General features: G+C 36.6%; 2 protein-coding genes across 7 annotated transcripts; one reads left to right on the top strand and one right to left on the bottom strand.

Moving 5' to 3' along the window:
• Nucleotides 1-2,551: 2,551 nt before the first annotated feature.
• SHOC1 (shortage in chiasmata 1) lies at nt 2,552-89,637 on the top strand. 6 transcript variants are annotated; one of them, XM_047831387.1, is made up of 30 exons: nt 2,552-2,599; nt 3,258-3,304; nt 3,613-3,693; nt 6,201-6,281; nt 10,041-10,164; nt 14,513-14,600; nt 21,363-21,547; nt 31,197-31,359; nt 34,806-34,902; nt 36,728-36,878; nt 37,821-37,922; nt 39,235-39,340; nt 44,045-44,130; nt 44,865-45,107; nt 49,191-49,607; nt 51,301-51,429; nt 54,252-54,428; nt 57,394-57,498; nt 60,864-61,042; nt 62,483-62,555; nt 68,340-68,406; nt 69,633-69,811; nt 71,335-71,452; nt 72,770-72,881; nt 74,153-74,274; nt 78,386-78,479; nt 81,566-81,697; nt 83,918-84,067; nt 84,938-85,898; nt 89,433-89,637. In XM_047831387.1, exons 4-30 carry the CDS (start codon nt 6,237-6,239, stop codon nt 89,531-89,533), a joined length of 4,506 nt encoding a protein of 1,501 aa, XP_047687343.1. In that variant the 5' UTR covers nt 2,552-2,599; nt 3,258-3,304; nt 3,613-3,693; nt 6,201-6,236; the 3' UTR covers nt 89,534-89,637. The 6 variants fall into 6 exon arrangements, with proteins under 6 accessions (XP_047687343.1, XP_047687345.1, XP_047687346.1 ...); XM_047831389.1 differs by having other exon boundaries at nt 44,048-44,130; XM_047831390.1 differs by having other exon boundaries at nt 39,304-39,340.
• A 7,705-nt stretch (nt 89,638-97,342) lies between these two features.
• Nucleotides 97,343-103,845, bottom strand: GNG10 (G protein subunit gamma 10). Its single transcript, XM_047831532.1, has 3 exons — nt 103,690-103,845; nt 99,326-99,457; nt 97,343-98,293 (listed from the first exon to the last, which is right to left on the bottom strand). Exons 1-2 carry the CDS (start codon nt 103,768-103,770, stop codon nt 99,332-99,334), a joined length of 207 nt encoding a protein of 68 aa, XP_047687488.1. The 5' UTR covers nt 103,771-103,845; the 3' UTR covers nt 97,343-98,293; nt 99,326-99,331.
• Between the last annotated feature and the right edge of the window lie 8,109 nt (nt 103,846-111,954).

Here is a 111,954-nt window from a genome sequence, read left to right on the forward strand (position 1 = left end):
CTGCTTAAGATTCTTTCTCTCTCTCCATCTGCCCCCTCCCCCACTCCTGTGCTCTCTCTAAAATTAAAAAAAAAAGAGTTAAAAAAAGCAGAATGAATAAAATGAGGTATGTTTATACAACGTATTCAGCAATGAAATTGAATTAACATATATACTTATCAAAGCATCCACTGAATAGAAGCAAAACCAAACTAACACATACAGCAATATTTAAAAATAAGGAAAACTATATCATTTAGAAATATATACTTGGGTGAAACTAAAGAAAAGAAAAGCAATGATTACCATAAAGTCAGGATTATAGTAATCTCTAGGTCTAGGGGAGACTTCCTCAAGGGAGAGCTGTGATTAGAAAAGGAAACACAGCTTCTGAAATTCTTGCAATACTCTTGTTTCTTTACTTGACTGGAGGTTGCATGGATGTTTTAAACTACAGATTGTCTTACGCACTTTCCGTTATGAACATTATATTTCACAATTTTAATTACAGATATATAAAGAAACATTGCACCCTGGGCCTCTCCTCTTTTTCATTCCTTCTTCCATCTTGCTGACTGAACCATAAGTACTGCCACCTGAGACCATGAAAACAAGGACCACAACACAGGAATATCAGAGTAATAAACTGGATGATTAAGTCCCTGAGGACCTTGTGGGGCACAGCTGTCATATCAGACATGAACCTTTTACTTCTGTACCTCATTTACATGACAGAGAAATACATTTCATATTGCTTGGAAATTTTCTGTTATTTATATAGTCAAATGTGATACTAACTAATGTACCTATATACAAGATCTTCAAAAGACAACCTACTGAATAGAAAAATTGCCTGATCTTGTACACACACACACACACAATTAGGCAATTAATGGAATTCATGGAAGAAGACATCCAAAGGGCCCATAAACATCTAAAAAGTGTTTAAACTCAGCAGTAATCAGAAAAGTGAAAAAACAATAATGAGATAGTATTTTTCATGTGTCAGACCAGCAAACATTTTTAAAGAGCAAAATGTTCATTTCTGTCGAGTATTCAGGAAAATGATCCCTCTCAGGCACTGTTAACATAAATTGCTATACATTTTTGGAAGGTAAATTGGCAATATCTATTAAATTGGCAATGTTCTTACCATTTGAGCCAGTAAAGCAACACAAATCTATACCACAGGAATAAGAGCAATAATATTCAAAACCGTATGTCTAAGAATTCTTATTGCAGCAATATTTTCAAGGTAAAAAAAAAAAAACTAAAAACAATCTGTTAAATCCTTCAGTAGTAGAATGAATAAATTATGGCGTATCTTTACTCTGAAATATTATGCAGCTGTTAAAAATGAGTTAAATATATATATCTATATATATCTATATATCTTGATCTGGAAGTTTCTTCAAGATGTATTGCTTAGTATGGAAAATAAGTCACCCATTTTTATATAATTGGCTAGACTATTTTGTGTGTGCATGCCCATATAAATTTGTATGAACATGCAAGAAGGTATAAAAAGATATACTCCAGATTGTTAACATTGGTTACCTAAGAATAGGGTTAGTAATAGAGATTACTTTTTCTGTATTCACCTTTGGATGGTTTTACCGGTTACAATGAGTATAATTATGTGTTACTTTTGTAATTTTTACAAAATTATTTAATTCAAAATTAGTTTTAATAAAAGGTATACATCCAGGAATGCATAGTAATATACCCCAATGCCAAATGAACATCTTTATATTGATTATTGCTAAACATGAAATCCCTATCAGTGAAGCAAACCACACCAACCTGTGCAAAATAGAATGAAGTCTGTAACTTGAGAGAATAAGATGGCTCATCCACTGATGTTTCATGATTAGTACTTTGCTAACAATGAACTGGAAAGACACCCGTGTGTTAGTGAAATAAATAAATACATGCTGCCTCCTGCAATATTCTGGGAAGAAATTTAATGCCAAGCTATGTCACAGAAAGGAAGAAGGAGTTAAGAAATACAAAGAAAGAAACAATTCTTCCTTATCAGGTGGGTCTAGTGATTCCTAAGTGAGCGTGCTTGTGAAGGGGTGGCTATCAATCAAAGTGTACAATCTGCGTGTCCCAATTCTAGCTATGCTCCTGCTCCTCCTCAAATGCTCTTCTGCCGTCAAGGCATGGCCAACACCTAGCCAGACACCTGAGTCACGTTTGCCCCCTCCCTTTTCCTTTCCTCTCTCCCTGATTCTGGTGGCTAAATCTTCTCTGTTTTACTTCTGCTATGCTTCTGCCCTTGCTCTTCTTCTGGCCCTGTCCTGTTTGTCCAGGATTAGCTAGTAACATCGGAGCTGCTACTACTAATGAAGTCCAGACTCCTTTGCCTGGTCTTCCCTACCTTTCATACCAGCTCCTTCTAGCTTCCCGCCCTTCTCCACGGCCACCCTCCGCTTGGTGCCGCAAAGGTTTCTCTCGCCGGGGCGCCCGGGGCGGAAGTGCCTGAAACCGGAGGGGCGGGGTGGGGGCGGGGGCGGATGCGGGGGGCGGGACCTGGCCTGGCTGGCCAATGCCAGTGCTGAGCCCAGGGCCAGAGGTCACATGTTCAGTAGGCCGGAATTTTCTCCGGCGAGGGCAGGTACGTGGCGATTTTAGCTGAGGTAGAATCCCTGAGAGGCTTAGGAGACAAGGGAGGGAAGGTGTTCTTGAGCTGAGGGGAAGAAAAGCGCAGGATGGGGCTAAAGTATGGCAGCTCCAAAATTTCTGGAAAACCTATTTTTGAGGTCCAGTTAATATGGCTCTGTGGAGACAAGACTCCAGAACCAGGGTCCACGTAACCTAATTAGGCGAGAATAGAGTGTGCGAAGGGCACAGAAAGGCCAGTGGGATTTCAACCCACTAATGAGAAGTTGTATAGGTGATATAGTATGAGAAACTACGTGAACCTCGCCTGCTCTGGGATTTTACGTGGTTAAAGTGTGGTTTTAGGCAATGGATTGAGGAAGGGGAGATGGTTTTAGGCAATGGATTGAGGAAGGGGAGAAATCTCCGTATGTCTTGGGCTGGTGGGAGGAGATTGGATGCCAGCCCTAAAATTCACATTCACTTGTCTGTGGTCTTAAATAATTTTGGGAATAATATTCTATTATACATATGTACACTTTAACTATATACAATTTTTATTTCTCAATTACACTTCAGTAAAGCTGGGTGGAAAAAAGTTTGTGCCTTACTTCTCTGGCCTTGTGCATAAAAGCCTGACCTAATTATTTATATGCATTTCTATTTTGGCCCAGATACCTGTCAGGAGGTAGCACAAGAGACAAAAAGTTTTCATAAACAGGTAAGGAAAAATATTTCAGGAATTGCTGCAATTCAAAAGTTGATTTTTTTAAATGTTTATTTATTTTTGAGATGGAGACAGAGCGTGAGCGGAGGAAGGTAGAGAGAGAGAGGGAGACACAGAATCCGAAGCAGGCTCCAGGCTCTGAGCTGTCAGCACAGAACCTGACGCGGGGCTTGAACTCACCAACTGTGAGATCATGACCTGAGCTGAAGTCGGACACCCAACCGACTGAGCCACCCAGGTGCCCCAAAAGTTGGTTATTTTAAAAATACCTTCTCTTTAACCATGATTTTGCTTGTTTTCAGGCCAATTTATCTCTCTTCCTATTTTTCCACTATTATAAGATGGGTTCAAATACCTGTAATGCAATGAAATAAAGTTGACAGGTGAAAGAAATTTTATGAATATATATGGTGTAGAGTATCTTATTTAAGTTCTGTATGTTCAGCATGAATTTAAACGATTAACTTCAATACAACAGTAATTATTATTTAAGGTAGCTGTTGAGAATGATGAATCTGAAGCTGATAGAGGTACTAGGCTTCACAAGAAAGGAAATTTTAAGATAAAAGCTGACAATAACTGAATGGATAAACTAAGTAGAGTTGGTTGTTTTACTTAAAAAAAATTTTTTTTTAATGTTTATTTATTTTGAGACAGAGAGAGACAGAGCATGAACGGGGGAGGGTTGGAGAGAGGGAGACACAGAACCTGAAGCAGCTTCAGGCTCCGAGCTGTCAGCACAGAGCCTGATACGGAGCTCCAACTCACGGACTGTGAGATCATGACCTGAGCTGAAGTTGGATGCTTAACCAACTGAGCCACCCAGGCGCCCTTGTTTTAAACTTTTTGAAGTGACTTCTAGAATGAGGCACAGGGGCGCCTGTGCCCCTCTCTCTGTCTCTCAAAAATAAATAAACATTTAAAAAAATTTAGAATGAGGCACAATCAGATAATGTTTTATGAAAGCACAATATCAAGAAGCGGAAATTCTAAATTAATATTTGCCTCAAAGATCAAGGACAGACTGTGTGGGAAAGGTATGGAAGTACAGTGACTGGAAATATTTCCAGAGAAGTAATCACCAGTAAAAAAAAAAAAAAAAAAAAAAAAAAAAATGCTATGTTGGCATTATTTAATTAAGAGTGAAAGAGGACTCCAACACTATTCCCTACGTTTGTTGATACCACAGAATCAAACAATATTAGAAATAACCCAAATAACTTACTGGGTTTGTTTTCATTGGAAAGCTTATTGTAATATACAAAATGGCTTCTGATTCATTAATCAAATAAAGTAATTGTATTCACTAACAAGTTTGCTCTTAGTTTTTATAGTACAGTAGTTGAGTAGTTAAGAATGTTCACTTGATGATGATTGAAAATAATAGATTCATAGTCAATTAATGTAGATGTACTCTTAAGGTCTTCTGGTGCAGTACTTTCAGTATAGATAAGGAAACAGGTAAACCTTAAACAAATTTAAAATAATAATGAAACTAAGGCAAAACCATTTGGATGAAAATGTTTATTTTACTCACTAAAAACTTACAAACAACCATATGAAGACTTCCTAGCTTACACCTGAATTCCCCAAAATATTTTAAGTGACTAATTAAAAGGCTGAAAACTATCTGATAAACTAGACTCTGTCCTAGAGTGACCCTTCCAGCCTATAACTGCTGTAGTTCACACATAAATGAGAATCATCTTGGACTCTTTCAGCATTCCAAATTTTACTTACTGTTTCATTAGATGAATTTGTTTATTTATCAATAATGACACATTGACCTAGGAATAATATGTCATAGTGGCTTTATTCCAAATGAGCTATTAGGAAATTCTAACTTCAGCCTTTTTTTAAATTTTTTTTTAAGTTTTTATTTTATTTTTTTAGTAATCTCTGTTTCCAGCATGGGGCTTGAACTCATGACCCCAAGATCAAGAGTTGAATACTCTTCTGACTGAGCCAGCCAGGTGCCCCTGGGCTTCTTATTTTTTACTTTTATTTTTTTTTAAGTTTATTTATTTTGAGACAGAGAGAGAGAGAGAGAGAGGGAAAACGCACATGTGAGCAGGGGAGGGGCAAAGAGAGAGAGAGGGAGAGAGAAAATCCCAAGCAGGCTCTGTGCTGTGAGCGCAGTTGTCGATCTCATGAACTGTGAGATCATGACCTGATCTGAAATCAGTAGTTGGACACTTAAAGCCATCCAGGTGCCCCATGGGCTTTTTATTTTTTAAGTAAGAGCAGAATTTCCCAAATTCTATTCCTCCACTTCAGCAAAGTTTTGCCTGTGGTTATGCTATTTCAGCACCACTTAAGAAATATGATTCTCTTGAGAAAACAACTGTACCAGTCTTGCGAATTCCTGCCTCTTTTGCAACAAAATGATCACAGTATATATTTCAATCTACCAACCAGAAGTTGTGTGGATTAAACAATATATGAACATATATGAAAAATATATGAACAATTTTATATCAACATGTTATTTTCATATTAGATTTAGATCATAGTAATAAATGTTATTTTTAGAGTTAACTTTTTTTTTTAATATAATTCAGCATCTTTTTAAAAATGAATGAACCAGGGGCACCTGGGTGGTTCAGTAGTTAAGCATTCAACTTTGGCTCAGGTCATGATTTCACGGTTTATGGGTTCGAGCCCTGCATCAGGTTCTGTGCTGACAGCTCAGAGCCTGGAGCCTGCTTTGGATTCTGTGTCTCCCTCTCTCTCTCTGTCCCTCCCTTGCTTGTGCTCTCTCTCTCTCAAAAATAAATAAACATTAAAAATAAAATAAAATGAATGAACCACAGTTTTGTGATTAAGAATGGTTTTCTACTCCTTGCTTTGCTATTTTACCAACATTTAATATTAATTTTTTTATTTCCAGATACTGAAATTTGTATGACTTTCAGAGAAAGAAGATATGTTTTCAACATTCAAATATTGTGCAATAGACTATTTATATGAGGTAGAGTGTTACTGGATCACTGACTACTAAGAATTATGATATAAAAAGTGCATTTATTACATGATTATGATAATTTTATAGTAGTCCTTAGATTAATCCTTATTCTAATTACTTTGAGATTTAAAATTTCTTCCCACTTTTTAAAAAAAAATTTTTTTTAATGTTTATTTATTTTTGAGAGAGACAGAGACAGAATGCGAGTGGGTTAGGGGCAAAGAGAGAGGGAGACACAGAAGCAGAAGCAGGCTCCAGGCTCTGAGCTGTCAGCACAGAGCCTGATGCGGGGCTTGAACTCACAAACCGTGAGATCATGACCTGAGCCGAAGTCGGACGCTCAACCAACTGAGCCACCCAGGTGCCCCGCTTCCCACTTTTAATATACCTTTAAAATACCACCTTTGGAAAGAAATTATTGACAATGTAACTGAATTTGAAGCTGTCAGCAGAAGAAAATAGAAACTCTTGGCAAATTTGGTTTCCTTTTATGAACGTTCTTGAGTGATCTTTCTTGAAAAGAATGGAGGGAAAGCAGCCCTAGTTATCTTTATGAGAAAATAACAGTAACAGCGTGTATTGACCACTTAACTGTGGGACAGATACTTTGCTCTTTTCTTGGATTATGTCATTTGACCATCTAACTAGTCAAAGAGCTAGATGCCAGGATTACATAGGTTTTAGAATTTTACAGGTTAAGAAATTGATGCCTAGAGAACTTAAATAGCTTATACAAAGCTGAGATTTAAGTCCAGCGCATTGTTAAGAAACTAAATGGAATAGTCATCATACAACAATTCATTGTTCTTATGATCTTAATTGACTAGCGATATTTTGATTTTCTTTATAATCTTGACCTCATTACCAGGAAAAGAAATTACTCCAATGTAATTAAAACTGTTAACGTTTTATAGGAAAAAAGAGATATTTGGACATTTTCAAGTTTTATTTTTTTGATAACTGAGGGAGGTAAATGTGTTGTTATAACATATACATGGTAGGGAATCAGAAGTCATTGTTAAACAAATATATTTATAAATATATTGGCCACTTCAAAATTAGTCTGTATTCAAACATCCTCAGAATTTATCCTTGTTTATGGTATCTTAGTTTCTTCCTGGTGGATCGCACTCCATGGTATAGTACAAATATGATACTAATCAATGGCAAATCTTGAAAAAGTTGTAGGATTTTGTAAAGTTCATGAAAACAGTGTTGAGGCACCACTTAAATAACAGGTAAAGCTATTGTCAAATGAAGATCTTGCAATATTAGATTAGTTACAGATAAGAGGAAGACAATCGTTTGAATATTAAAGGAGTCAGAGATGCCTTGGGAATATTTTGCTTAAATATTTTTAAAAAATATCTTCTTTATGATCAAAGGTAAAGTAATGACTAATATCATGCATGTCATATAATATAGCTTATGGGAAAATTCTGACAAAAAAGCAATTACGATTATAAGCTAATTATAAACAACATTTTGTTTAGATATAAAATTTAATTTTTATAACTTTATTTCATTTTTTTTGGACAAAGTATAAATCAAGCTTTTTGGTTTTTTTACAATGCATCTTTGGTCTGCATTTTATTTATTTATTTATTTATTTATTTATTTATATATATATTTTTTTATGAAATTTATTGACAAATTGGTTTCCATACAACACCCAGTGCTCATCCCAAAAGGTGCCCTCCTCAATACCCATCACCCACCCTCTCCTCCCTCCCACCCCCCATCAACCCTCAGTTTGTTCTCAGTTTTTAACAGTCTCTTATGCTTTGGCTCTCTCCCATTCTAACCTCTTTTTTTTTTTCCTTCCCCTCCCCCATGGGTTCCTGTTAAGTTTCTCAGGATCCACATAAGAGTGAAACCATATGGTATCTGTCTTTCTCTGTATGGCTTATTTCACTTAGCATCACACTCTCCAGTTCCATCCACGTTGCTACAAAAGGCCATATTTCATTTTTTCTCATTGCCACGTAATATTCCATTGTGTATATAAACCACAATTTCTTTATCCATTCATCAGTTGATGGACATTTAGGCTCTTTCCATAATTTGGCTATTGTTGAGAGTGCTGCTATGAACATTGGGGTACAAGTGGCCCTATGCATCAGTACTCCTGTATCCCTTGGATAAATTCCTAGCAGTGCTATTGCTGGGTCATAGGGTAGGTCTATTTTTAATTTTCTGAGGAACCTCCACACTGCTTTCCAGAGCGGCTGCACCAATTTGCATTCCCACCAACAGTGCAAGAGGGTTCCCGTTTCTCCACATCCTCTCCAGCATCTATAGTCTCCTGATTTGTTCATTTTGGCCACTCTGACTGGCGTGAAGTGATACCTGAGTGTGGTTTTGATTTGTATTTCCCTGATAAGGAGCGACGCTGAACATCTTTTCATGTGCCTGTTGGCCATCCGGATGTCTTCTTTAGAGAAGTGTCTATTCATGTTTTCTGCCCATTTCTTCACTGGGTTATTTGTTTTTCGGGTGTGGAGTTTGGTGAGCTCTTTATAGATTTTGGATACTAGCCCTTTGTCCGATATGTCATTTGCGAATATCTTTTCCCATTCCGTTGGTTGCCTTTTAGTTTTGTTGGCTGTTTCCTTTGCTGTGCAGAAGCTTTTTATCTTCATAAGGTCCCAGTAATTCACTTTTGCTTTTAATTCCCTTGCCTTTGGGGATGTGTCGAGTAAGAGATTGCTACGGCTGAGGTCAGAGAGGTCTTTTCCTGCTTTCTCCTCTAAGGTTTTGATGGTTTCCTGTCTCACATTTAGGTCCTTTATCCATTTTGAGTTTATTTTTGTGAATGGTGTGAGAAAGTGGTCTAGTTTCAACCTTCTGCATGTTGCTGTCCAGTTCTCCCAGCACCATTTGTTAAAGAGGCTGTCTTTTTTCCATTGGATGTTCTTTCCTGCTTTGTCAAAGATGAGTTGGCCATACGTTTGTGGGTCTAGTTCTGGGGTTTCTATTCTATTCCATTGGTCTATGTGTCTGTTTTTGTGCCATGGTCTGCATTTTATTTAAATTACTTTAACTCATCTTTCCATTTAGTTTTGGGTGATCAAGGCCTCTTATTTAATATGTATAACACCTTCAGCAAACTCTTGGGAAGTGATGCAAAAAACTATCATTTGTCCTAATTAAAAGAATAATGAATTCTGTGGGAGGTTGAGAGTCACTGAGGAAAAGCTTCATAGAGGAGATATTGCTTTAGATGGGCCTTGAAAGATAAATAGAATTTTGATAACCTGAGAATAGCAGGGCATTTTTCCAAGGCACACTGTAGACCACAGGGTTGAAGAAATACTTTTTGTTTATTGATATTTTTTTAAAGATAGAGACATATTTGCTGGTTGTCACAAGTTTAATAATTTGTAGACATAGAAAATCAAATGAAGACAGCTATATTGTACTGCTAAGTGGCATACTGTATAAATGATGTGGTCTCATTTTTGTCCAACATACACACACACACACACACACACACACACACACACACACACACTCACACACAAATTTTAGCCTAACCTACTAAGAGAATTTTGTGGAAAATATGCCAAAGTATAACTGATATTGCTAGGGACCTTGACTGTCTCAGTTATGTGTTTCTGTGTTATTTGATATTTTATAATGAGCAGGTATTGCTTTTAAATAAAAATAATATAAATTGAAAAGAATAGAGAATTTTAATATTCTGAACACTGATAGTTAAATCTGATAAACATATTAAAAGATTTTATAATCTTTCTTACATAGAATATAGTTAGAAAGAAGTTTTGCAGAGATGCTTTGTTGCTTCGAGTCCCTTCATGTTTATGTCAAGATGGAAATTATTATGCAGGAGTTATTGATAATAAGTATAGGAGGCCATGGATGAGAGGTATGTTTTATTTTTATTTCTCAAAAATCTATTTTAAAAATGATTTTAGAGTTTAGCACAGTAAATTATTAAGAAAATACAGTGCTTTCCTTATAAAATAAAAATGCATTGCATTTATTCATATCAGAATTCCAAGAAGGTTACAAATTAACATTTTTATGACAATTTAGGTGACAAAGTAGGGAATTGGGAAGCTTATACTAGATATGAATAGAACAAATAAAAAATATGTAGGTGATGAAATCTTAAAATATTCTAGCCTTATAAACACTTATTGTATTATATAATAAGGTCTTGCTTAACTGTAGGAGGGCTACTTTAAAATGTAATGATACATTGAATATAAAACTATTTTTTTCTATTTTTTTTAATTTAATTTACATTCAAGTTAGTTAGCTTATAGTGCAACAGTGATTTTAAGGATAGATTCCTTAATGCCCCTTACCCATTTAGCCCAGAACCCCTCCCAGAACCCCTCCAGTAACCCTCTGTTTGTTCTCCATATATAAGAGTCTCTTATGTATAAACCTACTTTTAAATGTTTATGTACAAAATGTTATTTTTTGCTCTTATCATGTCATGGATTTAAGAAAGAGGAAGCCTTCCATAGAGGAGTCAAGTCAGTTAACAACATTTATTCAGCATGTATTATGGACCAGGCACTGTTTTTTGGGTGCTAAGGACAGTGGCTAATAAGACAAAAATAATTCCTTCCTTTCGTGGGTTTTCAGACTGGTAAGAAGGATGCAGCAATAAAACAATTAAATATATACACTAATGTCTGGTATTAATAAATGTGTAGAGAAGACACAATAGTGTAATGTGATACGAAATTTGGTAGGGAGCACTATTTCCTAGGATAGTTAGGGAAGGGGGCAAACAGTTGAGTGGAGTTCTGAATGATGAGAGGGCAACAACCATAAAAAGATATGGGAGAGAAGGCTTTCAAGCAAATGCAAAGTTCCTGACTCAGGAATAAACTTGATGTGTGTAATAACCAGAAAATTAGGCCATTGTGACAAGTTAATTAAAAGGGATATCTGAGAGGTAGGCAGCTTTTGAAAGATGTAAGATGTTGTAGGCTATAATATGGAGTTTATTTGTTTATATTATGGCTAATGTGGTAAATCATTTCCAGTTTTTAAAAAGGGAGTGACATAACCTGATTTATGCTTTAGAAAGATCATTCTGGTTGTTTGGAGTATGGAAAGGCAAGAATAGGGATGGTAGAATCAATCAGAAAGCTGTCATATTGGTTCAGAATCTAGACTGCTTAGTAAATCTACCCTCTATGTAAAAGATGATAGTGTCTTGAACTAGGCTTATAGTAATGGAGGTGCGAGAAGTGTTTGAATTGAGACTATTTTAGAGGTCTAACCAACAGTGAGAGGATTAAAGAAAAAAATAGAACAATAAAGAGTTTCCTCTAGGTTTTTGACCTGAGCAAGTGGGTGGATGGTAGTACTGTTTCCTAAGATAAGGAAAGGCTCATGGGGAAGCCAAAATGTGGCTGGAGTTAATAGCTCTGCTTTGGCTGGGTCAAAATGCCTATTTAGGCATCTCAGTGAAGGCATCAAGAAGGCAATTGGTTATATTAATCTTGAGCACAGCTAGAGTTTCAGGTTGGAGTAATCATAAATCATATATAGATTATACATAAATTTATGGAACTGGATGAAGTCACTGAAAGCATGAGTATATATAGCGCAGAGAGCCTAGGACAGAGCCTCAGAACATTCCAACAGTTAAAAGGCAAAACTAGATTAGATGACAAGTGAGATAGAAAAGCCAGCTATTGTGGAATTCTAAAAAAAAAAAAAAAAAAAAAAGTTTCAAGCAAAATTAAGTGGTCAAAAGTACTGGTTCCTGTTAAAGTATCAAGTAAGATGAAGATAGTGACCATTAGTTTGACTAAATGTAGGTCATCAATGACCTTGGTAAGAGTAGTTTAACTGGAATATTGGTATGGAGGCCTGATTGGAATATGCTGAGCAAGAATGAGAAGTGGGATGTGAGGTGGTAAATATAGGCAAATCTTTTGAAGAATTTTGCTATGAAGTAAAATAGAAAACTGAGGCACTAGCTGAAGGAGAAGTGCAATAAAAAGAGGGTTTTTTTCTTCTCTTTTTTTTTTTAGATGTGTGATTAAAGAAAATATGTGTCATAAGGAAAGAGACGATAAAATGTTTGTTTGCCAGTGGAAATGATCTTGGTAAAAAGAGAGAAACTAATGATGTAGGAAAGAAAAAGGGTAGCTTAGTAAAGGGGGATAGTATCAAGAGCACAGTTGGAGGAGTTGGTATTATACAGAAGCCAGAATATTTCTTCCATTATGATAGATAGGAAGGCAGGGTTTGTAGGTACTTAGTCCAATGAGATGGTAGAATTGGTGGTAGAAGATGAGGTAGTTCTTCTCTGTATCAGTTTTCTATGTGAAGTCATGGCCATAGACTGAGACTAAGTAGGGGATGAGTATCAAAATTTTGAGAAATGAAAGTGTTACATAATTGTCTTAAAGAATGAGAAAGCCAGTTTGATTAGGAAGGCATACTTTTATCATCTGTTAATGATGGATGCCTATTTGAAATTTATGGTCGTGGGTGGCACAGTCAGTTAAGCCTCTGACTCTTGATCTCAGCTCAGGTCATGATCTCACATTTTGTGGGTTTGAGCCCCACATCAGGATCTGTGCTGATGGCTGGGAGCCTGCTTGGGATTTTGTCTATCCTTCTCTCTGCCCCTCCCTTGCTTGTGCATGCTCTCAATCTCTCTCTCCCTCAAAATAAATAAATGAAAACTTTAAAAACTTAAAAAAAAAGAAATTTTGGTCATAATCTGAAATGAGTTCATTCAGCATGACTGGATGACTTTTTTTCCAATGATTTTTAGCTTTCCTAGTGTGTGTACACAAGGTGGAGAGTGGGGGTTTTCCTGAGTGAATACAAGGGAAAAAGAGGCAAGGGAATCAAGAGTCTTTTAAAGGGAGTAGTTATGGGACTGGCTATGGAGACTAAAGTGTGTAAGAAAGGAAGTGAGGACATGAGGGAGGATGAATATTATAAAAATGGAATGAATCTCAATCAGACTGGAAATAAGAAGAAAAACAGTTTTCATGAAACTGCTTCTCTAAAAGTACAAAAGGAAAAAATTAGTTTATCATTTATTCCTATTTCTTTTCCTCTTTTTAAAAATATCAATAACATTAACAGCCAAAATTTAATGGATATTATTTATTGGATATTATTATTTATTTATTCGATATTATTGGTATGTCAGGAATTGTTCTGATACGTTTATATGTTTCATCCCATTTAATCAACAACACAATGAAAAGGCAATTATTATTATTTCTAATTTGTAGATAAGGACACTAAGATACAAAGCAGTTAAGAGATTTACCCAAGATCATACAGTTAATAAGTAGCAATACATGTATTGAAATCTAGGCAGGATAATTCCAGAATCTGTACTCTATTTTTTTTCTTTTTAAGTTTATTTTTATTTATTTTGAGAGAGAGAGAGCTGGGCAGAGGCAGAGAGAGAGAGGGAGAGAGAGAATCCCAAGCAGGCTGTGCACTGTCAGCACAGAGCCCAGTGGCGGGGCTTGATCCCACAAACTTTGAGATCATGACCTGAACTGAAATCAAGAGTCAGATGCTTAACCAACTGAACCACTCAGGTGCCTCCAGAACCTATACTCTTGACCACTACACTTTCATATATTTTTTTTAATGACATGCAAACTCAGACATTAAGTAATTTGTCTAAAATAATAACTAGTAAGAAGTAACATTGGTGGTAGAATGCAGCTCCTTTGACTCTTAACTTCACTCAGTCACTTCCTCTGACATTAGTATATGACATGATCCTTTTAGGAAACCAAGGGTCGAATTTGAGAGACAAGCTATAGACACCTAAAATTTTAAAATATGGCTGTTGTGATTATGTACCAGAGTGAGTGCTACTGACAATATTATGGCCCTTCGAGGGGAATATATCAGAGTGAGCTGAAATGGTTAATAATAAAAGCTTTATGAGGAATAATACAAGTTGTTGAACAGGAATATCTAGGATGGTAAGGCTGTATGAGCAAAAGAGAGATTGTAAAGATGAGGATGGTATATGCAGGTGGTATTGTTCTGACTATAGTTGAGGGATTTTTTTGGGGGGTGAGTTGTAATAATGAGAATGATTATTTAAATATCTGGAATCTGGTATAATTTTGGGAAAAATTACATTTGTGAACAAAGAAAGATAACACCATGATATAAAAGATTCATATTTAGCTTCCTTGTATTAAGTGTAAAAGAAAATTCTAGAAGCTAATATTTACCATTCTGCTTTCTAGCTTCAGCTGTTTCAGTGCCGGGAGTGACAGATCTCTCAGTCTTGGATCAATGGAAAGCAAGTCTCTTTGTGGAGGATTTTCTTGAGAAGTATGTGTCCTTAACCTCAATCTCCCTTTACATCTAGGAGATAAACATTAAGTTCTCCAGACACCTGAAGAGAGAAGATCCTTTCCTTTGTACCCTAACAGATTTTATTCTTTTATCTGAAGAAAAAGCCCTAATATGAACCACAAAGGGGGATTTATACCCTCTTTGAAAAATTTTTTTTTGTTTATTTATTTTGAGAGGGAGAGAGAGAGAGAAAGAGGGATCCCAAGCAGGCTCCTCACTGTGACAGCACAGAGCCCAATATGGGGCTTGAACTCACGAACCATGAGATCATGACTTGAGCCAAAATCAAGAGTCAGTTTCTTAACTGACTGAGCCACCCCTCCACCCTGACTTATACCTTCTTTTTATCTTCTCATTTCACATATTAACTGTTCTCTATGCATTTGTGTTACAAAAGACATGAAAATAAATATGTTATTATGCTTTTAATTAGTAAGGAAACTTCTTATAGAAAATGTCTATAGAACACCTTATATTAAAACCAGTTTTTGGGGGGCACCTGGGTGGCTTAGTTGGTTAAGTGACTGACTCTTGATTTTGGCTCAGGTCATGATCTCACAGTTCATGAGATTTAGCCCTGTGTTGGGCTCTGTGCTGACAGCATGGAGCCTGCTTGGGATTCTCTCTCTCCCTTTCTCTCTGCCCCAACCCTACTCATCCTCTCTCTCTCTCTCTCTTTCTCAAAAAAATAAATAAACTTTAAAAAATAATAAAATAAAGTAAGTCTTTTATCCTATAGTATAATGCAGATTTAAGGCTATTTTCTAACATACTTTGTCAAAACATTACTTAGTTCAGTCGTCAAATATTTATTATATATCATCCTATGTGATGCAAGTCTCTGCTCTCAAAGAACACAAGAAACTAGGGAGTAGAGATTTATAAACTAATTACAATACAATATGGGAAGTATAATGACAGAGGTAGGAACACAGAACATAATATACGGAAGAACATCTAACCCAGTCTACATTATTAATATAGACATAAATTAGAGATTCCAGTGCAAAGGTAAAGAGTTTGTTGCTTTACTTTGTACAAAGAGTGCTGATCAGGGGCACCTGGGTGGCTCAGTTGGTTAAACATTTTTGTTGTTGTTGTTAAGTTAACAAATATACAGTGTAGTCTTAGCTTCAGGAGCAGATTCCTGTGATTCATCACTTACGTACAACACCCAGTGCTCATCCCAGCATCTGACTCTTGACTTTGGCTCAGGTCACGATCTAATGATTCATGAAATGGAACTCCACATCAGGCTTATTGCTGACAGCGCAAAGCCTGTCTGGGATTCTCTTCCTCTGTCTCTGTCCCTCCCCTGCTCATGTACGTGCATGCATGTGTTTTCTCTCTCTCTCTTTCTCAAAATAAACAAATAAACTTAAAAAAAAAAGAGTGCTGACCTAGGAAGGATATAGTTATTATTCATGTTTTCAGGTTTTTAATAATTTAAGTTGTCCTTAGTTGTGCTGGAAAGAAACAAATTACCTGTTTAAATGTGTCCAGACTCAAAATCCTGAGAAGCCCATTTTTTTTTTTGAGAGAGAGAGAGAAAGAGTGTGTGAGCTGGGGAAAGGGGCAGAGAGAGAGACAGAGAGAATCCCAAGCAAGCTCCATGCCTAGCATAGAGCCAGACATGGGGTTTGATCCCACAACTCTGGAATCATGACCTGAGCTGAAATCAAGAGTTGGATGTTCAACTGACAGAGCCACCAGGTGCCCCCCAAATACCATTTCTATCATCTAGGAATTTAAAAGTCAGATTAGGAAGATAATATATAAACATTATTTATAATTAAAAATTACAAATTAATTATAACAAAAATTAACCTTGTAAGGATTAAATGATAATATGACTATCATATAGTCTATCACAAGGCCTAAGGCCAACACAAGGTATGTATTGCATGACTAAACTGAGCTGTGAGGAAGCAGGAAGATGTAGTTAAAAGAGCTCTGCTCCATGAAATCCAAAAGATGTGGATTTCAAGTCTTGATTTGAAACGTCAAAGTCAAGTACTACTTACTTTGACAAGTTCTTGTCTCTCTGTGACCCTCATTCTCTTTGTCATTATAATGATGCTGGAGCAGTGCTTCCAAACTTTAATGTGCATATGAATCACCTGAGGATCTTATTAAAAATGGAGATCCTGATTCAATTGGTCTGTGTTGGGGCCTGAGATTCTGCACTTCTAATGTGCTCCTAGGTGTGCTAATGCTGCTGGCCCAAGAACCTACTTTAAGTAACAAGAAACAAGATGATCTCTAAGATCTCTTCACCCTATGAGTTAGATTGGTAGGGCTGTGCATTTATAAGCAGGAGAGATCAGCTTCACAAAGAAGTAGGAACTGGGCTTGAGCTGGACATTGAAGGAGAAAATAACTAGAGAGAAAGTATTTCAACCAAAGGAAACAGCATATTTGAAAGCATATCAAGAATATACAGTAAGTTCCAATAAAGGCAGTGATCTGGCTACTTTGATTCAAACAAGATTCATGTATGAGAGAAATGGGAGGCCCTGAAAGAATGGACACCTCACCATACCTGACCTTACATTCATTTTGCAGCACCAAGATAGAGTCCATGACAAAGAAGGTGGACCTGTGGCACCACCTAGAATCACATTTACATTTCTTGGCTTCTCTGTAGCTAAACATAGCCATGTGACTAAGTTCTTCCCAATGGAATATTAAGCAAAAGAGGCTTATTCAAGCTCTGGGGAATGTCCTTGAAAGGAAGCAGCCATGTTTTTCTCCTTCACTTTTCTCCTTCCTAATGCTGGAATAGAGATGTAATGACTGCCTACAGCAACCAGCTTGGATTATACTGACAAGAACTAAACGTAGGAGTCAATGAGTGGAACAAAAGGATACTGCATCCCCTCTACCACCACACCACTCTCCCAGCATTTCCATGTGGTCGCTAATCCAGAAGCTCTTTGAACCCCATCTTTTTGGTTTCCTATGAAGGCTTCATTACACACACGTTTGATTAAATTGTAGATCATTGGCGATTGATTCAACCTCCAACCCTTGTCTCCTCCCTGGAGAGCAGAGGGATGGGTCTGAAATTCTAGCCCTCTGATCACATGATTGGTTCTCTGGGCAACAGGCAGTTTTCCAAAAGTCACCTCATCAACATAACCAAATATACCTTTATCACTTTCAATACTTAGGAAATTCCAAAGGCCTTAGGAGTTCCTTGCCACAAATAGAGATGAAGACAAAATACACATTTCTTATTATAAAACACAATATGGGGCACCTGGATGGCTCAGTCGGTTAGGCATCTGACTTCGGCTCAGGTCATGATCTCATGGCTTGTGGGTTCGAACCCCACATCAGGCTCTGTGCTGACAGCTCAGAGCCTGGAGCCTGCTTTGGATTCTGTGTCTCCCTCTCTCTCTGCCCCTCCTCCACTTGTGCTCTGTCTCTCTCTGTCTCTCAAAAATGAATAAATGTAAAAAAAATTTTTTTTAAATAAAACACAATATGACACATACAATATGGGATCTTTTGTGCTGGCTTCTTTCACATAGCAAAATGTTTTCAAGGTTCATCTGTGTGGTAGCATGTATTGACACTTCATTTTTTGGGGGGCCAAATAATATTCCATTGTGTGGACATAGCACATTTTATGTATCCATTTTTAGTTGATAGACATTTAGGTTGTTTTCAGTTTTGGGCAAGTATGAGTAATGCTGCTATCAAGATCTGTGGATGAGTTTTTGTGCATACATATCATTTAATTTCTCTAATAGTGGAATTGCTAGATCACATGGTAACTCAGTGTTTAACTGTTTGAAGAATTGCCAAATTTTTCAAGCAACTGTACCATTTTGCATGTCTACCCACAGTGTATAAAGGTCACAATTTGTTTACATCCTTGCCAACACTTATTGTTTGCTGTCTTTCTGATTATAGCCATCCTAATGGGTGGCTCATTGTATGTCATTGTACTTTGATTTGCATTTCCCTCATGGCTAATGATGTTTAGCATCTTTTTATGTAATTATTGGCCTTTATCTTCTTTGAGAAAATGTTTATTCAAGTTCTTTGCACATTTTTTAGTCGGTTTATATGTCTTTTTATAATTGAATTTTAAGGGTTTGTTATATATTCTAGATACAAGTCTCTTATCAGATACATGATTTATAAATATTTTCTTCTGTGGATTGTCTTTTTGCTTTCTTGATGGTATCCTTTGGAGCGCATTTTTTTTTTATTTTGATGAAGTCCAATCTATCCATTTTTTCTTTTGTCACTTGGGCTTTTGGCATCATATCTGAGAAGGCTTTGCTTAATCCAAATCATGAGGATTTACTCCTCTTTTCTTCTAGGACTTTGCCTGGAATTTTTTTTTTTAAGACACAAATCAGATCATGTTATAACTTACTGACCATATGCCATTGCATGTAGAGTAAAATCCAAAGTTCTTGCCAGATGTTATAATGTCCAACATGATCTTGTCCCTGCCTATGTATCTAACCTTATTCTGTTCCAGTCACCCTGTTCTTTCTGCTTTTCTTAGAATATGCCAACCTTGTTCCCCAGAGTACCCTACGATTATCCAGGTAGCTGTGGAATTATCAGCTCCTCAGCTGGCTGTTCACTAACTACCCTCTCTAAAATATACCTCTTACCAACCCTCTGGCTGTTACTTGAAGTCCTAATATTTTATTCATAACAGTTTTCCCCCACCTGACATTATGTTATTTGTTTGTTTGTTTATCATCCTACTAATAGGTAAACTTCATGAGGGTAAGAACACTGTTTTGTTTTACCACTCCATTCTCAGTGCCTAAAATGGTGTTAGCACATTATAGACACTCAGTAAATATTTCTTTTAGATTAAGGAATTAGTGAATTGGAGTGGATGAATTTACCCAAGTACCATGATATGGAAAGACAGCAAACACCATCTAGATTGGAAGCCTGGGAAATACCAGTATCTACAGGTTAGGCAGAGGAGGAGACACCAGTGAGCAAAGAATAGATAATATTGGACAAGGAGGTAGGAGGAGATCCAGGAAATACTTTTCTTCATAGAACATTTATATCTAGGGAAAGAGATTTCTCTGGGTTTTCTCAAAACGGTACTACCAAGGATTATTACAAAGTGCTCACCCTACCAGTAATATTTAAAACCAAAAGGATAACTGTGATATAAGTGCTAAACTTAAGTGTATAAAGATTCACATAGGAATCAATGGTCTTATGAGTAATATGGACCTGGGTGAGTTGAAAATTTTTTTCTTGTACCTTGCATTATCTTAAAGAGTAAAGGAGAAACTTTAGAGAATTTTCTATATGTGATTTGAAGATATGGCATATTCATTTTTCTCCAGTTACATTGGGGAGTTATATTGATTTTGGTTCTCTCAGTCTGTGTAGGGAATCAGTGAGACTAAAATAGTTTAGGATATCAGGGAGAAAAAGGTATATTAGAATATATAGCTAAAAGGTGTATTAGACTGTGTAGCCAATAATATATTTATTTGTTAGAAAATTCATTAAAAAGACCTCTTATAAGGGGGCACCTGGGTGGCTCAGTTGGTTAAGTGTCCAGCTTCAGCTCAGGTCATGATCTCACAGCTTGTGAGTTCAAGCCCTGCATCAGGCTTGCTGCTGTCAGTGCAGATCCTGCTTTGGATCCTCTGTCTGCCCCCCCTCCTTCCTCCCCCAATCATGCTTTCTCTCTCTCTCTTTCTTTCTCTCTCTCTCAAAACTAAATAAACATTATTTTAAAAATCTCTCATAAGTCCAAATATCCCAATGTTACAGACAGTGACAGATATACCTGGATGAATCAGCAAACAGGCAAAGTATGGGCAAAGTCAAGGGAGACAAAAAATGTGCCCAGATTAAGCAACTGCAGGAAGTTGTTAACACTCTAAGCTTGAAGCAGCAAAAGGACTGAGCAGTAATCAACCCAGTAAGAACTGCAGCTAGTTATAGGAGAGGGGCTGTCTGACAAGAGATGTAACCATTGGTAGAAGAATGCAGCCACTTTGAAACTGGCCCAGAAGAGAAGGATTTGGGAAGAATAATATCCAGACCTCTCTTCCCACCTTTGATCTCCTGCCAATGCTTCCTATTGGCTTCCTATTGGCTGAACCCAACCAGAAGCCAGAGGGCAAGAGAGTTTAGTTTGGTCATGGAGATCAGCTTCCTAGTTTGAAGAACAGAATATAAAATGTTGGATAGTGATATGGAAAAGCAGACATTGAATACCCAACACTATGGCAATTTGGCAATGCATGGCAAATCTGCATACCTTTAACCTCATCATTTCTGTTTTTAGGAAACATTTTGAGAAAACAATTAGGCAAGTGCATAAAGATATTCCTTGCATTATAATAGCAAATGATTACAACAAATTTAAATTGCCAATAATAGGGAACTGTTTGAGTCAATTATGGTTTACCAATACAATAGGATCCTGTTCATGTGTTCAAAAATAAAGTGAGTGTACATTGATTGATATGTAAATGTACTCATATTTTATTGTTTACCAGAAAAGGCAGGTTTCATATGTGCATGAATCCACTTTTGTGTAAAAATATTCAAAAGTAATTTAAAAAGTACACAATTTTTTAAATCTCTTGAGTATTGGGGCTATGGGTAATTTTTCTCTGTGTCTGTTGGAATTTTGTAATTTTACAATGAACATATACTATTTGTTAAATAAAGATGCTTTAAAATGACATACATAAAATCAGTAATTTTATACTGTCATAGAAAAACAATCACAGGAATGGTGACCCAGATTAACTGTGAATTTGAGGAAGTTGTTCCAAGTTCAAACCCAAACTCCCAAAGTGAAGTAGAGGAAACCAGTTTATACACCCATGAGGACTACACTGAAGTCTTTACACTTGTCAGCGGTTTAGAAAAATATCCAGCACTTCAAGCACAGAATGAAGGTAAAACATTTGTTATTTCTATCATTATAAAACATATCTTAGTAACATACAGTTGTTCATTTTGGTGAATTTTTTAATTGGATTTTTAATTTTTCTATTTTATTAAAGGTATCCACCTGCAAAATTATAATTCCAAGCTTTGCCACATTATGGAAATACTTGTCTTTCATCTTCATCCCCTTTTTGTGAATTTGGTTGTTTTTGGAGTTTATGTGTGCTGGGCCTCAAAATAGCATCAGGGACTTGATCATAGTGTGTTCACATCATATTACTACAATGATATTAGCATCTGTGCAAGGATCTGATGACACAGCAACCTGGTATAACTTTAAAGTAGTAGATTATTAAATGATGGCTGTATTTTATTTTCCAAAATATACTAAAGATTTTCTGTCTCATCTAATTTATGTGAAACTATAATTCAAAGTAGAGATGGAATAGTTGCAGTATTAGATCAGGAAATTCACCTAGTTTTTACAAACTTACCATAAATAATAATTAAAGTACATTTTATCCAAATTATATTTCAAATTTTCATCTTCCTAAAAGGTGTTGAATTCTTCCAACTTGCTGAGAACTACTTTTCTTGTATGTGGAACAGCCTATTCCCTTTTAAAATAAAAAGACTTAAAGTTTAAGGTATGCTATAGCTTGAGCTACAATAACCTAACAGATAAATAATATATAATAATTTGGTCCTTTTACTACTGTTTTTATGCAAATACATAAATTGTGTATAAGATTTTTAATGTTGGCAAACAGGTGTGTGATGATATAGAGTTAAATCCCTCTTATAGTTTGAGATGAAAGAGAGTAAGAAATTTCATTAAAGACTAAACTTGAGAGAATGATGTATTAGGAATAATCTGAATTTGGAGTCAGAGGATTTGATCATAGTCTGAATCTACTCTTAAAAAGTGGTGCAATTTGGGGACGGTTATTAAAAATTATGGTTTTCAATTTTCTTCTATAATTTCTTTTAATTCTTCTAATTTTCTTATAAAAATGTGGGGATTCAGGGGTACCTGGGTGGCTCAGTCGACTGAACACCTTACTCTTGATTTCAGCTCAGGTCATGATTTCAGGGTTGTGAGATAGAGCTGTGTATTTGGCTTCACGCTGAGTGTGGATCCTGCATAAGATTCTCTCTCTCCCTCTTCCCCTCCTTACTGCTTGTGCACTCTCTGTCTCTAAAAATAAAAAAATAAAATTAAAAAAAAAAATAGAAATATAGGGATCAACTAATATATATGTACATGTAAAGAGATGGTGTATAAAAATAACAGATACACAAACATAGCTATTATTATTAATGTGGAAAACCAGAAGCTGTTATTGGCAAACTTCATAATATCTACCATCAACTAGAGTCAGAAGCTTCTTTAACTACTATTCACTGAATGAAAATATGCTTGGGTCGGGTGCCTGAGTGCCTCGGTTAAGTGTCCGACTTTGGCTCAGGTCATGCTCTCATGGTTCATGGGTTTGAGCCCAGTGTTGGGCTCTATGCCAGCTCAGAGTCTGGAGCTGGCTTCAGATTCTGTATCTCCCTCTCTGTCTCTGCCCCTCCCCTGTTTGGGCTGTCTCTCTCTCTCTCTCAAAAATAAGTAAACATTAAAAAAATTTTAAGAAATATGCTTGGGTTTCCTAAATATATATCCTATATTGCCTTTGGGGTCTTATGTCATTAGACATCATTTTATAAATTTACATTTGCAATTTTATTTATTTTCTTTGCAGCTATATTGATTGCTGCCAGATTTATAGATACTTTGGTCTCAATGTTTAAATCAAAAGGAATGCATTATGCTTTGAAATTCAGTTGCTACTGTAAATTCTCTGTCTTAAAAGAATGTCATTAATTACTAAATTATAAGTTGATTTCAAAACATATATTTCTTTAAGACAAAAACAGTGGGTAATTTTCTTTTATTGTTTGTTGGTTTGTTGATATGTAGTAATTTTGCTACAACATTCACATGTTATTTGTCAGTAAATGTAATAATTTTATGCATATCCTTTTAGACATCCCAGTAATATATAATCAAATGTAAATGTAGCTTTATTTTTAATTTAATGTAATATAATTTAATTTAAAAATTTCTACGTTTTTATTTAAATTCTAGTTTAATATTGGTTTCAGGAGTAGAATTTGGTGATTCATCATAACAAGTGTCCTCTTTAATACCCATCACCCATTTATCTCATCCCCCATCCACCTCCCTCCATCAACCTTCAGTTTGTTCTCTATTGTTAAGAGTCTCTTATGGTTTGCTTCCCTCTCTCTCTCTTTTCTTTTTCCCTACCCATATGTTCAGCAATTTTGTTTCCTAAATTCCACATGTGAGTGAAATCATATGGTAGCTTTCTCTCTCTGACTTATTTCGCTTAACATAATATCCTCTAGCACCATCCACATCATTGCAAATGGTGAAATTTCATTCTTTTTGATGGCTGAATGATATTCCACTGTATATATAAACCACATCTTCTTTGTCCATTCATCAGTTGATGGACATTTGGGCTCTTTCCATAATTTGTTTTTGATAATGCTGCTATAAACATCAGGGTGTGTGTACCCCTTTCAATCTGTATTTTTGTATCCTTTAGGTAAATACCTAGTACTGCAATTGCTGAATTATAAGGTAGTTCTATTTTTAACTTTTTGAGGAACCTCCATACTGTTCTCCAGAGTGGCTGCACCCGTTTGCATTCCCACCAACAGTGTAAAAGGGTTCTCCTTTCTCTGCATCCTTGCCAGTATCTGTTGTTTTCTGTATTGTTAATTTTAACCATTTTGATAGGGTGTAAGGTGATATCTCATTGTGGTTTTGATTTGTATTTCCCTGATGATAAGTGATATTGAGCATCTTTTCATGTGTCTGTTAGCCATCTGGATGTCTTCTTTGGAAAAATGTCTATTCATGTCTTCTGCCCATTTCTTAATTGGATTATTTGTTTTTCAGGTGTTGAGTTTGATAAGTTCTCTATAGATTTTGGAGACTCATCCTTTATCAGATATGTCATTTGAAAATATGTTCTCCCATTCTGTAGGCTGGCTTTTAGTTTTGTTGTTTCCTTTGCTGTGCAGAAGATTTTTATCTTGATGAAGTCCCAATAGTTCATTCTTGCTTTTGTTTCCTTTGCCTCTGGTGGCATGTCTAAGAAGAAGTTGCTCCAACCGAGGTCAAAGAGGTTGTTGCCTGTGTTCTCCTCTAGGATTTTGATGATTTCCTGTCTCACATTTAGGTCTTTCATCCATTTGAATTTATTTTTGTGTGTAGTGTAAGAAAGTGGCCCAGTTTCATTCTTCTGCATGTTGCTATCCAGTTTTCCCAACACCATTTTGAAGAGACTGTCTTTTTTCCATTGGATATTCTTTCCTGCTTTGTCAAAGATGAGTTGACCGTATAGTTGTGGGTCTATTTCTGAGTTTTCTATTTTGTTCCATTGATCTATGTGTCTGTTTTTGTGCTGATACCCTACTGTCTTGATTACTGCAGCTTTGTAATATAGCTTGAAGTCTGGAACTGCGATGCCTCCAGGTTTGCTTTTCTTTTTCAGAATTGCTTTGGCATTTGGGGTCTTTGATGGTTCCATACAAATTTTAGGATTGTTTGTTCTAGCACTGTGAAAAATGCTGGTGGTATTTTGATAGAGATTGCATTAAGTGTGTAGATTGCTTTGGGTAGTATAGATATTTTAACAATGTTTTTTCTTCCAGTCCACGAGCATGGAATTCTTTCCCATTTCTTTGTGTCCTCTTCAGTTTCATTCATAAATGTTCTATAGTTTTCAGAGTAAAGATCACTTTATTTTTAATTTTTTAAGAAAGTTGCACATGCATTTAGTTTAGAGAGGCAAATAGTTATTCAAAGTTTATAATAAAAAGCATCAGTCTCTGGCTTCATCAACCACCCATGTATTTTTCCAGCTTTATTGAAGTATAATTAATAAATAAAAATTGTAATATATTTAAAGTGTACAATGTGGTAACTTAACATACATATACATTGTGAAAGATTCCCATTCATTGAATTAACACATCCATCACTTCACATATTCACTTTCTTCTTCTTCTTCTTCTTCTTCTTCTTCTTCTTCTTCTTCTTCTTCTTCTTTTTTGGTAAGAACACACTTAGGTTCTATTCTTTTAGCGAATTTCAGTTATACACTACAGTATTATCAATGATAGTTACCATGTTATACATCAGATCCTCACACCTTATTCTGGAAGTTTGTCTGTTTTACCAGTCTCTCCCTATTTCCCCACAGCCCAGCCCCATGGCAACCACCATTCTACTCTCTGTTTTCATGAGTCCTACTTTTTTTTTAGATTCAACATATAAGTCATACCATGCAGTATTTGTTGTTCTCTGCCTTGTTTATTTCACTTAGCAAAATGTCCTTTAATGTTCATTCATATTGCAAATAGCAGGATTTCCTTATTTTTTAAGGTTGAACAATATTTGTGTGTGTGTGTGTGTGTGTGTGTATAAAACATATTTTCTTTAAAGCACATTTTCTTTATCCATTCATCTATGAACAGACACTTACATGGTTTCCATGCCTTGGCTATCGTGAATAATGCTACAGTGAGAGTGTCTACAGGTATCTCTTTATGACATTGATTTTGTTGGCTGTCTGTTTCTGACTTTACATTTATGTCTTTTTTTTTTTTTGTCTTATTATGCTGACTAGGACCTCCAGTACATTGTTCAATTCAAGCAGTGATGGTTGCCGTCTTTGTCTTGTTCTTGACAGTAAAGAAGATACTCTAATGTTTCACCATTAAGAATGATGTAAATACCATTTCAGTGGTGAATCATTTACAGTGTTTACATCAGTTTCAATGGTGAAATGTTGACAGAATTTATTGGGCTGAGGAAGCTCTTTCTGTTCTGAGTTTGCTAAGAGCTTTTGATCATGAATGAGGACTGAACTACGTTTTCTACGTCTATTAAAAAATATCTACATTCTAAATATATAGAATATCCCTTTATTAAAAACTTCCAAATCTATAATCTAAACATAAATCATTTTACTCTTGAGATCATATTTTGTCTGTATTATATTATTTTTAAATATTAACATTGGGAACATTTCAGCACATAGTTATCTTCAAAAGCATGGCTTTTCAAAATAAGTCAGTCAAAGACAAATATCATATGATTTCATTCATATGTGGAATTTAAGATACAAAACAGATGAGCATAAAGGAAGGGAAGCAAAAATGAGATAAAAACAGGGAAGCAAACCATAAAGAGACTCTTAAATACAGAGAACAAACAGGGTTGCTGGAGGGGTGTTAGGTGGGGGGATGAGCTAAATAGGTGATGGGCTTTAAGTGGAGCACTTGTTGGGATGAACACTGGGTGTTCTATGTAAGTGAGAAATCCCTAAATTCTACTCCTGAAATCATTATTGCCCTCTATGTTAACCAACTTGGATTTAAATAATAAAAAAAAGCATGGCTTTTAATGACCCCAGTTTTAAATCTTATGTATGTATCATACATCTCCCAATTTGAGGACACTAATGTTTTTTTTAGTTAAAAAATTTTTTAATGTTTATTTATTTTTGGGAGACTGTGCATGAGCAGGGGAAGGGCAGAGAGAGAGGGAGATGCAGAACCTGAAGCAGGCTCCAGGTTCTGAGCTGTCGGCATACGAGTTGTGAGATCATGACCTGATCTCACTGACCTGAACCAAAGTTGGACACTTAACCGACTGAGCCACCCAGGCACCCACTAATGTTGTTTTTAATTTCAAATATGTACATGAACGTATGCTTCCATTTCCAATTCTTTCCTTGGAGTGAATTTGTGGAAGTGGAATTATCTGATATATGTATTTCTTTTAGCTATTTGTCCACTAGCATGATATGAGGATACCCTGTTCACAGCAACCTTATCATCATTAGGTATATTACTACTAATATTATGTTAATATATTTTAACCAATGTGATGGACAAAAATTATGTTTTTACTTGTATTTTAAAAATTATTCATGTTTGGGGCGCCTGGGTGGCGCAGTCGGTTAAGTGTCCGACTTCAGCCAGGTCACGATCTCGCGGTCCGTGAGTTCGAGCCCCGCGTCGGGCTCTGGGCTGATGGCTCAGAGCCTGGAGCCTGTTTCCGATTCTGTGTCTCCCTCTCTCTCTGCCCCTCCCCCGTTCAAGCTCTGTCTCTCTCTGTCCCAAAAATAAATAAACGTTGAAAAAAAAATTTAAAAAAAAAAAAAAAAAAAAAAAAAATTCATGTTTATTGGCCATTTATATATTTTTATTTTGTGAAATGATTCTCACTTTTATCTATTTAAAAAAAATTTTTTTACATTTATTTATTTTTGATAGAGACAGAGCACAAGTGGGGGAGGGGCAGAGAGAGAAGGAGACACAGAATCTGAAGCAGGCTCCAGGCTCCAAGCTGTCAGCACAGAGTCTGATGCGGGGCTCGAACTCACAAACTGCAAGATCATGACCTGAGCTGAAGTCAGACGCTCAACTGACTGAGCCACCCAGGCGCCCCTATCTATTTTTCTATTATATATATTAAATATAAGAATAGAAGATATATTTGTTAAAAGATATATTTAATATATTTGAAATTAACTAGTTTCATTAGTGTTTACTTTTAAGGTTTCTTTCATTGCTTTTATACTTAGAAAATTCTTCCTTAAATTAGATAAATATTTATTCATATTTTCTTTAAGGTTTTCCTTAAGACTTTGGTATATCTTTAAAAGTACAGATATCAGGGTGCCTGATAGTGCAGTTGGTTAAGCATCCAACTTTGGCTTAGGTCATGATCTCATGTCTTGTGGGTTCGGGCCCATGTTCGGCTCTGTGCTGACAGCTCAGAACCTGGAGCCTGCTTTGGATTCTGTGTCTGCCTCTCTCTCTGCTCCTCCCCCACTCATGCTCTCTTTCTCTCTCACTCAAAAAATGAATAAACATTAAAAATATAAATAAATAAAAGTAAGAATAAAAAATATTTTTTCCAAATGTGTTGGCAGTTGTCTCAGTTTCATTTATGGAATAGTCTTTCCTTTCTCTACTGTTTAGAAATGCCACTTACAAAATATGCTAAATCCTTGCCCACATTAGAATGTTTCTGGATTTTCTATTATATTCTATTGATTTATCTGTAATTGTATCATACAGTTTTAACTATTTAATATATAATTATAACATGTATTAATAGTATATATGTTTTTGCTTTTAAAATTTTTTTCCCTACTCTCATGTCCTTATTCTTCCAGATTTACTTTCAGTAAATCGGTTTTCCACATTCCAAAATAGATCTCTTGACAAATTGAAATGTCATTGGGATTTTTACTTTTTTTTTTTTTTTTTTTTTTTTTTTACCATAGTTAGTCTTACTAGCCAGGAAAATGGTTTATCTGGGCTTTTATTCAGTTTTTAATGGTCTTCATTAAAGTTTTAGTTTCCTGCATATACTTTCTTGCTCATTTTTGTTATGTTGCTTCTTCAATGTTTGTATACTTGTCACCATTATGAATGAATTTTTCCATTAATTTCTGAGGTTTTTATATGTTTGAAAACCATAGATTTTATTTTTTTTTTATCAGACACCTAGTGAACTCCTTTATTTGTTTTCATTTAGTTATCTTGGGTTTCCTAGGAAGACACAAGAATCTTCTGCCAAGAATAAACTTGTCTTTCGTGTCAGTAGACCTCTATTTTCTGTTGCTTTTCATAGTTAACTAGCTAAAATTTTGTTTCTTTATAACAATTTAACATTCTTTTACAATAGAAGAAAACAGTCTCCTCATATCCATGTTGGTACATAGAAGAGCTGTAAGAAAGTAAGAACTCCAGGAAATGTTGTATAACCTTAAGACTATAGGAAGTAGTACCCTTCCTAAAACAATTACTGTGTGGTTACAAAGAACATTGGTTATGGTGTGATGCTGCCCTCAAGTGGCTCTTTCAAAAAAGGGTGCTTGGAAAACAGGACTTCATAACTGATAGATGTTTCCATGCACTCACAGAAATACTAGGATGAGCCGTTGGAAGGGAAGATGGCTAGAGGGCCTGTGTTTGGAAGTGCAAGGTGGAGACAGGGATATAAACAAATGCTGTTTGTGGTTTTGCTATGAATATGACTTTGTTAATACTTACAGAATGGATGTATGAATGAACAATCTTAAATGGTCTCACATAGGCCCTATTTAGACATTGAATTGATTGGCTGGCTTTCTTTGGTATATAAAAGAACTATGCCATGAAATTGAGAACTCTTGGCCATGAAATTATTAGGAACTTAACAGGTTCAGTAAGTAATCTCTTAGGAGGCCAGTTTATAGAACAAGTTTTCTTGGCATTTCAAGGTAGCACCAGGCAAAGGGATGTTTCCTGGCTGCCTTCTTAACACCACATATTTATTAAACATATGCATACCAATGATGTAATTGGTTATGGGAGACATCACTCCATGCTATTTGTCTCTCATGCCATTCTAAAAGTACCTAACTGAAAGGCCACTACCCAGAACAAGAGACTGTTGCTCCTCCCTCAGTGGGGCTTTTGCTTTTGAAATTTGGCTTTCTGAGCAGTTTTTCATCTGAACTTAGATTTTCCTTTTCCTCTTTCCACTCAGGATCTCACTGAAGAACAGGAGCAAGTTTTATGTTCTCTCCCTTGTCTCAGAAACTGTTTAAAGTGCTGACACAGTTGGCTAAGATTTTAAAATAACTTGAACATTGTAGGGTGGGGATAGGAGAAATTTATTCCAGCAATTAACTGTTAGCTATAGTATTTCCTAATATATAATATGTATAACACTTCTCAAGTAGATCTTGCCATATGACTTTCGTTGTAAAATTGACTATAATTTTCTACTTCTAATTTACAATAGAAACAATTTTTTTTTTTTTATCATTGCAATGATAGGATCTGAGTTGATCTCATTCGTAGGTTTTGTAGACCATCTCCATTCCCTACATCTCAGAATCTCTGGGGATGAATTAGAGACTTTAAGAGGTAAAATGATTCAGGGCACCTGGGTGGCTCAGTTGGTTAAGCTTCCGGCTCTTCACTTCGGCTCAGGTCGTGATTTCTACGGTTTGTGAGATTGAACCCCTCATCAGGCTCTGCGCTGACAGTGTGGAGCCTGCTTGGGATTTCTCTCTCCCTCTCTTTCTGCCCTTCCCCCACTTGCTCTCTATCTCTCCAAGTAAATAAAAAACTAAAAAACAAACAAACAAAAAAGAGGTAAAATGATGCGAAGAAAAGACTAGGTTCAGAAAAAGTCAAATGCTTTTATTTCTTTACAACTTTGCTTAGGCTACCCCTGGTTGTTTTGAAGCATAAGGCCGTAAGATATTTTCCTCCCTTGATTAAACTAATCTCTGTTGAAAAATAAAAAATGAAGCATTACAACTCTTTCAGGATGTTTGGTTACTACTCAGTGTGCTAAGTAATACTAAAATCTATTGAGCTTTTACCTATATGCTAATCCTATGCAGCATGCTTTATATGCACAATACAATGAAGAACTAAGGACTTTAAAGTATGTTTGAAAATCCCACCTATATCTAATGGCTGACTGCAGTAACTATCTAGATCCCGTTGTGTAACTTTTAGATTTTTTTCTTATTCCTTTACATTTCTTTTTTTTTCCAGATTTTTCTATTGATGAAGAAATAATTTTTGTAAATAGCTTGATGTCCTATAAAAGTCAGCTACCAACTTTGCATACTCTGTTGAGTAGGCTAAAACTATATTTGATAAATGACCCCATTTTAGATTTCAAAGGACAGATCTTCACAGAAGCTAATTTCTTCAGGTACTTAATTGTCCAATGTTGATTTTATATATATATATATATATATATATATATATATATATATATATATATAATTTTATATATATATAAAATAAAATATATATATATATTATATTTGGCATTTAAAAGAATTTAAGTTTATTGATTTAATTAAGATAGACCTGTCTTTAAAATTATCAACATTAAATATAAAACTTTTTCTACTTAAGTTTACCGAAATCAAAGAAGTTCATATTATCTCTGTTGCAATTTGTTAACAAAAATACAACTTAAAATGATTGTTAATACTGTCTCAAAAGATTTTATGGGTAATTGTTTTTGTTTTTGTTTTTGTTTTGTTTTTGTTTTTAATTTACATCCAAGTTAGTTAGCATATAGTGCAACAATGATTTCAGGAGTAGATTCCTTAATGCTCCTTACCCATTTAGCCCATCCTGCCTCCCACAACCCCTCCAGTAACCCTCAGTTTGTTCTCCATATTTATGAAGCTCTTCTGTTTTGTCTCCCTCCGTGCTTTTATATTATTTTTGTTTCCCTTTCCTTATGTTCATCTGTTCTGTGCCTTAAAGTCCTCATATGAGTGAAGTCATATGATATTTGTCTTTCTCTAATTTTGCTTGGCATAATACCCTCTAGTTCCATCCATGTAGTTGCAAATGGAAAAATTTCAGTCTTTTTGATTGCCAAGTAATACTCCATTGTATATCTATATACCACATCTTCTTTATTCATTCATCCATCGATGGACATTTGGGCTCTTCCCATACTTCGGCTATTGTTGATAGTGCTGCTATAAACATTGGGGTGCATGTGCCCCTTCAAAACAGCATTCTTGTATCCCTTGGATAAATACCTAGTAGTGCAGTTGCTGGGTCACAGGGTAGTTCTATTTTTAATTTTTTGAGGAACCTCCATACTGTTTTCCAGAGTGGCTGCACCAGTTTGCATTCCCACCAGCAATGCCAAAGAGATCCTCTCTTTCCACATCCTCGCTAACATCTGTTGCCTGAGTTGTTAATGTTAGCCATTCTGACAGGTGTGAGGTGGTATCTCATTGTGGTTTTGATTTGTATTTCCCTGATGATTTGTATTTGATTTGTATTTCCCTGATGATGAGTGATGTTGAGCATTTTTTCATGTGTCAGTTGGCCATCTGGATGTCTTCTTTGGAGAAGTATCTATTCTTGTCTTTTGCCCATTTCTTCACTGGATTATTTGTTTTTTTGGATGTTGAGTTTGATGAGTTCTTTATAGATTTTGGATACTAACCCTTTATCTGATATGTCGTTTGCAAATATCTTCTCCCATTCTGTCAGCTGCCTTTTAGTTTTGCTGATTGTTTCCTTCGCTGTGCAAAAGCTTTTTATGTATGTATGTATGTGTGTATGTATATTTATGTATTTTTGAGAGAAAAAGAGTGTGAGAGGGGGAGAGGCAGAGAGAGAGGGAGACACAGAATCTGAAGCAGGCTCCAGGCTCTGAGCTGTCAGCACAGAGCCTGATGTGGGGCTTGAACTCATGAACCATGAGATCATGACCTGAGCCAAAGTCAGATGCTTAATCTACTGAGCCACTCAGGCGCCCCTGTTTTTTATAATTTTTATTTTTTTAAGGTTTATTCATTTTTCAGAGATAGAGAGACAGAGCATGAGCAGGGGAGGGGCAGAGAGAGGGAGACACAGAATCCGAAGCAGGCTCCAGGCTCTGAGCTGTCAGCACAGAGCCCGATGTGGGGCTTGAACTCATGAACCATCAGATCATGACTTGAGCCAAAGTCAGATGCTTAATCTACTGAGCCACTCAGGTGCCCCTATTTTTTATAATTTTTATTTTTTTAAGGTTTATTCATTTTTCAGAGATAGAGCATGAGCAGGGGAGGGGCAGAGAGAGAGGGAGGCACAGAATCTGAAACAGGCTCCACGCTCTGAGCTGCCAGCACAGAGCCCGATGCAGGGCCCGAACTCACGGACGGCGAGATCATGACCTGAGCTGAAGTGGGACACTCAACCAACTGAGCTACCCAGGCACCCCAGATGTTTTTTTATTTTGATGAGGTCTCAATAGTTCTTTTGCTTTTGTTTCCCTGGCCTCTGAAGAGGTGTTGAGTAAGAAGTTGCTGCAGACAAGGTCAAAGAGGTTTTTGCCTGCTTTCACCTTGAGGATTTTGATGGCTTCCTGTCTTACATTTATGTCTTTCATCCATTTTGAGTTTATTTTTGTGTATGGTGTAAGAAAGTGGCCCAGGTTCATTTTTCTGCATGTCGCTGTCCAGTTTTCCCAGCATCACTTGCTGAAGAGACTGTCTTTATTCCATTTGATATTCTTTCCTCCTTTGTCAAAAATTAGTTGGCCATTCGTTTGTGGGTCCATTTCTGGGTTCTCTATTCTGTCCCATTGATCTGAGTGTCTGTTTTTGTGCCAGTACCATACTGTCTTGATTACAGCTATGTAATACAGTTTGAAGTCCAGGATTGTGATGCCTCGTGCTTTTCTCCTGGTTTTCTTTTTCAAGATTGCTTTGGCTATTCAGGGTCTTTTCTGGTTCCATACAAATTTTAGGATTGGTTGATCTGGCTGTGAAGAATGCTGGTGTTATTTTAATAAGTATTGCATTGAATATGTAGATTGCTTTGGGTGGTATTGACATTTTAACAATATTTGTTCTTCCTATCCAGGAGCATGGAATGTTTCTCCATTTTTTTGTGTCGTCTTCAGTTTCTTTCATAAGCTTTCTATAGTTTTCAGTATATAGATTTTTCACCTCTTTGGTTAGATTTATTCCTAGGTATTTTATGGTTGTAAATATTTTTTTTTAATTTTTTAATGTTCATTTATTTTTGAGAGAGACAGAGAGAGAGAGAGAGAGAGAGAGAGAGAGAGAGAATGAACACCTGAAGTAGGAAGGAGCAGAGAGAGGGAGACACAGAATCTGAAGTAGGCTCCAGGATCTGAGCTGTCAGCACAGAGCCCGATGCGAGGCTTGAACCCACAGAATGGCGAGATCATGACCTGAACTGAAGTCAGACGCCCAACCGCTGAGCCACCCAGGTGCCCCAAGTTGTAAATATTTTTTAAAGGAGAAAATATTCTGGGCACCTGGGTGGCTCAGTCGGTTAAGCATCCAACTCTTGATTTTTAGCTTAGATCATGATCCCAGGGTCATGGGAACAAGCCCCAAGTTGGGCTCTGTGCTGAGCGTGGAGCCTGGGTAACATTCTCTCTCTCTCTTCCTCTGCCCCTCCCCCACTTGTGTGAGCTTTCTCCCTCTAAAAAAGAAAAATAAAGGTAAAAATATTCTTCATGTGCTCACAAGTCTAGTTGTTATCAATATCTTATCATTGCTTTACCTCAACTCCAGTTTTAATCATTGTGTAGTTTGATTGGCTACATTTAATATGTACCTTGCTTTTAGTAAACACTAACTTAATGTTTCACTTTTTGTTAAGGGAATCTTTCTCTTTTCAAGGAGATTTGAAAAATTTTGTGAAAGAAGATTTTTACATGGATAAAGAAAACTTTTGTCAGGAAAAACTAGAAGATACAGTAGGTTTAAATGAAATTGTAATACTTGCTTTCAGTAGTATTTTTGTAAAAGTTAGTAAAGCACACTTTTATAAATTTTAATACATTGACCATCTACTACTGTCAAGTTTAAAAAGATTTGGTAATGAGTTGAATATATTAATAGTGGAGTCAAATTTAAGATAATGGTTCTAATCTTTAGCCACACATTGGAATTACTTGGATAGTTTTAATAAAATACTGAAGCCTAGGTCCTACTCAGATATATTCTGATTAAACTCATCTGTTTTGCAGCCCAGGTATAATGAATTTAAAAACCTTCTTAATGATTTTAATAAATATACCTGGTATAAGACATTAGGTGGCCATGTTCTAATTTACAAAATGGAGACAAGCTATAATTGTTGATTTTGATTTATGAGTTAAAACACAAAACAGCACACACTATTAAGAGAAGTGATCTCACTGAAATAGTAAGAATAAATATAGTCTGAGACTTCATTTTAGGTGCTGCCAATGGTTAATAAGGAAGATAGCATCTTTCATATTAAAGATCAAATTTTGGGGCACCTGGGTGGCTGAGTTGGTTAAGTGCCTGACTCTTGATTTCGGCTCAAGTCATGATCTCATGGTTCCTGAGTCTGAGCTCCATAGCAGGCTCTATGCTGACAGCATGGAGTCTGCTTGGGATTCTCACTCCCTCTCTCTCTGCCCCTCCCCTGCTCACTCTCTCTTTCTCTTTCATTCTCAAAATAACTTTAAAAAAAAAAGATCAAATTTCTCAAAAGCACCCCCTCTTTTTTAGTATACAGTTCCAATAGCACACAAAATTGTTATTATGATATTAGTACAAAGAATTTTAGCAATTGAGAGTAAAAACAACTTTTTGCAGCATAGCAAACTCAAAAAACTAGGCCCACATAGATTAGATGCATTTATAAAATTACTTTAAACATTTTTTTGAGACAACTAAAAATATTGTATATTTGGGGCTTAAGACATTCAAAGGAGATAGATATATCCATATCTTAAGGCATTTAAAGGGTTTCCTTACAATTAAAAATTTTAACACACATGGTGAAAATATTAATTCACTTATTATCCCCTTTCTCTAGTCCCCCTCTTCCTCACCCATTAGCTCTGAGAATTATGCACATAGGATCCAGTTCTGTAGGAATGAAAGAGAAGTGTATTTAATGAAGTGCAGTGAAGATCCATTCCATTTCATTTACCCCTTTTACTTCTCCCCAATCACCATCTCTGATCTGCTGCAGTTACTGCTTTTAACGTAGAATTTTTAAAATTTGTTATTAACCCAAAAGAAGATATTTCTGCATCTGGGAATATTGTATATCACTAGTGTAATCAGTAGCCATAAAAGACATTACTCAGAACATTGCTTATAATACATTTTTGGCTAGTATACCTCTGTTTTTTTAAAGTGTTTGCATAACATTAAAATTTTTGAATGTTTAGTTTAAAATTTGGTATACCAATTAGGGGTGCCTGGGTGGCTCAGTTGGTTAAGTGTCCAACTCTTGATTTTGGCTCAGGTCATGATGTCACTGTGAGGTTGAGCCCTGCATTGGGCTCTGAACTGACAGTGCAGAGCCTGCTTGGGATTCTCTCTCTCCCTCTCTCTCTGCCCCTCCTCCACTTATGTGAAGATGCTGTCTCTCAAAATAAATAAATAAACTTTATAAGTAAATAAATAAATCAAATTTGGTACACCAGTTAAAGTTATACAATTATATAAATTTAATATAAATTATATATATCTGTTTATGAATCCAGAAATATTTATCTGGAAAATCTCCCTAAAAACTTGTTTTACATATTATTTCAGCCATCAATTTTGCTTGAGTGTGAATTCTTAATACCTACAAGCCTCAAACAAGAAGTTGATATTCCATCACTCACCAAACTAAAGGAATCGTTAAACTTAATGCCAGAAATAATAAATTATGTAGATGAAAATGAAAAGCTTTTCAAAAGAGGTGAGAATAAATTTAAAAGTATATTACTTGTAAAACTACTTAATAATGTTTGTTGTAAAAAATGTGTTGATTAAACTGTTTTCTGAACCTCCAGATTTTTGAAGTGTCTATAGTTTACATGGTGAAATCTTAGAATTATTGTTGATGAGATTCTTTTCTCATTGTCTTTCTCTTTATATACTTGCAAACTTAAAACCTCTCTGAAATTAACCATGTCAAGATAATTACACAAATAAAGCTAAATCACCTATGACTTATTCTAATTTTTTTAAATTGTTTTCTTATAAACAATGACAAAGTACTAACAACTCTTAGGTTGAGTTTAGTTATATAAGGAGAAGCACAGAGTGAGGTTATGACTCATGGAATCAGATGACTGGGAGAATCATAACCTAAAATGTAGATGTTTTTATCCCAGTTAGATTTAGTAAATATTGTTGAATTCTTTCTAATGACAATTTAAGCCCAAATATTTACCTTTTTATTTAATTCCAGTTGAAATCATCAAAGATGTATAATATTACAAAGGAGGAAAGGGAGATTTATGATGTCCATTAAGGACAGGGATGCTTGCCATTAATGGATCACAGACTTAAAGGAATCCTTGCAGACAAGGCTAAATCAAGTGAATTACTGATCAATCTATAAGTCAAAGCAAAGGAATGAAAAGTCAGTCTAAGAAAGTTGATCAAATTCATACCAGAACGTGAAAACATAGTAGAGCTTAAAACTGCAGAGTGGCCCGCTGGCTTGTTAGGAGGACAAAATCTATGAATGCTAATGTAAAGGACAAGTGACTTTACTGAAGTGTTACACTCCCAGCCTTCAGTTGGCTCTGATGGTATACTAAGTAAAACAGAGTCATTGCCACAGCGGAATGAGAAAGATTACCAAAAAACTGATGTAATAGTTATGCTGATAGTAAACTTTCTTCCTTTTCAGATCTTACTACCAAGCATGGAATTGGCATTGAGGATATAAAATGTAGCTCCACAGAGATTTTGGCCATTCAAAGCTATGGTGAACCGGAGTACAATCAACCAGGTAGAAATTTTGAATGAATCATTGAGTTTATCAGAGATTACCTCTATGTGATGTAAAAGTACAATACATTCACATATAAGGTCTACTATGAGACAGTTTTCACATTTAAAACTTGATTATTGCAATCTAAGTTGTCATTTTTTTTCTCTTATCTATCCATTTACATTTGTTATGATAATTAACTCTATCCTTCTGGCATCAAAACTGAATAATATAGGGGCGCCTGGGTGGCGCAGTCGGTTAAGCGTCCGACTTCAGCCAGGTCACGATCTCGCGGTCTGTGAGTTCGAGCCCGGCGTCAGGCTCTGGGCGGATGGCTCGGAGCCTGGAGCCTGCTTCGGATTCTGTGTCTCCCTCTCTCTCTGGCCTTCCCCCATTCATGCTCTGTCTCTCTCTGTCTCAAAAATAAATAAATTTAAAAAAAAACAAAAAAACAAAAAAACCTGAATAATATACAGAGAGAATTAAAAGATTGAGGAAGAATGGAGGAAATAGCATTAATATTAAGATCAGAAATCTTATAATATTATAGTTCAGTAAATAAAATTTTATATTTTATCTCAGTGTTAGTAATCTTGCTGACCCTTGTTACACTTTTGTAAATTTGACTTTTTAATCACCCAAAACAATCCTATCATTTTTATTATTATTATCCTACCAGATTTGGACTCTGAATCATCTTTTGTTCCACTGTAATGCCAAATTGTGTTGCTTCTTAACTATGTTGATGGTACTGTTATTTAGTTACATTTTGGAAGTTTTATTTATGAAAGTGATAGAAACACACCGACTACTTATGAATAAATGAGTTTCAGTTTCTCAAGCCCACCCTATAAATCTATAACTCTGTGTTGGGCCACCTAGACTCTAGTTTTATTAAGGTAAAGTATTAGTCGCCATTAATACTATTTACTTAACTTCATCAATATTTCGTATGGAGATAAAAGTAGTACTGTCTCTGTAGTACTGACAACATAAGTTTCAGAATTAAAAGCATTATTACATATAAGACTCTTAGAGTTTATTTCATACTATAAACTCAATATAGTTGTCAGTGTATTTTTTTTAAATCACCACTATCACAGTTGAGATACCATGAGATAAATGTGTAAGTCCTTATATGGAAATTTAAAACTATCATTTTGTATTTCAAGTAACCCAAATGTCTTTTTACTAAAAAATTATTTTTGAAAATTTTTATTGTAACAGAATGATCAACATAATAGTTATTTATAAAAAAAGTTCTAAATTATACTTAATTTTATTTAAGGTTAATATAATTTGTTATTTTTTAAACTTTTATGTATTCTAGTCGAGTTAGAAATGCCACTAACTCATCTATGTCAAACAGACCAACATTCTTCCATGAGTTCATTAACAGGACTTCAGACATTTCCATTTTCTCCTAGTGAAAAAATGTAAGTAAAGAACTTACTACATTTTACCTATTAAAATGTAAGTAAAGAACTCAAATTGTGGGACACCTGGGTGGCTCAGCTGGTTAAACACCGGATTCTTGATTTCCATTCAGGTCATGGTCTCAAGGTCATGGGACTGAGCTCTGTGTTGGGCGCTGTGCTGAGTGTACAGAGCCCGCTTGGGATTCTCTCTCTCCCTTTCTCTCTGCCTCTCTGCCTCTCTCTCTCTCTCTCTCTCTCAAACTAAAAATAAATAAACATTAAAAAATATATATTAGCAGGGTTGGATTCCTTCTAAGATGTCTTTCCTTGGTTTCTAGATAACTTCTCTTCTTACGGTCTTTCCTCCATTTGTGTCTGTCCTAATTTCCTAATCTTATAAGGACATCAGTCATATTGGATTAGTAGCCATCTTAACCACCCACCTCATTTTAACTTAATTACCTCTTTAAAGTCCCTGTCTCCAAATACAATCACATTCTGAGGTACTGAGAGTTAAGGCTTCAGTATATGAATTTTGGTCACAATTCAGCCCATAATAAGCAACCAAGAGCCCTGAACTAGAGTCTGATTGCCTGACTGTATCACTTATTAGCTCTGTGACCTTAATTGCTCTGTGCCTCAGTTTCCTTATCTGTAACATTGGGATATTTATAGTATATACCTTTCAGGGTTGTTATGAGGCCTTTTAAGAGATTTTCAAAGCTTTCTGACCAGGAATAGCCAAGGACCACAGGGCAGTGTGGACAGGGGTCCCTCGATAGATTTGGCTGTCAAATTACTCCTCTAGGAGTACTAGGGGTCACATCCCATCTCTAATAGATGACATCCACTGACCTTGTTTACCTGCCAATGTACTATTGGTGTTGGGGGAAGTAGACATGTAGAACCAAGTATTGATCCACAAATCTGTTCAATTCCCCATTGTTTCTGCACAGTATAGTCTGTAATCTCAGAATTGACATTGTAGGGCTGGATCATTGTATTCTAGTTTGAGCCAAAATTGTATAGATAGCTTAATAGCCAGCATTTTTGCCCTCCAGGGGAGCCTTAGATACCTTTGGTTGTTATCTTCTACCATGTGGCATATATGTAACTTATTTTCTAAATTAGATTAATCTGCTATCCTGGAATTGTTGATCCATTCCCCTGCTCTGAGGCTAGTTACAAAACTAGGAGCATAACCAGTAGAGTCCCTTTGTTCCCCACTGTAATCCTGAAACTTAATGAGTGACGAGTCCAAAATAATATATTTTCAGGAAAATTACAAGAAAGTATAAAAATATCTGATGAATTGTTCCCAGAATGGACACTTTGGGAGCTGAGTATTGAGTTTTGAGTTCTTATACTGAGTTTTGAGTTCTTAGCTATGATTGGCTGATATATCAGAGAACACTGCTGTTGGGTTACTTGGGAGTAACTCATCCCTAGCTACTCAAGATTTCTATTAATGGTCTCAGGAAGGTGTCACAGCACAAGATGGAGGCGTCTGGTATTGAGGATCCCAATTACCTTGTTTTGGCAAAGAATTGTGTCATTTGGGGGATAAATTGGTGATATACAGAACTCTACAATGAACCAGAACTGCCCATATCAGCTCTAAAAAATAGCATCGAACAAGTACAGAAACTACATATAATTTGTTTAAATACTTTCAGTCCCTTTGCTGAGGTGCAGATATTTATTTGTAGGATGTAAACTGTCTTTTTTAGTGCTCTTTTACTCCATATACCCTAATCCATCTGTTAAGGCAGATTGGCAATCAGAAACAGAAACTAGCAGAAATTAGTACAATCTTGAATTTCAATCTGATATTAAAAGTATTTACTTAACTATAATAAACTCCTTTTAATTACACAAGTTATATATCTAATTGTTATAACTCAAATGTCTAATTAGAATTTATGAAACTTAAGTCTTTCCTATGTTTTATGCTTTCCCTAAAGTTAGAACAAAGAAGGCTTTTTTAAATTAGCCAAATGTTTCCAGTTTTCAAAGAGTTTGTAAGGAGAACATGAACCCACCTAGTCTAGAGAAAATGCAAACAAACTTGGAATGCTTCAAGTTGAGCTCTGTTGTGTTTGGGAGAAAAAAATTTAACCAGAAATATATTTTACTTTTATGTTGTTAAGCTACAGATATCTTTTCTTGTCAGTATTTTTGACTACCTTATCCTCTCCTTTTTAGCTGCTCAAACATAATTCACACACCATGCATGTTATCCATTTAAAGTATAAAATTCAATGGCTTTTACTATATTCACAGTTGTCCAACCATCTAATTCCAGACTTTATCACCTCAAAAAGAAACCCATATCAATCAGCAGTCATTTCACATTTCCCAGACCTTTACCCTCACCATTAGGCAAGCGCTAATCCACTTTCTGTCTCTACAGACTTGTCTATTCTGGATATTCAATAATTTTTTGTAGTTTACAAAATATAAGTTTTACAATTCTTTTGTTAAATTTACTCCTATTTTGTTGTATTGTAGGTTAAATAGTTTTCTAAATTTCATTGTCAGATTGTTCATTGCAAGTATATAAAAATACAAGTGGTTTTAGTATATTGCTCATGTACTATACCTGCCATCCTGCAGAACTCATTTATTAGTTGTAATAGTTTTATAGTGGACTCTTCAGGATTTTCAACATATAAGATCATGACATCTTGCAAATAAAGTTTTACCACTTCTTCCTTTAAATAAATAAATAAATAAATAAATAAATAAATAGCCCAAAGTTTCTAGGGCCATTTGAAACAACTTAAAGAAGTTGTCTCACCACTGCTACATTCATTAGCAAGAGATAAATCACTTTCATTTGGTTTATGAATATAAAAATCTTAAAATTCCTATATTCAAAAGAGATTTATACCTCAACTGTGAATCTAAAAACAAAGAAAAAAGTTAAAATTAAAAAAACAACAGAAGTAAAAAATAATATGTAATGTTATTGTGCTCTTAACTTGCTTTTATGTCCCCAATTACTTTTATTTCAGAACACATTTTTGCGGAAATAAGCCCAGTTAATAAATATTTTGAGTGATTACCACATGTCAAGCTCTATGCTAGATTTTTAAAAATTTTTTTTCAATGTTTATTTATTTTTGAGAGGTAGAGAGTACGAGCGGGAGAGGGCCAGAGAGAGAGAGATACACACACAGAATCCGAAGCAGGATCCAGGTTCCGAGCTGTCAGCACAGAGTCCGATGTGGGGCTTGAACCCACAAACCGCAAGATCATGAACCTGAGCCAAAGTTGGACACTTATCCAACTAGCCATCCAAGCGCCCTTCTATGCTAGATTTTATGGAGCTAGAAAGAAAAGTCTGTGTAGCATCAGACTTTATTTCCACACTGATTACTGAATTGTGAACATATTTTTATATATGACCAAACAATATATCAAATGCAGACATGTCTTCAGAAAGTTCCATTAAGAGTGAGAATATTTGTTTATATTATGGTCTCCTGATGGACTTAACTTGCTTTCCTTTTGCTTTAAAGTAATTGCTTTACTTTACTTGGCTCAGTTGGTTAAGCGTTCAACTTCAGCTCGGGTCATGATCTCATGGTTTGTGAGTTTGAGCCCTGCATCGATTGGGCTCTGTGCTGATAGCCCAGAGCCCAGAGCCCGAAGCCTGCTTCGGATTCTGTCTCCCTCTCTCTGTCCCTCCTCCACTCATTCTCTCTCTCTCTCAAAAATAAATAAACATTAAAAAATTTTAAATTAATTGCCAATAATCTGAGGTGTCTGGTTTTCAAAGAGATCTTGGTAAGGTTCGAGAATTACCTAGAATCTCACATTTTGCCACCACATGCTAAATTTTTGGATTATGTGGGTAAATTGGATAGCTTGGACATAAAACCTAGCTTTCTACTGCACAGGACTGTCAACTAGCAATACTTATAATTAGCATACTCACATATGTTTTGTATGAACAGAGAAACAGAATACCATCAATCTTTGCTTTGGAGTAAGAGATTTGCAGCCATAGATTAAGGGGTTTATGGATTAATGGTATCTTCCCTATCAAGGCTAGTAACTTCATGGCTACTGATAAACTGTGATATACACTAATTGTCATGCATATTTCTTCCTTTCTCCTCTTAGCACCCTGTAACATGCAAACAGACATAAATCATTCACTCACACACACACCAAGAATGAAGGACCTGAACTAAACTTTAGGACTAAACTTTTACCTTCCTGAGAAGGTAGAAAAGACAGAACTGTTCTTTCATTTCGTAATTCTGACTCTCAGCCAGCAGAGGCTCCAGAATTTGTTTAAAATGGACTTGGGGACAAGCCCATTTTGTAAAAACTTGTGTTAAAGCTACTGTTTTGTATGGAAAACACAGTAATTTTACCTAAATTGTATTTTTATTTGGGGTGGTTTATAGGGTTGGTGATGGCACACTTCATAGTTGGAAGTGTTCCACTGAGGGAGCTAGAGGAAGGAGTAAGTTATAGGCAAGCAGGAGCAATTCAGGTAACACACTGCCACACCTTCCCAGGGGGAGGAAAACCAAGTATTTGAAATTTGGCTTATGGAACTCTCTACTTAGCTTTACACACTTACAGAGTTAATTTTTCACTGCTTTCGAATGTAAAAAATACTTAGAAAAAGAACTTTCTTAAACTTTTCTTATGCAAAAAGCCTCAATATTATCAATGTATTAAGCTTTAACTCTTCTTTTTCAGTAGTTTGCTTACTGCTGAAGAATCAGCTACCAAATACCATATGGTGTGGCAGTTAGAAAGCTCTTTGAAACCATTTTTGCTTACAGGTAAAGATTAATTGACTTTGAATGCTAAACGAAAAGTAAAAGTGAAACCGTATAATCAGTAGAAATGTATTGTCAGTTTTGTTATTTCTTTATTATTGTTACTGTCATTATAAAAATCACAGTTCTAAATTAAGGTTTTGAAATTTTTCATTTTAATTTTGGGTAGATGCTTATAATGCAGATAATAATATTAAGTAGTTGTGCTACTTTGATTCCTCCCTACATTATGATTTGCACTATTTAGTTTAAAGTAATGAGGGAGAAATCTCTGTGCCACAATATATAAGATGATACCCATCATGAAATCTGATCAAATATATCTTCTTGTTTAGGTTCATTATAATAAATTAGAATCTCAAATTTAATTTAATTAATTAAATTCTTCAAAATTAATTTAATTCTTCAAAATGTTATTAAATATATTAATTTAGTAATTACTAAAATGGTCAAAATAATGGTTCTATCTCCTACTAAATATTAGAATAATTTTAACTTCATGATATTTCCATAGATTGAAAAACATCCCTTATGTAACTTCAACTGCTAGAGTATTACAAATATTAGCATCTTGAAGACAAAATACTAGCTATAACTTCAATTTTCACTTTTTTCCCCAATGTGTGAAAATCTATTTCATAAGCAATTTTCAGTGTGGTTCTATTTATTGTGTTTTTCATCTCTTTTTCTCTGTGGACTGTCTCTTTTTGTTGTTTGGTTTGTTATTGTTTTGTAAGTGCCAAGAGCTGAAGAGCCCAATAGTCAATATTCAGTTACAGATTTGAAAAAGATATTTTCTATTGAAGAAGAAAGCCTTGTAGTTGATCCTGTAAACCCAGAGTGGTGGGAAAAAGAAGGACTAAATCTAATGGAGACAGAAACTTTGGAACATCTGAATACATATTTGTGTCATGATGATCTATCTGCTGATGATACTAAAATGGAGATATTTTTGCCTACAAAAGTACTTCAATTTGAGTGTAAGTACATAATAGGAAATATCACTTGTATGAATTATTCAGAATGAGAAAATGTTTGATACTGGCTTTCCATTAGGTGATTGGGAAGATATAACTAAATTCCAGCATTCAGTATTAGTTCTGGCTCTGCCAGAATTTATAACTTTGAGCTTCACAAAGCCCCACTTTCTTCCTTGAAAAAAAATGAAGTTTGACTAGCTCATCCTAAAATCATTTACTGTCCTAAAATTCTGTAGTCTCAGTTTTTAAATTTCTAGCCATTTTCAATTAAAGTGACTTTGTTTCTTTTTATAAGTGATTAATTGCCAGCTCAATGTTTGTCTACATCAGCTTAGACACAAACCAGCACTGTTATTTTTTGATCTGACAGGGGAACTCTGGGTATTCAATAATATGTAGTAACCTGTGTTCAACAATATATAAGCTTCCTTTGTTACCAAAGAGTTTACTCAACATTTTAAGTTACTTATACAATTATACAATTTAAGACAGCAAAAAATGTCTTGTAAGTACCTATCTTTCAAGTATTTTGGTTGCTATATGTGCCACTATAGTAAATGGAGTATTCTTAGTCTGAATTATACTTTTTTGAAGTATTTATGAATTATTTTTAAATCTTTGTGCAATAGTTACTAAATTTAGATCTTAAAGAATTTGGTAAAGCTCACTTTTAGTTTATTATAGAGTAAATAATATATTTAAAAGTGAATTTTAGAAATTGTGTATATTAGGAGACTGCTCTAAGGAGATAGGAATTGGGGCAAAAATTGTTATCAGCAAAGAGATGTTTCAAAGACAGAAGACAGAGGGCTTTGGTAGAAGGGAGGATAGATAGACTATGTTAAAGAAATGCACACCAGTCTATCCTAAGACCTAGATGATTACTCAGGGTGGAAGAATAATTTTAAAAGAGATTAAGTCAGATTGCTAGACAAAGAAAAAGGAGAGGAAGATTTTATGGGGTCTTCAAATTTCCAGAATAATGTATTAAATCTATAAGACTAGTAAAGTCTTTATTATGATATGTAACTATTTTGAGGTTAAAATAAAACATATGATTCACCTTGATATCCAATAGAATTATGATGATAGTTTAATTCTGAAGTCTAAAAAGCAGTAATAGTATCAAGAACTCATTACCAAGTTGTCAGGATAGGGCTGGTTAAATAGTAGAGGAAAATATTCAGAAAAGTGAAATGATAAACAGTTCATATTTGCCTACTAAACATACCAGGATATCTCTAGAAAATATCTCAGAGGTTGCAAACTGGTAGCACTCAGGTCCTGGTATTTTATTTAGTTACCAACATTTACAATTTGGAGGGTTACACATAAATGACATGTATTTTGAGATTGTCTTTAAAATTTCAAAGACCAGACCCTTATTCTTATATGGCAACAACTGCCTGGAGCCAATAGCAGCTCACCACTTTAGACAGGCCTATAGCAGCTCACCCACCTCCAATTTGCCACAGTTCCCAGCACTCATAAATTGAGGCCAGGTGTTAATTGGCATTTAGCATTACTTTTGCACTTTTATCTTACATTTAGTGTAATTAAGAGGAAAGTAAAATGTTTCTGATACCAGTATCTCTAATAAAAACAAAAACGAAAACAATTATTGCAAGAAAAAAGTTCTACATTTTGGAAGAAAAAAGTTCAAAATTTATCATCCTAAAGATTATGATTTAGGGGCTCCTGGGTGGCTCAGTCATTTAAGTGGCCAACTTTGGCTCAGGTCATGATCTTGCGGTTTGTGGATTCCAGACTCATATCCGGCTGTGTGCTGACAGCTCAGAGCCTGGAGCCTGCTTCAGATTCTGTGTCTCCCTCTCTCTCTGCCCTGCCCCTGCTTGTACTCTCTCTCTCTCTCTCTCTCTCTCTCTCTCTCTCTCTCAAAAATGAGTAAACATTTAAAAAAAATTCAAACATTTAAACATTAAAAAAAGATTATGATTTAAGCATATACTTCCCTCAGTAACATACCTCATTTATCTGGGCCTATAGGCATTTAAGCTTTTTTGCAAATAAATTTTACAAGATATAATATACATATAATAAAATGTACCCATTCTAACTGTACAGTCTTATGGATTTTGACAAATGTGCATACCAATGAAACTACCACCACAATGAAGATATAGACTATTTCTATCACCCAAAAAGTTCCCCGTGCTCCTTTGCATTCTGTAGTTCCCACCCCTCTCTTCTTCTAACCTTCACCCCTGACCCCAGGTAACCACTGGTCTACCTTCTGTCACTATGTATTAGTTTTCTGTATTCTAGAATTTCATTTATGGAATCATATAGTAACTCCTTTGTGTTTGGCTTCTTCCACTCAGCATAACATTTTTGAGATTCATTTACAATGCTGTGTGTATTGCTATTCACTTCTTGTTACTGAAGAATTTTTCATATGGATGTACCCCAGTTTGTTTATCCACTCTCCTCGATTTATTTCCCAGGTTTTTACAGGGAAAGTTAGGAATAAAACTTCTATGAATCTTCTTATTGAAGTCTTTTTGTGAACATATGTTATCATTTCTCTTGAATGAATACCTATGAGTACAATTACTGGGTCTTATGGTAGGTGTATATTTAACTTCATAAGAAACTAGTAAATTGTTTTCCACCGTGTTTGCAAGATTGTGCATTCACATTAGCAATGTGTGAGAGTTCTAGTTATTCTATATCCTTGCCAACAGTTGGTATTGACAGTCTTTAATTTCAGCCATTCTAATGGGTGTGTTGTAGTATCTCATTGTGCTTTTAATTTGTATTTTCCTGATGACTAATGATGATGAACATCAGTTAACATGGTCATTGACCATTTGTATATCTTGCTTTAAAAAATATATTATAGGGGCTTCTAGGTGGCTCAGTCAGTTGGGTATTCAACTCTTGGTTTTGGCTCAGGTCATGATCTCGTGGTTCATGGGTTCGATCCCTGCATTGGACTCTGCTGACAATGCAAACCCTGCTTGGGATTCTCTCTCTCTCCCTCTCTCTGCACCTCCCCTGCTCACTCGCTCTCTCTCTCTCTCTTTCAAAATAAGTAAGTAAACATTAAAAAATATATTATAGCTTTACTGAAATATAATTCAAATGCCATACAACTCTAAAGTACACCATACAGTGGTTTTTAGTATAGTCACAAAATTGGGTAATCATCACCACGATCAATTTTAGAACATTTTTGTCATCGCTCAAAAGAAATCTTGTACCCATTAGCAGTCACTCCCCATTTTCTTTCTTTTTTTTTTTTCAACGTTTATTTATTTTTGGGACAGAGAGAGACAGAGCATGAACGGGGGAGGGGCAGAGAGAGAGGGAGACACAGAATTGGAAACAGGCTCCAGGCTCTGAGCCATCAGCCCAGAGCCTGACGCGGGGCTCGAACTCCCGGACCGCGAGATCGTGACCTGGCTGAAGTCGGACGCTCAACCGACTGTACCACCCAGGCGCCCCACTCCCCATTTTCTACAGCTGTGGAACCACTAATCTATTCTCTGCCTGTATAGATTGCCTATTCTGGATGTTTCATATAAATGGAATCATACAATATGTGGTCTTTTGTGACTGGCTTCTTTCATTTAGTATGTTTTCAAGATTCATCCATGTTGTAGCATGTACATATCTTATATGAAGTATTGTTCAAATATTTTATCAAACTTTAAATTGGCTTTGCTTTTTAAATATTAAACTAGGAGAGTTTTTTATATATATTGGATACAGTTCTTTTCAAGTATATGTATTATAAGTATATTCTTCTGATCTGTCAATTGCTTGATACCTAAGTTTTTGACCTTTAGACTTCATTCTAAGCCTATTGGCAATAGGACTTTTCTGGAATTCTTTACCTGGTAACCTAACTCCAGTAGTAAGAAAAAAGGTGCAGAAATTTTGCCCTTTTAAAAAATTTATTTTATTCAGGTCAAAATTGATTTTCAAAGCAATAAACAAAGTATTTTTAAGGATCAAATTATATTAATAAGAACCTATAAATAAAAGTTATCCTAATACCCTAGCAGAGCACCCATTTATTCATGGTGTAATTTGGATATTTTTATTTTCTGTTTTCAGCATGGCTAGAATATAAAAGTTGTTCCTCACCTATTGCACTTATTAATGAGAAATCTACAAATGATCGTTTATTGCTCCCACAAAAGATTTCATCTCTGGCAAAAGAAATACCAGACCTGTGTTTTTCTGATGACTATATATCTGTTAAAAGACCAACAAAAGAAGAAAAACCAAAGAATGATCTAGAATTAGTTTATAGAATAAGCCAAAATAAAGAAAATGAAGATTACTTGGAACTTAACTGCACAGTACCATCTATTGAATCATCTTCCTCTCCAAAAATTGAAAAATCATCTTTTAAACAAGGTAGAAAATGGAAGAATGATTTGGACCTTTTGAATGACTTTATTGTACTGCGAAATAAACATAGAACTTGCACCTCAAAGACTGAACTCACGGGCAGTAAAGAAAATGATGGTGGGTAACTTAGTAATAGTTTGACATAAATATGATAGCTTTAAGGACTAAATATATAATTTACTACAGAAGGTAAGGAAATAAAGCTCTTTCAAATAGAATATATTATTTTTCAAAGCCAAAGAAAACATCTTTCATTCATGATACTCATTGAGTATGGAGATCGATGTGGATATTTGTATATGTATTTAGACATAGATGTAGATACGTATTTTCCAAAAAATTTAAAAGTGCATTTGAACTTGTAAAAAAGTCACTATTTGTAAAACTTGATTCCTACAACTTGGCCATACAGATTCATGGTATTTCTAACTTTTGTTGATTGTTCTGCCATTGTTTTTTCTCTTTTAGCTGACAGTTCTCAGTATTATAACTTATAATGTGTACTTGAGAACATTTTGCCCATTTGATTGCTTATTACTCTTTTTAACTTTAACAAAGAGTTTCTGTCTGAGTTGTAACTGTTTTACATTCACTGCTTAAAACCATATCAAATGTAGTATGTGCCATATCATTTCACTTCCGGTAAAAAAGGAAAAATAGGTATTCTAGAATATGTTTGACATAAGTTACTCAGAAGAATTAAGTACAAGAATATATATGCGTGAGAGTCACAGCATACTTAGGTCTTACCATCTTATATATTGTTAATGTGGAATTCTGCTGTCCACAGCCAGCCCATTTGATTCTCAAACTAAGCTCCTTTTTCCAACTTAGCCTTTGTTAGTAATAAAGTTAGTGTTTTGGTATATATATTTTACTTCTTCCCTTATTTTATAATTAATTCAGGGGCAACAAAGAATGTTACAACTTATTAGGCCCCCTCAAAAACTCTAGTAATTAGTATTATTTAATCATAACTATTCCAATTATTTATAGTTAATGAAAAATATACTTGAAAATAATAACATAATCTAGTTTAGGATATTTTATTCCATTGTTTTCACCATATATTTAAAGTTCATATTTTAAAATGTTTCAAGGTGGTATTATGTTTCTAAAATTATCTGGTAATCATATTATTAATAGATAACTTTGCTATCTAGTTAAAATAAGTAACTATAAATAAATTAATTAGTTATATATATTTTGTAATCCTCCACACTACTTAGAAAAGAAGGAAGACAACTGAACTGTATGCCAGGCACTAAATTACATATTAGAGATAAATATGATACTGTTGCTGACCTTGAGAAGCTTATAGGCTCAGAGAAAATGCCTGAGACCTAAAGGGTGAGTGGTAAGAATTGACCTAATTGAAAAAGGTTGGAGATAGGGAGGGCTTGGGGCATAGGAAAGAATTAATAGCAGAAGGAAGGGTATATGGAAAGTCACAGAGAAATGAAGTTGAGCTGTATGTGCCTTTTAGGTGTCAGGAACTGTACTTGGTATTTATTCCTTATAACAGTATTCACAATAGGTATATTTATCTGTATTTTACATATGAGGACACTGAAGCTAGTGTCAGAATTGACACTGAAACAGTGATTTGATGCCAAGATTCTTTCTGTTATGGTCATTCAGCTTCCTACCCAGCACTGTCGTTACGTCCATTGACCTGAATAGTTGTTCACTTTAATACTGACATATTTCAGGGAAGAACTTTAACAATTATGATCATATTATATCAAAGCATTTTAAGTAAAGTGACATTAAGTTTCTCTGAATAATGCAAATTAATATTTTTTATTAGAATTTCAAGATAAAGAAGAACATTCCTTGACTCTTCAAGAAGAAAGTCCCATTGTTTGTACTAATAAAGTCATAGAGAAAATAAGTCAGGAAAGGAAAGTAGACAAGGTCATTGAAATTCAAGCATCAGGTATGCTGTATGCTTTTAAAGTGCATTCAAATTAAGTGAACTTGAAGCCTTTTCTGAGTATCTAGGACATACCTGATTTTCCATGTTATTTTCTTCACTTGTTTCAGATGTTTCATCATGCCATTCCTACTTTCAAGTTATTCCTGGGCCTGGAACACCCCCATTCACTGCCTCTGCCCCTTTCCATTGCCCTACTCCAGTCCACTCAGTGTTATTTCTCCCTTCATTTAAACTCCTGCTTCTCTATATTCATCAGACAACAGCAGACTACAGCTGCTCACACCGTTCTGCCCAGTCTGGAAAAATGAACTGATGTTGCTTACTCCCTCTATTCTTTTACCCATTGTCAGCATGATGTTAAAAAAGCTACCACCGTTGGGGCACCTGGGTGGCTCAGTTGGTTAAGCATCCAACTTTGGATCAGGTCATGATCTTGCAATCCGTGGGTTTTAGCCCTGCACTGGGCTCTGTCCTGACAGCTCAGAGCCTGGAGCCTGCTTCAGATTCTGTCTGCCCTCATCCTCTGCCCCTCCCATGCTTGTGCATACCTCTCTTTCTCTCTCTCTCTCAAAAATAAATAAACACTTAAAAAAAATTTTTTTAAAGCTATTGTTTAAATGATTAAACAATACTGATTAAAATGTTTGCTTCTTCTGAGAAGAATATTCTTCGACTCCTAAAGAACAGCCTGCTTAAGAATATCATGCTCAGTCTCCTGCTCCCAGCAAAGTCACCCAGACTCTCCCCTCCCTGGAGTCTCTGCAGAGGCTGTTTGACCAGCAGCTCTCCCCTGGCCTCCCTCCATGGCCTCAGGTGCCTGGTGAGGCCAATCCAATCAACATGGTGGCCAAGGTTAGCCAACTGACGAGTATCTTGACCTCCATTGAAGACAAGGTCAAGGCCTTGCTGCATGAAGGCACCAAGTCTCCCCATCAACGTTCCCTCATCCTTCCTGTCACCTTTGAGGTAAAGTCAGAATCCCTGGGGATTCCTCAGAAGCTGTAGCTCAAAGTTGATGTTGAGTCTGGGAAACTGATAATTAAGAAGTTCAAGGATGGTTCTGAGGACAAGTTCTACAGCCACAATAAGATCCTGCAGCTCATCAAGTCTCAGACGTTTCTGAACAAGTTGGTGATTTTGGTGGAAACTGAGAAGGATAAGACCTTGTGGAAGGAATATGTTTTTGCTGATTCCAAAAAGAGAGGTTTCTGCCAGCTTCTCCATCAGATGAAGAATAAGTACTTGGAGCAAGCAGAGCCAGACATGATCACCATCTTCATCAGCACCTGGAACATGGGTAACACCCCCCCCCCCCAAGAAGATCACGTTCTGGTTTCTCTCCAAGGGGCAGGGAAAGACTCAGGATGACCCTGCCGATTACATCCCTCATGACATCTATGTGATCAGCACCCAGGAAGACCCCCTGGGAGAGAAGGAGTGGCTGGAGATACTCAGACACTCCCTGCAAGAAATCACCAGCATGACTTTTAAAACAGTTGCCATCCACACCCTCTGGAATATCCAAATCGTAGTGCTGGCCAAGCCGGAGCATGAGAACCACATCAGTCACATCTGCACCAACAATGTGAAGACAGGCATCGCCAACACGCTGAGAAACAAGGGAGCCGTGGGGGTGTCATTTATGTTCAACAGAACCTCCTAGGGCTTTGTTAACAGCCATTTGACTTCTGGAAGTGAAAAGAAACTCAGGCAAAACCAAAACTATATGAACATTCTCTGGCTTCTGCTCTGGGAGACAAGAAACTGAGTCCTTTTAACACCACTCACCGCTTTACCCACCTCTTCTGGCTTGGTGATCTGAACTACTGTGTGGACCTTCCCACCTGGGAGGCAGAAACCATTGTCCAGAAGATCAAGCAGCAGCAGTACGCAGACCTTCTGTCCCATGACCAGCTGGTGATGGAGAGGAAGGAGCAGAAGGTCTTCTTACACTTTGAGGAGGAAGAAATCACGTTCGTGCCCACCTACCATTTTGAAAGACTGACTCGGGACTAATACGCCTACACTAAGCAGAAAGCCACAGGGATGAAATACAACCTGCCTTCCTGGTGTGACCGAGTCCTCTGGAAGTCTTACCCGCCGGTGCATGTGGTGTGTCAGTCCTATGGTCATGATCTCATGGTTTCATGAATTCAAGCCCATGTTGGGCTTTGTGCTGACAGCTCAGAGCCTGGAGCCTGCTTCAGATTTTGTGTCTCCCTCTCTCTCTCTGCCCCTCCCTCGCTCACTCTGTCTCTGTCTCTCAGAATAAATGAAAAATAAATTTTAAAAATTCAGAGCAAAAACAAGAATATGCTCATTATTAACATCAATAAGAAAATGACACTGTTTTTTAATATCTTTTCATTCTCTTCAATTTTATTTACAACCTTTAGATGGTAATGCAAATCTTTATTGACATTCTAGTGTAAACTAGAAACAATTTGTCATTGTTATAAATTTGTTTGGCTTAAGGTTGTAAGCTAATTTCAGTGGGGGGAGAAGAAAAAAAATTATGTGGTTCTCTTTATATGGCTCTTCATACTTGCCATGCCAAATTAGTTAAAGAATAAATATTTTCTAATAAGCAGGATAGTCATAAAATTATACTAATTCTACAGAGGGTTTTTGGTTTTGTTGTTATTAGTTTATTTAGAATAAATATTCTAAAATGAGCCTCTGTACAATCTCTTGATCTTTACTCAGAAAAGAATTAGGATGGAGTTCAGTTTTCCAAGAAGTGACATGTTTAATTGGTTTGTCAAAAAGAGCAAGCATACCATCCTTATAAAACACTATCTTTAATGCTTTTATTTTCACAGATAGCCAGTGCCAAGCATTCTGTCTCCTAGAAGCAGCAGCTACTCCTATCTTAAAAAAACTTGTATGCCTCTGTACTCTCCCTGCTGCTAATTGGACATTTGCCACTGTCATTTTTGATGAAACAAGATTCCTCTTAAAGGAACAAGAAAAAGTAATAAGTGATGCTATTCATCAAGGTGAGTACAAATAAAAATCATACTATTTAAAAGGATATAAAGTTATGGATTATTGTATCAAATGAGTAAAAATTGAATATAGAAGGTATAGTAATTAGTCATGGATGAAGGCATAACTGTAATTCAGCATATGACAACCATAAACCAATATTGGAGGATCAGCTAAGTGAGGAGAAATAGGTAATGAATATCATCTGGCTTTGCTTCTCAGTGATACTCCTAATTGACATATATTACTTGACAGGTTCCTATTGCCCCCAAACCAAATTAACCCTATTATTGTTAACATCTGAACCACCTAATTCCCTCCCAAAAGTGGGGTGGGGGGGAGGTAAAAAAATAGATTAAGTAAAGTCACTCCTTAACTTTTGCTTCTGGACAAAATGGAGAAACAGGGATTGGATTTACCCTCCTTCAAGGAGGAAAAAAAAACCAAAAACAAAGATGAAATACATGAAACCAGTTTTTAAGACCCTACACATCAGGCAGTGAAGCACAGTGATTTGTGAGAGATGGGAAACAAGGTGAGCCCTACCATTGCCCTAGCTTACTGCCTTGAAAGAGTTGCCAGGCCATAGCACAGGGAGAGGTACTGGGGCAGAGTCAAGTGGACAGTCTGCACTGAGGAAACAGAACTGAGTGTCCAGGGAGACCAAGGCCATCTAGCCTCTTGGCTAGAGGTCAAAGGATAGAATATTAGAGAACAGAGAGCTTCACACAGAGTATTCGGCAGAGTACTGATCAAAGAGTGTATATGAGGAAACCACTTGAGGTTGGGGAAGGAAACCATCTGATGGGATTAGAGGGAATAGCATCCTGCATTCACACAGGGCAGGGAATAATGCCTGCTACCACCAGCCAGGCTAGAAAAACTCATAATTCATGGGGCACCCAACAAGATAGAATTCACAGTGTCTGACATCCAATCAAAGATTATCAGGCATAACAAGAGACAGGAAAACACAACCCATAATGAGAATAATCAATCGAAGCAAACTCAGTACTGACAAAGATGTTAGTATTATTAGAGAAGGACACTAAAACTTTTTATAACTGTGTCCCATATGTTCAGTAAGTTAGGGACATATAAAGGACACAAATCAAGCTTCCAGAAATGAAACTACAATGCATGAGATGAAAAAATGCACTAGATGGGATTAATGGCAGATTAAATATTGCAGAAGAAAAGATTAGTTAACTTGAAGACATAGCACTAGAAACTAAAATAAAACACGGGTAGGTAAAAAAAAAATCTAAAAAAAGAAAGAAAAGAGCATCAGCGAGCTATGAAACAACTTCAGATAGCTAGACATAATAGCAACCAGAATTCTCAAAGAGAGGTAAAAAGAGGGTAAAGAGAAAAATATTTGAAAAAATAATGACTGAAAGCTTTCCAAACTTAGTAAGAACTAAAACCCATAGATCCAAGAAACTCAGTGAACAGCAAGCACAAGAAACGTAATAAAGCCACACCGAGGCATATCATAATCAAATCGCTCAAAACTCGCAGTAAAGAGAAAATTGTAGGAGCAGCCAGAGGGAAAAGAAAAAGTATGTTACATAAGGAAAGCAAAGATAAGGATGACATAATTTCTTGTCAGAAATAATTCAGGTGAAAAGACAGTGGAGTAAAATCTTTAAAATACTGAAAGAAAAAAACCTTAGTTGTCTACACTAGGCAAAAACATATTATGAAAGCAAAGGTAAAATGAAGATGTTTTCAGACACATGAAAGCTGAAAATTCATCAGCTGCAGATTGGCATGATAAGAGATGTTCAAGAAATGTTCTCCTAAAGACAGAAGAAAAATGATACCAAATCTTGTTTCTCTGCCCTGTTCTTATCCATTCCAGGTCATGATTGACTTGTTTCCACAAGTCCTTAGAAGGGCTGAATATACTAACCCATAAATGGTTCTCCTGTTGCCCCTTGTTCCCAGTGACTACTTCTTATTTGCCTTGATCTTCACTAATTGATTAGATGAGCAATTTTCAAATTTTTCAGCAGAACGTTTTGTACAAATAAATATTTCATGGGATCCCATTATATAAAACATGGAAAAGTAGAGCTTCTCTGGTTGAATTGGGGCAGTGGGCCTAGACTCCTATCTTCTTGGTTTCACTTTTGCACATAGTAAAATCCAATCTATCATCTTCAGAAAGCTCTGGAACTACATGGAACACATTAAGTAGCCAATACATCTCTTGTATTGTAAATACACCTCTTGTTTGAGTCATATCTTTGGACAAATATTCCCAGGTGCCTACCTCCATTTCAAGGTATTGCTTTATGTTATGATCCCCATCTTTCTCTTCACCAGTTGGAAAGTTATGAGTTGAATTTGCTTTTTGTTTCATAACTGGGAATCACTGGCCTTTTTTCCTACCAAGAGTAGAAATAATTGAATATCCTTTGTAAGCAACAAGAATGTGAACACTAAGGTTAGCTGTCTGGGTTTGAATGCCAGCTCCACCACTTATTTATTCACAAATTGACCTTAGAGGGGTGCCTGGGTGGCTCAGTTGGTTAAGCATCTGACTGTAGATTTCTGGTCACATCATGATCTCACAATTTTGTGAGATCATGCACTGGTAGCACAGAGACTACTTGGGATTCTCTCTCTCTCTCTCTCTCTCTCTCTCTCTCTCAACCCCTCCCCCACTCATGCTGTCTCTGTCTCTCTCAAAATAAATAAATAAACTTAAAACAAAAACAAAAACAAAGTGACCTTGGACAGTTACTTAACCTTGTTCAGACTATTTCCTCATCCATAAAATGAGGATCATAATAAACTTGTCTGATAGGGTTATTATTATAGATTCAATGAAATAACCAGCTTACCTACAGCCTGGCATATAGTAAGCACCTGATAATGAATGTTAGCTATTATTGTTAAGCATTCTGATACATGTTCTAAAATTCTGATGTGTATCTTATGTTTTTAAATATATTTCTGCTTGCTTAGGTATGAATGATGAAAGAGAAATGACATACAAGCATGCTGCTCTCTTACATCTTCTGGTAACAATTAGAGATGTCCTTTTAACATGCTGCTTGGACACAGCATTGGGTTAGTGGGATAAATTTTTATTTCCCCTTTTAGTCCTATTGAAATATTTTTATTTCCTCTTTTACTTGCACATTAAGCACTATATACATTTTGACATAATTCTAATAGAATGTATATTTTATGCTGCCTATATTCATTGAAAGAAATCATTTGTAACAAATACCATCAATTAAAAAAATAGGTTTAGGATTCTCTAATCTAGGCCTGAATTGTAGACTCATAATGGCCTCAAGCAGGTTTGATTATATAATCATTTTCATGCACTACTTTTTAATGTAAGATGATATTTTGGCATGTACATTTTAGGTCCTCATTGAATGTTGTGGCTTTGAATCTTTGCTAGGTGAATATAACTAATATAACCAAATTATTAGTAGTAAGATATTTTACAATTTTTTTAGTTTTACATGTAAATTAGGATATGAATTACTTGAGAAATAAAAATCAAACTATTTGAATATATTACAAAATGTTAAGATTTTGGAAATTATTTCCAAACTATCAAAATCATTAAAATATCTGTCTCAATACATTACTACTGCTTTAGGCCTCTTATTGCAGGATTATTTAGATTTGTTTAGTAATGGTATACTTATAGAATTGTTTTATAATTTAGAATTTCTAGAACCTATTTAAAATATAAAGTGAAAATAATTTTTCTCTGATCTGTGACCCAGAGGTTTTGTCTAATCTATGACCCAGACAACTATTTCTCTAATCCACGGTTTTGGTAAATACTGAGCAGCAATGAGTTACAGCTGTCCTCCCTCTAAGCACTGGAAATAATAATATTTGGCCAAGTATTGTATTAGTATTATCTGGTCAAGTATTATAACTATGTTACAGGTACCTTTAGAAATCCTAACATGTTGCTTTTCCTTTCTTCTCCAATTAAACCACTTGGGTATTGATGCTGGATCAGGTTGTTTTACCTCCATCCCAAGAAAACTATGGATTAGGGACTCCAGCCCTAGTTTACAGAACCTGCAATTGGTGTAAGGGTGTAATATCACTTGTCCTTCTATTTAGTCATCTGTTTTCATTATACTTATCAGCTTCCATGAAAGGTCACCAGTCCTACCAAAAGCAAGGCTGATTATTAAAGCATAATAATAAGGCAGAATATCAGAATCTAAAACATCTGAGCTCTCCGTGCTATAGAGAGAGTGCAGTTGTGACTCACTGCTGCTCAAACTTACTAGTATTAGAGAATTAGAATTAGAGAAATAATATTTATGGAGGATTATTTGAAGTATATTCACCTTTAAGTACTCTTACGATCTACACAAGGATTAAGTGAGACCATTAAGAACTATGTACTTGGGCTGAATGATTTTTGCTCCTCAAAGAAATACTTTTGCTCAATCAAACTTGGTCATTGCTATTTGGCTACCTTGAGGAATACTCTAGAAGTAAAATTAAAATTCTTGTTGGCAAGCAAACTTCTTAAGCCCTAGGTCCCAAGCCATAAGGAATAACCAAGACACTTTGGACATTTTTAGTGGAGAGTTTTCTCACTCTAAACCTCTCAAAGTCAAAGAGTGAATTAGGTTGTCCTCTTTTCTTTTTTTCTTTGCATAGTGGCAGAGAAAGAAAGGTCCATGGGGGTCTGGCTGCCTGCCCTGTACCCTTCTAGAATTCTGTTTTTTTCTCCCAGCTGCCAATTTGTTACCTCTCCCAAGCTAGCAAGGTAATGACTTTCAAGATTAAAGGTATAGTCTCACTTCTGGGCTTTAACCCATAAATAAATTCAGTATTGTGTAATGGGTACTGTAGTAAAGATAGGTACTAATGATACAAAGGATGGAGACTGTTACCTTTAAGCTGAATGTTTATTTAAAAATAAATAAACTCCTGGGTGGCTCAGTCTGTTAAACTTCTGACTTCAGCTCAGGTCATGATCTCATGGTTTGTGAGTACCAGCCCCACTTCAGACTCTGTGCTGACAGCTCGGAGCCTGGAGCCTGCTTTGGATTCTGTGTCTCCTCTCTCTCTGCCCCTCCCCTGTTCACGCTGTGTCTCTTTCAAAAATAAATAAACGTTAAAAAACTAAAAAATAATAATAATAAGTACGAGTTTGCTAAGTAAATAAAGTATGAAAGGGTACTATAGGCAGAATTAAGAGCCCGTAAGAATGACCCAGTGGGTGTGCTGCATACAGTTCCATGTAGTTAAAGTGAAGAGTACAAGGTAGAAAGCGGTAAGAACTAAGCATGAAGACATAAAAAAGAGCCAAATCATGAATAGCCTTGTAAGCTGCACCAAAGAGCTCAGACCTTATTCTGTAGATGATAGGGTGCCATTGAAATAGGGATGGTACTGGATTAGGCTTCTCATTCAGAAAGTTAGATCTAGAGAATCAGCAAGAGGTTTGGAGATTAGAAGGTAGAGAGAACATGGGGCGCCTGGGTGGCTCAGTTGGTTAAGCGTCGGACTTCGGCTTAGGTCATGATCTCACAGTTCTTGAGTTCGAGCCCCGCGATGGGCTCTGCACTGACAGCTCAGAGGCTACTTGGGATTCTCTCTCTCTCCCCTCTCTCTCTATGCCCCTTCCCCACTTTCTTGCTTTCTCAAAAATAAACTTAAAAAAAAAGATAGAACATAAGTCAGTCTAAATTGCCCATCAGTCAAGCTGTACTAATGTAAAATTTGAATATGCACATAAATATAAAAATGTGAACATAAACATAATTTTAAAATATATTATTTATTGCCAAAATATTCAGTGAACACCTGACCTACATAAGTTACTATGCTAGGTGCTTTTCAGTAATTCACAGAACTCACTGTGTTGTGGAATTACCAGGAGAGCTTTTAGGCAAAAAACCCCGGGATACAATCTAAATTTACTGAAGATGAACTTGCAAGGATAGGTCGCAGGATTCTGTGTTTGGAAACTGCTTGTAGTGGGTCTGAATTTAGGCTCTGCTGTTTTTGCAGTTATACAAATAAATTATGCATAAATATCATGGATTTATCCCAAGAGCTTATAGGCTGAGATTGTCATATACATAAAGAACCAAAAATCAAGTACAATCTATTTATTCTACAGATAAAATACTAAGAAAATTCCAATGGGGTGGCATTTCCATAGGACTTGCATGTAAGTGTAGATCAAGCCAGAAGGCAGGAAAAGATGGGATATATTCGAGTATGTTGTGGTAGCTTAAAAGGAGACATTTGGTACATAATTTTAAGCTTTACTCAACTTTAAGGTTTCTATTAATCAATATCTTTGATCAAAATCATAAAAGGATTAAAGTAAATTTTAATTGTTATGACTCTTGTTTCCTTTTAATTTTTACCATGGAGTTTCTCAAAGAATGAAAAGATATGCCTTTTCCCCCTACTTTTATTTTTAACAGGATATTTGTCAAATGCAAAAGATATCTACAGAAGCATCTTAGGCTCCTATCTGGACAACATTTGGAGACAGCTGGAGATTGTACAGTTTGTTAGGGAAAAAAAGCCTGAAACCAATTACAAGATACAAGAACTGCGATGCCAGATACTAAATTGGATGCAGAGTGAACAGCAGATTAATGTAAGTACTGGAATAAAGCAGATAACGGTAATCAGCTTAAGTAAGAATTGGATTGGTGATGGGCATGAAGGAGGGCACTTGTTGGGATGAACACTGGGTGTTATACGTAAGTGTTAAATCACTGGATTCTACTCATGAAACCAATACTACACATTAACTAACTTGAATTTAAATAAATTAATTTTTAAAAAGGAATTGGATATAAGATAGATTTTTGCATTTAACTCTGAAATTATGAAGTAGTCTAGACTATTTGGTCCCTTGACAGTTTTCTCCTTAAGTAAGTTAACAAAACAGAATCAGACCAAGAGAAAGGATGATTTTGCATCATTGTTCATATGTCTTGAATTTAAAAATACTTTAATTTTTATTATACAGAGTTCTCTATGGATTGACTCTCCAAATCTCAAAATTGTTGTCTGGTACTTTTAAGTTCATGGGCATATACCAGATAACAAAACTACAATAATTTACTTTTAGATATTGAGCCAGAATCTCATCTCATATGATTCTACAAAAAAAGCTCTTAGTTTATGCCTTGGATTATATTGGGGATTTTTGCCCAAGCTACTTCAAGCATATGAAGGTTGCATTACTAAAGACTTAAGAGGGGAAGCCTGAGTGGTTCAGGTGGTTAAGCACCTGGCTTGGGTCATGATCTCACAGTTCATGAGTTCGAGCTCTGCGTCAGGCTCTATTCTGACAGCCTGGAGCCTGCTTTGTATTCTGTGTCTCCCTCTCTCTCTGCCCCTTCCCTGCTCATGCTCTGTCTGTCTGTCTGTCTCTCTCTCTCTCTCTCAAAGGTAAATAAACATTTAAAAAAAAGACTTAAGAAGAAATACTTTCTTAAATGTTTTCAAGCTGAAAAATGTTTCAAATACTTTACACAAAATCTGGATGTAAATGTGGCCTTCTTCTTCTTCCTCTTTGCCCCTCCTATATCTTTATCCCCAACTCTGTGGTTACTTGGATAACTTGCCTAAGTCATTAAAATAAAGTAAAATAATCAGTAAGAAATTTAAAAAATTGAAATTGATTTATTGTCCTCCCCCCAACCCCGTGCCAAAAAAAGAGCTGTGATGGTAAGTAGGAAAGTATAGCAGCAAATCATTGGTTTTCTCTAACAAATTCAAACTTGTCTGAGTCGAATTTAACACTAACAATGCAGGCAGAGACAACTTATATATACAATCACCTATATGGAAGTACATGAATGCTAAGAATGCCCTACCCTAGAATATTTTCCTCATTGATATTTGATCTTACCAGAATTTATTCCTCTGTGTTTAAGCACTGACATCTTTTATAACACATATTTACTTGGTAATCTTATTGTCATTATTTTCATGTAACCAGTGAACCTTGGTTTTTTTGTTATAGTAGCATAACTATGAAAAGAATAATTATTCAGAGATATATGAAATTCTTATTTTTGACCAGGTGCTGATTATAATAAGAATGGACTCAGATGGTGAGAAACATTTACTCATTAAAATCCTTAACAAAATGGAAGGTAGGGAGATTTATTTATTTGTTTGTTTGTTTATTTATTTATTTATGGCAGTTGGGAGTCTTAAATTATGCTTCATTTGATAACAAATGTTTGAACATATACAAATGTAGTGATCTAAGTGTTTAAATTAAGATATAATAACATACCATAAAATTCATCCTTTAAAAGTATATAACTCAGTGGGATATAACCAGTTTTGAAATAAATCTGGACTTTAAGTCTGTAATATAAATATACTGTAATGTACTTATACATACATTATATATCATATGTATTTATTATTATCAATTAACACCTTTTATTATCTACTAGTTGCTACATAATACTGTATACTTACAACTCTATAAATCAGTTTTAGTAAATCAGTTTTACAAATAAAGAAACTAAAATTCATAAAGGTGATGTAGCATGCCACATCTCATAGGTAGCAAGTAAGGGAATCAGGATTTCATCTAAGGTCTGTCTTGTTCTAGTGTCATTCTTCAACTCTTCTACCCATTATTGCCCCCTCTGCCAATTCTTTCCACCTTGTGCTATGGTTTACATATTGCTTATATTTAAACTCTTCTCCTTTTTCATCTCCTTGTCTTTTTTAATGTTTATTCATTTTTCAGAGAGAGACAGACAGAGTGTGAGTAGGTGAGGGGCAGAGAGAGGGAGATGCAGAATCAAAGCAAGCTCCAGGCTCTGAGCTGTCAGCACAGAGCCCGACATGGGGCTTGAACTCATGAACTGTAAGATCATGACCTGAGCCTAAGTAGAACGCTTAACCAACTGAGCCACCCAAGTGCCCCAATTTCATCTCCTTGTCTTAAGTGAAACCCTGCTTTCCCCAGATGATATGGCTTCCCCTGTATCCCTCTCATAAAAAAGCTGATAATTCTCTCATATATATGTGTGTGTGTATATATATATATATGTATATTATAGCCTTTCTAATATATATATACACACACATATATATACATATGTATATGTACACATATGTATGTATACATATATATGTATGTACACATACGTATATATATGAGATACATGAGATATATGAGATATATAAGATATGTATATATCACAGGGATGAGAAGGTTAGTTTCTTGTTTTATCCTTTCCAAAACATTATTCCTCTATCTCTGAGGTTATGCCGTATTGCCACAGCATTTTCTGCCATTCCAACTGCCATCCTCTAGTTACCACCTGAACATTCCCTGTCATCTGTGGACAGTTCTGCACCTGATTCAGGGTATTCTTTTCACTCCTAGTCCTGCCATTATCCTAGGTGTCTTTAACATGAATGATGATTCAACACTCTGACCTTTTAGTTTTGTTGACCCCCACAGCAAAAATGATATTCATTCCTTGGCTATGCCATCAACCTTGTAATAATGCAGAACTGTGCTACTTCTGAACTTTAAACTCTGATATATTGCTCTCTGTCTACAGCTACATTAACTCTTTCACGATGTTCAGCATCTTAGAGATCTGTAATCTGTCGACTCCTTTTTTGTTTCACTTTCTTCTCTTTCCAGACTTGGTGATGTGCCCATGACTCTAATCAGTCTTGTCCTTCTAATGTACCTTCCATTTAAACCTTAGCTCTGAATCCATCAAGACATTTAACTTCTCTGTTTCTATACCTGAGCTCCTGAGCATTATTAGAAAAAATAAAATAGTTTGGTACCACTACAAACTTATCTTCTCTGAACTTATATGGGCTGTTAATACCTCTTAACAACCATTCTATATGTTCTTAGTTCCCATTCTTATCCACGTAATGGCTATACCACAAACCCCCACTATGCTACTCATCCCCTTATTATTTCTTCTTTTTACTTGAGAGAGAGAGAGAAAGAAAGTGTGAGTCAGGGAAAGGGGCAGAGGGAGAGAGAGAGAATCTCAAGCAGGCTCTGTGCTGTTAATGTGGAGCCCCATGTGGGGCTCTATCCCACAACCCAGGTTTCATGACTCCTCATCCCCTCATTTTTAAGAGAATTATTCAGGGTACCTGTGTGGCTCAGTTGGTTAAGTGTCTGACTCTTGATTTTGGCTCAGGACATGATCTCACAGTTCGTGAGTTCAAGCCCCATGTCATTCTCTGTGTGGACAGTGCAGAGCCTGCTTGGGATTTTCCCTCTCTCTCTCTCTCTCTCTCTGCCCCTCCCCTGCTCATGTGCGTGTGTCTCCCCCCCCCCAAAATAAGTAAATAAACATTAAAAAAAGAGAATTATGCTTTTTAATGTCCATTAATGGGGTAAGAATCTTCAGTTTTCTTCCCTACCATCTACAAACTTACCTAATTTCTTCTTTTACCTTTTCCTCCTTTCTTTATAAAGGAGGTGAACCTCCTCCTTTTGAAAACCAATTTTTCATTTCTGCTTTGGATCCTATCTCTTCCTGCATCAGTGTGTTCCTTAAGTTATTCCATAGCCCAGCCTTCCTTTCTAATGACTCTCCCTTAATCTTTAAGCCCTCTGGTCTTCTTTTTTTTTTTTTTTTAAGTTTATTTATTTATTTTGAGAGAGACAGAGACAACCCAGGTGGGGGAGGGGCAGAGAGAGAGGGAGAGAGAATCCCAAGCAGGGTCCATACTGTCAGTACAGAGCCCAACTCAGGGTTTGAACTCATGAAACTGTGAGATCATGGCCTGAGCCAAAACCAAGAGTCAGACACTTAACCGACTGAGCCACCCAGGCACCCCAAGCCCTTTGGTCTCAAAAATAAAATAAAATACCACACTCAACCTATGTCATTCTTTTTTTACTATTTATTTTCCCTCTATAAATTGCATCTTTGACCATCTCCCAATATATTTCTTTGCTGTAACCCTACCAAACTTTATCATGCTGTTTCTTTTCTCCATGCCCTTATGCCTTCTGTTCTGCTATAATGGTGCTCTTCTCCCTTCTTTAACAGCTAACTCCTACACATCCTTTAAAAATCAGTTAAAACATTTGTTCAGGAAGCCTTGATTTAAATGCTTTCCTTTGTGATTTCAGGGTATTATGTGCATACTTCTAAGGCGCTACGTACCATCCTGGACTGTACCAACTGATTCTCTTGTCTGCTTTCCTCACTAGTATGTCAGCTTCTGGAGGATAAGCACTATGCCCTAATTTGTTTTCCCAGCACCCACAAAAATGCCTGGAATATAGAAGGAACTTAATAAAAATTAATAACTGGATGAGCTAATGAATGCCTCTCTATATACCTAGTAGACTGGGACTAGTGAAAAAGATTAAACTGAACCATATACACATATTACAAATGTCTGCTTATCAGTGCAGTTAGCAAAATTAACTATTAAATTATAGTAATGTGAGAATGGAAGATTCTTTCAAGCAGAACTGTATTAGGTGCTATTTCTTTTTTTTTTTTTAAGTTATTTATTTTGAGAGACAGCGAGTGGGGAGAGTCAGAGAAAGAGGGAGAGAGAGTGAATCCCAAGCAGACTCCTCACTGACAGCATAGCGCCTGATTCAGGGCTCAAACTCACAAACTGTGAGATCATGACCTGAACCAAAACCAAGAGTCTGATGCTTAACTGACCGAGCTTCCCAGGCGCCCCTATAAGTGCTACTTCTTGATGACATTATCATGTGTCTAGAGTCCAAATTTGCAAACTTGGATCTTATTATTTGTTCAGTTTTCCAGTCCTGGGCAGATGAGGTCTTATCTACTAAATTCACAAGATATTTCTAGTATGAAATTGGTAAAGCATTAGTTAACAATTGTGAAGCTGAACCTGCTACAACTGTCTGGAATCAGGCTAGTTGAAAACATTTTTTTAAGTTAGGAAAGTGATGAGCAATGTTAGCATTATAAAACCAAGGGATCTGGGTAACTGAAGGACTATTTTTGTGAAGAAGCTGAGGAAATATTTCTGATATTTCTGTCCCACAGAGAAGAATACTTAAACCTACTTAATGGGGCAACTTTCCCTTTAATACACCTAAGACACATGGACAAATTATTAGTGTATATGTCACTTCTTATCTAGGCTTCATGCTGAACATGCCTATTTCTTTGGCTTTTGGGATTATATCATCACTACTCTTCCAATTTCTTTCAACAAGGTCTACTAACACAAAAATATTAACTCTCTAAGCTGAAAAAATGTTTTTACTCCTTCTAACTAGCAGCTGTCCTCTCTGTCTAGGAGTAAGACCTTTTTTTTTCTGTCTAGTGTTAGAAAATAGAAATGTGGTTTCATCGTCTATTTTTTTGGAAGATCCTAGCAGTTCACTTAGTAAGTAATCTGCTTTGGGATCATAGCTAAGACAAATCAGGTAAGGAGATTAGACTTTATTTTATTTTATTTTATTTTATTTTATTTTATTTTATTTTATTTTATTTTATTTTTAAATGTTTATTTATTTATTTTGAGAGAGAAAGCTGGAGTGGCGTAAGGGCAGAGAGAGAATTCCAAGCAGGCTCCATGCTGTCAGTGCAGAGCCTGATGCAGGGCTTGATCTCATAAACTGGGAGATCATGACCTGAGCTGAAATCAAGAGTTGGATGCTTAATCGACTGAGCCACCCAGGTGCCCCTGGAGATTAGATTTTAAATAATATGATCTTGGGGTGCCTGGCTGGCTCAGCCGGTAGAGCATGTGACTCTTGATCTCAAGGTTGTGAGTTCAAGACCCACATTGAGTGTAGAGGTTACTAAAAATAAAAATTTTTAAATAATAATAATACCTTGTAAATTTATATACAGAAGACAAATAGTACCCATCCTCTTCTTATTTCTACTAAAACTATTGTCATATTAAGCCAAGTAAACATGAGTAAGTAAGCATTACTTTGTTATTATTACATCATGCCTTTGTGAACTTTACAACTGATGAAAGTATACCAATAGAGTGTAAGTTTTATTTTAACTGGAACTAGCTATTCCTAAACCAGTTATGCCTACCAAAAATAAACTGTATGTGTGGGTACAGAATTTTTGAAATTAATTTTTTGTTAAGAAATTAGTAACATAGAAATTTAAGTTATAGTTGAGAAGCAGAAGTGAATCTAATGAGCAGGTGGCATCCAATAGATCTTCTGTTTCTTACACAACCAATAAAAAGGAAAAAACGGGGGCACCTGGGTGACTCAGTAGGTTGAGCGTCTGACTCTTGATTTCAGCTCAGGTCATGCTCCCAGGGTCATGAGATCGAGCCTTGAGTTGGGCTCCGCAGTGAGTGTGGAGCCTGCTTAAGATTCTCTCTCTCTCTCTCTCTCTCTCTCTCTTTCTCTCTCCCCATCTGCTCCTCTCCCCTGCTTGTGCCCTCTCTTTCTCTAAACAAACAAACAAACAAACAAAACAACAACAACAACAAAAACCAAAAAGTTAAGGTGGTAATTTTTAAAAAAGGAAAAAATGACATCAAAATGTAGTCTCTTGCTGTTTCATTATGTACTTAAATTTTTGAGTAGAGAAAAAAAGGTGAAATCAACCACGATTTTTTACAAATAAAATTAAATGTACAGAATTGATGAGTATCTTATTTGGTTACTTTAAAATTAAGGTTTTGATCCACTCTATTATTTTACATCATAAATTCAGACTTTCCATGCTTATACACACAAAACATACACACATACCGGACATATTGCCCATGCGTCAAACTTTGATACCACAGACAGAAAAATAATCCAGAAAATTGTATTTTAAGCAGTTTCCTTGTTTACAGATCTTTAATTCATTGTTATGGTAGTAAAATATATGAACACCTAAAACTTATATATAAACAGAACACTGAAAAAAACCTTTTTTTGTATTACTCTTCTTTTCTAACAGGTTTAACACTGACTGTCTTACAAAACAAAAGAAATGATTTTCTGGAATCTGAAGGTGTTTTAAATGGGTAAAAATGTATTTATTCATCTATGGGAAATAAACATACCAGTTTCACAGATTTCTTCACAATTTCTCCTGGAATTTAACTTTTTAAAAAGGCTTAATAAAACCTGAAATTAATCAATATCTCTCTCCTCTTCCTGAAAAATGTATTATATTAGAACACTTGAACTCAGGTCGTTGCCTTATGTATTATATATTATTGTTGTCCAGAATTTTAGTTCAGTCTTGTTTCAATATCCCTAAATTATCATTGTTATTTTTAGTACAGGAAGTACCCATTTAGACTTACCCTTGTTTAACCAGTTTTGGGTTTTTTTGCTCAGCATTGTTTCTTATATCTCCTTCCTTTCTTTGGAGTTCTCTTTCTTCCTGAAGTATATCCTTTAGAAATTCGTTCAGTGAGAGCATGCTAATAATAAAATTCAGTGTTGACATGTCTAAAAATGTTTTTATTTTGCCTTATTTTATGTAGAAATTATTTATTTCCAATACTGAGATCCAAATTATAAAAAGAGGTGTAAATCAAGTAGAAGCTCATAAAAGCACTTATGTCTATTATCTATCTGGATTGCTCTATATAGAAAATATCAGTAGAGATTTTTCATTATAGCAAGTGCTATTATATGGAATCTGAAGATGGAAAAGATAAACTTATGATATTTAAGTATCCATCTTTGGTTGTTGCTAAAGCATCTGTGAAGCTCACTGAGAAAAAGAAAAACCATTTCAAAGTTGTCAGATAATATTCTATTATATAGATCCTCAAAGATGAAAACCTCACATGTATAAGAGAATGAGATTGATTTCTCATGGTGATTTGTCTGTTATTGATAGGACTCAGTTAATAGTCCTTTGCATTTGGGGATGTGAAGTAGTCCTGTTTTTTTAAAAAAATGTATGACCATCAGGGTGCTTGGCTGGCTCGGTCAGAAGAGCATGTGACTCTTGATCTTGGGATCATGGGTTTGAGCCCTACATTGGGTGCAGAGACTACTTAAAAATAAAATCCTTAAAAAATAAAAAAAAAATGTATGACCATCAAAAGGAAATATAAAGAGAGATTAGCACAACTGGAGAACAAATCAACAGAAAATACACCAGTGCCTTTCCAAGAGAAGCAGGCACAGACTAGAGAAGAATAAACTAGCCAAAAACAGTCATCTTTTTAGCCTTCAAAGTAAATAATGACACAAATATAATTCCATTTTCTTGGCTTTCCTTTGTCTTCAGTACAAGTTCCTGTGTAGTTGCACATAATCAATATATTGGAGCAGATTTCCCCTGGAGTAACTTCTCATTTGTGGTGGAATACAATTTTGTAGAAAACTCTTGTTGGACTAAACACTGCGAGAAATTGAATATTCCTCACATGGCCTTTAAAGTGATTCTTCCAGACACAGTATTAAAGAGTAAGGATATAAACTAAAGTCCTTTTGTTGCTGAAGTAGAATGGAAATTGTCTGTTTTCTGTTTCTGATCTGTGGAGATGAGAATGAGCTATGGCATTAGAGGACTTGAGTTCAAGCTCTAACCTCACCACTCGGGTGTGACGTTGGGCAGGTTCTTTCCCTCTTACCTCATATTCATTTGTAAAGTAAGCTTTACTGATGATACCTGTCTTCATCTCTTTACCTTCTAAGTTTTATTTATAATAGCCCAATTTAATTATGATTATATCGCATTTTTTTGTATTTATATCACATTTTGTATTTCGTATCTCATTTATATCATATTTTTAATTGAATTTTAGGGGAAGTTTTGTTGTAGTATGTTGACTGATTCAGAAGACTTAATATGCAACAAAAAGTTACACACAGACACTTAGAGAAGACTCTAAAACCACTTTGTATATCATTTGGCTTCTCTGTATTTCTCAGCAACCCTTCACATGACTCAGATTGTGAATTCTCACATCCATTAAGCTTCACATGACTCAGATTGTGAATTCTCACATCCATTAAGTAAAAAAAGCCTGTACATTTTTAGTCCCAGGGCATTCCTTTCAATACTTGCCATAAATTACTTTCTATCCACCTCAAATCTGAGTGGGAAGTTTGAATTCTGAGACATTCTAGTTCAATTCTAAAATACAGTCACCATAATGGTTACTTTGGAATTTTTGATAAACAGAATTAAATGTTAAATTGATTAAATAATTGAAACATGGGCCCAAGAAAAGATAAAAGCATCCTAGTTTATAGGTAGAGGCTTCTTCCAGTCTCTTGAAGATGAACTTAATTTATTCAACCATTCCTTATTTGGAGCATTTACAACACTTCAGTTTTCCACTACTGTACTACAAGATTTATAGTAGTTTATTATATAATTTTATATACTGTTCTAAGAAGTGAAATGAATTGCTGGGTCAAAAGTATATACACATTTACACATTGTCAAATATCCTTCCAGAAATGCTATCTCAATTCGTATTTGTGCAGAAAGTGTAAGAGAATCCTTTTCCCAATATCTTTATAGTAAGTAGGTATTATTATTCTAAGTCTTTGACAGAATTATAGGCAGAAAATATTTTATACTTATATTATAGTTAATTAATTATAGATAATTAATGTCTTGATTATCCATATCTTTTCATACATGAATTGATCTTATATAGCCATTCTTTTGTAAATTGCCTGTTAATGTTCTTTGTCCATTTATCTATTGAGGTATTTATTATTTTCCTATTGATCTGTATCATATAGTAGTTTTAGTAAATTCTGTTAACTGTGTTTTATTTCTAGGTAATAGGATAACATATGCTTTTTATTTTATTCTTCAGACCTTTCTTTATTCTGATTTCTGATTTTTTACGGTGAATATGTTTTATTTTTATACTGCTCCTTGAACATACACTTGTTATTCTCATGTTTAGTAAAAAAGAGAAAGAGCTGAAAGATGAGAAACAAATATTTATAAGCTTTCTCTCATTTAGGAAGAACCTTGCTGGATAGTTTTGGGGGCTTTCTTTTGGAAATTCAGGTTCCATATGTGTTTTTTGCATCTGAAGGACTTCTTAATACTCCAGAAATTCTTCAGTTGCTAGAATCCAAGTAAGTTATTGATTTCATAACTTTTAGCAAGGGTATATATATTCTAAATGACTAACCATTATGCTATATATGCAGTATTATTATTTCTCTCTGATTCAAGCCTGCAATTATATCATATGAATAGTTTTCCAAAGAGTTTATGTCAAGTTACACTTCTCTCCCTGTAGTACACCATCATAATTACTGAATGTTATCTTTTTTGGCAATATACATCAATCTTGTGGAGAAAAAAATGTTTCATTATTGTTTAAATTTATATTTTAATTTCATTTCTTTTGTTACCAGCAAGTACGAACACTTTATGTGTCTTTTTTTTCTGTGAATTATATGGTCATATCTTTGGGTCATTGATAATATGGACAATGAGTGTTCTTATTTAGAGGGCCTTAAATACTGCCTGGGAAATAGGACTATGAAGTTCTAAATAAATTCTCAAATTTTTAGACTTTAAGTACTGAGGTCAGACCAGCACTGAACATTTTAAAATCATATAAAACACTTTATCACAGCATACAAGTTGTCACAGAAATATTAGACATTCGGCTATATATCAAGGAGGAATAACTGAGCTGTGACCTTAATTAAAATACAGATCTAAAAATAAATAAATAAATAATACAGATCTATTTTCCATGCTTTTGTTTTTAAATCTTAAGGCTATGGGGCATTCACAGAAAACTATGAGCTTACAAAAGGTAGTTAAAATCTAGGCCAGTTTTAAGGAAAGAGAAAAGAAAATTCTGATAAATGCAGAATGTTTTAGTCTATTACAAAGTGTTTTGATTTCATGAATTATTATTTAAAACGCTGGAAGAAATTGGTCAATACATTTATAATAGTATTATGTGCAGTAATATTTAGTAAAATACCTACAGCAATGCACATCTTAACGAATTTTTCATATATACTGAATAAATCATAATTTAATTCCTCAAATTTATAAAGTAGAATAAATTGATATATGAAAGAAAAAGTGCAGTCGTTAAAATAATTTAATATGCAAAAGGACAATACAGACTTTCTTAAAGAATTTTTCTGGGACGCCTGGGTGGCTCAGTCGGTTGGGCGGCCGACTTCAGCTTAGGTCATGATCTCAAGGTTCGTGGGTTTGAACCCTGTGTTGGGCTCTGTGCTAACAGCTCAGAGCCCAGAGCCTGGAGCCTGCTTCGGATTCTGTGTCTCCCCTCTCTCTCTGCCCCTCCCCTGCTCACGTGTCTCTCTGTCTCTCAAAACTGAATAAACATTAAAAAAATAATAAAACAAAAGAATTTTTCTTAGTCATTTCATGATGTCACCTAAAAATATGGTATTTTACAGCTATAATATCACACTAGTGGAGAGAAGCTGCAGTGAGTCACTGAAACTCTTTGGAAGTACAGAGTGTTATGTAGTGGTGACAGTTGATGAACACACCGCCATAGTTTTGCAGGTAAAACTAGACAGTAAGAAATACAAGCCAAATATCTGTGTAATTTATTATTAGCTCTACTATAGAGAGCTTAACTATAATATTAGTGATTTCTTCCAAAACTTTGCAAATGGACCACAAGTACTAAAATCATCACTATACAAAATTACTATTACCAAACTTCTTCAATGCCTTATAATTTTTAACATACTTTAAGAGGACAAAGCAAATACGGAATCTTTAATGTTATATATTGACTATTTTAAAATATATTTATAGAATAATTATAGTGTTGAAAACCTGAAAAATCAAATCCTAGCTACTATGCTTCTTAACAGGTGGTAGTATATTAATCCATGATTAGTGATACGAGATTTCCTCTCAAGTAAGTGGGGGTTACCTATAAGTAAGCTGATTAAAAAAAAAAAAAAGATTCTCGTTAAAAAATCCCTATAGTTTGGAATTTAAGATTTACAAATTCTTGACTGAATCTCCTTGATATGTTTGCTTGATTGGAGTACAAAGAAATTAATTCAGTAGGGTGGGAGTGGGGAGCAGAAACCAAGTTTGATGGTATGGAGTATAAATTAATGGCAGAGATTATGATAACATAAGTCTGATTTAATGAGCAAATGTTAACAATATGGAATTATATGATGGAAACACCAGGCTCTATTAGAGGGTTTCTTGAGAGATACCATGTCTTACATATTTGAAGTTTTTAAAAAACAATTATTTGGGGTAAATACTGTTTAGGAAAACTTTTAATTCAGTTACATAACTTACTGTCAGAGTAAGACATTTCCTGAATCATTCACTCTATAGAATTTAATTGTGTTAAAGGAAAAAGGGAATGATGGGCCATTAGAGAGCAATTCCTGGAAGTCCATTGACTGCTTCCTTCCTTAAGTAATAAGCAATCAGTGCAGATTATCCCATGGGCTTTTAAATGTATTTTATTTTGCCCTTATGAGTAGCCAGATCTCTATCTATAAAGGACCTTGCCTGAATAGGGACACTCTGTAGGTGGCTTTCTTCGTATCTAGGACTTTGGGAGATTCATGAGCTGTCCTTGCTTAAGCTGTCATTCGCTGTTTGACATCTACTACATAATTTTCCCCCTACTACTTCCAGTGTGATTTTAATTTCTCCATAAAATTTTAGGGAGCCCATACTCATGTTTCTTCTCAAGTTATAATTTATATATCATGGATTCTTAAAATAGGGTAACAATAACTTCAAAACAACTGTTCAACCTAGTGAACCTTTTTATTTTATTTATTTTCTGGTAGGACCTAAAAGAATTGAATTGTGAGAAGGCATCGGACAATATCATTATGAGACTGATGGCATTATCATTCCAGTACAGCTATTGTTGGATAATTTTATATACCAAAAAAACATTAAACTCAGAGTAAGTAAACATTTCTTTATCCAAAGTTACATTTATATTTAAGTTATTTGATCCTCTTCTTTGAATAAAAATCGTTATGCAAATTTTCCACTTGCTCATCTAGTTTGCTTTAAGTCAGGGATCCTCCAGGTGGAGGAGCCATGCCCATAGGAATTTGGGATGCCCATAGGAATTAGGATTTGGGAGATGATGTATTTCCCCTAGACGTTCTGTGCAAATCACCCTCCCCTCCTCTACTTCACTAAGAATTGCAGCTTTAAGTGTCATGTTTTATTACTTTTTATTTCTGAACTTGTATGTTAAAAGATGTCATTAAGTCACTCTCTCTAAAATCTTATTAAATATACCAACAAAATAGCATCTTTTGGGGCAGCTGGATGGCTTGGTTGGTTAAGCGTCCGACTCTTGGTTTCAGCTCAGGTCATGAACCCGCGGTTTGTGAGTTTGAGCCCCACATCGGGCTTTGTGCAGACAGTGTGGAACCTGCTTGGAATTCTCTCTGCCCCTCCCCTGCTTGCTCTCTCTGTCTCTCTGTCAAAATAAATACATTAATTTTAAAAAAAATTTTAAATAGCATCTTTCTATACTTTCTGTCATTGATGTGCTTAACTTAAAAATTACAAAAAAAATCCATGCTGAGACACTGGCTTAATTTGTCATTATGTGTCTCTCCTTTCCCTCATCTCTACATTTTATGAACCCACTGCTTCCACTTCCTTTTTTTCTCTGCAGTCTGGCACTTCTTCCTACATCTGTACTCATCTCTGTCTCTCAGGGCAACTCATCATTCATGGCTCTCTCATGATCAGCTCCAAAAATATTTTCATCTTCCACTGCTCTAAAGCGTTTAAGCCTGTTGTCAGTGCCTTCTTACTCGAAGCCCTTCAGTCCTATGATGAGTCAATGTTTTGATCTTCCATCTCTCTAACTACTCTTTCTCTGTCTGTACCTCTTCTTCCTTGTCCCAGTCTTCAGATACATCTGAATTGTCTTCTTTCTTCTATTTGATCCACTGGAAATCTTCCCCACTCCCATGGATTCAGTTACCATCATTCTGCATATAAATTATGATATATACATCTGCAGCTGCAGTCTCTCTTTGAAATTGCTGACATGTATCTCTAATTTTCTGTTAAATATTTCCACCCTCATATTTTATAGGCTCTCAAACTTAACATGTTCCACGGTGAATTTATTATATTCTCTATCCTCTTCAAAACAATATCTCCTCTTTTCTGCCCTTTACCTATTTATGACCATTGCCTTTCTTTTAGTCACCAAGTTTAGAAACCAAATCCTATAGATTTAACCACTGTCTCTTTTTTTTTTTATTAATCCCCTCTCTCCATTTATGTTACCAGCATCTTAGTTCAGATTCTTGTTATTTTATGTGGACTGTTACAATAGACTACCAACTGCTTTCCCACCTCCAGATGGCTCTCAGTGTTACTCTCCATAATCTGTCAGACATCCAATTAATATTCCTAAAACCAGGCTGTTACTGTTTCACTCCGATAAAAAGCCTTCACTGACTTTCCCATTATCTACTGTATACATACATACTATTCACCCAAATATTCAAATTCTTCAGAGTATAATCTCAACTTATATTTTCAGCTTAGTTTTCACTGCTTTCCATTTCAGCTAGAAGGATTTCTCATTGGCTTGCAAATATGGTCCTGGTTTTCCTACTTCTACTTTTGCCAATACATTTCTCTCTTTCTACGATACTCTCTACTTCCTCTAACTATTTCATCTGGTGAAATTGTGCCTATTTTTCAGAAACTATCCCCAAATACCACTTTTTCTATTCAGTCTTTCCTTAATACCCGCCCCCCAACTCACACGTACAAATAGATATTTAGTTGTGACCTCTCCATCCTTTGAACTCCTTAGCTCTTTGTCTTTTCCTCATCTTTGATATTTATCACATTTTGTTTTGTATTATCATTTTAGAGTACTTGCTTTATGGCACCTCATATTGTTTCATATGATAGATGCTTAGTAAATATTCCTTGACTGAATGAATGCATCTTTCCTACTAAATTGAAAACTAGTCTCATTCATTTTTTAAATCTCTACAGTTATCATGCAACACATACCACATCACTCACAGTAGAAGTTTTAAAAATATTTAATTTAGTTATTAGAGAAGGTAGAGACATCTTACCTTATTTGACATGGCCTGTGTGACTTTTTTCTTTATTGACTTTTTGCTTGACTCCATTTTTGTTTATCTACTGTTCTGAGCTCTTTGTATATGATTATTATTAAGTGGAAATAAGTTTAAGTTAGAATATAAGAGTCCAAACTCCCTGGTTCTTATTCCTTTTTCTATTAACAATAACCTTTGGCAAGTCATTTAACCTTGCTTTTCCTTTCTACCAGAATTGAAAAAGAAAAATAATAATTTAGATCTAAAATCTTCATTTTGAATATTAGTAAAGTCTCTGAAGCATTTTAAGCTTGGAACTTGCTTATAAAGCATTAAAGCTTTATCAAGATCTTGGAAGTATTATAGAGATAAAACTGCTTTGAAAAAATTTTTAAGTTGTTTCTAGATTGCTTTCCACATATGTTCTAGAGGTGCAATTGAAGTATAAGCAAAAAAGAGGAGATTCACACTTATTCTTACCCAGATTTTCAGGGAAACAAACCCCACTAATTATGTAATAGCCTGAGATAGTTTTATGTTCGGGATGTGATGAGCTATTTATTCACAATAAGATGTTATTATAAAATGTAATTATTTTCAGACTTCTAGGTATCTCAGCTCTATATTTTTAGATTTATAAAAACATTTAAGAAGTATCTTAATCAACTGACCAAATGAGGAAAATTCAACATACAAAATAAAATTGCTTGAGTTACCTTAGTAGTTCGTATCATTAGTTCCTGCTTGAAAAATGTGTTAGGACTCCTGAGGACTACTCCCAGGTTTGATGATTTGATAAGAAGATTCACAGGACTTGGTGTAGACTTGGACTCATGGCTATGATTTATTATAGTAAATGGTTATAAGGCAAAATCAACGAAGGTAAAAAGTGCATGGAGCAAAATCCAGAAGAAGCTAGAAGGAAGCTTCCAAGAATCCTAGCCTAGTGGAGTCACACAGAATGTGCCTAATTTCCGCAGCAAAGAGTTGTGACAACACTTATAAAATATCATCTGCCAGGGAAACTCACTAGAGACTCAGTGCCCAGGGCTTTTACTAAGGACTGGTCGAGTAGGCACTGTCTGCCTAGCACATACCAAAATTCTAGACTCCAAGAAGGAAAGCAGGTGTTCAGCAGAAACCACATTGTTTGTACTGTTTAGGCACAGTGAGTGACTCTTATTGGTCACTCTTATGAAATAGCTCACCTGAGAAAGAAACTAGCTGGGGAAACAAGAGCCAAGAAATTAAGAGAGCCCTTATCTCAATGATATTGAGACCCTGGATCCGACAGTGTCTTCCCTGGACTTCTTAGTAATATGAGCCAATAAATTTCCTTTTTGCTTCTTAGGGTATTTAAAGTGAATAAAGGTAGTAGAAATATCTATCCAAAGCTTAAGACTCACATCTGATCTGCTTAATAACCATAGAAGAAGAAAAAAAGTAGTTTTTTAAAAAATTGAGATATAATTGACATACCACATTGTGTAAGTTTAAGGTCTACAACATGCTGACTTTATGTATTTATATACTGCAATATGATTACCCATGTAGGGTAATGATCTTTTTAAAAAGCGTTTTTTTCTAACAGTTCAGGAAAAAAGAGCCAGGGAGGATTCTAGTGAGCCTGGCTCTGGTCACATATTCATATCTGAACCTGGTACTTTGGCCAGGGAGATAGAATATTTTAGTTTGTGTCAGTCAGCTAGCCATCCCTGAGTCAGTAAGGGTATGAGTTAAACTCTCCTCAGACACACTCTCAGCATCCCCTAGATTTAACTGGATTGTTAAAGAATGGAGGTGGAGCCATCTTTTCAAAAGAATGCTGAGCCTACCACACTAGCATTACTTTAGCCAGATTATTCTAATAATATGAAATGTCAAAAGGAAATGAACTTCTAATAAGTAGAATCAGACATCAAATGAGTACAAGAATAGTAATATAATCTTTTTTAGGTACCATCTTACAGAAAAGGCACTTCATCATCTAGCACTGATTTATGCAGCTTTGGTTTCATTTGGGCTAAAATCAGAAGAACTGGATGTAAAGGTATTCTTTTCTTACATGTTTGTTTTAATAAACCAAAATTATACTCAAACTCAAGTGCCCAGCTAGTAAACTAAAAAATTCTTAAAAGCCTTTTAACAGTTATTCAAATTAATAAATATTCTTTCCACTTAAACTTCTGTTCTAAAAGCCTTTAATGAATTTAAAGTCATATTTTATCTCTTAATTACTATTTGGCAGGATATGAATAAAAAATATTTGTTGATCAAAAATGTTTTCTTATGAAAGATACACTCTTTTTATCTGCTGTAATCATCTCTAACCAGTGTCTTTTCTTTGTTTTCAATGTCCCACTCTGAAATTTAGACACTTCCCCCAATTCAGGGCTCAGTCCTCTTCAGTTATCACTTTATACTCTTTCCTTAATAAACTCAGACATTCCCACAAATTTAGCTTTCATTTCTGAGTATAATCCTTAAAAATTTCCTGACTTTTCTTTAGATCTGTACCTGTATTCTAGCATTCTACTGGAAATCTTCACATGAATATCCCACAAGTGCCTCAAACTCTGCATTTCCAAAACAAAACTTCTCATTCTCCCCAAACTTAGTTTATGGCATTACTATTGTAACCTACTCAGTAGTAGGTTACTATTGTAACATAATCAGTCTTTAGAACATGTCCCTCTATCCTACTCCTGCTATTTCCCAAATTCAGGCCTTTGGAGTTTTAAGCAACTTCCTGACTAATGTCCTTATTTCTAGTTCTACTCCAGTGTATCATATATATTGACATCACTTATATTTCTGAAATACAGCTGTGAATATTTCACTTCCTGGGCTGTAAGCTCCTGAAGGAAAGGAAACATGTTTACTTGTTTTCATATTCCTGGCACCCAGCACAGTGCCAAGTACGTAGTAGACTCTTAATAAATAGTTGTTGTTACGTTGAATTTTCTTGCTCACAAGACCTTCCATAGCTTCCTACTTTATTGAAAGAGAGATCAAATTCAGCTGGTTTCAAATTTCACAATTTGGCCCCTAGTAATCCTTCCTTTAGCATCATTCTACTCACCATTTCCTGAATATGACCACACTATCACCTTTAAGCCATTGCACTAACATATCATCCCAGCCTGTCTCTTCCTTCCCCCTAACCACCAGCCTTCATAGTTCTGTCTGTTTTTGCCTGGCTCAAACACTACCTCGTTTAAGAAATGTGCCCAGTTACACGGCTCAGGTTATGATCTCATGGTTTGAGGGTTTGTGCCCGTCAGGCTTTGCATTGACAGTGCAGAGCCTGCTTGAGATTCTCTCTCTCCATTCTCTCTGCCCCTCCCCCGCTCGTGCTGTCTCTGTCTCTCTTAAAATAAATAAACTTTAAAAAAATGTTCCCCAGTTATACCCTCTCAGGATAAATCTCTCCTCCCATTCTCCCAGGAGCACTTTATGCCTTTATTATAGTATAAGGTATTCATTCATGTACCTTCCACCCTGGAGGGTAAAAACTAGGCCCTTTTTCTTTGTAAAATGTATAACATCTAGCACATTACTTTATAAACAGTAAAAATATTCAACAAACATCTACTAAATAAAATTAAATCAAAACACATTAAAATATGTCACCAATACTCAAGTCTCCCATTCTTCTGACTTAATAACATTATTACATAAAAGGGGCTCCCTAGACTCATATTATTTTAGAATATATTGTTGCTTTACCTCACTGTATTTAGTAGTATAGTTTTTGGCTTTTTAGAGCACATCAGTTATGGGTTTCAAAAATTTTTTTTCAGGCATCTGAAGAGCCTAGCCATAAAAGAAACATGAGGAAGTTTAAGTACATTTTCTTAAACTAAAAGAATATACTGCTATTAGTGTTAGGCTATGTTTTATTCTAATGTCAAAAAAAGGTCTATGTCTTTTTGAACTCATTTTGCAGAAAAATGCATAGATAAACACATATGCAAAATTTTGAAAACAGTGTTAGGGGGTTTCTGAATCTCTCAAAGCCTAGCCATGAGCTCCAGAATCCTTGCTCTAATAAATTAAGGTAATATTCATTATCATCACCATAAAATTGTGCCTTTATACATTTATATAAATGTGTCAAATCTTCTCAAAACATCCAAAACTGAAATAAAATTAATTTCGAATCAAACAGTGTTGTTTCTATACACTCTATATGTACTTAATACAGTTTAAAGAAAATCCTTCTTTAGAATACATGTATCCCTACAGGTATGTATTAACAGTCTTGTATTTGTTACTCTTCTTGTGAAATAAAAAATTGTCATAATGATTTTATAAGGTTTCTACAGTCTCTATTTCTTGAATTTTCACTACAGGACAGGGTGTTTTTATTTCTAAGATATGACTGTTTAGGGCAGTATTCTCTATCCACATTAAACTGCTAACCCATGGACTATACTTCCTTCAACTGAATCTAAAAGATGAAGGTAAAAATAGAACTGAAAGCAGAAGAAAAAGGCTGGCATTTCGAAAGAGAAGGGCCTGGAGGAAAACACAACTGAAAGACAGGAAGTAGGAAATATTAAGAAACTTTTTTTAAAGTTTAGTACACAGAGCATAGTATCAAATAAGCCAATATTGGGTGAACAATTCCCAAAATACTCTAAATCAAAACTTTTTTTCTTTTCAAATACACATCAACTTCATCTGTAAATATCCTTTTTTAAAAAAGTATTTGAAAAAGCTTGCAGTATATTTTTAAAATTCTTATTTTTGGTAACTATTAGAGTTAACTTGGAAAAGCAAAATATTAAATATTATTAATGATAATCTAAATTGCTTTGCTTCTAACATAGGTGAAATATAAAACCAAATATGTTATTTTAACAAATTATTAATAAATGCCAAATGGAAGTAAAGAAATTTAGTTCCAAAAATTGGAAAACTATAAAGATACCACATTTAAAGAAGGGAAGAAAATTGCTTAGACTCACAAAATATGCTGGATTTCACATAGATACTTTAATAAGTTATATCTAAAATTATATTCAAAGGTTAAAATCAGGGCTTTTTTCTTCTAATTACAAACAGTTTTTGCAAGATATATTTTGCTCCCTAATATTTCCTATAATCTAACATATAGAAAATATATTTTAGCTTGTACTTGCCCCAGGAGTGGAAGAGGCTGCACTGATAGTTCGACAAATTGCTGATCACAGTTTAATGACCTCGAAGAGAGATCCTTATGAATGGTTGGATAAATCCTGGCTTGAAGTTTCACCATCTAAGGTTCATCCCCTAAATGTGTAAATTAGATATTTGCAAAGCAAGTATAGATACATATACTTGAATTCTCTTTTTGGTTGCATATTTTTGTCCTATAATGTTTGCATAAGCATATAGAACAGTAACCATAATGTACAGTATTTATTTAGATCATTTTCCAGAATCATGGGTATTTTGCAACTTGACAGAAGTATTTTAATGAACTTTTAATGCCTAATATTTTTAAAACATAACTTTTTCTAATTCATAAATTTATACATTTAAGAGTGGTAAATATGATAATAGCAAAATTCCATCATTGCCTTTGTCAGTAATTAAGTTACATAATCAAAACTGAAAGTAGAGTTGTAAAATATTCATAAGATTGAATAGTAACTTTTTAGAAATTCCTTCAGGTTAAGCATAATGTCTAAGTTCTCATACCAACCTTATATCTCAGTTTCCTTTATTTTTTTAATATATTCAAATCATGAAACCATAAAAAAAGAATAATAGAGCTTTTTATTTACTAACATGGAATGACCTTTAAGCTATATTAAATGAAAAATGAAGTTGTGGCATACAGTTTGTATCCTACCACTTGAACAAGGGGAAATTAATATTTATATGTGTTTGTAAGTAAATAAAATATCTCTGGAAGAGATCATGATAATGCTATCAAGAAATGATAACATTAGTTATCTCCAGACAGGAAAACTGGGGTAATGGGGGGCAGGAAGATGAGAGTTTTTACTGCACACCTTTTTTGATAAGTTTATTTATATATTTTTCGAGAGAGACAGAGGGCACAAGTGAGGGAGGGGCAGAGAGAGAGAGGGAGACACAGAATCTGAAGCAGGCTCCAGGCTCTGAACTGACAGCAGAGAGTTGGACATGGGGCTCGAACCCACAAACCATGAGATCATGATTTGAGCCACAGTCAGACGCTTAACTGATTGAGCCACCCAGGCACCCCTACTGCACATCTTTTAGTACCCTTTGAATTTTGAACCATGTGCCTATTTTGCCTATTCAAAAAATAAAATTATAAAGCAAATAAATATTCGTGTATTCATATACATTAAAAAATATTCATGTATATTAAATCACAGAATTTTTATATGCCTAAGCAAAACATAGTACTATTGGCAAGTATGGGTATAATTAATTATGGGATGTATATGTCTGCAGTTTCCCTATTACCAAGGCATGTCTAATCTACTCACATGTCTGTCATTTGATTTTATCAAAGAGGGTGCAAAAAGCCAGTATATCCCAGAAAGAAGAGGGAATATGACAATAATAAAAGATGGCTGCTATATTTCTAGATTATTATGAGATCTCTCTGGAACACATTTTTAGGCCATCAAGGTCAGTTCTGGTTGATAGAAGTTCTTCCTCTATTCTTCACAGCAAGGCTTTCCTGAAACTACAACATCTGTTAGATATCATAAACATGGTTCATCTTAAATCAAATAGTGATAGTAACATATGGCCTACAAAGGATGAGCTAAAGAAATCTTGAGGTACTAAAGTCCCTGAAAATGTTTTCATTAGACAATTTACCATTAGAGGGGTGCCAGGGTGGCTCAGTCAGTTAAGCACTGGACTCTTTGGCTTAGGTCATGATCTCACGGTTCATGCTTGAGAATCTCTCTCCTTTCTTTCTGCCCTTCCCCAGCTCGTGCTCTCACTCTCAAGATAAACATTTTTTGAAAAAAGAAAAGAAAATCTACCATTATATAATACAATTGTCATTTGAAGGAGATGAACTGTAACAAGTTTTTTGGATGAATGATTGACATGAATGAACTTTAAGATCTTTCCCAAATCTGAGAGCATATGAATCTTTTTTTCAAATATTTTCATTTATTTTTGAGGGGGAGGGGAAGGGCAGAGAGAGAGGGAGACAGTGGATCCAAAGTGGGCTCCATGCACAAAGCAGGCATCATGCTGTCTCCATCAGCAGAGAGCCTGATGCTAGGCTCGAACTCATGAACCACGAGATCATGACCTGAGCTGAAGTCAGATGCTCAACCTACTGAGCCACCCAAGTGCCCCTGAGAGCATATGAACTCTAACTGACAAAGAAGTTTCTTTCCCTACTAGCCATATTTTTTCCCCAGCATCTCAAATTGAGTGGTAGGTGCAATGACAAAAATTTTAATCTTCTAGATTGAGCAGAATAAAATGGGTTATTTTCAAAGGACCAGTGGCTGATTTTTCCTTTAAACTCTTTTCTAGGAAGAAATGTACTTACTTGACTTTCCATGTATTAACCCATTGGTGGCTCAGCTCATGTTAAATAAAGGACCATCACTGCACTGGATATTATTAGCAACTCTTTGTCAGCTTCAGGAACTTTTACCTGAAGTTCCAGGAAAAGTCTTAAAGGTTAGTTATTTGAATTCCATATTCTTATATGAATGTATTTCCTTTCCATTTGAGTATTGATTTTTGCCATAAACATTTTCAAAATGGAGGTATCCAAGTTTAATTGTTTTGGACTTCACATATTGACAAAGAAATTATGTACTTGAGGGGCACCTGGGTGGCCCAGTCAGTTAAGCCTCTGACTTAGGCTCAGGTCATAATCTCGTGGTTCACGAGTTTGAGCCCTTCATCTGTGCTGGCAGCTCAGAGCCTGGCGCCTGCTTCAGATTCTGTGTCTCCCTCTCTCTCTGCCTCTCCCCCACTTGCACACACTCTCTCCCTCTCAAAAATAAATTTAAAAAACTTAAAAAAAATAATTTACTTGAACTAAATTTCTTAGAATTCTCATTGACTGTCAATCACATTATATATTTAAACCTATCTTATATAGATAATTCAGTACAGTCCATTTATCACACTTTAAATTATTTTGAAATGTTATTGTGCCCACTAATATGCAGTCACATACTCTATTCATATGTGTTTACATGATCTCTTCCAAACAATCCTGATGCCCTTCATTATAGTAGTAAAGAGAACTTTAACTTTAGCCTTATTGTAAAAACTCTAATTTTTTATCAAGCAAATGACATTCATGTATAATTTGTGTAACTAAAAATTCTATTACAAGTGATTAGAAAAGAAATACAAATCATAAGTTTTTCTTTTAATGGAGCCTAATTATGTTATGTTCTTATTACATGGATCACTGTAATACCCTACTTATTTATATTTTGCTTTCTTTCCATATAGATAAGTGCTATTATTTATATTTACTTGACTGATGTGTATATTGTATTTGTATTACATTAATTTAAAAAAATTTTTTAGCATTTTTGTAGCATCACTTCCTTATTCAAGATTAGTTCTTCTTCCATAACAAAATCACCTCAAATTCCATCACCTCGGGAAAACAGGAATCAGGCTAGTACCATTACCTCCCAGAGTTCAGCTTCTGGCTCTTCAAACTCTGTCTTTCAAGAATATAATGAATACCAGAAATCAGACATAGGAGCCACAGTGCACAAAGACACAAACATCACTTCAAACTATAACTCTTCCCTTACGCAACTCAGAGAAATGCCATGCATTTTATCACCTGTGACTTCTTATAATCAGGCCAGCTACCAGAAAGACTCCAGTTGTAATCCTAATATAGTACATAATCCTTTCCTAATTAATATAGGATCAAGGAACATGGCTGGTAACTCCTTTCAAAACTGGAATGATTCAGAGTCAGATGTTTTTTCTTTGGATCTAACACAAATGAACTGTGAAAATATAATATCACCAATTGACACTCAGAAGAGAGTTGCCCCTAATTTTATAAATAATCAGAAAAAGGGAACACATGTTGCAAAAGGACCTATAAATAAAGAAGTATGTACCCCTAACTTTTCACTGGAAGGCTCTCAATCTCCTCTTCCCTGGAACTTCAAGAAGAATGTATGGGAACAACAGAATCACTCATTCAACTTAGAATATGGTGAAAAGCAGACTACATGTGACAAATGGTACTCTCAGAAAGATAATTTATTCACTACTCAGCAGAAATGTCTTTCGGATGAGGTAGAAAGCTTCCTTCATCAAAGTTCAAATGCTGGGACTAAAAAGACTTTCTGGAGAGAATTACCATCTGTCCCCAGTATGGATTTATTTTGCGCTTCTGATCCTAATGTAAATCAAAAAGAATTCAGCAGTCTTTATTTCCACCAAAGAGCCGGGAAATGTTTAGGACAGAAAAGGCACTCTGAATCTTCATCTAACTCAGGAGACAAAAAATCATTACCAGGTAACACTATCTAAAATTAATAAAACTACTGGCAGACGCAATTTTAAAAGATAGAACCATCTCTAAACTAAAAAAAGAATTTTTGTTTGTTTGAATTACTATACTTAAAAATCTTCACTAGGGGCACCTGGGTGGCTCAGTTGGTTGGGCGTCTGACTTTGGCTCGGGTCATGATCTTGCAGTTCGTGGGTTTGAGCCCCACATCGGGCTCTGTGCTGGCAGCTCGGAGCCTGAAGCCTGCTTCGGATTCTGTCTCTCTCTCTCTCTCTCTCTCTCTCTCTTTCTCTGCCCCTCCCCTGCTCATGCTCTGTTTCTCTCTCTCTCTCTCTCTCAAAAATGAATAAACTTAAAAAAAATTTTTTTTAAATCTTCACTAACTTTGGGGTCAAAAAGAAAATCAAAAGTCTAACTATAGACATCTAAGCAAATAAATGTAAACAAAATATGTCAAATTCTTGTAGCTTTAGATGAACTAAGCATTAAGGGCGCCTGGGTGGCTCAGCTCGTTAAGCGTCTGACTTCGGCTCAGGTCATGATCTCATGGTTTGTGAGTTCAAGCCCTGTGTGGCACTGTCACTACAGAGCCTGCATAGGTTTCTCTCTCTCTCCCTGTCTCTGCCCCTCCCCCAATCACTCATTCTTTCAAAATAAATAAATAAATTTGAAAAAAAAAAAGTTAAAATAAATTGCAGTGATGACTTGAGGCTGTCAATCCTGAGTGCAATCACTGATAGAAAATAATAAAAGAGTACCTCCCAACTTGTATAGTGGACCCTTGAACAACACAGGTTTGAACTGCATGGGTCCACTTACACATGGATTTTTTTGATAAATACAGTATGGTACTGTAAATGTAGTTTTTCTTCCTTTGATTTTCTTAATATTTTCTTTTCTCTAGCTTATTTGATTTTAAGAATACAGTATATAATACATATAACTTACAAAATGTGTGTTAATTGACTATGTTATCAGTAAGGCTTCTGGTCAACAGTAGATTATTAGTAGTTAAGTTTTGGGGGAGTCAAAAGTTATAGATTTTGGGGGCACCTGGCTGGTTCAGTCAGTAGAGCATGTGACTCTTGATCTCACAGTCATGAGTTTGGGCCCCACATCAGGTACAGAGATTAGGTTTTTTAAAAAGTTACAGGGACTCCTGGGTGGTTGAGCATCAGTCAGTTGAGCATCTGACTCTTGATTTCAGCTCAGGTCATGATCCCAGGGTTGTAGAAGCGAGTATGGAGCCTGCTTAAGATTCTCTCTCTCTCCCTCTGCTCTGCCCCTCTCCCCTGCTTATGCTCTCTCTCTCTCTCTCTGAAATAAATTGAAAAAATAAAGTATTTAAAAAGTTATGTATTGAATTTGGGGGAGGGGTCTGGGAGCAGTCAGCCTCCCTAACACCCACATTGTTCAAGGGTCAACTGTATAAGCCTCAGGATTCACAAAACTTGGAGTTGGTCCTGTTTAATAGTCATAATTTGTTTTGTTCCTGATTTTATTTTATTTTATTTTTAATTTTTTTTTCAACGTTTTATTTTATTTTTGGGACAGAGAGAGACAGAGCATGAACGGGGGAGGGGCAGAGAGAGAGGGAGACACAGAATCAGAAACAGGCTCCAGGCTCTGAGCCATCAGCCCAGAGCCCGACGCGGGGCTCGAACTCATGGACCGCGAGATCGTGACCTGGCTGAAGTCGGACGCTTAACCGACTGCGCCACCCAGGCGCCCCTGTTCCTGATTTTAATGAGAAGTATTATCTCCCAAATTTTGTAAGAACTTTTGTGAGGAACAGATGCTGAATTTTATCCAAACATTTTTGGCACCTAGTGGGGAAAATCACACATGTTTTCTCCATTGACCCATTAATGTCAATGATTATATTAACAGGTTTACTAATATTAAATAATAATTGTCATTCTGTGATAAACTTAAATGGCTTTTGAAGAGTGATTCTTTTAATATGCTGTTGAATATGGTTGCTAATATTTTTTTCATTATCTACATTCAAAATGCAATTAACCTGTTGTGTTCTTTATTTGTGCTGTCACATTCTGACATGAACTTTATTCCAGCTTCATAAATGAACTGAATGAAAATTCCATTTTTTTTTCCATCCTGGACCAAATCAAGTATGTGAATTACTATATGTTCTTAAACATAGGGTATCCCAGTGTATAAGATAATCCTCCCATTTTCTCAGTGAGATCTTAGAAATTATTTCTAATAACTTTTTTTAATGTTTTAAATGTTTTAATGAGAGAGAGAGAGAGAGAGAGAGAGAAATAGCAGGGGGGCAGAGAGAGAGGGAAACACAGAATCTGAAGCAGGCTCCAGGCTCTGAGCTGTCAGCACAGAGCCTGATGCTGGGCTTGAACTGGTGAACTGTGAGATCATGACCTCAACCTAAGCTGGATGCTTAACTGACTGAGGCACCCAGGCACCCCTCTAATAACTTTAATATTTAAACTTTTAGGGATATGGATGGAATAGTAAAATGTCTACCTACATTTTAATTCCTTAACTTAGTTATAAATATATTTTCCAATCATATATTAAATAAATAATGGCTTAGAAATATTTTTTTCCACTTTCAAATTTCTTCCAAAAAATAATTTTATTCAAACAGGTCACATGAATCTTTGATACTAGTATCATTAACACTATGGAAACTTTTGACTTTTTACTGTGGTTTCCCATAGCACATCATTACCTTCCACTGTTTAAGATGCAACACTTTTAGAATTGATGTTAATGCAGCCCTAGACAATTTATCCAAAGCCATTGGCATAACCTCAAGATAATGTTCTATTTGTCTTATATTACAGATGTGTATTTGTGACCTCTATGATACAATTACCTACTACATTGCTTTTTAAATATGCTTATAATGGCATCCAAATCTTGTAATTATGAGATTATATCCCCAGGAATAATTACCAAAACAGTTTTAAATATTTTAGCCTACTTTTTTACTGATTTAATCAATCAGCCTCTGTAAGTATCCAAATCTAGGATATTTCAGGCTAATGTGTCATATTTAATACAGTCATAGAAGGTGAGTCCATACATGATCACCACCTATCACATATCAGACCTCAGGATAAATTCTACAACATTACAGATTTGAGTTAAAGAACAGGCTTATGCTTCAGATTCTGTGTCTCCCTCTCTCTCTGACCCTCCCTCGTTCATGCTCTGTCTCTCCCTGTCTCAAAAATAAATAAACATTAAAAAATTAAAAAAAAAAAAAAGAACAGGCTTAATGAGTGAAAACTTAAATGAAGGAGTCTTAAATCCAGGGAGATTTAATGATTTGTGCAAAGCATGAGTATACAATATGTATACATGGCACTAATCAGTATTGGGCCATTAGGTACAGGTGCAGTTATGCTAAAAATGTAATTTTTATAGTCATTTTATCTCAGTTTGGAAATTTTAACACTTTGTAGATAGATGAAGAGATAGGATGCACTTGAATAACTGGAAAAAATAGCTATGTCAGAAATAAAATGGTTTTCCTTTTTCTCCTTTTAACAGATCTCATGTGTTCACAACTACCACAATTCAAAAAACGACGTCTAGTGTATGAAAAAGTCCCTGGTAGAGTTGATGGACAAACTCGTCTGAGGTTTTTTTGAAAGAAAGGACAGTGTTCTGTGCCACATTCCTTTGTTTTTGATGAAAATCCAGTAACAAAATGATAGATTTGCTCATTTATTAAAGAAAATTCTGTCGTTAGATGTTCTTGGTGTTATCCATATTAAAATTTCAAAATATATATTCTGCCCTATAGTTTACATCTTTGTAAGTAAAATATTCTAATTAGCATAATTGTCATAACATCCAAATATCTTCCAGATTCACCCGAACATTGCAAAGCTTTTTTTTAGAGCAATAGTTACAACATATATTTTTAGAACAATAGCAATATATACATTTCAGTATATATATATATATAAAAGGGATATTTAGTTGTCTTCTGAAAGCCATGCTGCTTCCCACCTTTCTTCCAGCAAGCCTTTTTAATTTTTTTTTATTTTTTAATGTTCATTTATTTTTTTGAGATAGAGACAGAGTGTGAGCGGGGGAGGGGCAGAGAGAGGGAGACACAGAATCCAAAGCAGGCTCCAGGCTCTGAGCTGTTAGCACAGAGCCCGACGCGGGGCTCGAACCCACAAACCATGAGATCATGACACCGGCTAAGCCACCCAGGCGCCCTTCTTCCAGCAAGCCTTTTTTAAATGAGCCTCCATCTCAGTCTGACCCTTTAGGTCAAGAAGTTAAGATCACCAGAGTTGACCCTACATCACCAAGAAAGGGCAAAGTTAATGTTAGAGAACTTCCTATTTAAAGTGTTACCTTCAGGGGCACCTGGATCGCTGGGTGGGTTAAGTGGCCAACTTCAGCTCAGGTCATGATCTCATGTGAGTTGGAGCCCCGAATTGTGCTCTCTGCTGTCATCACAGAGCCCACTTCAGATCCTCTGTCCCTCTTTCCCTCTGCTCCCTCCCTGCTCATGCTCACTCTCCTTCTCAAAAATAAACATTAAAACAAATTTTTTAAAATAAATAAATGGTTGCCTTCATAAACAAAAATTTAAAACAAATTACTAAGAAAATATTTGCTACCTACATAATAAAAAAAAGATTTACATTCCTAATATTCAAAGAATCCTACAAATTAATAGGAAAAAAGACAACCTAATAGAAGTGTGGGTAAAATATATGAATAGATATTACACAGAAGAAACAAAAATAACCAATAAACATTTGAAACAATATGTAGCTTCATTACTGATTAGGCAAATGCAAAGGAAAACAGAACACCTATCAGATTGGCAAAATAATATTCAGTGTCAGCATACTGGAGAAAGAATATTTTCCTATATTGTTAGTACAGTATTTTTGGAATACAGTTTGTAAATATATACTTAAGTTTACTTATTTATTTTGAGAAGAGTGTGTGTGTGTGCACACAAGCCAGGGAGGGGCAGAGACAGAGGGATAGAGAATCCCAAGCAGGCTCAGCGCTGTCAGCACAGAGCCCTACGTGGAGCTCAGTTTCACAAACCGTGAGATCATGACCTGAGCTAAAATCAAGAATGGGACACTTAACTGACTGAGCCACCGAGGTGTCCTTGTGTATTTTTTAATGGACAGTTGTAGCTTTCTAATTACTATGGTATTAAAAAAAAATTTTTTTTTCAACGTTTATTTATTTTTGGGACAGAGAGAGACAGAGCATGAACGGGGGAGGGGCAGAGAGAGAGGGAGACACAGAATCGGAAACAGGCTCCAGGCTCCGAGCCATCAGCCCAGAGCCTGACGCGGGGCTCGAACTCCCGGACCGCGAGATCGTGACCTGGCTGAAGTCGGACGCTTAACCGACTGTGCCACCCAGGCGCCCCAATTACTATGGTATTTATACTACATTGAATACTTTTTTAAAAGATGTAATAATTTTATTCTAAAATGTCAGAATTTCTAATAAAATTATATTCTTTGCAACTATTCAAAGTTACAATAAAACTTTTATATGTCAACTCTAAAAGAGATATAATGGGTTTTGACATTATTACAGGTGGTACACCAGCAAAAATGTTTGAAGACCATACGCATACTCTCAGTCCTGCCTTCTGAAACTCACCCTATTACTCCCAAAATTGACCTCTATCTTTTTAGATCCAAGAGACACTCAATATCACCTTACTTGGCCTCTCTTCCATATTTGATACTGTTAATCACGTCCTCATTTTTTTCCCTAATGTTTATTTATTTTTGAGAGAGAGAAACAGAACATGCACCAGAGAGGGGCAGAGAGAGAGGAAGACACAGAATCCGAGGCAGGTTCCGGGCTCCGAGCTGTCAGCAGAGTCCCATGCAGGGCTCTAACTCAGGAACCATGAAATCAGGACCTGAGCTGAAGTCGGCCGCTTAACTGATTGAGCCACCCAGGTGCCCCATCACGTCCTCATTTTTGAAACAGGCTTAACTTAACACCACCTCTTACTTTCCTCCCACTACTCTCCTCTTTGTTATACTTTTTTTGCTTTGGGTTTTTGCTTCGGTATGTAGGGAGTGGAGACTTTAAAGAGAAACTATTTCTGGAAATCTAATTGGAACTTCTGTTCTACTTTCTTAAAGTTTTGGAAGGATTGCTTCTAAGGTAAGGCTAAGGTTTCTCAGCTTGCAGATCTCCTTTATCCTACTTTTAATCAGCTTCCAAAGGAGAGGAATTTCTTCATAGGCCATAGACTGTGGCAAACCTTGAGGTTAGGCTATCAACACCTACTTCCCTGCTTCCCTACCAAATGGAGTGGAAGTATGAGTCTTCCTGTGGGCATTTCTCAATGACACTTGCTGTTTAAGGACATATTCTGCCTGGGCCTTGGAACAGCCTCTGTCAGAGTTATTGGGAAGGAAGTTTTGTGTTAGGAGTCAGGGAACAGTGATAAAGTGAGCTCTGCTCCATCAGAGCAGTCCCTGGGAGCCACTGTCACATAACAGGTTGGGCTAATCCATGGAAGCCTGAAGGGTCTTCTTAGGCCCTTGTTAGGGGACCAAAAGTGTTAGTCCAGCCTCCCAAATACCCTGTTACATGGAATTGTTTGGAACAGCCCCACCTTCTCAGGTTGGCTCTTGCAATGGAAACTTCGATTTTTTTCTCTGAGAGCATTTCCCAGTGAGGTTTTTCATGTTCTAAAGAGACTTACTTGCTCTTAGATCCATTGCTGGTGATAGTGCTGCTCACTTTTGAGGGCTTTTGAACCACCTTACTTCAGGTTTCTAGGTCCAGCCCTAACTGTATAGGCCTCACCAGAATATCAGCTGTCCCTTCCAACTGTGTATGGACATAGATACTCCTTCCCTTGCCACTGAGACTCAGGGTACAAATGGAAATCAACACCAGGGTGATCCATGCCTTGCCTCTCACAGTCATAGCTTGATTATCCTCCCCAAATAATAAGCCAGTCCTCAAACAAGGGATACAACAATTTCAATAAATAGAGCAGCCTCGGTTGGTGAGCTGGGGTGGGGTGGGAGGTAGTGCAAACGAGCAATCCAAAATGAAGACTGAAAAAGTACATGTTTTTCTGATTTTTGCTTTTTTATTGTTTCTTATGATTTTATCATACAAGATTTTTAAACTTAATACTTAAATTGAATTGCTTGTTTATTTAAGCTCATTATTTAAATTTTATATAGTCAAGTGTACACACTTTCCCCCCTCCTGGGTTTCCTGCCTTGCTTAGGAAGACCTCTTTTACCCTAGTTATATAACTATTCCCCTAATTTTTCTTCTAATGTTTTTGTATTATCCTTCTTTAACCTATGTGGATTTTTTTTTTTTTTACATATTACAGGCCAATTTTATTTCCTTCCAAATGGACAGCCAATAATGCCAGCACCATTTAAGTAAATGATACTTTCCTACTGAATAGACAAAAAATCTATTACTAAGCTGTTGCCTATTCCTGTCCCACAATATTATTTTCTTTTTAATTTTTTAAAAATCATAGTTTTGATTCAGCATCTTGAAGTAAGTTTTAATACCCATTAAGGCATGTTTCACCCTCCCAGTTTTATACATACATACACACACACACAGAGTTTTAAAAACTATTCTTGGACACTTCATTTTCCATATGAACCTTCTGATATTTTAACTAATTTCCCTTTAAAAAAATAGGAATTCCATTAATTTTATATATGAGTTTTAGTAAGATTGCATTTTAATGGAATTGTTTTAATATCCCCAAATTTTAGACCCTGTTAATAAAACATTTTATTAATCTTGCACTTTGTTAAGTGTATTCTTAAGTATTTTTATAGTTTTGTCCTTAAAGTCAAAATGGGATATAATGCCCATTTCCAACTAGCTATTGCCAGTGTAGAAAATGCTTTTAATTCTTCTACATAAACTTTGTATGCACCCAGCCCCTCACACTCTATCACAAATTCAAGTATTTATTTTCCTATATCCTCATCAGTTTTCAAAATGTACAATTGTATATAATCCATAAATAGATATTTCTTCTCAAATGTTTACCCCATTTCATTTTTTCATCTCACTGCATTAGGTAAGACCTCTAAAGCAATGCTGAACAATAGTAGTGATAGAACGTATCCTTGTCTTGGGTGCCTGGGTGGCTCAGTTGGTTAAACGTCTGACTCTTGATTTCAGCTCAGGTCATGATTTCACTGTTTGTGAGATCACGCCCCATGTTGAGCTCTGCACTGACAGCACAGAGCCTGCTTGGCATTTTCTCTCTCCCTCTCTCTCTGCCCCTTCCCTGCTCTCAAAATAAATAAACGTTTAAAAAAAAAAAGTATCCTTGTTTTGTTCTTAACATGCTGCTGAATGCTTCCACATTTCAACATGTAGTATGAAATTTGCCACTGCTGCTGATAAAATCTTTATCATCTTTCTTCTTCTTCCTATTTCACTAAGCCACGTAGTTCTTATCCAGAACAGCTACTGAATTTTGTCAAATGACTTGTTGGCATTGATGCTCTTCTTTAAACCACTTATGTAATGAATTATAACGACAGATTTCCATATATTGAACTAGCTTTGTCAGATTGTATCTTCTCTTGAATTTGATTTGCTAATATTTAGGACAAAGCTATATTCCTAAGTGAGACATCTATGGTTTCTTGTACTGTCTTATCAAGTTCTTGCTAAAGGAGAAACTGGAACCAAGAAAATATGTATGTATATGTGTGTGTGTGTGTGTGTGTGTATTACATATCAACGGCTGTATATAATAATGTGTACAACTTAATGAGTTTGGGGGTAAGTGTACATTTCTGAAACCATTATCACAATCTATGCCATAAACTTACCCATCACCTCCAAAAGTTTCCTTCCACCCTCTTTTTATTTTTTAATTTTCTTTATTTTATTTATTATTTTTATTTGTTACTTTTACTTTTTGTGGTAAAAACACCTATCATAAGATCTACCCTCTAGGGGAGCCTGGGTGGCCCAGGTGGTTGAGCATCTGACTCCTGATTTCAGCTCAGGTCATGGTCCCAGGATCCTGGGATCAAGCCCAGCGCTGGGCTCCACACAGAGCATGGGGCCTGCTTGAGATTCTCTCTCTCTCTCTCTCTCTCTCTCTCTCTCTCTCTCTCTCTTTCAGTCTCTCTCTCCCTCTGCCCCTCTCCACCACTCATGCTCTTGCTCTCTTTCTAAAAAATTTAAAAAATTTTTCTTTAAAGATCTCTCTTAGTAAATTTTAAGTATATAATGCAATATTTTTTATTAAAAAAATTTTTAATGTTCATTTTTTGAGAGAGAGAGAGAGAGTGTGTGCAAGCAGGGGAGGGGCAGAGAGAGAAGGTCACACAGAATCCAGAACAGGCTTCAGGTTCTAAGCTATCAGCACAGAGCCTGATGCCGGGCTGGAACCCACAAATCATGAAATCATGACCAGAGCTAAAGTCGGACACTTAAGTGACTGAGCCACCCAGATGCCCCTATAATGCAATACAGTTAACTATTGGCACTGTGCTGTACAGTAATCTCTAGGACTGACTTATCTTGTATAACTGAAAATTTGTTTTTTAATGGAGATTTTTTATTTATATTTATGTATTTATGAAATTTATTGTCAAATTGGTTTCCATACAACACCCAGTGCTCCTCCCAACAGGTGCCCTCCTTAATGCCCATCACCCACTTTCCCCTCCCTCCCACCCCCTATCAACCCTCAGTTTATTCTCAGTTTTTAAGAGTCTCTTATGGTTTGCCTCCTTCCCTCTCTGTAACTTTTTTCCCCCTCCCCCTCCCCCATGGTCTTCTGTTAAGTTTCTCAGGATCCACGTAAGAGTGAAAACATATGGTATCTGTCTTTCTCTGTATGGCTTATTTCACTTAGCATCACACTCTCCAGTTCCATCCACCTTGCTACAAAGGGCCATATCTCATTCTTTCTCATTGCCAAGTAGTATTCCATTGTATATATAAACCACACTTCTTTAGCCATTCATCAGTTGATGGACATGTAGGCTCTTTCCATAATTTGGCTATTGTTGAAAGTGCTGCTATAAACATTGGAGTACAAGTGCCCCTATGCATCAGCACTCCTGTATCCCTTGGGTAAATTCCTAGCAGTGCCATTGCTGGGTCATAGGGTAGATCTATTTTTAATTTTTTGAGGAACCTCCACACTGTTTTCCAGAACAGCTGCACTAGTTTGCATTCCTACCAACAGTGCAAGAGGGTTCCCGTTTCTAATGGGAGATTTTTTAAATGCTTGTTGTTAAGACAAAGAATGAAACATGTTTAAATGTTGACAGAAAGGATCCAATAGAGGAGTTGAAGATAAAAGAGAAAGGATAATTGACAGTGTAATGTCAGAGAACGTGAAACAGATCCAGAGAATAAATAGGATTAGAAGAGGGACACCTGAGGGGCACCTGGGTGGCGCAGTCGGTTAAGCGCCCGACTTCAGCCAGGTCATGATCTTGCGGTCCGTGAGTTCGAGCCCCGCGTCAGGCTCTGGGCTGATGGCTCAGAGCCTGGAGCCTGTTTCCGATTCTGTGTCTCCCTCTCTCTCTGGCCTTCCCCCGTTCATGCTCTGTCTCTCTCTGTCCCAAAAATAAATAAACGTTGAAAAAGAAGAGGGACACCTGATTTTTGATCAAATAGAAGAGACTCGGGGCGCCTGGGTGGCGCAGTCGGTTAAGCTCCGACTTCAGCCAGGTCACGATCTCGCGGTCCGGGAGTTCGAGCCCCGCATTGGGCTCTGGGCTGATGGCTCAGAGCCTGGAGCCTGTTTCCGATTCTGTGTCTCCCTCTCTCTCTGCCCCTCCCCCGTTCATGCTCTGTCTCTCTCTGTCCCAAAAATAAATAAACGTTGAAAAAAAAATTAAAAAAAAAAAAAAAAAATAGAAGAGACTCAGATCACTTAGATTTCGAAGTTTAGTGGCCGAAGTTAAGGAAGTTTCCATATGATAGCTTCTATTTTTTCTATAGTAACACTAATTATGCTAAAAGATATTTTCATGTATTTATTTATGGATTTATACATAACTATTTCAAAGTGCAGGGGTGCCTGGGTGGTTCAGTCAGTTAAGTGTCTGACTCTCGATTTCAGCTGAGGTCATGGTCTCCCGGTCCTGAGATTGAGCCCTACATCAGGCTCCATGTTATAGGCTGAGAATGAAGCCTGCTGGAGATTCTCTTTCCCTCTCCCTCTCCTCTGCTTGTGCTCTCTCCAAAAAAAAAAAAAAATTAAATATAAGTGTAAATGTTGCCAGAAATTGAGATTTCTCAGCAAGTTATACATACATCTTTTTTTTTAAACAAAGTTCTACAAGCACTTATAAACAAAAATTTCACTTCCCGCTTCCAGCACTCAATTTCACAAGGCAACAAAAGTCCATGAAGCCTTAAAACAAACAAAATCAGACACAAAATGTTGCTGCCATAGAAAACGATGAATTAAGCAAAAAATTTTATTTCCAAGCTCATCAAAGATAATTACAAACACAAATCAAGTATCCTTTTAAAAGTGTCCCAAATTAAATCAAAGGCACATCATCAAAGTAAAACCTACTTGTGACAGTAAGAATTCATTTAGGCTGTAATATTTTCACATTATTTTGTTTTTAATCATTTGCAATGTTCTGAAGATCACATTTAAACATTTTTTTAAAAGGCCTAATGTATTTTTGTTTTGTTTTTTTAAATACAACCACAACTATAAAATAGAGGAACTTAAGAAGACAAAGACGAAATCTGGTTCATACACAGGATGGGGCAATCTCATACACAACACAACATGAATCTTTCCAAACAAGTTTGCTAAGAAATAGCTCCCATGTTTAGTGTTACAAATAAAACAATCTTCTCATTTAGGAAAATCAAGACATGATTTGATTGATAAAGCCTATTCTTCCCCCAGTTTTACACTTGCTTGTCTTTATTTAAACTGTAAATTCACAAGAAAAGAACAAGTTTTGTGGTATAAAAAATCTTAGGAACAACAAATTACAAATATTCATTTTTTTAACAAACAAAAATGTTTTCCTTCCCAAAATGTAAACATCCAGTAAATAAAACAAACATAATTTCCAGGTATAGAAACACCAGTAATTCGCTTATTAAAGAGGTGTATTTGGTGGTAACATTTTTGTTTGTCTTAAATATAAAAGAACTTTACCAAAAGAATCAGGCCATTATTATTTAAAGTCTACTCTTTCACCCAGTTTCCTTATCTGAGTAGAAATTCATCAATTTCTATAGAATTTTGGCTATAGGACCAGGCCATAGGAAAGGTATGAAATATCTAAAAGTCATTTGGCTGGAGAAAAGTGTTTTCTTGAGACTTGGACGCAGTTATTCATCACTTTGCGCTTAAAAGCATTCCTCAGTGAACTTCTTCCCTACTGGAAACAGAATTGGGTAGGTTTTCACTTTAGTAAGATTTATACATAAAATTAACTAGTCATCATTTCAGGTCACTTTAGTGTTCTCAAAGTACAAAGTAACAATATAAAAAACATCCAAGCCACACCATTGAATGAGTAACATCCATTAAAGTGCTTTATAAAAAGGAAAATGCTATGTCAGCATAAGACTATTATTTTAATACCATAAATGTGAACATTTTCCATCAGGAGGTACAATAGTATCCGATAGTATGATTACTTCCTTCTTGTTAATATGAATAATTTCCTTTTGCAAATATATGAAAAAAGACCTAAGATGATTACTCACTGAATGAAAACCCTCAGAACACATAATTTGAAATGTGTTGGCCCCAAAAGACTCTAGTAATCTATACCTTGACCTCTTCCAAAAAAAGGGAAAAAAAACAAGTGAAAATGTGAATGAAACCCCATACAACACATTAGAACCTATGAAATTTCTAATATGCCACCAAAGAGAGGTGTTTTCATTTCAGTAATCAATTTTTAAAGTTCTTTTAACTCTACCCACACTTTTCCCTAATAGCTACATTTCTTCTTCCATTAAAACAGATCTATTGTGAAAGCCTCCAGGAAAGAAATCACAGCTGGTGGTAGGAACAAGACTCCACTGCAGAGTCCTTAGTCCCCAGAGCAGCAAGTCAGCTGATAGCACCGAGCAGCAAATCACAACTCTGGGATGGTGTCAGGACAGAGATGGTGGGATTAAGGTCATGAAATTACTATCAGCCAACTCGGTTAAAGAGCTCAAGTACAGAAGGATATTAACATCTCAGAAGTTAGTACCAAAGAGGATTGAGACTCTCTTAATGAGATGTATTCCACAGGCAGCCACCTAGACTCACCTTCAGGGAAAGTTGTGCATTTTGCTATTCTTACTTTAATTCCCCCAACAATAGTAGATATTGAAAACTCTGTTGCCCAAGCCCTTGGGGAGCCCTGGGATAATGCCACAGCCCCTAGACAGCATGGTGGTGTATCATTACTCACCAGCCTTTAGAATAAAGCACAGGATCTGGGCTCCCGGAAGGGGTTGCTTCCAGCTGGAACACCTACCAGCAGGGCGTCCTTGCAGGCATTCTGCATGCAGTACTGTTGAAGCTCTGCAGCTGCCTGCGAGACCTGAAACAAAGGGACCACAGCTTGACATGCTGCTCACAGCCAGAGCCATCTGACAGCCATTTGATAGTCTGAGAAATGATCCCACAACTTGATAAAGGCCACACATCCTGTGATCTCCACAAGTCTCTTTTTTGATGAAAGTTCTAATACCTGAACTCAAAAGGGAAATGTTACCATTTCTATGATTTAGGGTTGCTTCTTCAATAAAGATAAAGCTGCATCTTTGATCCATTTAGAATCCTAGTTTTGAGACTGAGTTTGAGTTTTGGTAAAGAAAATAGCTCATTCTAGCACATCTGTTACAAATTTTCACTTATATAAAAAAGCATGCATTGATATATTCAGGTTTGCCATGTGAGCGAACTGTTTTAATGTTTACAAGGCTGGCGCCTTATCCAGTCTGCCCAAAACAAGTGACAAGTTTTCTCCACCATGCTTTTGAAGCAGGATGGCTTATTGGTTATGAGCACAGCCTCTGGAACCAGACTGCCTGGACTCAAATTCAGCTCCATCACTACCTGTAGGATCTTGGGCAAGTTAACTTAATTTCTCAGTTTTTGTTTTCTCATCTGTGAAATGTATTTTGTAACAGTACCTGACTCAGTGAGTTGAGACAATTAAATGAGCTAAATGCATGTAAAACACTTAGAATAGTGCTGACACACAGTCAGCAATACATTGTGGTAGATAGACTGCAAGAACAGTCACAATATTTTGCAGTTCCTCTCACCAAAAGGTAGAGTCTGTACCCAACCCTTGAATCTGGGCTGGCCTTGTGACTTGCTTTGACCAGGAAAATGTGGCAGAAATAATGGGCAAGTTCCAAGCCTAGGCTTCAAGAGCCTTTCCAACTACTCTTGCTGTGGTTTGAACTCTAAGACCACCATCCAATGAGCCCAGGCTAGCCTACTGGAGATCGTGTGGAGAAGAATCAGTGAGCCAGCTCCCACCACCTGCCTACCAACCTCCAGACATGTAAGTGAAACCATCCTGGATCATCCAGCTACCAACCAACCCTCCATTTGATTGCAGATCCATGGAAGAGCCCAGCAAAGAGCAAGCAGCAGAACTATACAGCTGAACCCAGCTCAAACTGTAGACCTAAGAATTGTGAGTTAATAAATGTTGCTTTAAATCACTAAGTTTTAGAGAAGTTTATTAGCTTGCTTTTCCCTCAAAAGAAGTTCTGACATTTTCATGTTAATTATAATTGGAATTAATGGTTATAAAATAAGTTATTTATTCAAAAGGAATTTAGAACCAATTATGCTCATGCTTACTAACTCTATATCAGAGGGAAAACAGATGAACTCCACACATGATGGGTAGGAGAAGACTACCTTCCTGGATCCCTGGAGAAATGGGACTAACTGGACCCCATCCTACAGAACATGGTCAAAAAGTTGAGGGGATATGCAGAGAAAAATAAGAGAAAATTAAAGGGTGCAGCATTTCTCTAGCACTTTTATAGAAGAGACTCTGGAGGGGGTGGAATACAAGCCCAAACACTTAGAAGTTGTCACTGCCATTGGAGGTGGGATACCCAAAGTATATGACTTTCCTTCATTTGAGTCCATGCTTACACAGCAACTTCTGAGAGAATTCTCCAAAACAGAGAAGGGGTCCTTAGAAGGATATGGAACAGTCCAATCACTGGGAAGGGATGCCTTCCATTATATGCTAGAAAACTGATGTCCTGGTTTATTTACCAGTTAGCAAGTCTGCTCAAGAGAAGACATCTCTGGGTGTGCTGAGGGCATCCATTCATCACTGAGCCCTGAAATGAGGCAAACTAGACCTGGAATGTTGTGACTCCCAAAGGTGCTGCCTGAAAGAAGCCCACCAAACACCTGAAACCATACTACCGTGAGAACACCCCACAAATAAGCTTATTATCTGTGTGACCTTGAGCAATTGACTTGAATTCTCTCAGTCTGTTTCATCACCTATAATTATTTTTTAAATGTAGAAAGTATCTTCCCTGTCTAGTCCACAGGGTAGGCAGGCATCTGGCTCACAGGTCTCCTTTCCATCTCAGAGGCCAACATCATCTTGAACATTTTTCGACAATCCTAGTTTCAGTTCCCTGACCTCCTTTCCTCAAACAACCTTCTCCCCAATGCCAAGTTACAGCTAAACCTGTAACTGCTCCACATCTGAAATTTTACACTTCAACATCCTACTTTCTGATCACAATCTCTCCTACCCATCCAGAATGCCGCTTCCTTTCTTCTTACTATTCAAAGGGTTTTACATGCATTTAGCTCATTTAATTGTCTCATCAACTCGCTGAGTCAGGTATTATTACAAAAATACATTTCACAGATAAGAAAACAAAGACTGAGAAATTAAGTTAACTTGTCCAAGATCCTACAGGTAGTGATGGGGCTGAATCTGAGTCCAGGCAGTCTTTGACCTCAGGGAGAACACCTCCTCCCCTTGTGCCCTCCCCATCACCAGCAGGCTGACTCAGTTTCTTCTCTAACCAGCCTAGGTTCAGCCTCTTCCTGGCTAACCCCTCAAACTCCTTGCCCTACATCCCCACCTCCATCTTTCCAGCATACTTCCCCTGATAACCCACTACTTGGATCAACCACTATTCACCTTGAGTACTCCGAATCCCCAAGCAGGACAATCAGTCTCCAATCTCAAAGTAGCTGGGTCTTTAGAGTCATAAGGTGTCTACGGATGTGCCTGGTTGGGGATCCTCTTCCATTCCCACCAGCACTTTCCCCACCCTCACTCTTGTGATTCCATTAGCTCCCTCCCCTCTGCCCTGGAGGTAAACTTCACAGAGAAAATCGTCATCCTACAAGTCCTTAAGTCCGTATGTCTAGAAACATCTATCTTCATACATGTCCGGATTTCCTTTCTTCCCATCTCAGAAGGTGTGCCTCCAATCCCATACCCCCACAGAGTGTCTCCTCTACCTCCAATTCTCCTTCTCTGTTTGTTCCTCCTCAACCTAAAAATCGTTTGTTCCCTTCCCTCAGCCTCGAAATAAGGCTTTTCATTTTCTAAATTAAAAAAATAAAAGTTGTTTCCTCTTTAAAACCAGATTTCTTTTTTTTAAAAAAGTCTGTCTACCCTATTACGATCTAGATTCTGCTTCTACTACCTATGTTATTAAAACCTCTTCTGTGGTCCGTAATTCTTTACCTTGTTTTATAATCTTCACTTATGGTCTGAAATTATTTTACTTGTTGGTTAATGTGTTTATTGATGATCTTTGCCACAATTATCAGCATATTCTCAGCACCTAATACAGTGCCAAATACAGACAAAAGGCACTATGGAGGTACTTGGAATATCACAGCAGGTGTATTCATACATACGGACATACATTCTACATATGAACATAGGCTGAATACGTGTTCACGCATACGAACATACAGACCCTCGTTGCTCAACACAATTACACAACAGATGTTTTCCAATCAACTGACTAAACACTGGCCACAGTGACTAAGATTCCAATTTTTGAAAATCCCTCTTTCCTCACTTCCTCTTGGTTCTCTCTCGGTCACATTTTGGCTGGTCCTGGGCTCCACACTCTGATTTCTTCGTTAATACACTGTTTTCACCCCCATACATTCTAATGACCTCTTGCAGCCTCTTGTTCTCTGAGCTTTGAGCTTCAAGCCCATGCGGCCCAACACATGGAAATCTCCGCAGAGTCCACAAGTCCAACACTGAACTCCATATTCCCCGATCCCGCTCTCCCTCCTGTCTGTCGTGGTGCAGGGCAGGGCCCTACACCCTGTCACCACGCCGAAAACCTGAGCCCCGTCTTCACGCTCTCGCTCTCGTCCCATCAACCCATCAGCGAGGCCGGTCCTCGTCGCCCCGCAGGCCGGCACCAGCCCAGCCAGGCGAGCCGCGCGGCGCGGGCATCCCGGGTCTGCGCGCGTGCGCCCCGCGCCGCACCGCCTCCCACACCCCGAGTCACCGTCTGCGCCGCCAACAGGGAGACGCCCCCAGGGCACTCGACCCCGAGGGCGCGCCCGTCTCCCCCGACCCACCAGGCCCTGCCTCCTCCCTCGGGCCCGCGTCCCCGCCGAGCCGCGGCATCTAGCCGGGGCCGGGCCGCCGTCCTCACGGCCGCCATCGCGACCGAGCCGCGGCGAGAGGCAACCGGCCTCTTCTCTCACGGCTCCCGGGCGGCGGCGGCCGCCGCAGGGAGGGAGGGAGGTCCCCGCGCCCTGACCAAAGGGCGCCGCCGCCCGCCTCACCTTGATTCTCTCCACGCCAGCCTCCAGCTTGAGCTGCTCCACCAGGCGCTGCAGGGCGTTCACGCTGGCCCCGGAAGACATGGCGGCGGCGCTGGGCTCCGAGGGCAGGCGAGCCGGGCTGCGGGAGCCGCCAGGCCCCTAGAGCGAGCGCCGCCCCGGGGCGGGGAAGCCGCTGCGCCCGCCCCACCGCCCGCTGCCCCGCCTCTCCCGGCGGTCGCCCCCCGCTCGACCGGAGCTGCAGGTAAGCGGCAGTGTGGGGTTCCCGAATCACCTGACACTTAACTCTCTCTGCTCTCTAAACATGCAGAGTACCCGCTCTGAGCCTGGAAGCAGAGCCGCTCTGCGGGCGCACGCGGGGCTTCTGGAGGAGCGAGCGCGACCTGAAGGGGGGTGGCAGGGCGGTGGGGACCGGGAACGCGGAGACGCACCCCTGAGAAACCGGAGCCGTGACTCCGTGTGGCTGCAGCTAAGGTGGCAGAGGAGTTGAAGTAAGCTCACGAAGGCTCCCATGCCACGCTGAGATATTAGCTGGGAGAGACCAAGGACGGTTGGTAGGCGCCCCATGAAGCGGTAACAGGTCTGGAAATCACCTGGTACCGTTTCACGGGAATCCCGCCAGTTGACTGGATAGGAAGTAAGGTCAGCAGGGCAAAAATCCCAGGCCCTGACATCTTTGCGGAACGTGTGGAAGAAAATTAAATTCTGCCCCACCCCACCCCCACCCCCGTCCCGTCTCACCATTTAGTTATAACCATTGTTTCTGTTGTGCTGCATTCTTTTTACTTTTTTCATTGTGTACCTGGGTTTGTTTTACAAAACTGGCATCATTCCTATGTGTAAAATATATGTTTTGTGCTAGTCTTTTCACTTATTGTATCATGAATACTGCCTTTATTGTTATTATACATCATTGTACAGTGGTAGATCTGTGAGCAACACGGGTTTGAACTGTGCGGTTGCACTTATTCGTGAATTGTTTTCAGTGCAGTACTGAAAAATATTTTCTCTTCCTTATGATTTCCTTAATGTTTTATTTAGCTTTGTTGGAAGAATGCAGTATATATTACATACAGCATACAAAATACGTGTTAATCAACTTTGTGTTATTGATAAGGCTACCAGTCAACAGGCTATTAGTAGTTAAGTTTGGGGGGAGTCAAAAGTTATATGTGGATTTTTGACCGCATGGGATCAGTGCCCCTGCCCGCCTTTGATACAGTTGTTCAAAGGAACTGTATTTGTCAGAACCCACATAAACTGAGTAATGCAAAAACACAATATATTGGCTTGTGTACCTGAAGAGCCCAGGCACTTTAAAGTAGTGGATTTAATTGCCCAAATAGTAGCTTTGGGACTCTCTCTCTTGGCTCTGCTGTTTCTGAGTGTTGGCCTCATTTTCTTCAATGGTAAATAGACTCTATAAGAGGTGCTGTGAAGAAAGTTGTGTGTGTTTTTATTGTCCCAGCCTATCAGACTCAGGAGCAAGAGCGCCTCTTTTCTCGTTGTTCCAACAAAAACCCCATACTGGATCTCATCAACCTTATGCAGTCATGTGCCCACCCTGAACCAGTTATTATTTGAAAGCAAGCATTGTGTAGTCAGAATGCTCAGATTAGCTGTGCCTGGCCAGGAGGAGGAGGAGAGATGCACCACCCGACTTCCCCATTTAGGACTGAGCCACTCATTCCCCCAGCCGCTGGGAGTAGCCACAGCTGATACCTCAGCTAAGTCCCTCTCTGGGAACTGCCCTTAGCTGAGAACCATCCCTCCCAGTGTCAGCTCTCATCCACATTGACATGGGATGTATAAAACCCGAACCCCAACCCCATTGCCTCAAGTTGGAACAACACTGAAAGATGATCCACAGCTCCTTGCTGGGATCATCTGAGGCCTTTATGGCAACTACTTCACAGTTCAATTCCTCCCTTTGCCCAATCCCCACTCCCTAGACTTTCCCACAGGTGTTGATTTTCACACTCCCCAGTAAACTTTCTGCATGAATATCTCCATCTTAGAGTCTATTTCTCTGAAAAACCCAAGCTAAGCTACCCAGACTACATGAACTGAGAGGGGTAGGGGAAGAGTGGTTGCTCAAAGAAAAACCAGGGTGCTGATACCAGAAGGGGGCCAGGAACAGTGAGAAAAGATATACCCTACATCCATTATTTTTAATGAGTGCATGGTATTCCATTGTACAACTGGATCATAATTTACCTACTGCCCTATTAATACTATGATGACCACCTTAAACATACAGCTTTGTGCATGTTTTTTTTTTTTTTTGGTTGCGTTCCTAAAAGTGAAATTGGTGGATTAAGAATATAAACAGTTTCTTAAACTTTTCCCTCCTGTATCCTCCAGAAAGTGGTAGTATGTGCTATTCCCACCAGAAGACTGCTTATTTCTCTGCACAGGTGCAATTCTACATTGTGGTTCTTTATCTTTATCAACCTAATAGATTGGTATGGCATCTCAAATCTTTTAAATATCTTGAGTGTTGAGACTGAACATTTCTTTGTGTGTGTGTGAACTATGTGTTTAGTTTTTCAGGTGTTAAAGTTTTTCTTATGATGAGCAGATTTGCAAATTTTGAAGCCCTCTCTAGTGACAAGTTCCCTCACCACAAAGAACTTAAAATACATGCTAGTCAAAAGATGAAAGTACATGTTAAAAACATTACTAGATTGGTGAGCAATACAGAATAGAATGGTCATGGGTCAAAAAGATGTGGCAAAGAACTCAGAGCAAAGGTATAGACCGGAAGGATTAGAGAAAACTCCTCATAAATGGCAGGACCTAGACTTTGAAAATATGTGTCCTGCACAGGGCACAGGGGAAGGGGAAAGAATTTCAACAATGGGAGAGCAGGCTATGTACAAATGGAATGAATGAATGAATGAATGAATGAATGAAGGCTCTAGGTGGTAATAGAAGATACACAGCTGTTAAGATTCAAAGTCACAGAAAACCTCAAAAGAAACAAAAGTTTGTGGCAAACAGTGGGATAGCCACAGGGTAATAACACATTTTAGAAGTATTAATCCAGGATGAGGATACAAAATGAACTGAAGTTGAGGAAACAAAATGACTTCAATAATGGCTTTTTGTTTTGTCTTTTTGGTGGAGAAAGTGGCTGGGATGAGGCCTTAGACAGGACTATGAAGGAAGGATGGAGAACAAATTCAAAAGACTAAATCAGGAGTACTGTATGGTGCTTATAAAATGCAAAGGAAAGGGAGGAAAGGGTTCTGAAGCAGAGTGGGCTAGAATTGGTGCCTGTAACAGATGTCAGGAAACAGGCCTAGGTTTGAAGAGAGGAGTAAAAAAGAGGAGTTTGGTTTAGGAGAAGCCAAGTCTTCAGCTGTAATGCTACATGCCTCTAGGCTGTTGGAAATGTTGTGGCAAGATGGTGATGTGGGAGACATCTCACAATGAAAGCTGAAGCAGTGAGATTATCTCTAATTAGAAAAGGCAACTTTGGGGCTGCCCACACTGAGGGAACACATAGTACTTGTGTATCAGCCATAGGTAGATGTGTCCCACCTCCTTCCTTCATGCTATATACACCCACCATCTCTGCCCACCTCGGTATGACTGATTGTGCTACTCTTGGAGAGTGGTCGAATGTAGAAAGAAACACCAAAGTTTTAGCATACAGCCTCCCACAGTGATCCACAGACAAGCAAGCTTGGTGCCACTTGTAATTGAGGAGGGCAGACCATCTGTGTTTTGCTTTGTACTTTACCAAAATGTCTTCTCGTCCATTATTTTTGCATCATGGAACTTCAGAGTGAAGAGACTCAGATAACGTAGTCTATCCCAATTATACTTATTTATTTTTTAATGTTTATTTATTTTTGAGAGTGCGCGCGTGTGGCCAGCACAAGCCAGGCAGGGGCAGAGAGAGAGAGGGAGGCAGGGTATTGGAAGCGGGCTCCTCGCTGACAGCAGAGAGCCCAATGCAGGGCTCGAATCATGACCTGAGCAGAAGTCAGACGCTTAACTGACTGAGCCTCTCAGGCCCCTCATCCCAATTTTAGAGGTGAGGAAAACTAAGAGCCACTAAGGAAAGTGACTTAACTAGTATCTCACAAAGTGGGAGTAGGGAAAATAACTTTCATTTCAGCTTTCAAGAGAAGTCACTGCTCATCTGGAGGAGTAGAATCTGTTCCCACAGATGTAGTTATTTCTAGAGCTCTGAAAGGAGCTGAGGCCTGGGGACAAAGAATCCTTTCCCTCAGCTGAAATGAACAGATCACCAATATATTATTTTAATTTTCTTAAGTCTTTGTTTATCTTTTGAGAGAGAGAGCACGCAAGCAGGGGAGGGACAGAGAGAGAAGGAGAGACACAATATGAAGCATGCTCCTGCACAGAGCTTAACGCAGGGCTCGAACTCACAAACTGTGAGATTGTGACCTAAGCCGAAGTTGGACATCTAACCAAATGAGCCGCTCAGGCACCCCACCAATGTATTATTTTAAAGAATTTGTTACACATTTTTTTTTTGGTTAAAATAAGAATGTATAATACAAATCAAAACCACAATGAGATACCACCTCCCATTTGTCAGAATGGCTAAAATTAACACAGGAAACAACAGATGTTGGCAAGGATGTGGAGAAAGGGGAACCCTTCCACTATTGGTGGGAATGCAAACTGGTGCAGCCACTCTGAAAAACAGTATGGAGTTTCCTCAAAAAGTTAAAAATAGACTTACCCTACAACCCAGCAGTTGCACTAAGTATTTACCCAAAGGATACAAAAATAGTGATTCAGAGGGGCACATGTACCCCAATGTTTACAGCAGCATTATCAACAATAGGCAAATTATGGAAAAAGCCCAGATGTCCATCAACTGATGAATGGATAAAGATGTGGTGAGTGTATACACACACACACACACACACACACACACACACACACAATGGAATATTAGTCAGCCGTGAAAAATAACGAAATCTTGCCATTTGCAATGCCATGGATGGAGCTAGAGTGTATTATGCTAAGCAAAATAAGTCAGAGAAAGACAAATACCATATGATTGCACTCATGTGGAATTTAAGAAAAAAACAAATGGATATAAGGAAGGGAAGAAAATAAAAAAAGAGGGAGGGAAGCAAACTATAAGAAACTTTTAATTATGGAGAACAAACAGGGTTGGTGGAGGGACATGGGTGGGGGACAGGCTAAATGGGTGATGGGGATTAAGACACCTGTTGTGATGAGCACTGGGTGTTATATGTAAGTGATGAATCACTAAACTGTACACCTGAAACCAATTTTACCATATATGGTAACAACTTAGAATTTAGTTGAAAACTTGAAATAAAATAAGAATTTAAAAATTTCCACTGTTTCTAAGAATCTCAGTACTTTTTAGAAGTGTCAGTGTTCTGGGGCTCCTGGGTTGGTTAAGTGTCCAACTCTTAGCCAGTTGGTTAACTGTCCAACTCTTGATTTCAGCTCAGGTCAAGTTGGGCTCTGCACGGACACCGTGGAGCCTGCTTGTGATTCTCTCTCTCCCTCTCTTTATGCCCCTCTCCTGCTTGCACTCACTCTCTCTCTCAAAATAAATAAACATTTTTTTTAAAAAGTGTCCTTGTAGAGGCAAATGTTTTGTTTCCCTTTTATGATCTACCCAATTCTTCACCCTCTGACATGTGTTTTGTCACTTTTTTTTTTTTAACTAACAGTGGGTTATTTTTCCAGAAAAGGGGCTTCAAATAACTCTTCTCCATAAAAATAATGATAAAATGGGAAGGTATGTCTTTCTGCCAATGTTATGTCAAAATGACAATACTATATGCCTTCAGTTTTCTAAAATAATTTAAAAGAAACAGGAAAACACATCAACAACTGTATTTCGTGTGATAGTGTAATGTACCATAAAAGTTATTTCACTTCCTTATACCCATTGCATTATTTTTAGAACTTAGAACCATGAATCAGGAGCTAAACACTCACCAGCAGGTTTGTAGATTCAGCTTCTCCCAAGAAGATTTTCACAGGCATTTTTGAGACTTTGGGAGGCAGTGGAACTTAAGGATACTTGTCCTTTTGAACAGACATTCCAAGCATGCCTCTATATCTCATTGATAGTGTCCCTGTAGTAAAGGTAGGCCTTAAACCCCAAGTGGCTGATCACTGTTTGTTGTCTCTGAAAGTTTAGTTTTCTTTGAGTTGTCCTCTCAGCTGATTCACCCTCTATTCCAAAGGCAACAGGGGCAGGTAGCTTTCTCTAAAATCTACAGTTCCAACCCTGAGGAGCACTTTTTCACTCTAGCACAGTACCTTGCCCAAGGTAAGGGATTCAGATACCCATTAAAGGAATAAAGAAACAAGGGGTTTGTAGTCATCACTAAATACTCTTCTGTTAACATATATTTTGACAAATGAAAATGATTTCCCTGTTTCCTCTAAAGGCAAGAAAAAACTCATTTATTGAACACTTAATATATGCCAGCACTTTATCCCTATCTTGTTTAATTCTCACAAGAGTCCTGTGAAGTAGTTAGTAACCCTAGTATTAAAAATAAGAAAATGAAGTTCGGAGCTTACCCTGCCCAAAGTCAAGCTACTGGTCAGTTGCAGAGCCAGAAAACAAATTTTGGTCTATCCAGCTACAAAGCCTGAGCCCTGCTACTGCATCTGGCTCACTCTTCCTGAGGTTATAAAAGAAATGTCAAATGAGAGGGAGTTTCTCTATCCCCTAATGACACCCAAGAGGAGTCTGTAAAAAAACCCCTAAGTCACTGACGTAAGACCATGTGATCCATTCCATACATAATTGTCAAAGATACTCTGAATCCTTTAAGTACTAAGAATCTGATAAAAGTTTACAACTAATTATGTACCCTTTTTAAAATACCCATAACATTTCTCAATTGCAGGCAATCTAATCTATGTCAGACCCTAAACCTGTATGAATTTGCAGGCTGATAGTATTTTAAATCCTAATTATCTAAAAGATCCCCTCATTTCACAGATGAGGAAACCAGAAAGGTTAAATAGTTTAACAAATTTTATTTAGTTATTAGGTTCTAGATTTGGCCTTTCCCATACTTAAATATGAAGAGTATCACATTTTGGAAATAAAATACACTTTATCCATACACTAGTTTGTGTCAGTACTGATATTTATCTCCCTCAAATGTACAATTACAACTGAACAGAGATCATGTCTAATTTAATGTCTTAAAGTAGCTATATCTATTTTAATAATGTCTAATAAAAGCCATTTCTCTTTACTTTCCACAAAACCTTCAGTTTAGGGCCAGCAGACTGGTTCATAATACTTACTTGAATGTTAGCTTAGCTTAGCAATGGCTTCCTTCCACTCAAGCAAAATATCTCCAAGGTTTTGGTGTTAAAAGGTTTACTGCACTGTCCAAAAGGGGAAAAAAAAAAAAAAAAAAAAAAAAAAGAATCTCAAAGTAAATGAACTATGATTTTCTAAACATAAACTCAATAGTACTAAAATACTTGTTAATTCTCTCAACTATTTTTTCATGTGACACTTAAAAATCCTACCTAACAATCATAGTTTTTAAGATAATACACATGGTACCTACCTAATAGATGTGCTCTGAAACAGCAACTTATGATTGGTAGAACTTGGAGAATTCATAAAGAAATAAGACCACTGAGGAAAGAGTTAGTAGTGGAATCTGTTATGAAGATATTTGACATGAATATAATCCTAAGAATAATTTTAGCACAGACCTCAAAAGTATATGAAGTGATAGCAATGAATAGCTATGCACTATAGACACGTAAACGTCCATCAAAAAGAAATGGTTATAGCCTTTAAATGAAGCATAAGAAAAATTTCTAACTACTGAGGTGGGATCCTCTACCCAGGATTCTTCTCCAGATGGTTCTAAAATTCAGAAGCTTTTGTGGGTTTTTTGGTGGGGGTGGGCAGAGTATGGAGACAATAAAGATACCCAGAGTACTTGAATAACTCTTGTAAAACAACTAATGGCTCTTTCTTCACTTTAGGATTTTGAAGCATAGTTCTTTTGTTGAGAGAGGAAAAGAGAAAAATCACAGTCCTTCTGTTAAGGAGAGTCCATTTATCTTCACCCATGCAATGATCCTGATTCCAAAAGAGCAACCAAACTTTTACCATGTGAGCAGGCTGGTGGGGGCAATTCCAGAAATAGCTTTCTAGAAAGCCATGGAAAATACAACAGTCTAGCAGATATGCAAAATAATGTCCAGGGGTGCCTGGGTGGGTCAGACAGTTAAGTGTCCCTTCGG

This window comes from Prionailurus viverrinus, chromosome D4 (assembly GCF_022837055.1).
Source record: "Prionailurus viverrinus isolate Anna chromosome D4, UM_Priviv_1.0, whole genome shotgun sequence".
NCBI lineage: Eukaryota > Metazoa > Chordata > Mammalia > Carnivora > Felidae > Prionailurus > Prionailurus viverrinus.

Coding starts and splice junctions, on each gene's coding strand:
- SHOC1 (XM_047831387.1), top strand. CDS start 6,237: ATGTTTTCAACATTCAAATATTGTGCAATAGACTATTTATATGAG. Junction 61,043..62,482: donor AGAGTGAACAGCAGATTAAT/GTAAGTACTGGA, acceptor ATTTTTGACCAG/GTGCTGATTATAATAAGAAT. Junction 68,407..69,632: donor TCTGAAGGTGTTTTAAATGG/GTAAAAATGTAT, acceptor CTTTGTCTTCAG/TACAAGTTCCTGTGTAGTTG.
- GNG10 (XM_047831532.1), bottom strand. CDS start 103,770: ATGTCTTCCGGGGCCAGCGTGAACGCCCTGCAGCGCCTGGTGGAGCAG. Junction 99,458..103,689: donor CTGGCGTGGAGAGAATCAAG/GTGAGGCGGGCG, acceptor CCTTTGTTTCAG/GTCTCGCAGGCAGCTGCAGA.